The sequence below is a fragment of the Odocoileus virginianus genome, chromosome 20 (genome assembly GCF_023699985.2).
Source record: "Odocoileus virginianus isolate 20LAN1187 ecotype Illinois chromosome 20, Ovbor_1.2, whole genome shotgun sequence".
Lineage (NCBI taxonomy): Eukaryota > Metazoa > Chordata > Mammalia > Artiodactyla > Cervidae > Odocoileus > Odocoileus virginianus.
Genome location: NC_069693.1, coordinates 28,963,297 through 29,107,475, shown reverse-complemented (window position 1 = coordinate 29,107,475; position 144,179 = coordinate 28,963,297).

Here is a 144,179-nt window from a genome sequence, read left to right as displayed (position 1 = left end):
TTCATAGTTAATTTACTACAGATGAGAATTAGGGATATTGTATAGGTGGATGAACAAAATAAATACTATTATTCTTTAGCACACAACATTTAGGGAGATGGGTTGACAAAGCATTGAAAATATGTAACCTCTTCATATTTAATAATATCATTGTCACAGATTAGGATTTAATAATAGTGATTTGATATGCAGTGCATGATAGTTTTCTTTAAATTAAATGGATAGTGGTTTTACATGTACATATCAATTAATCATGTACATATATATGTACAGTATGTATATGCACTATTTTATGTATATAATTAATTAACATTTAATGACAATCATTTGAAAGTAACATATCATGCAATAATGCTTGCTTTATTAAAAGTGATTTTCCTGTTTTTATTAACAGTATTTTAAGAATTAATTGATTTATATGATCCCACGTGAGTAATAGTTTATCTTTGTGATTTATGCTTCCTGGTGGCTCAGGCGGTAAAGAATCTGCCTGCCAACGCAGGAGTAACAGGAGACACAGGTTTGATCCCTGGGTGGGAAAGATTCCCTGTATGAGGAAATAATAACCAACTCCAGCATTCTTGCCTGGAAGACCAAGACAGGGGAGCTTGGCGGGTTCCAGTCCAAGGGGTCACAAAGAGTCGGACATGACTGAGCAGTTAGGCAGGAGCACAAGACTCGAGGACCACGCAGGGACCAGAACGGAGGCGATGTGGTACACTGTCGGTGCCTTCGACAGTCAGCTCTATGACAAGTTAGGACCTGGGAAAGGAGGGAACTTGAAAGCGAGGCATCAAGCTACAAATATTCAAGAAGCTGGGAGGGGTGAGTTCGAGGAGGTGATGTTTTAATACTCATTGATCTGAGTGTCATTTCTTTTGTTTTGCTACTTTGCAGGCATACAAATCAGATTTAAATAGGAACGCCTCCATGATTTCTTAGACATAGAATTAACCTGCATTCTATCTTTTATTCAAAAAACATCCTTGTTAACACTCCCTGTTCCACTGCACTGCCTGTCCTCTGTATCCATCTCATGTGAAGTATTTATTCAACAGTCATCATTCAACACGTATTTGTTAAGTCTGAACCAGTCTGTGTGCTAAAAACTGAAGATATAATGGCCAACAAGGTAGAGACCCTACCTCTGACACACAGCCTGGTGTACAGAATGCTGCAAATTCAAGTCAAATAAAGGGAGAACTGTGTCAATGTTGAATTTTTTAAAATAGAAGGAGCTTCTTACCTAGGTTTTGAGGGTTAGTGACTGTGGAGGACTGCCAAGGAAGGTCTCTAAGGAGAAACTGTGTCTAATATATTTGTTCCCAGCCACTATCACAGGCCTTCCTCACAACATTCACCACTTCCAGAGGTAAAATCCACCGGACAGCCATAATTACTCTTATCCTTTTGCTCATTTTCAATTCTGGTTCACTGACTCTAGAATTCCTTTCTCTCTCTTTTTCTCTCTTTCTTTCTCTCTGTCCCTCTTTCCTTTTTCTTTTCTCTTTATGTTTCAAACCAGACACTCAGGGATAAAATTAGAAATGACCTGACTCTTTGTGACCCCACGGACTACAGCCCACCAGGTTCCTCTGCCCATGGAATTCTCCAGGCAAGAATATTGGAGTGAGTTGCCCTTTCCTTCTCCAGGGGATCTTCCTGACTCGGGGATTAAAACTGAGTCTTTCATATTGCAGGCAGACTCTTAATCAACTGGGCCGCGAGGGAAGACTATTGAGGTCTAGAAACTCAATTTTATTAATGTTGATGCACAACCACTCAAAGTGATGCTCTGCTTCAAATGACTCCTAAAGTATGGCAACATGCTGACTGTAAATATAAATGGTGAAAAGATCATAAAATCAGATGACTGTTAGCTTTAACAATATACAATATATCAGTGTCCAATGACCATTACTTCAATTTGTAAGCTTCCCTCCCTTAAGAGAAAAAAAAAATGCCTATTTGAAAAAAAATGCCATAAATAGAGTTAATTTTAGCAATTAGTCTGACATAACCTAGTTGGTTTATTGCAATGTCTAATTCTTGGACTCTGCATTATTCCACATAATGGGTGAAACATAAATCACAAAGATAAACTATTATTCTGTGCATGTTATTATAATTTTAGCTTGTACTTCCATTATCAAAGTAGCATAAATTCCAGCATCATCTTAAATAACAATAAATAATACAGAAATCTAGAATTGTTTCCTGATAGTTATCTAAAAAAAAGAAATAATAATCCCAAGCAATGTTATCTTTGGCCCATGTAACGCTAGTACATCACTGAAATAACACTTGTGTGAATGATTTCTATGATTAAGTATTACCAACTCTTGTCAGTTAATTGATTATAATAGTAGCAGCTACCAGAAATCCCCCAAAAGTAGCCAAGTTTCTGGCTTATTCCAGGAGATTTTTTTTTTTTAATTAGCTATTTGAAAGGAAAATGGAAGTTAAATCTTAATAGTATATTGTTTTAAAGTCATAACATTTTAAAAATTATTCTCATTATATCATATACATGGACCTTTTAGTCAGGCATAAATCAGTTTGTTTTATCTTCTGGATGAATAAATCTGTTGCCAGAAACTCTTATGCTTTCTACAAAATGATACATTTAAAGAAACCTTAAGGTCTAGGAATTATAAAATTAAACAGAAAGGTATACTCTCTGAATCTATATGCATCATATAAAATTATATGTTTAAAAGTTTGAAAATCTATAGAGCAAGAGACATCACCCATGTAGGTTGTAGAGACAGTGTGTCTTATACCTGTGCATTAAACTGTTAACTACTATATTTTCAAGTCTTAAATGGACTCTCAAGCCTGGTTTGATTATTGAGAATCACAATCCAAACTTCACTGAAGAGCACTGAAATCTAAGACAGTGAGTTCTGATTCAGATCATGGTTGGTTGTTCCACTTCCATAAGCTATGAATATTTTAGGCTATTTTCCTCAATGAAGTGTAGCAAATAAACCCATAAAACCCAAAACCTATAAAACTCTTAGAAGAAAACACAGGGAAAAATCTTAATGACCTTGTATTTGGCAAAGATTCTTAGATATGACACTAACATGAGGAACAAAAGGAAAAACAGCTAGATGGGCTTCTTTGAGATTAAAAACTATTGTGGTTCAAGATATACCACTTGAAAATGAAAAAACAATCCACCGAAGGGGAGAATTTATTTGTAAATCACATATCTGATAAGGGACATGTGTGTGTGTTAATCGCTCAGTCAGGCCCAACTCTCTGTGACCCCATGGACTGCACAGAGGAGAAGGCAATGGCACCCCACTCCAGTCCTCTTGCCTGGAAAATCCCATGGGTGGAGGAGCCTGGTGGGCTGCGGTCCATGGGGTCGCTAAGAGTCAGACATGACTGAGCGACTTCACTTTCACTTTTCACTTTCATGCATTGAAGAAGGAAATGGCAACCCTCTCCAGTATTCTTGCCTGGAGAAAGCCAGGGACGGGGAAGCCTGGTGGGCTGCCGTCTATGGGGTCGCACAGAGTCGGACACGACTGAAGCGACTTAGCAGCAGCAGCTGCAGGACTGTATAGACCACCAGGCTCCTCTGCCCATGGGATTCTCCAGCAAAGAATACTGGAGTGGGCTGTCATTTCCTCCTCCAGGTGATCTTCCTGACCCAGGGATCAAACCCAGGTATCCTACATTGCAGGCAGATTCTTTACTGTCTGAGTCTAAGGGACATATATTCATGCAATTTAAAGAACTCTTACTGTGGTAACAGTTACACATATATGCAAATATACTAAATATCATTGAATTGCACACTTTAAAAGGGGGAACTATATAATATGTGAATCATATCTTAATTAAGCTACTTTAAAAAGTTAAAAAATAATATTCATATGTTAAATGGCTGAAGAAGCAAAGGGGATTGATTAAGTTTTGGAAATGGGGTGGGTGGGGAGGAAGTTTAGAATTCCATTTTAAAAGACCATGGGAATCATTAATTAGGGTTGCTACAAGTCAAATTTCTCATACCTTGCAGTATTTTACAAACTCAGATACTTTTTGTTATATATTTCAAAATCAGTTTGGTCTTCATTGCATGTTTTTGATATCTCGGTTTTAAGATTAAAAATTTAGAAACAGCTTTATGCAACCACAAGTACATTGAAAGAAATCACAAAACCAGATATAATTTGAGTGTCTGAAAATAGATAAATAAGTGAAGAAATAATTGTGTATCCCTTCTATTGAAAGCTAAAAGGTAATTTTAAAATTATCACTACTATTATGACCATTACAATATAGAAATAGTCTAATACTTTGTCCAAAAAGCAGAGTAAAAAATTGTATGTTCACTGTTAGTTTTACTAGGTAAAGATTTGGTGAGTGTGACACCGTCCATGAATTAAGTGCCAATTCTGTGTCTGAAGATCTATTGCAAGCTTAAAAATGATATAAAATTAATCTCTGTAATATACAAAATGCCATAAGCTTTAAGATGCACCATTAAATTAATAACACCTCTTAAGAGTTATGGATGGTCTTCCCTGTAGCTCAAATGGTAAAGAGTTTGCCTAAAATACAGGAGACCAGGGTTCAATCCCTGGGTTGGGAAGATCCTCTGGAGAAGGAAATGGCAATCCACTCCAGTACTCTTGCCTAGAGAATCCCATGGACACAGAAGACTGGCGGGCTACAGTCCATGGCGTTGCAAAGAGTCAGACACGACTGAGCAACTAACACTGCTACAAGAGTTAGGAATAGAAAATGAAGCAAAACAACAGGTTAACTTTATCCATCACTTATAAAAATTTCACTCCACATATATAGTTTCCAGTCAAAACATCAAAAAAATATTTTCCAATATTACTTTGGTAAGTTCCTTTTTACCCCAAGAAGTTACGTCATACATATACGCTATGTATTGATTTGTGTCCCTCAAAAATTAATATGTTAAAGTCCTAACTTACCACCCCATTGAGGCAATGTGAATGTATTTGGAAATGAGGCTTTGAGGAGGTAATTAATGTTAACTGAGGACATAAGAGTGGTGTCCTAATCTGATAGGATTAGTGAAGAGCAAGATCTCTCAGTGCACCTGTACCACCTACAGGTCACTGGAAGATACAATAAGAGCATCTTCAGCTAGCTAGGAAGAGAGTTTTAACCACAAACCAAATAAGCTGGCACTGATCTTCGACTTCCAGCCTCCAGTACTGTGAAAAATAAACTACTGTTGTTTAAGTCACATAGTCTGTGGTATTTTGTTTATGGCAGCCCAAGCAGAATAATACAATTTGCAATTTATTTTTCTGGGAGAGAGTGCAAGGGGAGAGGGGATTTCAAATTCTTCATTCAATTGTAGGACCCCTGACATCCTGCTGAATATTTTTATTAAATTTGCATAAATTAAAGTTCACTCTTGGTAATATATGGTTCTATGGATTTAATCAGTTGCACAAATTCACCACTCCAATGTCATACATAACAGTTCCTTAATCTTAAAAAGTACTCTGTCCATCTTCCTTCCTATCAACAGCCCTCTCAAGTCCAACTTGAATATCTGGCAACCAAAGATCAGTATTTTGTTTGCCTTTCTTTGGGTTTGGTTTCTTTCCCTCAGTAAAACAGATTTCAGATTCACCAAAGTAGCTATGCAAATTAATAGTTCAGTCTTTTCTATTGATCAATACCATTTATTCTGTTGAAAAGATACAGTAAGTTTTACTATTTACCAATTGAAAAACATTTTTGTCTTTTATAGATTTAAGGAATTATGAATAAATTTGATGTAAAAATTGGCACACAGGATGTTGTGTGAACATGTGTTCATACGTCAACTTAAGGAAAAAGGACCTGTATGTAAATACAGTACACTAGTTGGAAAATTAGTTTCTCATGAGGGCATGGATCAACAATTCTAGACTGTATTACATGTGTACTGGGGTTTAATATACAAGTTAACAAATGGTGGACTGGTGGATGGCCCAGCTTCTCACTGCTGGAGAGGGAAGTTATAAGTATGCAAGGAAGAAGGTCAGAATGAATCTTTATGTTACTGGAATAAGTTGGAGACAATATGAGTTCATGTTTAGGATAGACAGAGAAAGAAAGGTGACAGATAGCAGGTATGTGTACCTTGAGTTAGTATATATTCTACCTCTGAGAAAGTCCACTAAAAATGTGCTGATAAGGGCCCAGAAATAGTGACACCACAAAAGCCACAAGTATACCTACTTAACACACTGCTCGCTAAGTACTTTTCTCTGATAAAAGAAACTAAGTCTATAGAGGGAATAGGCAGATTCTAGCCTGAGGCAAAAAAAATACACAATTAATTTAGAATATCTTGTAAGGCCCTATAGCAAGAAACACTAAAAAACAAAAGAATGGGGACATATCAATAAGACAGAATCAGACCAGAAGAGTTCTCAATGGGCAAAGCTGAAAAACTTTAGCCAAAATAAATTAGTAAATTTGTATTACAATCTAAATATCAGAAGTATATACTATATTAACCAAATGATCAAAGTTAAAATCACCAATGATGTTAGTTTGATAGCATGATATGATATGATAAGTAGTAACATTTCACATCTGTGATATTCCTTCCTCAAACCAATAACCTCCATATACTTAAAAAAAAAAAAAAATTAACTCAAACTGAGGGATAGCAGACACAATATAATTTTCAAAACTGTCAAGGTCATGACAATTAAGGAAAGAGTGAGAAAATGTTACAGGAGGTATGATGTGCTATTACAATCTGTTATCCAATTTTGGATTAGGGAAGATGAGAAGAAAATTAGTATAAAATTAGTTAAATACAAATAAAGTCTGGATTTTAGATAAGAACAGCATACAAAGGTTGCTCTCTTTTGAAAAACATATCATGGTAATGAAATATATTAACATTAAGAGAAACGGGGTGTGAGTTATAAAGAAACTATCTGCCTTATGTTTGCAATTTTCTTATAATTCTAAAGTTAATTGCTGAACGCTATTAAAATGCATTTTTATTCTTGCCAATTAAAAATGTGCTAAAATATCTTTTAGAATCTCAAAATAAATATATGTTACTCTCATTTTAGAAAACTGAGGCTCAAGTTTGAGAAATTTGCATGAGATCAAATAGCTAACAAATAGAGACAGAATTTAATGATAATTATTTTATTCTTGAAACTAATGATTTATTACAATTAAAAAAATGGTTCCCTCCACAAAACAGAAGAAGTTAAAAAAAAGTTTGTTTTAGGTTTATGAGTTTTATGTGATTTCTCTGTACTATTGTTTAACTGTTTTGTTTAATTGGTGCCTCAGTTTTTCAAGTAAAAAGGAATAAAACTTACCATGATGTGTTAATTTCAATGTTTGAAATTTATCATCAGAATGAATCAAAGGTTTCCTTCTCACATGTGATCATTTCCTCACCATAATTTAATCTGACAAATTTATTTAATCTATAGTCCTTGGAAGCTCTCTAACAGTTTGAAAAATCAAAATAAAATTGTATCTATCAGTACACAAACACCTAGAGAAGCTGAGAAAACCCAAATTTATCAATAAATGCAACAAAGCTGTGTCTAGGTGTCAAGAATTCAGTCCAGTTGGCCTGACAGTCACTTAATTCCAACTTGGAAAATAAACTGAATAGTTGCTTTCTCCATCCTCAAGTTACTGTGGGAGAAATTCCCTGGTAATCCAGTGGTTAAGAATCTGCCTGCCCGCCTGGATGGGAGGGGGGTTGGGGGCAGAATGGATACATGTATACCTATGGCTGAGTCCCTTTGGTGTTCACAACTATCACATTGTTAATCGGCTACAATCCAATATAAAACCAAAAGTTAAAAAAGAAAAATCTGCTTGCCAATGCAAGGAACATGGATTCAGTCCCTGGTCTGGGAAGATTCCACCTGCCGTGGGACAACCAACCAGTGCACCACAAATCCTGAGCCTGAGCTCTAGAACCTGCAAGCTGCAACTACTGAGCCTGCGCACCTCAACCAGTGAAGCCAACGCATCCGGAAGCCCGCAGTCTGCAATGGGAGGAGCCGCTATAATGAGAAGCCCGCGGACTGCAACCTGAGAGCAGCCCGGCTCACCACACCCAAGGAAAGCCTGTGCCCAGCAAGGAAGGCCCAGGAGAGCCCTAAATAAATACGTTAACTAAATCAACTTTCATAAGTCACTGTGGAACTTTCAAGAATGATAATTAGAAAAACTGACTTAAGTATACGTTGCTAATTTAAAATTTTTATATTTTAATAATAATTTTTTCATAAATGTACTCACAAGCTTCAAAACATCTTCATTAGAATAGATCCTCATTTTTTAAATATATTATATATTCAATTCTTTACTCCTTTAATTAACCATTTAAGTGAAATTTTGAATAGTTAATATGGATATTTGAAGTACTTTTGTATCACAATAGCTCATACATGGGAAAAAAGGAGCTTCCAATTTGTAAAGCAGATATAATTATCCTTGATTTATGGAGAAGATAATTGAGGTCTATAGAAATTAAATAAATTGCCAAACAACTGTATATAAATGGTACTGCTAAGAAGTTTTATTTCTTCATTTTTTATTATTACTTTATTATTTATTATCTATTTTTCATAATTTACATGCAATAGAAGGCACAGGTCTTAAATACCCAGTTTAATAAACTTTGAGAATTGTAGATACTAAGTTTACAACTTAAACAAGATTCAGAATGTTTTCCTCATCCCTGAAATTTTCCTTTCACTTGATCCCCATCCTTGCCCTCATGGGATTAGCTTTTAATATCCAACACCAAAGATTAGCATTGCCTGTCTTTTGATTTCACAGTATTTACACAGCATGTGGGGCTTCCCAGTAGTTTAAAAAAAAAAAAAGCCACCTGCCAATGCAGGAGATGCAGGAGATGTGGGTTTGATCCCTGGGTTGGGAAGAGCAGGTGGAGTAGGAAATGGCAACCCCTTTCAGTATTCTTGCCTGGAAAATTCCATCAACACAGGAACCTGGTGGGATGCAGTTCCTATGTGTGTAAGTCATTTCAGTTATGTCTGACTCTTTGCAACCCCATAGACTGTAGCCCACCAGGTTCCTCTGTCCATGGGGATTCACCAGGCAAGAATACTAGAGTGGGTTGCCATGCCCTCCTCCAGGGGATCTTCCTGACCCAGTGATCAAACCTAAGTCCTTTTATGTCTCCTGCATTGGAGGCAGGTCTTTAACACTAATGCCACCTGGGAAGCTGAAAAATGTCATTTCACCTTTATTTCTCCTTCAGTTATGAAGGATCTTTTCACTTTCTACAAAATTCTAGGTTATGAGATTACTACTTTTTTTTTTTTTTTTTTACTTTGAGCTTTTTAAAGGTGCTTTTCCATGGTCTTCTGGCTTATACTTTTTCCTCCACTGAGAAGCTAACTGCCAGTCTTAATCATCTTTTTCCCAGATTGAAATGTGTCATTTTCCACCCTGTGCATGATTATAAGATTTTTTTTAACTTTGGTTTTTAGCAATTTATTAATAGGTGAATGGATTTATCTATCTTTGTGTTGGTTCTGTATGATGTTTGCTGAGTTTTTCTTTCCCCCTGTGCATTAATATTTTTCATCAGATTTCAAAAGCTTTGGCTGTCATCTGTTCATATACATTTTCATCCCCTCTCCTCCATTTTAGGAGCTTTACTTTTCACATTTGTTGGGCAGTTTAACATTGTTCTAAAATTTTAAAAGTTTTTCTCCTTATATTTGATTTTGGATATTTTCGACCACCTCATCTTGAAGTTGACTATTATGCACAGACTTTAAGTTGGCCCCATGACTTCTTCCTCTTGATATTCATATCTCTGTGTAATCCCCTTCCCTTGAGTATGGGTGGGACCTGTGACTTGTTTCCATGATTACACAAGAACTTAAAATCCATTGTGCTAGAATCTATTTCTCCCTTTTTCTCCTCCACTTCCTCATCTCTGAATGCTGCTTTTCAAGAAATAAGCTGCAAGAATCATACAACTGCCAAGAAATGAATCATGCCAACAATCCAAGGAAGCATAAAAGCAGATCATTTCCTCACTAAGTCTCTGACATCTTTATTGTAGTCTTGTGAGACCCTAAGCAGAGCACTCACCTAAGCTGTGCTCAGATCTCTGACTCACAGAAACTGTGAGATAATAAATGTATGTTGTTTTAGGCAGTTAACTTTGTGATAAGTCTTAAACTGCAATAGAAAACTAGAATACTGTTGCCTTCCCCCATTTTGACTAATGTGATGGTAAATCCCTCTAATGACTTTTTCATTTCTAGTATCTTATTTTCTTATTCATAACATTCCCCTTTGTGTCCCTGTCTTCAATTTTCCCCTCTGTTCATGAATGTGGTCCATAGTTTCTATTGGGTTATTTAATTTATTTGCCATCTTATTTTGAAATATCGGTGTGATATTTCTATCTGGCTATGTCTATGTCTACTTTCATTTCATACTATAAACTGTCTTGGAGTCATAATTTATTGTTTTGTTTCTTTGTTATCTAACATGCTTTTTTATTATAGATCAGACAGTGTGTGATTTAAAAAAAAAAAAAGACATTGAAACATTTAGAATTTAACCCCGAAAAGATACATGACCCTTTATATTTCCTTTTAGGCCGCTATCTGAAAGCTAATTCAATTTGATCTGTATTTGAGATGCATGTAGAGTTTGTGGTAGTTTTAGTTAGATTAACTATGCCACTGGCTTCAAATATTTTGAAGGTAGGATCAGTACTTTTCCTTTAACATAGCAAGGGATTTATTCTGGGAAGACTGGGTATCTCTTTATGCTCTACTTCACAGCTACTAGGTTTCTGAAACAGGATATCGCCTTTTGTTTTACAACTCATATACTATCTTTTTGGATTGCTGGAGAATTCCGCATTTTTTCATCCTGACAGTGTTTGTATTTTTTTCCTGTAACTGGTGATATCTTTCTTATGTATTGCCCAGACTCTGAAGGGATCCTGCAATATCCTTAGGAAAGAGTTAATGTATCTCAGATGATTTTCCTTGAATTCTCCCACTGTTTTCCTTAAATACAGTTGGTTGGTGCCTTTCCTCTGAATGAAGGTTCCTCATGCCTCAGAGGGAATCTCTGCCAGTTCTTTTTTCTCCCTCAGACTTCATGTGCTACCGTAGTGCATTCAGAGAAGGAACATGGGAAAGAATTGGTGGTTCTTTGCAGGCTTGCCTCTCAGCTGGAGTTCTGAAGGATTCTCATCTGTCATGCCAGAATACATATAGCTATTAAAAATGTGGTAAGAGTTTGGCATTTTTCTCTCTATCATTCTCTGTGGCATAATTATCTTCCTTTCAACACTCCACCAGAGTTGAAAACAGTTATATATCTCTTCTTTCCTAGGAAGTATCATCACTTTATGTTTAGATGTTCAGCTTTCTGATTCTTTTTTTTTAACATAATTTTGCCTGCTTATCAGACTTGCCCCCATAATTATGGGGCCTTGTGAGTTTTTACATCTTAATTAGAACCACTAATGCAGTGCAGGAATTTGAATCTCCATATATATTTCCAAAAATTTTCTCTTTGTAGTACCCTGAATTGTTCTCCCCATTTTCTAAATTTGCACTTCCAAAACCTCAAAAGGTGATGGAGTGGATCTTGCCCTATATATTGTATTTGAAAAATTAGTAGATGGACTATCTTTTCTTTCCACTGAATTTAATGGCCATTAACTTACATGTTCTCATTTAGGAGCATGGGGTCTCTTTGAAAAGTCTCTTTTGTTTCATTTCGCTATTTAAAAAATAGAATTTCTGTATATACAATGAGCATAAAGAAAAATAAAGGTAAAGAGAAGAAAAACAGCTTGAGATCACCATAAACCAAAGTGAATAAAACCTATTTCCCTCTAGAAACCAGAAACATTTAATGAGAGCGAAGCAAACAGCAGGGTGTTAGATAAATGAAAGCAGACAGAAAAAAAAAAACCCAACTTGATCAAAGAATAAAATATAGCGCTGTGATCAAAGAAAATAACCTTATAAAGAAAACAATACTTGTTTTTCTATAAAGACACTTAGAGGGCAGATAATATATTAAAAAACTTAGTCAAGTTATAATACCAGATATATATTTTATGAATATGCATTTCACAATAAATATTCACTTTTATTACCAACAAATTGAAAATGGAGTGGCAATAAATAACTATGCTTTTATTTCTTATGTAAAGAAAGGCCCCCAAAGAAGAAAAATAATACTTAGTTTTTATTAATATTTACACTTGTGAAGAATATAGCTAAAACTAATTTTGAGATAGACAAAACAAAATTTAATGTAGTAATTGTGATGTGGGCTCTATATAATTAGACTAATTAGTCTTAATGATTTCAAAACTCTTGAATTACCCCCAAGTTACCCAATTTGAGAAATGTACTGAAAATCAGTATTTCTCCTTAAGAATGCTTTATAGACCTGTTGAATGGATTTCACTGAAAAATATTATGCATGTGATGGCAATTTGGGAAGAAGGGTAGGGTTTTAGTTACCATTATGCATTTTTATGTGTGTCAAATTCTACATCCAGAATAATTCTGGTAACTACAAAACATATCTTTATTCTATTTCTCCTAAAATATTTTATATGGATTTATCATTGATAATGGATCTTTTTTAGGGAACTAAAAAACATCAGTACATATTCTTACTCATTCTTTAAAACTACTTATTATAGCAAAATAATATATTCTGGAAAATGAAAAAGAGCTGGATATTTCCTCATATCATGCATTTGGCTGGTTCACAGTAGATCATCCTACCTAATCTATGTCCTTTCTCATTGTACAAAAACAAGAGTTAAATTGAAAAAATATTATGAGTTAATTAATAAGAGTCTTATTTATGCATGAATGATTTTCTTGTTTGGATCCCAGAATTAAATCCTGCATTGTTACAGCTCCATGATTATCACCTTTTTTGTTTATATCTGTGTCACTAGCACTAGATACATAGCCTGGACCTAGTAGGCAGCCAAGAAAGCCTTCTGAAATAAATGAGTGAAGCCTCATTTGAATGAAAAATAAGTGTTCAGCACTAAATATGTATATAGCTATATGCTAACTATCGCTCAAATATCTACATAGTTTAGAATTAATATGTAAAAACCACATAACAATGGCATATATATACATACTTATCCACAAAAATGTGTAATAATATACACATCAAACACTATTTCTTGCTCTTGTATTAATTCATTAACTTTAACAGTAGCTTCTAGGTTCAGGTACCTTTCCTATGACCATTTTTGTTCCTTTAAGAGACCTGAGACAGAGGGGTTAAGTAAATTGCTCAAGGCCATACAGCTGGTAATGAGAGCACTGGGATTCAGAAATGGACCATTTACACAAGCCTAGTCTGTAAAGCATTCAAGTTAGCCATTTCTCCAGCCACTGAAACATAAACAAGATGTTTATATATGAAGACACAATATTAACCTTGTTATTAAATTTTCAGACAATTGCCCTATTCATTTTCTTTTAACACATAGATACAACTATATTCAGAATTAAGCATGAGATATAGTGACTAAAACATGACGCCAACAAATATACATACATTATAAGGACTTAGAATTGAAGCCAGAAGTTTATCTAGGGTGAAACAGATCACCAGCCCAGGTTGGATGCATGAGACAAGTGCTCAGGCCTGGTGCACTGGGAAGACCCAGAGGGATGGGGTGGAGAGGGAGGTGGGAGGGGGGACTGGGATGGGGAATACATGTAAATCCATGGCTAATTCATTTCAGTGTATGACAAAAACCACTGCAATGTTGTAAAGTAATTAGCCTCCAACTAATAAAAATAAATGGAAAAAAAAAAAAAAGAGTGGTAGAAGAGATGCAAGAATTACAATCGCTTTCTTAAGAACATGCTAGAATTTCACTGTGATGAATTAAGTTTCCAAGCTATTTTTTGAGAGTGAATGAGAGTCTTGGAAGTGGAAGCAGGGATACTTCGTTCACCTTGCTCAGGATCTGGTACGGAGCAGGTGCTGAATCACTGTGTAAGTGGGGGTAGGGAAAAAAAGAATGCAGAGAGCGAGCGAGCAAATGCAGAACGGAGGAAGGAAGGGAGGGACAAGTCTATGAAAAGGGGCTGTGTCTTTCCAAACTAGAGTTAAGATCTTGGTGGGCAAAGACTGATAACCAGAGTTCTTTTCAATACCATTATATTAGATACGTGTGTGTGTGTGTGCTCAGTCGCTCAGTTGCGCCTGACTCTTTGTGACCCAATGGACCGTAGCCCACAGGGCTCCTCTCTCCACGGAATTTTCCAGCAAGAATACTGGAGTGGGTTGCCATTTTGGAATGCAAAAACCCATGCAGCAATGTTGTTTCCTAAAGAGGACGTTTAACAACAAAATTCTGTAAAGCAATCATCCTTCAATTAAAAAAATAAATAAAAAAGAGGATATTTACCATCCCTTTACTCCTTCACAGTTGTTCAAATCATCTGCTCTAATACAACCAACGTGTCATTATTACTCTTATCATTTAGATTTGAAAAAAAGCAAGACCAGAGGTCACATAGCTTAAGGTGTTGCAGCCAGGATTTGTAATTGGTCTTCTAGTTCTGAAATGTATTATACTTACTAGCCTGTATGTTAAATTTGACACTATCCTATGACTTAATAATAAATAATTAAATATTGGTTCTTAAAAGTCTCATTTCTCACGCAACTTGGATCTGATATTTTAAAAGTTTTATTTTTAATAAAACTTAAAATCACTAACCTTTTCTATACTCGACATATTTGAGTTTCATGAACCAATATAGTTAATCTCTCTATGAAAATCCCTTGTGATGTGTTGTCAGAATTTCTTCCCACTTATAGTATCAGTTCAAACAGTTTTTCAGAGATAACTGTAATTCTGAAAAAAACTGAGTCCTTTATGGCTAATCCTTCATGTAGTACCACCATTCACTTTATTTTTAGCATCATTCACTTCAAATTGACTGTCTCATTCTGATATCTACAGTGGCTTCCAGCTGCCTCCGGACTCCCAAAGAAACCCTGAGGGGAAATTGGGAATGAGTACAGGGTTTGAACAATTTTTTTTTCAAAGTCTTACTAAATATGAAACTTGCACATTTCATTTTTGGGAACTTCCTGATTTCAACGTAGTGATAAGCACTTACATTTAGAAGTAGTAAAACAACCATTCTAGTTCCTCTCCATTTTTGGTAGAGCTGTACAGTCTCAAGTGTTCATGCAATAAGTGATTTTACGGGCAATTTACATTTTCAGGGAAAGGCAATTTAAACTGGAAATTGAACATCTGATGCATCAGCCACTTTTCATTGTACATGCATGCATTTATTCATTCAATTACTCATTAATATACATCATTCGTTCAACAAAAATTTAACGCCTGTCATAAATTAGATGTTACATTTGCATTCTGAAACACATGATGGGAAATAGCCTCTAATTTTTTTTTTTCATTTATTTTTATTCGTTGGAGGCTAATTACTTTACAATATTGTAGTGGTTTTTGCCATACATTGACATGAATCAGCCATGGATTTACATGTATTCCCCATCCCAATCCCCCCTCCCCCACCCAATCCTTCTGGGTCTTCCCAGTGCGCCAGGCCCAAGCACTTGTCTCATGCATCCAACCTGGGCTGGTGATCTGTTTCACTATAGATAATATACAAGTTCCAATGCTGTTCTCTCGAAACATCCCACCCTTGCCTTCTTCCACAGAGTCCAAAAGTCTGTTCTGTACATCTGTGTCTCTTTTTCTGTTTTGCATATAGGGTTATCATTACCATCTTTCTAAATTCCATATATATATGTTAGTATACTGTAATGGTCTTTATCTTTCTGGCTTACTTCACTCTGTATAATGGGCTCCAGTTTCATCCATCTCATTAGAACTGATTCAAATGAATTCTTTTTAATGGCTGAGTAATATTCCATGGTGTATATGTACCACAGCTTCCTTATCCATTCGTCTGAGGATGGGCATTTAGGTTGCTTCCACGTCCTGGCTATTATAAACAGTGCTGCAATGAACATTGGGGTACACGTGTCTCTTTCAGATCTGGTTTCTTTGGTGTGTATGCCCAGAAGTGGGTGTGGAGAAAAGGGAACCCTCTTACACTGTTGGTGGTAATGCAAACTAGTACAGCCGCTATGGAGTACCATGTGGAGATTTCTTAAAAAACTGGAAATAGAACTGCCATATGACCTAGCCTTTAATTTTTAAGATTCGTGATCTTGTGGAGAAAATTCTGTGGTTCAAATCTACTGCTTCATTGTTTACAAAATTATTCCATCTCCATTTTTTATTTCTATTTCCTAATCTCTGGAATTTCTTCATCCCTCTCTAATCCATAGTCTTAAATATTCTCATATAGTTTCTCAAGTGTTTATTGGGGAAAAAATTAAGGTTCTATACTAGGAACTATATGGTATTCGTTTTACTGATTGCTATTGCAAATGGGATTACCTTGTACTTATTAATCAACTTTTTATGAGTATATGAAAAAATTATTGATTTTAAGCCAGTTTTGTTACCAATTCTGTCCTTAGATTTACTGATTACTTTTTCCTGCTTCTGTTTTGCAGCTGCTTTTGTTGGGTTTCCCAGGTGAAACACTCTCTATTTGGCAAATGGTGAAAACTATACTCACCTTTCAAAATAAACTATTATTTTGTTAACTTTTTGGATGCAACTGAAGATTATCTCCAAATTTGTTTCAAAAATAATGATAGTATTATCCATTTCAAAGTTATTCTTAAAATTCATGAGACTATTTCCAATCTAATGTTAATAATGCTTACTTGTTACATTTTTCTAATATCTCTTCTTATATCAAGGAAAAATTCTATAACTCTTACTTTGTTAACAGTCTCTAGTAGGTACACAGTTTGAATTTTAAAAATGTCTTCAGTATCTATTCATGTGTTAATTTTCATTGACCCATTATTTTGTCGAATTGTAATAATTTGTGTTCTAATACTAAATTATTATTTAATTCACCATTTATATTTCATTTGTTCCAGTTATAAGTTGGCCATAGTCCCAAACTCGATAGCGGGGAGAGATTAATAAACAGGCTATCTTGAAACTGTGGTCAGGTTAAGGAAACCAACAAGAAGTAGAGTAGAATCCTGAGAGTTGTAATAGTGGGTAGAACTGCAAAGCTTGAATGGTCAAGAGGAAAGAAAAGAAGGTAGCTACATGAAGACTGTTGGGCAAGAGACGGGATTCATATTAGAGAGATGTATCCAGCCAACAATGACACTGCATACAGTAAGTCAGTGGAATAAGTCCCCTGCCTCAATTTCCTCCAACCCACTTTCTTTTCTACAGACAGTCTGAAACCAGAATCCAAGTAAGTACCTTGTTGGCTTCTTGTGAAAGTCTCCTTTCAGGACGCAGAGCCAGATGGATAAGAATTAGGATGAGCAAGCAAATATCTCTATGTAAAAAGGAAGTTTCTAATAACTTAATATGGTCCAGTCCCTAGCAATATATGGCCATCCTGGTTCTATGGATCATAATCAATGAAATTTTATTAAACATTATAGAGAAATAATGAGAATACTGTGTTAAAAACAGAGAGGTGGCAACTGGACCTAATAAAGTGTCAATGGGCTAGAGATTGTTGTACAAGAATAGACTGACTTTAGGAAGAGGCCAGAGAGAAAGTCAAGAGGAAAAAACTCAGGGTTTTCAGGTTCATTGTAAGATGTTGGGTTTTATTTTAAGTACAATGGAAGTCCACTGAAGGGTTTTACATACAAAAGGTTACAAGCAGATCATCTGAGTTATTTATTTCTTAAAAGAATCTCTAATAAAACTTTGAAACCAGATGACTGATACACAGAGGCATTTACTTATATACATAAGTAATACTTTTTTCTAAGAATGTGTATGGAGAGTTATCTGTTTGTGGGTGGAAATTGATTTTTAACTACTTGCTTTCTTTGTTACAGATTTTTTTTCCTTTAATCTTCCAGATACAGACTTGATTTATACTTTGCTAAATGTGAAGACCAAATTTGAGATATTATACTTTTTTATTCTAAGTAAGCATGGTGCTCTTTTACAGCTTTAAAAAATCTTTAATATTTATATTTGTATCCCTGTATTTTATCTTTATGAACTACACTTAGTTCCTTGACATCTTTACTAGATAATTGTCTAGCTCTGTGATGATTATTTTCCTGAAGAAAAACGATTTTATTATTTCCAATTCACATGTTTGGTTTCTATGCTTTCTACTGTAGCTGTACTTTTATTTTCCTCTATGATTTTGACAATTTATAGAAGAGAATACTAACCTTACCATATTTTTCATATAATTTGTAAGTAGTGTATTTTTATTCTTTTTTGCTTGGTTATGAGACAGGAATCTGAGGTCTTGTCTGCTGAGTCAAAGAATGGGATCCACAAACATGCAAACAGTCATGGTAGCAAGCCAATAGGATTCATTAAAGAGGAGGAAAGTACAAAGCTCTTAGCATAGACACTAAGAGGGGGTAAAAAGACCCCCAAGGTAGGACTTACAGCAGTTTTTATATCCTTCCTTAAATCGTATTATTTCTAAGCAATCAATTTAAAGGTCAAGATACTTAACATCTTTATGACTTCTCTTGATCCTTAGTTTAAGTCACCATTCTTTTTCATGCCCTCTGGCCATTTTACCATAGACTAGATGTATGGGTTTAAGATTAATGATCACCAGCTGTTTTTCCCTCTAGCATATGGAACAGAATTTAATTACTGCACTTTTCTGGATCTGAGTGCCAATAATTTATCAGACTAAAGACACATTCCAGGAATTCAGGTCAAGGGAGCAGGATGTTTACTGAAAACATAAGCAAGGTCTCAAGTTTTACACTGACTGCCTAGTAATGTTTACCTCAGTAATATCATTTAAACATTTACATTTTATTATGAATACCATAATCTGGTCCCATCACTTCATGGCAAATAGATGAGGAAACATCTTCAAGATATTTCAAGTGCAAGAATGTGCTTGAGCACATTCTTTAAGCATTCTTGCCTGGATAATCCCATGGACAAAGAAGTCTAGTAGTTTATGGCTCACAGGGTCTCAAAGAGTTGGACATAACTGAAGCAACTTAACACTCACACATGCACCAAAGTAGTACTCTTCCTTTATACAAATGTGCCATATTTTTTTTTAAATATAAAATCACTTGTTGATAGACATTTTCTTTTATTTTTTGGCAACTATGAATTAAAATGCTATTGAAACCACTTATATATTCTCACTTTTCTTCACTTATACATTTTTATAATGATTAGGTTCAATATTTTTCTTTTTAAAAAATTGACCTATTTTAAAAAATAGGTCTATTTTAAAAATAACCCTGTTATTATTGAGTTCTAAGAGCTATTTATATATTCTAAACAGAAGTGCTTTCTCAGATGTATATTAACAATTGTCTATCATTACGTTTTTGTTTTTGTTTCCCAAGTCTTAACGGTATCTTTTTAACAGCAGAAGGTTCTAATCTTGATGAAGGTGAAAGAGGAGAGTGAAAAAGCTGGCTAAAAACTCAACATTCAAAAACTAAGATCATGACATCTGGTCCCATCACTTCATGGCAAATAGATGGGGAAACAATGGCAACAGTGATAGACTTTATTTTGGGGGGCTCCAAAATCACTGCAGATGGTGACTGCAGCCATGAAATTAAAAGACACTTGCTCCTTGGGAGAAAAGCTATGACCAACCTAGACAGCATATTAAAAAGCAGAGACATTACTTTGCCAACAAAGATCTGTCTAGTCAAAGCTTTGGTTTTTCCATTAGTCATGTATGGATGTGAGAGTTGGACTATAAAGAAAGCTGAGCACCAAAGAAGCAATGCTGTTGAACTGTGGTGTTGGAGAAGACTTGCTTGAGAAGCAAGGTAATCCAACCAGTCTATCCGAAAGGAAATTAATCCTGAATATTCATTGGAAGGACTGATGCTGAAGCTGAAACTCCAATACTTTATCCACCTGATGTGAAGAACTGACTCAATGGAAAAGACCCTGATCCTGGGAAAGACTGAAAGCAGGAGGAAAAGGGGACGACAGAGGATGAGATGGTTGGATGGCATCACCGACTGGATGGACATGAGTTTGAGCAAGCTCCGGGAGTTGGTGATGGACAGGGAAGAGTAGCGTGCTGCAGTCCATGGGGTTCCAAAGCATCAGACACGACTGAGTGGCTGAACTGTATGGTATCTTTTTAAGAGCAGAAGGTTCTAATTTTCATGAACTTCAATTGATTTTGTTTTCCCTTATGGTTAGTGTTTGTGGGTCTATCTATGTTCCATTTGCCTATTCTATAGTTTAAAGATTTTTCAGGTTTTATCCATAAGTTTAATGCTTTTATTTTTATGTTTAGTTCATCATCCATTTAAATTAATGGTTTGTGTATGGTGTTACATAGGAGTCCTCACATATACCTACAAATCCAGTGATTTTCATGAAGGAGTCACAAAACTTAGAAAAACTGTTACGTTACCAGTTTCAACTATAATTACATGATTTAGATTAAAATAAGCAAAGAAAAATTATAAAGTGTGGAGTTAGGGAGAGACCAGGGAGAAACTTCCAGTTGACCTCTTCCATTGAAATCACAGGAACATCATTTAATTCTCCCAGGAAAGATGTGTTTTAAATATGCAGGAAGTACTGACAACCAGGGAAGCTTGCCTAAGCCTTAAAATACAGGGAGTTTATTGGGGATCAGTCTTATGAGTGTGGTGAACCTGCAAGACTGACCTTAGCTACTCAATCTCTAGCCCTTCCAGAGGTCAACATCTACACCACAGACTAATGTGTTCTTCATAAATAACACCACTAGCATATGTTACTCAGGTATACAAAAGAGTCTCCTAGGAGTCAAGATAGTCCAAAAGGTCATCTCCTCGGAACTCAATAAGGACCACTCCTTTCTTTGGGATGTGTAGGGTTTTAGCATCTAAATCTACTGAGTTAACACTTTAGTGCACAGATGTTAAGCACGGGTAGAGGTTAATTTAGTTTCCTTGAGCCACTTTTTTTCAGCACCATTTATTGTAAAAGTGACCATCCTTTCCACATTGAATTATATTATCTCTTTGATCAAAAATCAATTGACTATATATGTGTTGGTCTATTTTGGACTCTCTCTGCATTCCTATTTTTACACTGCTTTTTCATCATTTCACATTATGAATCCTTATACTAAGTCTTACAACTTAGCTTAAATTGTCTACATTTTTCCTTTCTTTTCAAGAATATATTGACTGTTCTAGGTTTTAATTTTTCATATATATTTTAGAAACAGTTTGGAAATTTCTAAAAAATATATGCTGAAATTCTGACTGGAGTTGTTTTGGATGTATCTATATACCCTTTTGAGAAGAATTATAAAAATGTTAAAACTTCAATCCATTAACATAGTATATATTTCCATTAACTTAATATTCTTAATTTCTCTCAGGCATTTTTAATTTATTTTTCATGTGGAGCCGTTAAACATCTTTGGTTAAATTTATTCATAACTTTCACCCCCATGTTTTTGAGTTAATTCATTAGCTGGCATAGCTCTGATAATTATCACTGATAACTTGATGAGACCTAAGTGAATGAGAGGGCTTCCCAGGTGGCTCAGTGGTAAAGAATTCTCCTGACAATGCAGGACACGTGAGTTCAATACTTGGGTCAAGAAGATCACAGAAGAAGCAAATGGCAAACCACTCCATGATGCTTGCCTGGATAATTCCATGATCAGAGGAGCCTGGCATGCTACAGTCCTTGGAGTCACAAAGAGTTAGACAAATTTTAGCACACATGCATGCACAGGTGAATGAGAAAAGGTATCTTGATGCACCTTATGTTCATTGCAGCAGTATTTACTATAGCCAAGATATGGAAGCAACCTAAATGTTCATCAACAGAAAAATGGATAGAAGGCATAGCACATACACACACTGGAGTATTACTTAGCCATAAAAAAATTAAATAAAGCCACCTGCAGGAACATGAATGGATCTAGAGATTATCATACTAAGTGAGGTAAGTCAGACAGAGAAAGACAAATATATCACTTATATGTGAAATATAAAAATTATACAAATGAGCTTATTTATAAAACAGAAACAGACTTACAGATCTCAAAATCAAACTTATGGTTACCAAAGGGCAACTTTGGGGGAAAGTGATATATTGAGATTAACATATACATACTACTATACAGAAAATATTACAATTAACAAGGGCCTACTGTAAAACACAAGGAACTCTACTCAAATTTCTATAGTAACTTGTATGAAAAATTATCTGAATAAAGAATGTATACACACACACACATACCCACATATGAAATCTTACATGGAATAACTGACTGGTTCAAAATTGGGAAAGGAGTACAATAATGCTGTATAGTGTCACACTGTTCATTTAATTTTTATGCAGAGTACATCATGAAAAATGCTAGGCTGGATGAATCACAAGCTTGAATCAAGATTGCCAGGAGAAATATCAATGATCTCAGACATGTCAGATATGCAGATGATACAAGTGGTAAAGAACCCACTTGCCAATGCAGTAGACTTAAAAGACAAGGGTTCAATCCCTGGGTTGGGAAGATCCCCTGGAGAAGGGTTCGGTAACCCACTCCAGTATGTTTGCCTGGAGAATCCCAAAGACAGAGGAACCTGGTGGGCTCCAAGTCCGCAGGGTAGTAAAGACATGGCTTAGTGACTGAACAACAACAACAAACTAACAGTATCATGGAATGTATCTTGGTTGGAACTGCAGGAGTCATCTTTCTGTTGATGATAACAAGGGTTTGACTTACCACATCTGATTTCTATAATCTCTCTCAGCTCCTAGAGACACAGCAAAGTTTCTATTTACATTTATTCTACCTTTATCATCTTGTCAAACATGTTTTTTTTTCTTTTCCTTCTCAAACATGGTCAGAGGAAAATAAAGTTGAACTAATAAAAAGTAGGGAAGAAGTCTTCTCTCCTACATAAATACACATATTGAAGAGATTCATATTCTCTATAGTCATGTGCAATTATCAAGTTACCTGAGCATTTTCACATTTTTTGTATCTCTCAGAATTTTAAGAACCTAATTGATGATATCAGTGGAGGGCTAATACAAATACACTTTTTGAAGAGATGGGGACATTCAGTTCAGTCAGTTTAGTCACTCAGTCATGTTCAACTCTTTGCACCTCATGGACTCCAGAACACTAGGCCAGAGTTCTGCAGAACACCATCACAAACTCCCGGAGTTTACTCAAACTCATGTCCATTGAGTTGGTGATGCCATCCAACCATCTCATCCTCTGTTGTCCCCTTCTCAGCCCTCCTTCAATTTTTCCCAGCATCAGAGTCTCCTCAAATGAGACAGTTCTTCATATCAGATGGCCAAATTTTTGGAATTTCAGCTTCAGGATCAGTCCTTCCAATGAATATTCAGGACTGATTTCCCTTTGGATGGACTCCTTGCTGTTGGATCTCCTTGCTGTTCAAGGGACTCTCAAGAGTCTTCTTCAACACCACAGTTCAAAAGCATCAATTCCTTGGCACTCAGCTTTCTTTATAGTTCAACTCTCACATCCATACATGACTACTGGAAAAACCACAGCTTTGACTAGACAGATTTTTGTTGGCCAAGTCATGTCTCTGCTTTTTAATATGCTGTCTAGGTTGATCATAACTTTTCTTTCAAGGAGTAAGCTTCTTTTAATTCATGGCTGCAGTCACCATCTGCAGTGATTTTGGAGCCCCCCAAAATAAAGTCTGTCACTGTTTCCACTGTTTTCCCTTCTGTTTGCCATGAAGTGATGGGGACCAGATGTCATGATCTCAGTTTTTTGAATGTTGAGCTTTAAGCCATCTTTTTCACTCTCCTCTTTCACTTTCATCAAGAAGCTCTTAAGTTCTTCGCTTTCTGCCATAAGGGTGGTGTCATCTGTATATCTGACTTTATTGATACTTCTCCCGGCAATCCTGATTCCAGCGTGCTTCATCCAGTCCATTATTTCTCATGATGTACTCTACATGTAAGTTAAATAAGCGGGGTAACAATATACAGCCTTGATGTACTCGTTTCCCCATTTGGAACCAGTCTGTTGTTCTATGTCCAGTTCTTACTGTTGCTTCTTGACTTGAATACAGATTTCTCAGGAGACAGAGCAGGTAATCTGGTATTCTAACCTCTTTAAGAATTTTCCACAGTTTGTTGTGAACCACACATTCAAAGGCTTTGGCGTAGTCAATGAAGCAGAAGTAGATGTTTTTCTGGAACTCTTGCTTTTTCGATGATCTAACAGATGTTGGCAATTTGATCTCTGGTTATTCTGCCTTTTCTGGCTCTAGGTGAGTGATCACACCATCATGATTATCTGGGTTGTGAAGATCTTTTTTTGTATAGTTATCTGTGTATTCTTGCCACCTCTTCTCTAATATCTTCTGCTTCTGTTAGGTTCATGCCATATCTGTCCTTTATCATGCCCATCTTTGCATGAAATATTCCCTTGGTATCTCTAATTTTCTTGAAGAGATCTCTAGTCTTTCCCATTCTATTGTGTTTCTCTATTCATTTGCATTGATCACTGAGGAAGGCTTTCTTATCTCTTCTTGCTATTCTTTGGTATTCTGCATTCATATGGGTCTATCTTTCCTTTTCTCTTTTGTCTTTAGCTTCTCTTCTTTTCATAACTATTTGTAAGCCCTCCTCAGACAACCATTTTGCCTTTTTGCATTTCTTTTTCTTGGGGATGATCTTGATCACTGTCTCCTATACAATGTCACGAACCTCAGTCCATAGCTCTTCAGGCACTCTATCATATCTAATCCCTTGAATCTATTTGCCACTTCCACTGTGTAATCATAAGGGATTTGATTTAGGTCATACCTGAACGGTCTAGTGGTTTTCCCTACTTTCTTCAATTTAAGTCTGAATTTGGCAATAAGGAGTTCATGATCTGAGCCACAGCCCATTCCATTTGTTTTCGATGATGGTATAGAGCTTCCCCATCTTTGGCTGCATATAATACAATCAATCTGATTTCAGTGTTGACCATCTGGTGATATTCATGTGTAGAGTCTTCTCTTTTTTTGTTGGAAGAGGGTGTTTGCTATGACCAGTGTGTTTTCTTGGCAAAACTCTATCAGCCTTTGCCCTGCTACATTCTGTACTCCAAGGCCAAATTTGCCTGTTACTCCAGGTATCTCTTGACTTGCTCCTTTTGCATTCCAGTCCCCTATAATGAAAAAGGCATCTTTTTTTGCATGTTAGTTCCCACCCAAAAGTAATGGGGACATTACTTAATGCTAATAAACTATTTTTCATGGTATAGTGAAGGAAAAACAAGAAATGCTTACCCCTTAATAGTACCAAAATTTACATCTTACAAGCTTCCCCTCCAATTATGATTCACAGTAATTTGAAGGAACAAATACAGAAATTAAAAACCTGCACTGAAAGCAACAGTTGAGAGAACAAGAGGGAGAGGAAGGAAGGAGGGAGGGAGAGGAAAGGGCACACAAGTGCTTTGGGTGTGGACAGAATTATTATTCTACTTTTGTTTATTCTATCAGTAAGCAGTATGGGACCAGACTTAGAACAAGACTGCAAAAAACTTTCCAGTTTGTACATTCTCTATGTTGGGGTTTTGGTTTTGGTTTTGTTGTTGTTTTGAGGGTTGGGTTTGTATTTGTTTGTTGAATTTTTTTGGTTGGTAACTGCCTGATGGGCTCCCCACAGTTATCAACAAAACAGCAGTTCAGATGGAAATAACACCTATGTTTGTCTACAGAGCAAGTAAAGAACAGAATTTCATGGAAATTTTGGTTCTCTACTAAAGCTGGGCTTTGGACAAATATGCCCACTAGAGAGACAGTGGACAGTGGCAGCTTCTGAGGAAGAAGGGTGTGATAAGTCCTCAGTGCCTGAAACAAGGGAAGAAAAGAGAAGGAGAAATGGAGAGATGTCCTCTATTTCTAGAGACAGTTTGGCATTCTTAAGCAGATATTTTTCCCCATGCACTGATGGATGCCAACAAGTACAATTTAACAACACTATCCCACTGAATCAAGTAACTAAATACAGAGAAAATTTCACAGAATATTGGGCCAAGACGGTATTTCTGAGTCAAGCATAGAAAAGAGGGGAACCTCACACATCTCATAGTTTGCTAGTATTCCCAGAGAGTGAGAAATGTTCATAATTCTACAGTTTCTATAAATTCCCTTCAGTTTCTAAATAGCACTACTTGAATGAATTTGTTGATAGGTTTATTTCAGCCTAAAGTTAAATCCACACATAAACATCTCTTAAATATTATTTAATTTCTACATACAGATTTCTTAATGAATAGTTGTGATCTTATGTATAATGTGTGAATCTACTATAGCTTACTGTGCTAAAGAAATGAAAGTCCAGCCATGACAAATCTGAAAATTCAAAAGGACCAATTAGAATCCCAGTTGGGATTCTTTTCCTAGAAGAAGTCTTCAATACAAGTGATTTTCACTATAGACTGAATAGTGACAACTTAATTATCTGATACTCTAGAGAGAATTCAATAACATTAATGATACTTGACACATAATTTTTTTCCAATAAAATTACTAAGCAGTTAAAGCCCAGTCCTTGCTATGATAAGGTTTCTGAATGTTCTTGTGCACTATGATAATGGGTTTACCATCCTTTGTTACCCTCACCCCTAAATGTTACCTCAAAAAAAAAAAAGAGTCAGAGAACAACAACAATAAAAAAAAGACTATATTCAGGAAATGAAACGCACATTTCATGTTATCCCTGATAAAATAACTTTTTCAGTGGTTGTTGTTGTTTATTCAGTCAGTTGTTTCAGACCCTTTGTGATCACATGGACTGCAACACACCAGGCTTCCCTATCCATCACCAACTCCTGGAGCTTCCTCAAACTCATGTCCACTGAGTCGGTGATGTCATCCAACCATCTCATCCTTTGTTGTCCCCTTCTCCTCCTGCCTCTAATCTTTCCCAGCATCAGTCGTTCTAATGAATCTGCTCTTCGCATCAGGTGGCTAAAGTATTGGACCTTCAGCTTGAGCACCAGTCCTTTCAATGAATATTCATGACTGGTTTATTTTAGGATTGACTAGTTGGACCTTCTTGCTGCCCAAGGGACTCTCAAGAGCCTTCTCCAACACTACAGTTCAAAAGCATCAATTCTTGGGCATTCAGCCTTCTTTATGGTCCAGTCCTCACATCCATATGTAACTGCTGGAAAAACTATAGCTTTGACTAGATGGACTTTGTTGGCAAAGTAATGCCTCTGTTTTTTAATACACTGTCTAGGTTTGTCATAGCTTTTCTTCCAAGGAGCACATGTCTTTTAATTTCATGGATGCAGTCACCAGCCATGACTGCAATTTCATAATCTGCAGTGATTTTGGAGCCCCCCAAAATAAAGTCTATCACTTTCCATTGGTTTCCCCATCTATTTGCCATAAGGTGACAGGACTGGATGCCATGATCTTAGTTTTTTGAATGCTGTGTTTTAACCCAGCTTTTACTCTCTCCACTTTCACCTTCATCAAGAGGCTTTCAGTTCTTCTCTCTCTGCCATAAGGGTGGTATTATCTGGATATCTGAGGTTATTGCTATTTCTCCCTGCAATCTTAATTCTAGCTTGTGCTTCATCCAACCCAGCATTTCTCATCATGTACTCTGCATATAAGTTAAATAAGCAGGGTAACAATATATAGCCTTAACATACTTCTTTCCCAATTTGGAACCAGTCCTTTGTTCCATTTTTGGTTTTAACTGTTGCTTCTTGACCTGAATACAGATTTCTCAGGAGACAGGTAAGGTGGTCTAGTACTCCCATCTCTTTAAGAGTTTTCCACAGTTGTTGTGATACACACAGTCAAAGATTTTAGTATAGTCATTGAAATGGAAGTTAATTCTTATTTTCTGGAATTCTCTATCTTTTTCTATGATACAACCAAAGATCAAATTTAATTTCTGCCTTTTCTAAATCCAGTTTGAACATCTGAGAGGTTTCAGTTCACATACTGTTGAAGCCTAGGTTGGAGAATTTTGAGCATTAATTTGCTAGTATGTGAAATGAGTGCAATTGTGCAGTTGTTTGAACATTCTTTGGCATTGCCTTTCTTTGGGATTAGAATGAAAACTGACATCTTCCAGTCCTGTGGCCAGTGCTGAGTTTTCCAAATTTGGTGGCATATTGAGTTCAGTACTTTCACAGCATCATCTTTTAAGATTCGAAATATCTCAACTGGAATTCCATGCTTCCTAAGGCCCACTTGCCTTTGCACTCCAAGATGTCTGACTCTAGATGAGTGATAACACCGTCGTGGTTATCTGGGTCATTAAGATCTTTTTTGTATAGTTCTGTGTATTCTTACCACCTCTTCTTAATACCTTCTGCTTCTGTTAGGTGCATACCATTTCTGTCCTTTATTGTGCCTATCTTTGCATGAAATGTTTGGTATCTCTAATTTTCTTGAAGAGATCTCTAGTCTTTTCCATTCTATTGTTTTCCTCTACTGTTTTACATTGTTCACTTAGGAAGGCTTTCTTATCTTTCTTATATTTTTTATATTTCTTATATTTATATTTTTTATATTTCTTATATTTTTCTTGTATTTCTTCTTTCTTAGGAAGGCTTTCTTATCAATTCTTAGGAACTCTGCATTCAGATGGGTATAACTTTCCTTTTCTCCTTTGCCTTTCCCTTCTCTTCTTTTCTCAGCTATGTAAGGCCTCTTCAGATAACCATTCTGTCTTTTTGGATTTTTTTTTTCTTTCACCCCAACTCCTAATGAATAATAAAGGAGTGGAAGTGAATATTTATTATTTGTATCTATTATGTGTGAGGCAAAATCTTTCACACATGCAATGATATTTAATCATCTCTATAATTCTGAAACATGGTTATTTTATTCTCATTTACATATGAGAAAACTAAGGCTCATATAAATTAAGTAAATTCCCCATGACCAGGAGGGTTGTGTTAATAGCTAGTATTGTAATTATTACCTGTGTATTTCTGAGACAGTTGTTCTTAACCTTGTCTGCACTCTAGAAGCACCTGAAGTGAAAGTTGCTCAGTCATGTCCAACTCTTTGTGACCTCATGGACTATACAATCCACTGAATTCTCCAGGCCAGAATACTCAAGTGGGTAGCCTTTCCCTTCTCCAGGGGATCTTTCCAACCCAAGTATCAAATCCAGGTCTCCCGCATTGCAGGTGGAGTCTTTACAGGATGAACCACAAGGGAAGTCAAATCACCTGAGGAGTTCAGAAAATATTAATACCCAAGTCCTACCAGTAGCAGGAGTATAACCATGACATTTGGATTAAAAAAAAAAAAACACAATTCAGGTGTTTCTAAAGTGTTCACAGTTAAGTAACACTGCTATAAATTCCTTCTATAAAATCTCCCAAATTGCCAAATAATTATGCTTAGGTGTTTTCAAGTTAGAAACTCAAAACAAGAAGTGAATGACATTGCATGTATACAAGTTGTGTATATACCACAACTTCCTTATCCATTCATCTGCCCATGGCCATTTAGGTTGCTTCCATGTCCTAGCTATTGTAAATAGTGCTACAATGAACATTGGGGAACATGTGTCTCTTTCAATTCTGATTTCCTCAGGGTGTATGGTCAGCAGTGAGATTGCTGGCTCATATGGCAATTCTATTTCTAGTTTTCTAATGAATCTCCACACTCTTCTCCATAGCAGCCATACCAGTTTGCATTCCCACCAGTGTTAAGAGGGTTCCCTTTTCTCCACACCTTCTCTAGCATTTATCATTTGTCGACTTTTTGATGATGGCCATTCTGCCCTGTGTGAGATGATACCTCACTGTGGTTGTGAACTCACTCTAATAATGAGTGATGTTGAGCATATTTTCATATGTTGATTAGCCATCTGTATGGAATATTACTCAGCTATAAAAAGGAACACATTTGAGTCAGTTCTAATAAGGTGGATGAACCTGGAGCCTATTATACAGAGTGAAGTAAATCAGAAAGAGAAACAAAAACACTGTATATTAACGCATATATATGGAATTTAGAAAGATGGCACCAATGATCCTACATGCAGGGCAGCAAAGGAGACACAGATGTAAACAACAGACTTTTGGACTCAGTAGGAGAAGGTGAATGTGGGACGATTTGAGAGGAGAGTATTGAAACATGTACATTACCATATGTAAAATGGACGAATAGTGCAAGTTCGATGCATGAAATAGGCACCCAAAGTCTGTGCTCTGGGACAACCCAGAGGAACAGGGTAGGGAGGCAGGTGGGAGGGGATTCAGGGTCGGGGTAAACACGCACACCTGTGGCCAGTTCAGGTTGATGTATGGCAAAATCACCACAATACTGGAAAGCAATTATTTATGAATTAAAATAAATAAAAAAGAAAAAAAATTTTTAATAAAAAAAGTGAATGACAGAGTGAAGAAAAGTCTCATTTACACAATGAATTTTGTTTCAATTTGGGGGAAACTGAGGAAATATATGGTTTTGGAGAGACAATGCACAGTAGTAGGGGAAAATGGCTTTGGAAATTAAAATAGAACTGGGTTTAAATTACCTAGGCAAACCATTTATTAAGAGTTCTTGCTCTTTTATTAAGAAACCTCATTTAACTCCACTCCCCTACACTCACCATCATCCAATTCATCACTAACACTCTTTGTATTAACTTGACGTTCATCTCCCTATTCTTGAAGCAAATCCCCATGCACATATGACAATGTCCTTACCTTTAAGGATTTGAATTCTAGTAGAAAAACTCACATTGTAGGTCTAAATTGTTTAAAACCAAGTAATCCTGATAGCCTAAGAGAGAGCATCATTCTGAAAATTTAAGAAGCTTTTCTAGAGGAAGTGACAAGTGAAGACAAGATTAAATTTAAAAAAAAAAATGGAAAAGTTATTCAGGGAAGTGAATAAAAGAAGGGAAGTGGAGGTAAGAAAGGACACTGAACTCAGCATGAAAGTGAGAACGAACTGCACACAGCACACGGGAATTCACAAATAATTGAGCATCACCTGAGTGTGGGACACTACATGAGCAGTGACAAAATATTTCAAACCAACAATATATTTAATAGATGCATAGGACATTTCCATTAGAAGAGTTAGTTGCTCAGTTATGTTTGATTCTTTGCAACCCATGGACTATAACCGCTGTCCATGGAATTCTCCAGGCAAGAATACTGGAGTCAATTGCCATGTCCTCCTCCAGGGAATCTTCCTCACCCAGGAATCGAACCAGGTGTCTGCATTGCAGGCAGATTCTTTACTGTCTGAGTCATCAAGGACCTGCTAATACATGGTATTTAATCCCATTTCTGAAACACAAAATCCCTTATCTTCTGAAGCCTAGTAACAAAATGTGGGGACAGAAAAAGTGCACACTTAGCTGGCACTGGAATCGGTTTACTTAATTCTGCACTCAGTTCTTCAAGTCACAAATCAATCTCAGGATATAAACATGTGAGCTACAGATAGGTCTGACCTCCCTTTGGAAATAAGCATTTATCTTCTCAAAAATCAACATTGACAAGCAAAGGTACAGCCCTTTCCTGGGGTGAGCTTAATTGGCCTTCAATAGCTCTTTCAATGATGTCTCTGTTTCTCATTTGTTGTCATATTAATAAGTATGAACCATATCAAACTAGAGCAAATGAAAGGCGTTTCCTTCAATTATACAGTTAAAAAAATATAGATGTAATGTAACTGGAGAGGCTTTTAGAAATAGAAAACAGTGAGCAAGAAAAAATGGCCAACTTTGAACTCCATATTTGATGCTACATTTTATTTTGTCTCTACTAGCTATTTTCCAAGTGATGTATGCTCTATATTCCACACACTACAGATTCTGAGGTATGTGATTTGTAATAAGGGCATTTGAGGTTTCGATCATGGCTTTCTAATCATTGAGCATACACAGTAACCAGACTTATATTTAAAAAGAAACGTGTTAGTTCATTGGCTCTTTAGAAAAAATCATTACTATGTCTTACCTAAGTATTTCTGTAGTTCCTAAAATTGATTTCTTGGCTTCTACCCTCTTGTTTCAAAACAGTCTATCTACTTTGGTCAAGCCAATCTTCATGAGACTTTAAGAGAGAAACTTGTATCATTCTTCAGTCGATTTCTTAGCTCTTAAAGCCAGTTATTGTTCTGAGATCTACTTTCCCAAACTAATGCTATTTTTTCCTGTATTAATGGACAACCCAGAAGTTCTGTGGTTCCCATGCACTCTCTTCAATGACTTAACATTGCTCATGATTTTTTTTTGTTTGTTTTTTTCAACCTAGAATTGTCTTCCCCTGCATCTCCATCTTTCAAAGCTAACCCGACCAATTCTACCAGGATTCTCAGATTTATCTAGCTCAAATTAAATTTTCCTGTTTTCTTCTTGATCTCTCATAAAAAGTTGTAACTTGTGTGTCTTCATGTATACATCTAGAACAATATGTCTCAATTGATCTTAGTGGATTGTGAGTTCCTGGCAAAGAAACTCATTCCTTTCAAATCACATGGACACAGTGCCCTGCTTATTGTTAACAGGTCCAAACATCGGTGAATCTTGTTCTCAGATACTTCCTGGGGAACTATTAGATTAAACAAATACTAAATAAGTGTCCTTCGATTATTTTACATCTTCTCTTTCTAGCTGATGAAGATGACTAGTTGGTTGTGTTTAGGGGTAAGATTACTGTATCATGGTCACAAGATTAATCAAGGTAAGATAGCTAAAAGGAAACCACATACAAATTTTTTACTGTTACTACTTTTGTCTCTTTCTCATTTTCTCCTTCTTTTCTTTGCTATTTTCTTTAAATATTATTTATTTTTGTACATTTTTTACACTTTGTACATTTTGTAGAGTTTTATACATTGTCTCAACTGTATTCTATAAATGTTTTAAAAAGTGGAAAAGGGAAATTCTAAAATTTCCCAGAATATAAATATGTAATAATGTGAACTTCTTGTTTTACACTTAACCATGACATATTATCATCATTATTACCATTCATTTGAAATTACTATTTTCATAATAAACAACTGCAATTTATCCTGAATCCTAGAGGCTGTTGCGGTTCCCTTAGGAACTCTCCAGACATGTGTTATAGGAAATGAGATATGGGTTAATCTGAAGGGTTTCTCTATGAGAAAGATTTATGCTAAGTTTCTTTTTTTCTTTCTTTTACTCCTCCCCAGTTGTGAGTGTGGGTATAATTTCGTATTTAACCTCATTCTCTGAGGTATATATGTGGTCCATAGCTTAACTCTCTGAACAAGAAAAATGTCAATATGGGCTTACGAATGTTTATCTTTTCTGGCTTTGTCAGTATGTACTTTTTCTTTTCTCTCTTTTCTAACCCTAACCCAACTAAATTTAATATCAAGAGGAAATCCTGGAGCTTTATGCTTTATGTGGCAGAAATTTCTCAAGGAAGTAAAGTTCTCACCACCATTCTCACTTCTAACCAGTACAGATTTTTCTATGACCTTTACATAAGCTGTAAATCTGGAGATACTTTGGCCCTACATATACTTGCTGTAGTGCAGACGACACTACTGTTTTCAAACAAGTGTTGGCTTTCTTATTTGTAAAACAGAGCATATTGTAAAGGAGATGAACTGTAGGGAATATTGTGGTTATTACATGAACTGAAATGTGGTTAGCACCACACACATGGTGGTTGCTCAATATATGCATTTTTCTCTATTGAGAAAAGGTAGAAGAGAATAAGGGCAACTGATTTTTAGCACCTGATAATCCCAGTTGATTTCAAACTCCATGAGATTATGAGTTTGAACTTCCTAATCTCTAAACCTGTAAACCTCCTACAACCTCCACTGACTCCAAACATCTAGCAGATTGTTCTTACAACAATGTGTATGCTGAACAAATGAACAAAGAATCAACAAACATGAGTGGGACTAAATTTTGGGTCTGGTATTTACCAGCTGTCCATTTAAGGAGTGTCATTTGAACTTTAGCTTCTTCATCATCAAGATGAGGATCATCTGTCTTCCTGAATTATTACCATGTTTATAGGAAAGCATCTGGGAGGTTTTCAAAATACAATTAAGTACTGAATAGATTTTTATGGAATGGATGGATGGATGAATTGAGACAACTGGAACAAGAAGTAGAGGTTCAGGTCTGTGAGGATACATTCACAGGTTAACCTTAGCCATATATATAGGAAAGTAAAGTAGTTATTATTGATTTCAGCCTCTGGTCTAATCCCAGATTATCAGAATTATATACAAGCCTTGAGCATAGAGCTTAAATGAGTCCCATTCTACTCCATCAACCACAGTTCCCTCACTCACCCCCTGCCAGTTGTATGTACACTGGCAAAAAAAAAAAAAAGGAAATTATCAGTGCAGTTATTAGATATTGGTTCCAATGGGTACAACCTTTGTGTTCGATTCATTCTTTATCTTCTCTTCCATTCAGCAGTTAACAGGTCTGCAGGTTTGTGAATGGAGAGCAAAAGGAATGCAACAGTTAGGTGTGGAATGGTATCTAATAAATTAGGTCTCTTACATTTATTTTCTTTCACATTATGAAAATTATGTGAGAACATATTTTTCTCATGTCAAAATTTAAATTTGGAGTTACTTTCAGATTGACAAGGTAAATCTTTATTTGTTTTTATTCTAATTTCATATTTAATATTAACTTCAGAATGCTAATTCATTCATCCCATTTAACACAGTATTTAATTTTTATATACTTATTTTATACATTTATTGATTTTTACATGCAGTTATAAAATCATTTTTAATAGGCAGGGATGCATTAAATGCATGTATGCATTTTTGTGTCATTGTATACGTGTGTACATGTATTGATGTGGATACACACACTCACAGGTAAAAGAAACTATATCTTTTTAAGAAGAACAAAACATTAGCCATTCTTATGTTTCAGACTATATACTGAATTACTTACTGGCTAAGTTCATTAGCATTTCAGTAATGTAACGCTGTGCTATGAAATTTCTTTAATCTTCCTCTCCTCAGTAATGAGAAATGCCTCACCCTGTTGTAAAACTTTTGAAGTATTGTGCACAATTTTGGATCTCTGTGACCTATTAAAACAGCGTCTGTTGGAGGCAGACTTTAGAGAACTATTAAGCTTGGCTTCCCAATCCCTTCACAAACTACCTTGATCAACTACCTTCAGAAACACCATCTGTCCCCAGCACCATTTCTACGATTTAGCTGTCTGTAGTGGTTCACCAGGGGATGCATATATTTTTATTTTGGTACCTATATATCATACACATACATGAAATTTACTATAAATTTCTGTTCATGAAGAGGTTAATTATTTGACCAGTATGTTTCACTCATTGAAACTGAAAAACCTGTAAGGCTTAAATCATTTCTGTCTTTTCAAACTGCTGTGTCTAGCACTAACAATCTGTGTTTATGTGAACAAATAAGAGAAATAATTAAATTCAAAATTGTATATAAACATATTTTAATTTAAATAAGAAGTACTACCCACACTCTTGCCTTTCCTCACCTTCAAGACTCTCTCCCTGGCTCAGCTGTCCTCTTTATCCACTCTCCTTCCGTGTGCATAATTATCATGCAGGTATTTTATTCCATGTGGGCTACAGTCTTTGGCAGATAGTTTGTTTTTCATGACTCTGTATCTCCTCTGAGAATTTTATGTTCACCTATCTCACTGGGGCTGTTCCTATGGTATGCTCTTCTATACTGATTTCATAATTTAATAGTTATGTATCACTTAACCTCTTGAACCTTAACTTCCTCAATTAAGAGACAGGACCAATGATTTCTAATCAAAGGGGTTAATGTGATTGATGACTATATTGAGAAAAAGTGAAATATAATTTGGATTATAAATGAATAAACAATCTTAATTTCAACATTTATTTTTAATCTAAGAGAGAGGAAAAAAAAAGAAAATGGAAAGGAGAAAAATAAAAGAACAAAAATTCTATTTGTATAGAAAGACAAAGAGAAACATACAACAGTTAAACTTATAAATTAAATATTACTTGATGGATAAAAGGGAAAAAACATGTCTCTTTTTTCTTGTAGATTTAAATCAGCAGTCTTTGAAAGAAAAGAATACTTTCTCATTCTAGAACAACTAAAATACATGATCTGTACATGTATTTACTACAGTTGTAAGACAAATGGTTAGTAAATAATTTATTTTGTGAATTTTATTCATCTTATGGAACTGACCTTTCTCTACAAAGATAACTGCAATTGCCTCCAGCAACGTGAATCATTTCAGGGTTTTTTGTTTTTTTTTTCAGTGAGAGCAGTTTTGCCAACTCTAATCTTGAACTGAGATGTCAACCAAATGCTCAAATATTTACGCACTGACATTTTGTGTCTTCTAAATATTCAGTCTTTCTAGGTGGATTTGTCTTCCCTAGTGCATAGCTATTAAGAATTGGTTGCAAGAAAAAAAGTCATGAAACGAAAAGGAAATTTTTTAACACACAGTTTGAAATCTTAATGTGGTACCTCAGATCAATCAAACCAATGAGCATCAAAGTTCAGTTTCAGCATCAGTATTTTTATGATATTTTTTTTCTTTTTTCTGATTTTTCCCTGTGACTGGATTATGGAAGACTGCAGGTAATGTTTGTGTTGTAAAATTGAGGCCAGTAATTTAATCCCTCCATAAAGCTCACTCACAATTACAACAGCATTGAAATGGTACATAAATGAGTTCTTCATAAAGCAGAAAAGAAAAATGGTACAACAGTTAAGCTTTTTAATGATGGGCACTAAGGCAATGCTGCTGATTAGATTCTTTGCTAATTACCTTCTGCTACTTAGATTGAATGCATTTCAGCAGAATAGCAGCATCTATTCATAAATAGTTGTTTTCTTGCTAGCAATATGGAAACATTGGATTCTAAAGTTGGAAAGTGCCTCTCGGGGTCATATGACCTAGCCTTTAGCTTGTAGACAAATTTGACTATGCACCACTAGAAACACACCAACAATGGTTTCTATTTACTTGCAGGACATGTACTTTATGCAAAGTGGTTAAAAATACATAAAATAAAATAAAATAAGAAGCTGCAGCAGTAATATCTGAGCTAAGACTTAAAAACCAAAAGGTATAGGTAAAGAACTCCCTGAGAAGGGGAAGAATAAATGCAAAAACACTGACACAAAAATGAGTTGTAGATACAAATAAAGAACAAAGTAGTATAGGATAAGCTTAGAGAGTTAGAGAGGAGTCAGATGAAAAAGACCTTTCAGACCAGGACAAGACATTGGAAATTTAAGTGTTAGCAAAAAGCCTAGAGGGTTTTATCAGAGGAATGCTATCAAGCAAATTAAGTCTTAAGAAAATCACCGATCTACTAAGTACAAAATAGGCTGGAGGGGTGGAAGGTTGTTGTGGGTTGAATTGTACTACACAAATTCATAGATTGGTGCCATAGCTCCCAATGTGTCTATATTTTGAGATGGAGTCTTTAAGAAAGTAATTAAGGTTAAATGAGATCACAAGGGCAGGGCCCTTATTAAATAGGACAGGTGGCCCTATAAAAAGAGGAAAAGAAACCAGGAGTATGCACACACACAGGAAAGGTCATGTGAGAACATAGTGAGAAGGCAGTCATTTGCAAGCCACAAAGAGAGGCCTGATCAGAAACCAATCCCACCAGCACACTGATCTTGGATATTCACGCTCCAGAGTTGAAAGAAAATTAATTCATGTTGTTTAAGTCATCCAGTCTGTGGTATTCTGGTATTGCAGCCTGAGCAGATTAATGCAAAGGTTACTGAGTAATCCTCGTAAGTGATAAAGGTAGTCAGTGTTGATTAAAATAGAAAAGGAGAAAAAGTAGATAATTTCAGATCAATTTTAAAGCTATAGCTTTCTATCTCTAATTAATTAAGTATAGTGTTAAGGTAAAGAGAAATGGCAATAATAGTTGTACAGGGATATGGTAGCACTAATGCCTGATTTACAGACAGATGGAAAAAGAGCACATTATGAAGTGAAAGGAATTAGTGGTTCTTTTTCTAACATGCTAATTTTGAGATCCAAAGAGAGATATAAAGAAGTTGGCAGCATGATCAGTAATTCAGAGAAGATATCTATTTGGAAGTCATTGTCACTTCCTGTAAAATCAGTAGGATTCCACTAGCTAATTTCCAATTACCCAGAACTTAATTATTTTCAGGATAAATTCAAATATATGCACATACGTGCACACATACAAACACACACACGAACACATATACATACACATTTTCCAAAGTGCAACCAATATCTATTTATATATATAAATATATATTAATAAATATTTTATATAATTATATATATATTATATAATATATATATTAATAAATATATATATTTAAAGGCAACTATATTCCAGAATGTCTATTACCTGGAATTATATTATTCTCTGATAAAATGGAAGACACAATATTTATTCTGTTAAAAGCCTGCAGTCTAGAGGAGGCAAAGACTGGATATGTAGAGTGTGAAGTATAGACAAGAAAACAAACAATTAAAATAGAATGCTAATATATCCTGTCATGGCATTGCACATAAAGTGAAATAGGAACTCACTGTAGAGACAGTATAAAGGTAGAATAAAGGCCTCCCAATAACACACACATTCTAAGAAACTATGAATATGTTATGTTACATGAAAAAATGGGATTAAGGTTGCACATGAAATTAAAGTTGCTAAGCAGTTGACCTTAAAATAGGGGGAGTATCTTAAATTTGGCAAATTGTCCCAATCTGAATGCATGAACCGTTAAAAGTGGAAGAAGAGGAAGAAAAAAAAATCACATAAATACAATGTGAAAAGGATTCAACTGGTAGTCATTGCTGGCTTTGAAGGCAGGGGTAAGGGCCCATGAGCTAAGCAATGTGGGTGGATTCCTGAAGTTGGAAAAGGCAAGGGAATGATTCCACCCCCCTAAAACTTAACAGAAGGAAGTTCAAATCAGTCCTACTAACACCTCAATTTTATCAAAATGAGACCTATATCTTCTAACCTATGGAACAATAAATTTGTATTGTCTTTAAGTCAAAGCCAGATCCTCTATGACCCACCTCTTAGAGTAATGAAAATAAAAACAAAAGTAAACAAGTGGGACCTAATTAAACTTAAAACTTTACACAGCAAAGGAAACAATAAACAAGGTGAAAAGACAATCCTCAGAATGGGAGAAAAATAATAGCAAATGAAACAACTGACAAAGGATTAATTTCCAAAATATGCAAGCAGCTCATACAACTCAATACAAGAAAAGCAAGCAATCCAATAAAAAACTGGGGGAAAAGACCCAAAGAGACATTTTCCCCAAGAATACATACAGATGGTGAGTAAATACAAGAAAAGATGCTCAACATGGCTCATCATTAGAGAAATGCAAACAATGGGTTATTACCTCACACTGGTCAGAATGGCCATCATCAAAAAGTCTACAAACAATAAATGCTGGAGAGGGTGTAGAAGAAAGGGAACCCTCTTGCACTGTTGGTGGGAATGTAAGTCAATACAGCCACTGTGGAAGATGGTATGGAGATTCCTTAAAAACCTAGATATAAAACCACCAGATGACCCAGCAATCCCACTCCTAGGCATATACCCTGGGGAAACCAAAATTGAAAAATACACATGTACCTCAATGTTCACAGCAGCACTATTTATTAAAGCTAGAACATGGAAGCAACCTAGATGTCCATCAACAAATGAATGAATAAAGAAGTTGTGGTACATATACATAGTGGAATATTACTCAGCCATAAAGGGAATGCATTTGAGTAAGTCCTAATGAGGTGGATGAACCTAGAGCCTATTATACAGAGTGAAGTAAGTCAGAAAGAGAAAGATAAATATCGTATACTAACGCATATATATGGAATCTAGAAAGATGATACTGAAGAATTTATTTGCAGGGCAGCAATGGAGAAACAGACATAGAGAACAGACTTACAGACACGGGGAGAGGGGAGGAAAGGGCGAGATGTATGGAGAGAGTAACATGGAAACTTATATTACCATATGTAAGACAGATAACCAATGGAAATTTGTTGTCTCAGGGAATTCAAACAGGGGTTCTGTATCAACCAAGAGGGGTGGGATGGGGAGGGAGACGGGAGGGAGGGTCAAGAGGGAGGGGACGTATGTGTATCTATGGCTGATTCATGATGAGGTTTCACAGGAAACAATATAATTCTGTAAAGCAATTACTCTTCAATTAAAAAATAAATACACTAAAAAGTGTTGTATTGTTTTAAGCCTTTGACTGTGTGGATCACAACAAACTGTGGAAAATTCTTAAGAGATGAGACTATCAGACCAACTGACCTGCCTACTGAGAAATCTGTATGCAGGTCAAGAAGCAACAGTTAGAACCAGACATGGAACAAAGCACTGGTTCCAAACTGGGCAAGGAGTACTCTAAGGTTCTCTGTTGTCACCCAGTTTATTTAACTTATATGTAGATTACATCATGAGAAATGCTGGGATGGATGAAGCACAGGCAGAATCAATTTGCAGGGAGAAATATCAATAATGTCAGATATGCAGATAACCCCACCCTCATGGCAAAAAGTGAAGAGGAACTAAAGAGACTCTTCATGAAGGTGAAAGAGGAGAGTGAAAAAGCTGACTTAAAATTCAACATTAAAAAAATTAAAATCATGGCATCCAGTCACATCACTTCATGGCAAATAGATGAAGAAACGATGGAAATAGCGACAGACTCTATTTTCTGGGCTCTTTTCTGGGCTCCAAAATCATTGCAGATGGTGACTACAGTCATTAAATTAAATGATGCTTGCTCCTTGAAAGAAAAACTATGACAAACCCAGACAGCATATTAAAAAGCAGAGACATTACTTTGCTGACAAAGGTCCATATAGTCAAAACTATGGTTTTTCCAGCATCAGGTATGGATGTGAGAGATGGGCCATAAAGAAAGCTGAGCACCAAAGAATTGATGCTTTTGAAATGAGTTGTTGGAGAAGACTCTTGAGAGTACCTTGGACTGCAAGGAGACCAAACCAGTCACTCCTAAAGGAAATTAATTCTTAATATTCATTGGAAGGACTGATGCTGAAATTAAAACTCCAATATTTTGGCCACCTGATGCAAAGAGCGAACTCATTAGAAAAGACCCTGATGCTAGGAAAGATTGAAGGAAGGAGGAGAAGGAGATGACAGAAGTTGAGATGTTTGGACAATGGACATGAGTTTGAGCAAACTCTGGGAAAGGCGAAGGACAGGGAAGTCTCGCATGCTGCAGTCCATGGGGTCTCAAAGAGTTGGACATGACTGACCGACTGAACCATAACCACAACAAGCCACTAAGTTTGGTAATTTGTTATAATAACAGTAGAAAATTAGTATATGTACTGAATGAAAGCTTTAGGATCAAAAAGTGATTCTTCAAAGAAATAACACTCAAGTTGAAAACTGTGATGAATAGAGGTTATCCTAAGGTGGGAGAAACTGTAAACACAACAGTTGATCCAAACAGAAGGAATAGCAGAAACCAGTTTGCATCCAAGAGAAAACACATATTGGATAATCATATTTGCATTATTACTTAGTAAATACTTCAAATAAACAGATGGAAATCAGATTTATAATATCACATGGTAAGTTCTTTAATGTCAGGAATTTATTATAAATGAAAATATTGTAAGATTAGAAATAATGAGAAATCCTGATTTCATATTAAATTATTTTCTAGACTAGTCCTGGATATTTATATGAATGTATAAATGAGAAATAAAAAGAATATACTCATCTACATTAAAAGTGCATGAAATCCACCTCCATCTGACCAATGTATTAGAAGGTACATATTATTTGGACATGATTACTTACTTGAGGGTATTTAGGAGGTGTATTTTCCCCCAAATACAGGTGTATTTCCTACGCCTATTTTGAGAGGTGTAGGAAATGATAGAGCAATGTGAAAGGGGGTGAGTTCTTTGAGCAGAACAATTGAAGAAGTGAGCTTGAAATAGCAAAATAATAATAATATATGAAACAGTGAAATGAAAAAAATTGGGCTGAAAGATACAGAATAATTTATAGTATTTTAAACAAACACTCCAATACAAAAGAATCCCATTATGACACAGATTTTATCTTAGAGTTTTCAATATTGTAAAAGCTAAGTCATAAACTAGAAATATAACACAATCTGTTGAAAGGTATGTTGGCTCTGATGGAGGGCCTTCTTTTCTGACACCATTATGAAAGGGACTGACTCATCGTTGCTGCTGAGGTAGCAGAGTATAGAGTCAGATGTTTGGTTCTAATAAAAAATACTCAGCTTTTAAATGGCCAGAAACTTACAAACATGACAAGCACAGAAAATACTAAAGTGTGTGTTAATGATCAGAGTTACTATAATAGAGATCAATTACTGTGCTGTGTTTTACTGGGGAGGTTTTTAATATCCTGTTAAATTTAACATTGGATTCCACAAATATGATACACTCTGAGTATGAGTATAGGATATTAGACTATTACTGTCCACAGATTGACATTACCTCTTCCTTTTATAAATTGGTATAATACAATAATTATTATTTCTCCTTCTATGCTCAGTATTTCTATATACTGAGAGTGTGTGGTTAAACCTATTCAATAAATGAGGAAACAGAAAATGTACTTCTATCTTCTCTTTCTTACCTCTTCCTTTCCTCCCTCAATCCCTCCTTCCCTTACTCCCTCATTTCTTCTTTTATTCTTTGTATAAAATATATATTTCTTGGACAAGGTTTGCATACCATTATCAAACCCTGGAGACGAATTTTAACCTAATAAGGGAAGAATCTAGACTTCAAGCACTCCAACTTGTAGGAATTCAAATGACCTGCACTATCCATTACATCTTGTTAAGAGTCAGTCTGATTTCTTTCCATTCTAAATACAAATTAAGGCAATTTCTGCTGCCTCCTTGGGACTTTTCACTCTTATCTGAGAATAAATATAAAATGTGTTGGAAAACAAAATTACCTAGGGCTACACAAAACTGCGTATCCAAACCCCATTTCCTACTGAATGCAGTACTATACCAGGTGGAGGTAGCTTTTCATGTATTCATTCAGAAAGATGTATTAAGTAGCAGCAATAAAGTCTAAGAATGATAAGCCAAGACCTATCTAAAGAGATGGCAATTGAACTGAGAAGTAAAACGGAGCCACTTAGCTTTGCAGAGTCAGTGAAAGGACATTTGAAACAGAACTCTTGCAAACACTCTGAAGTCTACTGAAGTTGCATTATTCAAGGAGGAGATTGAAGTTAAGTGTGTTAGACAAACAGCTGTCACCATGTGGCATTTATACCCTATGTCCAGCCTCTCCTTCTGAGTGTGGGTGGGAGCTATGGATTGCTTTTAATGAACAGAATACAGAAAACTTAATGGGATGTATTTTTAGTGATTTTTTTGCTGTAAAATCGTAACTTCTGTCTTGCTGGCAGATTCTCACTATTGATTCTCACCCTTGCTGACTTTGATAAAGCAAGAGGCCATTCTGGGGCGGCCCATGTGGCAATCAACTGAGGGCAATAAACAGTCAGATAGGAACTGAGGACGGTCACTGGCCAACAGCCAGCAAGGAACTAAATCTGTTAGTCCAACAGGCTGTAAGGAACTGGAACCTGACAATAGCCATGCAGTCTTTAAAGCAGATCTTTCCTTAGCTGAGCTTTCAGATGAGATTCCAGCTTTAGCCAACCTTGATTACAGGCTCAGGAGGGATCCCAAAGCAGAGCACTCACTGCTGAATCATGCTTTGAGTTCTAACCCTCAGAAGCTTTGAAACAATAAATGGCTGCTATTTTAAGCTGTTGATTTTATGCAAAAAGAGATAATTGATAGAGTAATTGTGGCAGCCAATGAAGGATATATATAAGGAAGGATACACATGATCTGATTTTATAAGATCATTCTGAGTACTATATAGTGAAAATATTGTGAATGATTAAAGATATAAAGATATAAGAAACCATGAAACTAAAATAAACCTGAGGAAGGATAGCATCTATGTGATCAAAGAGTATTTTGGCAGAGAAAGAATTAAAATAAACTTTGAAAATTATGTAGGGGATGAATGGATCCAAGAGGACTGGCAGAAGACTCTACAAGAGGAAAGAATCTTTGAGTACTTATGGATGTGGAAATAAATGAATCTTACATAAAAGAATGGTTATGTTTTAATTGAAGTAGGTGATTTCCATCAAGCAGTAAAAATGATGAAGTTTAAGAAGTAATTGACTTTCAGCATCCTATCAGAAAAAAGCAATGACTGAAATTGGAGAGTCTGAGACTCAGGCTGAGACATTCTTTGGTTATTAATAATGAGCCTCCTGGAGAGGTTCCTTATGGAAACTCTTCTAACTGTAGCAATGTGATCAAAGTAAATACTTTTATCATTCACACACAGGGAGAAAATACTGAATCTATTAAAGGAATAAATTAGTTGTGAAAACAGATTATGTGCATCATATGATGAAATATCCATATGGAACAAATTATATCAGAGTACTGTTGGGGCCTTAAACATGTGAATGATAGAAGATAAAAATATAACACTCCTCAATTTCCAATCATTTCAATGGCTGAAAAATCAAACTGAGAAGGTTTTATTTCTAAATTGAGAGAGGAAATAGAAGGAGGAAGAAGGCAATATAAATTTCACAGAAGTTGGCAGTTGAAGACCTCAGTAAAGAAATGAATTACTTTGCTTTGCAACAACAAACACAAATAAAACTAACAAACAACAACAATAAAAGTGGGAATTCAGACTTGAAATATGATGCTCTCCTTAAGTTTATTTCACAGCCTGTGGAGAGTAAAATCATCTCTTGCTTATACCTTCTACCTAACATGGAGCAGACCAAGAGTCTCCGAATTTCAAGCCTTATCATGGATTTCAGAGAAACAACATCTAAAATCTGTCAGCCACTTGAAATGGGCATAATACCTCATCTGAGCTCAGATACTTGACATCCTTTACTCTCGGAAGAATTAGGTAGGGGCATGAAAGGCCTCAGGTGAAGACTCTGGTTTTGATTACTGAGATACTCTACCTTGTAACAATATGTTACTAAATTATGGAAAACACATTACAAAACTATAGGTCAATCAACAATACATGCTTCCCAGTTTGTGCTCTAGGGATTACTACACCCCAGAGTTTATTTCTGATGTGTTCTAATGAAAGTGAATAAAAGACTCTTGAATAAAAGACTGAAATGGAAAAGCTAGGGTGCCATTAAGACCTAACATAGGATAGTGACTCATAATCACTGTTAATCCATAAAATAATCCAGTGATTATGGATCACTATTATTTATATCTCAGTAATAAGCTTTATATCTAACCATGCATCCAAAACAAATACACATGATATATTTATATGTTTTTTCATTCACAACATATTCTGTGTTATTTAACCATGTAAATATGTATCTAGATTATTATTTTAATTTTAACTGATATATCCTTAGAATTCAATATAGATTCTTGGCACATATTGAATACACAACAATATTTTTTGTGAATAGAAAGCATTAATATTCTTTTTTATTCCATTGCTAGAATTTGCTGCAATTTATTTAATAAAATACATTTTTAAGCACAATAGCAGTGGATGAATGTGAACTTATATTTATCTGATTATTTTCTAAAATTCCTACACTTCTAAGGGCATATATGCTAGACTTTGATGACAGGGAAAAATATTTTAAGGGCCAAGAACTTTTTTCCTTCCCAATACTTCCCAATACTTCACAGTACTGCCATCTGGCCAAACTTAATAAAACATAATTAAAGCATAAACATTCTCATTACTATCAAAATAGGAAAACTCCACTTATAAATTCCATTGAATTCTGTATGATATGCAAATAATATTTCCTCACTATCCTCAAGTAATAATTTCTCCTTATACTTTGTCTGAAACATTGCCCATAGCATATACATGTTTTGAAATATTAAAATGCATGGTTCCAGAAAACCAGAAAATGTGAAGAACTTGATGCTGAGAATGCCTGATACACAGTAGGTGCTTAACAAGCAGGATGTCTTGCTACTGTTTTGGTTGAGTGATTTTTTTTGTTATTATTCTTAATTATCTTAACATTATTACTTATGTTATAATTCTTACATAAATGTAAGGTCACAATAAACATTGGGCAGATGATGAAGAATGCTCAATAATAAGTATTTATTTCTCTTAACCCAGCTAATAACTGTCAATTTTTAGATATCAGCCTAGGGGTTAGTTCTGGTAATTCTACCCTTATACCATCTGTTTTGTGGTATGCTCTTTCTCGGGGTCAGTACTCTGCCTAAGATCACTTCCTTCCTACTACCTATATGCTATTCTCTCCAAGAGAATGCTTACCAAACTTCCCACTTGAGAGAGAAGCCTCTCACTGTGTTATATATATTACAGTATTACAGGGTTTGCACCATTGATCACAGTCTGAGTTGATCATGGTAGTATACACCAGCAGATAACGGTCAGGTTAATTTATTTTAACCACCTGAATAAGTTTCAAATATAAGTCATTCTCTCATACATGACCTTTCCCAATGCACTATTAATCTTTCAATAATTGAGCTTTATTAGTACACATGTGTCAAGCCAACTTTTTGAGAAATGTCAGACATCTCAAACAAACAGGCACCTTCCCAATGGTGTGACAATGTCAGAAAAGACGGCAAATGAAGAGACAAGCATGTCCTAAAAAAGAAAATATAAATTAACAATGACTTTATCAAGATTCCACAAGGAAAACATTTAATAATCACCTTCAGCCATTTCTCTCTACTCAGAAATGCTATCTCTTCCTGGTATCTATTTAATTAAATAGTCCTTACACAAAATCAATAATCAGTCACACTGCAGACAGTTGAGGGATATTAAGGTCAGCATAAGTTGCAGTCAGTTTCGCCAAGTCAAACTGAATCACTGATATTTGCAAAGGAAATTCAGGCTTGGGAAGTATAGCTGCATGAAACTAAAACACATTTCTAATTTTTATTATTCATTCATAGAGCAATTCTTTGGGCTTCCCAGGTAGCACTAGTGGTAAAGAAACTGCCTGCCAACGCAGGAGACATAGGAGACGCAGGTCCGATCCCTGGATCAGGAAGAACCCCTGGAGGAGGACACAGAAATCCACTGCAGTGTTCTTGCCTGGAGAATCCCATGGACAGAGAAGCCTGGTGGACTATGTCCAAAGGATCACAAAAAGTTGGGCACGACTGAAATAACTTAGCATGCAGGACAATTTTACCAATTCAAAATCTACTTCCTTCAGTGAAGGATACACTGAAGATAAACCATTTTATCAAAACACTGCTTTAAATACAGTACATTTACTCTTTTCCTTCTTGAAAAGCTTGTAGTGATAACAGCAACTATTCATTAAGTATCTATTTCATACCAAGCACAGTGCTAGGTAGTTTTCACTTATAATCTTTAATATAATCATTATTAATACTAGCCATTGTGATCCTACATGTTGGAAATGAATAAAAATGTTGATAATAAGAGTGAAATAACTGCACCAATGTCATATAGTTATTAATTGGTGAAACTGAAATTAAAATCTAAGAGTGTTTGACTCAAAAGACTGTTTCTATCCAGTAAATCAGATCAAAATAATCTGTGAATAATTTACTAAATTAGTAGGTTAATTATTTTTTAGATTTGTACTACTTCAGAAACGGTGGAATAAACTCTTTATTTTGATAAGTACCCTTAGAGGAATTTCAAACACTATGTCATTTAAAGACCTCCTAGATAACCATCATTCAGCATCAATACTTATGAACTCATGGATCACTTTGTTTCATGTATGTTTCCATTCAATATATTTCTCCCATTTTTGGATTATTTTGAAGCAAATTTCAGATATATTATTTTATTTCTAAAAATTTCTGCACCATCTCTACAATAGAAGGGCTTCAATATTTTAAACATTCACAATATCATTATCATACATCAAATAATATTTTGCTAGCAATTCAAATATCTAATCACAGTCCAAAATTCCAATTTATCCCATTAATATTGTATTTTCTTAAGTATGGTTTTGTGGCTATATATCAGGATTGGGTGATAAATCTCAAACCTTATTAATCTATAGATCATCTCTGTTCTCTCTGTGTGTGCACCTCTCTTTTCTTCTCTTTCCTTTATCTCTTTGTAATTTATTTTTTAAAGAGTCATATCTTTAGCCCTGCAGAGTTTTTCCCTCAGTCCAGATTTACTGAGTGCAATCACACTGTACTATTTAACACAATATTCTACATCTTACATTCCTTGGTGTCTCAAACAGTAATGAATCTGCCTTCATTGTAGGAGACCCCAATCCCTGGGTCAGAAAGATCCCCGGCAAAAGGGAATAGCTACCCACTCCAGTATTCTCACCTGGAGAATTCCATAGACAGAGGAGCCTGGTGGGCTACAGTCCCTGGGGTTGCAAGGAGTCAGACACGACTAAGCGATTAACACACATAGGTTTATAAAATAGTTTTTCAATCTCAGAACTGCTGACAGTTTTAATTAAGTTGTTTGGATAATCCTTTGTTGCGGGAGACTTCCTGTGCACTGTGTGATGTTTAGCAGCATCCCTGGCCTCTTTCCTCTACACACCTCTTAGCACTTTTTCTTTTTTTTTGTTTTTTTTTTTGCTTTTTTTTGTTTTCTCTTAGCACTTTCTAACTGTAACAATTAAAAATAAAAAATTTTTAAAAGGCTGCAGATTTTGCCAAACATCACCTAAGGGCAAAATTATACCTGGTTGAGAATCATGCATTTTTATCAAGGTTGTTGCTGTTGTTCTGTCATTCTTGTTTTATTTATCTTTGTTGCTATTTTTTAAACAAATTCATAGGCGATATGGTGTTCTTCTGTCAACTCCCATTTAGTGATGATGGTAGCCATCCATGAGCATTTCCCATGTCTACAAAATCATTAAGGGCTGCAAAATGGAGACTTTCTAGTTTTACTGATTCTTCTGTTTTTTGTTTCTTTTTCTAAGCTGGAATGTTTCCATTAAAGGAAATTTTCTTTCATTCACAATATGGTTAGTCTAAGATACCGGGTGTATAATAATATCAGGATAATGTTTAATTTTTTCCCTGTTACCAGTTTATGAAAGAGTAAGTTCTAGCATTCTCCAAAGGTGGTCAGAAATGATACTTTCTGTTTTGTTTTATTTTAATAATAATGGCTATGATTAAATAATATATTTTGAATTTTAAACCACTGTAGCTATTATCCCTATCAATGGTCACATTATCTTATATTTGACCAATGAGACCTCTTCAATCAGACTCCTAACTCCTTTAGTTTTGATTTGACTATGGTAGACTTTGACTATATCCTTGATTTTTTATATAAAGAGATGTTCCCATAAAATTCTTTATATTGCCATTCTAGGTCTAGAACAAAGTATTTCTCTAAGAAGCACTAATTCTTTTTATTAAAATATATTATTTGTAACTTGTAATAATTATATTTTATTTCCTTTAACTCCTACAGAATATTATTTATACTGCTTGGTTGGAATATTAAGATGAAAGAAAAATGTCTTTTTGTAAGTCTTATTTAGCAATTGCTATAGACTCCAGTATTCTTGCCTGGAATGTTCTGTGGACAGAGGAGCCTGGCAGGCTAGAGTCCATGGAGTCACAAAGAGTCAGAAATGACTGAGCACATATACAGACTGTAAAGACTGAAGACATAATACATACATACTATTCATCCTTGCAGTGTCAACAGCTAGTAGTATACATTGTGAGTAGTTTTAAAATGGTTATGCAAAGGAGTAAATGATTTCTAGTTGACTAGAATTAGTGACATGAACATTTGTGCAGTCTGAGGTATCAAATGGACATGTTTTTACTAACTGCCTTTTTTTCTTCCTCAACATCAAAATGTGTATGCAAAGAAAGCTACCATTTTGAAAAAAAACAAAACAAAACAAAAACAAACATAGATCTTTGCTAAAGGAACCAAAAACACATTAGGCAGAATAGCTATAATTTTAAATAAAAATAAAGCTATCTTTATTAAAGATAAAAAAGAATAAGAGTCAAAGAAAATCATATTAATTTGCACTACCTGTAGAACAAATTAGCAAATGTTGTGACCATCTGTGAAAGACACCAGGGCCACATAAGACATGAAATTATTTAATGTGTTAAATCCATTTAAAATGTTTGTATCCTGTTAGTTCTAACATAATTACTATGTTAATTTCTGTGTGCTTTGCATATTAAATGGAGCGCACTCTGGGAAGCTAATGACCGCTATGTCAGCTTTTTATTAAATCACAAAATAAACATGCACAATCCTGCTTCCAAAGAAAATTAATTTACTATTTCTGCCAGAGTTTAAATATTGGGTAGGCTTTGAAGATTTGACTTCTATTTGGGGTGACAGTGGACATGTGGTAGCTTCTTGATCCTTAGATCATCCATAAGGCAAGAGCATTTTTAAGGGGAGAGAATTCAAAAGTTTCTTTTTTATTTTTGCCTTTTTACTCTTTATTTTTAACATTGCACAGTTATGAAAACAACTGACATACACTTATAGCCTAGTTTTAGAACTGTATTAGTTAAGTATTAGTGGGTGGGCAAAGAAATATAAAATCAAATTCCTAGGTTCAAAACATTTCAATCAAGTTGGAAATGAAAGATGCAAAACAGTCCAGATTACACTCCTTTTAAACAAAAGTCACAAAAGCAACCAGGAAGTCCTGCCTCATTCTAGCTCTAAACTGAATATGCATGTCTATCAGAGGAAGATGATAATGAATCACACCAAGGCACACCAAAGACAGAAAGAAGGTCAAAAAAGCCTGTGGACAGCAGCAGCCTCTCTGGAGCCCTCTTGTTCTTCTCTGTATAGCCTTATTTCTTAGTCTCTCAGTCGTGTCCAACTCTTTGCGACCCTGTGGACTGTAGCCTGCCAGGCTCCTCTGTAAATGAGGATTCTCCAGGGAAGAAGAGTGGAGTGGGTTGCCATGCCCTCCTCCAGGGAATCTTCCCAACCCAGAGATCAAACCCAGGTCTCCCACACTGAAGGTGGATTCTTTACCCTCTAAGCCATCAGGGAAACCCAAGAAGCATGGCTTTCCTGACCAGGAAATGAACCCTGTCCAAAGCGGTGAGAGCACCAAATCCTCACCACTAGACCACCAGGGAGCGTTGTATAGCCTTATAATCACCTGAACCACAGGGTGCTGCACAGCAGGTGTTTAAAGCAGAGGATACTGCTTTAGAGACTATAGAATATGCAGCCTGTTTCCGCATTCAGTTCTTACTCTTTCTCTAAGCAATAAACTGGGAGGTATTTTTGTGCGATGGAAAAGTGATGTTGTGAGACCTCTGATGTACTTACTTTAACCTCAGCTTCATTCGATACAGGTATACTTCGTTTTATCGTGCTTTCCTTTATTCTGTTTCACTGATATCACACTTTTTAATTTTTTTTAATTGAAGGTTTATGACAACTCTGCATAAAGCAAGTCTCTTGTCACCATTTTTCCAATAGCATTTGCTCACTTCAGGTCTCTGTGTCACATTAGGTAATTCTCACAATATTTCAACATTTTCATTATTATTATATTTGTTACAGTGATCTATGATCAGTGATCTTTGTGACAATGCAAAGACAACTGATCTTAGATCATAGATCATAGAAGGCTCAGATGACAGCATTTTTAGTAATAAAATATTTTTTAACTAAGGTATGCACATTTTTTATACATAACACTATTGTACACTTAATGAACTATAGTATGACTTAAATGACTAAACAACAACAACAAAATAATATAAACAATTTTTTTTTTGCTCTGGGAAACCAAAAAAAAAAAAAAAAAAACATGTGACTTGCTTCACTGAAATATGCTCTGTTGTAGTGTTCTGGAACCAAACCCACAATGTCTCTGAGGGATGTGTAGATTCATTACATCATCTCAGATATGTCTCTGAGGCTTTGTTTCCACTTCTATAAACTGAAATAAATACTAAAACTGTCACACTGCTAATGCACAATCAGGTGAAATGATTTTTGGAAAGAACAAAGCTATATATGGCATGTGTATTATGTTTTATATATATATGTATACATATATATATAATTTATAAATACTTGTTATAATTATTATATACAATAAGACAAATCTTTTAGGGGGACAATAGTATCTAGTTTTTGTTTATGTATTTGTTTGCTTTAAATTTTTAATTCCCAGGCAGGCAGGCCATGGATTATCTTAGTTCCTAATGCTAAAGAAAAAGTGATAGCAATATTAAATTATAATAAATTCAGATATTTTATTGAATTCTAATGGAGTTCTAAAATATGAAATTAAATCATTTATCAGATATTTTATTTTCTTGTATATTAACATTTTATTATTTAAATAACATAAATTAATGCCATGTGCTGTTATCTTTTAATTTTCAAACATATATACATTTTATCATTTGTTCTTAAAAAGAAATACTGAATTATGAAGTGAGAACACGTACATGTATATATCCTGAAATTCATAGCAGTTCAAGGAATAGCCTAAAGACCAAAGTTTGTTGATAAAAAAGTCAGGACCAAACCCCAAGATCTCCTTTCACCTAGATTAATACTTGTTTTTCCATCTAGAAGATGGCTTTCCTAAGAATCACTGAGCATAAGTATTTCTTTTACCTTTCCGATTTCGCATTTCTTCCTCTTTTGATAGCTTGCCCTTGAAAACTCAAAATTTCAGCAGGTGAGAGGAAAGCTTTCAAATGATATTAATCTCTAGTGCCCATGGTGAGTGTAAAGCTTTTTAGGTTTTTCATATTGTTATATAAAATTATCCTAAAGTTTTGAATTCATAAAAATGTACTTGTTAATTTTTGTTGACTCAGGATCATTTTATTTTCATCAGTGATTACCCTCAGCTATAATAAAGTGGTGCCTGAATGCAAGATTTCCCAACATGGATTCCGAAGACATATTATGAAGCATTTCTGGAGGACTGTAAGCAAAATGTTTTCCAGTGTTTTCAGAATATTTGGCCCATATCCACCAGCATATTTTTCATAAAGCCATTGTTAGTCAAGATTTTCTACTGAACTCTTGTGGAGGCGCTCATTAGTTGTGTGATCTTTGGAAAAGTCAAACCATGTTTTGAACACTCAGTCTCCTGATCTGCTACACAGGGAAAACGATGTTTTTCATTGCATTTGTTGAGGGTTTAGAAGAAATTTTGCAAATTTTCTAACATAAGACCTAGAATTTAGCAAATTCTTAGCACATTTGGGTATTCACTTTACAACTGTATCCTAAATGAATTATTTTAATGCTACTTTAAAAACAGTAAATAAATCAGTTTTGTTAATTGGTCATTAAAATTGCTGGATAAGTAAATTCTGAACCAATATTGACGGCTTTATTCTAGTCAGTGCATTCTTGCATATTTCAGCATAGCTGTAAATAATAAGATTTATTCATTTCTTTTCTACTGACCCTTTGTCCTACTGCTCTAGATAACCTTCTTTCCCTCATTTTTCCTCTCCACCACATTACCAAATACTTCTGTGTCTCTAGAGCTTTTCTTGTCCATGCTTCCCTAAGGAGTCATGGAGATGTCCCTTCCCAGATGTACAGAGCTAAGACTACAGATCAGTCTTAGCAGACACTAGACTTTTACATCTACAACTGCCCTGCTATCCATGAATGCAATGTTGTGACTAAATTATTTTTGACCTCTGGAAAAGTTATTTCCCAGCAGACTTTTTGATAGCTCACATAATCAAAGAAAAACACCTGAAAAACCTTCCCTTTGGGTGGCTTAGATAGAACAGAATCCTGAGAAAATACAGTGTAGGCTTAAGCTGAAAACATCCTTTAAAAGTCTCGCTCTTTATTCACAGGTGATGCTCAATATTCATATGGCAAGGTGCTCATGAAACTTACAGTGACTAATTGACTTAGTTTATCGGGGGCTGGGGGTACTGCTGGCACATGAGACTTCCAGTCCCTAAAAGTACAAAAGTGTGGGGCAAACCAGGACAAGTTTGTCGCTGTGTTTGGAAACGGCCATTACATAGATCTTTTCAAAGCATAATACTTATCCAACATCATTTTATGAATTGTATGTTTACTATCTAGGCCTTTTACTGCATCACAGCTTCCCCAGAATGTAACCTAATTGAAGACAGAGATTGTACTTTAGTCACTTATGACAGCCATGCCAGTCACTTGGTAGGTTCTCAAAAACAGGTGGGTTTCTTCTCAGAAGGAAAGAAAGGAGGGAAAGAAAGAAGGGAGAATAGCAAAAGAAAGAAGAAATGGAGGGATATCTATGCTTGTTTATCTGTCTCATTTTCAGCACAGTTAATGAAAACTTATATACGCAGTTATCAAAGAGAAAACCCTAGAACCCTAAGATTGTTTTCAAGACTGTGGACAATGAGTGACTCGCTGAGGCTTAGAGCACTGGCACGCGAGAGCTTCCTGTAAACCATCGACACTGCAAGTGTCATGACTGCAAGTTCTGAAAGATGTTAGAAGCTTCAAAAAGGCATACTTCATTGTTTGAAATGTCACAGGTGATAAAAATCAGATTTATCTATATCTGCTGCCTTATAAGTGTAAAATTCAAACTGATGTATAATCATTGCTAATGCTTTCTGTTCAACCGCACACTGTTTAGCTCTGTCATGTTATTTTCTCCTGACTGAAATATTCAATCCTGTATTGCGTTTGCTTCAACTTGTTTTCTCTGGATCCTTGACAGGGCTATAGATTATCCAGGAAAATTCTAAAAGGAAGTGACTCTGTGAGCTCCAATTACAGATGAGATGATGATTCAAATTCAGGGGCATGGCATCTGTGGCCTTTCAGTATTGGTAGCTGAACCACTTCTCAGTCAGGTTTCTTTGCTCCAAGGCGGATGGGTAAAGCTTCAACCACACAGCACTGTTCTCTTTTCATGAGTGCTCTGCCACATCTTGCTATGGCAAAGGCTGCGACGTCTGTATTACCTCTTTGTCTGCTGCCTTCAACCAAGGAAAAACTTTTTATGGTATGTCTTCTTTGAAGCCGTCAGTCAAAATTGGTCAGCCTTTGTCCAAGATCACTGTGGTTTTTAGTATACTCAATTGGAATTATTATTTATTTCTGTCTTACTGGACTATAAGCTCCATAGGGACAGAGACGTTCATATGAATCTTGAAATCCTTGGCATCTAGCACAAGTTCCACTACATGAAGAATATGTGCATATTTATTAAATAACCATCAGCCAACAATGCTGCATGAGGGTCTACAAAACATTATTAATTGCAAAGATAAAAATACTAAAAATCATACAGTCTTATTTTCTGACTCTTTTAAACTAATTTTATGATTTCTATTATTGGAGTGATAAATTTTTCAGTTAAACTGCTATTATTTAAAGTGTAAAATAAGTGTACCTAATTACAAATTTTTCTTTCAAATTAGATTTTTGAGATATCAACCCAGATACATAGAAAGAAACTTGCATTACAGTGATAGCCCTGTATTACTTGGAAATTCACAGCATAAAGTAGGGGTTTCAGTGTGTTTTTCTTGAGCTTTTCCTGCAAAACTGCCACATGGACTAGTCATGGTAAAGGTTTTGCAATCCCCTTTCAAAGTTGACTGTTTCCAAATTACTTCAGTACCATAAAAATTTCAGACATCAGACTCAGTTTGGTGCACTTTTCGACAGGCCAGGGTTCACCCCAAGATGCTGGGCTGTAAGTCTACAAAAGTGAAAGTGAGAGTTGCTCAGTCTGTCCCAGTCATCAGGCCAAAACACTGGAGTGGGTAGCCTATCCCTTCTCCAGGGGATCTCCTCAACCCAGGAATCGAACCAGGGTTTCCTGCATTGCAGGCAGATTCTTTACCAGCTGAGCTACTAGGGAATCCCCCTACAAAAGTGATATGAATGTAAATAAACCCTGTTTTTGTATAAGTGTTCTAAACTCCTATACCTCCTTGTGGCTTCCCAGAAGGTACTAGTGGTAAAGAACCCGCCTGCCAGGGCAGGAGATGTGGGTTCAACCCCTGGGTCGGGGACATCCCCTGGAGATGGGTAAGGGCATGGCAACCCACTCCAGTATTCTTGCCAGGAGAATTCCATGGACAGCAGAGCCTGGCAGGCTATGGTTTATAGGGTTGCAAAATGTCAGACATGACTGAAGCGACTTAGCACATACTTCCTTAAGATTCAAAACTGGCTTTTTTTTTTTTTTTTCATTCATTTTTATTAGTTGGAGGCTAATTACTTTACAACATTACAGTAGTTTTTGTCATACATTGAAATGAATTAGCCATGGATTTACATGTATTCCCCATCCCGGTCCCCCCTCCCATCTCCCTCTCCACCCAATTCCTCTGGGTCTTCCCAGTGCACCAGGCCCAAGCACTTGTCTCATGTACCCAACCTGGGCTGGTTATCTGTTTCACCCTAGATAATATACATGTTTCAATGCTGTTCTCTTGAAACATCCCACCCTCGCCTTCTCCCAGAGTCCACAAGTCTGTTCTATACATCTGAGTCTCTTTTTCTGTTTTTCATATAGGGTTATCGTTACCATCTTTCTAAAGTCCACATATATGTGTTAGTATACTGTAATGGTCTTTATCTTTCTGGCTTACTTCTGTCTGTATAATGGGTTCCAGTTTCATCCATCTCATTAGAACTGATTCAAACGGATTCTTTTTAATGGCTGAGTAATATTCCATGGTGTATATGGACCACAGCTTCCTCATCCATTCGTCTGCTGATGGGCATCTGGGTTGCTTCCATGTCCTGGCTATTATAAACAGTGCTGCGATGAACATTGGGGTGCACGTGTCTCTTTCAGATCTTGTTTCCTTGGTGTGTATGCCCAGAAGTGGGATTGCTGGGTCATATGGCAGTTCTATTTCCAGCTTTTTAAGAAATCTCCACACTGTTTTCCATAGTGGCTGTACTAATTTGCATTCCCACCAACAGTGTAAGAGGGTTCCCTTTTCTCCACACCCTCTCCAGCATTTATTGCTTGTAGACTTTTGGATAGCAGCCATCCTGACTGGCGTATAATGGTACCTCATTGTGGTTTTGATTTGCATTTCTCTGATAATGAGTGATGTTGAGCATCTTTTCATGTGTTTGTTAGCCATCTGTATGTCTTCCTTGGAGAAATGTCTGTTTAGTTCTTTGGCCCATTTTTTGATTGGGTCATTTATTTTTCTGGAGTTGAGCTGGAGGAGTTGCTTGTATATTTTTGAGATTAATCCTTTGTCTGTTGCTTCGTTTGCTATTATTTTCTCCCAATCTGAGGGCTGTCTTTTCACCTTGCTTATAGTTTCCTTTGTTGTGCAAAAGCTTTTAAGTTTTCATTAGGTCCCATTTGTTTATTTTTGCTTTTATTTCTGAAATTCTGGGATGTGGGTCATAGAGGATCCTGCTGTGATTTATGTCGGAGAGTGTTTTGCCTATGTTCTCCTCTAAGAGTTTGATAGTTTCTGGTCTTACATTTAGATCTTTAATCCATTTTGAGTTTATTTTTGTGTATGGTGTTAGAAAGTGTTCTAGTTTCATTCTTTTACAGGTGGTTGACCAGTTTTCCCAGCACCACTTGTTAAAGAGGTTATCTTTTTTCCATTGTATATCCTTGCCTCCTTTGTCGAAGATAAGGTGACCATAGGTTCGTGGATTTATCTCTGGGCTTTCTATTCTGTTCCATTGATCTATATTTCTGTCTTTGTGCCAGTACCATTCTGTCTTGATGACTGTGGCTTTGTAGTAGAGTCTGAAGTCAGGCAGATTGATTCCTCCAGTTCCATTCTTCTTTCTCAGGATTACTTTGGCTATTCGAGGTTTTTTGTATTTCCATACAAATTGTGAAATTATTTGTTCTAGTTCTGTGAAAAATACCGTTGGAAGTTTGATATGGATTGCATTGAATCTATAGATTGCTTTGGGTAGTATAGCCATTTTGACAATATTGATTCTTCCAATCTATGAACACGGTATATTTCTCCATCTGTTTGTGTCCTCTTTGATTTCTTTCATCAGTGTTTTATAGTTTTCTATGTATAGGTCTTTTGTTTCTTTAGGTAGATATACTCCTAAGTATTTTATTCTTTTTGTTGCAATGGTGAATGGTATTGTTTCCTTAATTTCTCTTTCTGTTTTCTCATTGTTAGTGTATAGGAATGTAAGAGATTTCTGGACAGACAACACTGAAATACAAAGGATCATAAGAGACTACTACCAGCAGCTCTATGCCAATAAAATGGACAACTTGGAAGAAATGGACAAGTTCTTAGAAAAGTATAACTTTCCAAAACTGAACCAGGAAGAAATAGAAGATCTTAACAAAATGATCACAAGCAAGGACATCGAAACTGTAATCAGAAATCTTCCAGCAAACAAAAGCCCAGGACCAGATGGCTTCACAGCTGAATTCTACCAAAACTGGCTTTTAAGAAAGAGAATCACAGACTTAGAAAATGAACTTATAGTTGCTAGGGGTGGGGGTGGAGGGATAGTTAGGGACTTTGGGAAGGTCATGTACACACTCCAACTGCTATATTTAAAATGGATAACCAACAAAGACCTATCGTATAGCACCTGGTCTTATGTTCAATGTCACGAGCTAGTCTGGATAGGAGTGGGGTTTGAGTGACAGTTCAGTTCAGTTCAGTTGCTCAGTTGTGTCTGACTCTTTGCAACCCCATGGACTGCTGAATGCCAGGCCTCCTTGTCCATTACCAACTCTCAGAGTTTACTCAAACTCATCCATTGAGTCGGTGATGCCATCCAACCATCTCCTCTTCTCTCATCCCCTTCTCCTCCTGTCTTCAATCTTTCCCAGCATCAGGGTCTTTTCAAATGAGTCAGTTCTTCACATCACCTGGCCAAAGTATTGGAGTTTCAGCTTCAGCATCAGTCCCTCCAATAAATATTCAGGACTGACTTCTTTTAGGATTGACTTGTTGGATTTCTTTGCAGTCTAAGGGACTCTCAAGAGTCTTCTCCAACACCACAGTTCAAAAGCATCAATTCTTCAGTGTTCAGCTTTCTTTATAGTTCAACTCTCACATTCATACATTACTATTGGAAAAACCATAGCCTGGACTAGACACACCTTTGTTGGCAAAGTAATGTCTCTGCTTTTTAATATGCTGTCTAGGTTGGTCATAAATATCTTTTAATTTCATGGCTGCAGCTACTATTTGCAGTGATTTTGGAGCCCCCAAAAATAAAGGCTGTCACTGTTTCCCCATTTATTTGCCATGAAGTGATGGGACCAGATGCCATGATCTTAGCTTTCTGAACGTTGAGCTTTAAGCCAACTTTCCACTCTCTTCTTTCGCTCTCATCAACAGGCTCTTTTAGTTGAGTGAGAATGTTCACCGGAAGCTACCATAACATTGTTAATTGGTGATACCCCAGTACAAAATGTTTTTGGCATTAAAAAAATAGACATATAAAAGCTAAAAAAAAAAAAGAACTCTATGTAAAAACAAAAAGTGCTATTTAACATAGTAACACTGTGGCTTTTGACAAATCAATGAAACTATGTAAGTCATAGTTTGTTCTGTAAACTCCTACCAATGATACCTGCAGTGCAAGGCTTCCAGAAGATAAATAAAATATAATACCTTTTTTTTTTTGCAGAGCATATGTGCTCAAGGATGATAGTTCACTTCTTTTCTCCAGTGGTTCCTGGAACTTTACACCACTGCCCTTCCTATAAATCATGTTTCTCATACTTTCCATGCTTGCAATTTGATATCTCTGTTATTTAGAAAGACAACCTCTGTACAATTTCCTTGTTATTTTGACTGAGATATGTCTCTGCTCTCTGGTTTTACCTCTGTCTTTCTAGTTTCATTATCAGGCATACTATTAATATATACATGAATATGTATTAATATATACAATATATATAAGAACTTTTTTGCTTATACATTATTTCCTTCCTTATCTATGTTAGACAGTTTAATCTTTATGATTTCAGGAGAAAGCTACTGTAGGAGAGCAATATGAACTATTTTTTTTTCAATTAACTTTTATTCTTCTCTAGGTTGTATGCTGCTGGAATGGCAAAATCTCTTTGTCAGCCGATATTCTGGTTGCACAGTACGTTTTTAAAATTTTATTTTTTTAAATATTTATTTATTTGGCCATGCGGGGTCTTAGTTGCAGCATGTGGACTCTCTAGTTGCCGCATGGGCTTAGCTGCCCTGAGACATGGCATGTGGGATCTTAGTTCCCCAACAAGCAATCAAACCCATGGCCCTTGCATGGAAGGTGGATTCTTAACCACTGGACCACTCAGAAAGTCCCAACACTATTTTTTTTTTTTTAATATTGACTATTGTGGCAGTTCTCAATGAGTAAGAGAATAAGCAAGAAGGCAAACACACACACACCCCTTTTCCGTGCTGGCATCTTAAGTATGACGCGAGAAATGGAAACTAGGGAAATGTCAATCTGTGAAACACCTCCATAAATGGTTGTTATAATCTGCTGAAACATCAGCAATTCATCATGTTCTAGAGTTATGAGAGACCTCACAGCTGAGAGAAATTGAAACAAATAATAGGAAACAGAATTGCAAAGGACATATAATCTCTTACCAACTTATTCAAAACAACAGTATCTCCTTTTGACCACTAGGTTTTATCTTCCCATGATTCTCCTCTTTTACTGAAAATGGCAAACTCATGTTCTATTATCCCATACAAATTTTGAAGGGCTTCCACATGACTTGACAAATTTTGATCTCTATAACAGCATATAGTGTGGCTATTTTTATCCTTACTAATAATAACAACAATATTATATAAACCAAATGTCTTAAGTCAGACAGTAGAGGGCAAAGCCATAAGTTCACTTTTCAAACGTATTTACTGAGCATCTACCATGCACCAGGTATTATTTTAGACATCGAGGATACACTGGTAAACAAAATAGGATAAAATCCCTCCCTTCATGGAGCTTAGACTGTAGAGTTGGAAACACAATGAACAAGTTAAAAAAAAAGCGCCTATCTGGAAGAAACCAAGGAAATCAATAGAGGAGTGGGGCTTTCCTGGTGGCTCAGATGCTAAAGAATCTGCCTACAATGCGGGACACCCGGGTTCTATCCCTGTGTCGAGAAGATACCCTGGAGAATGAAATGACAGCCCACTCCAGTATTCTTGCCTGGAGAATCCCCATGGACAGAGAAGCCTGGCGGGCTACAGTCTGGGTCACAAAGAGTCAGACAGGACTGAGCAAGTAACACACACACATAATACAGTAGTGAGACTGAGCATATGAAGGAAGATTTACTTTAAGCCTGTTAGGGAAAGTTGTCTGAGGACAGATAGCTGCAATGATAAATAGTACTAGAGAAGGAGTCAGGCTTACAAAATTCTGGGCAAGTGAATTCCAAAGAGAGGGAGGAATAGGTGTAAATGTAGTCAGCAGTACTAAACCTTTGATCTTCAGATTCTCAATCCAGTGCTCTGTCCAAAATCATTGTTGACTCCTTTCTCCACCTCTGTTTAGAGAAGGTGCTTGCAGATAAAGTTCTGTTTACGTGAACCCCATATTTATTGATACTTCAGCTATGCCTCCAGAATGACTCATTCCATTTATAACATGCTACCATCTGGTACTCTATATATCCATGGTAGTGAAGTTGGAAGACTGAGTGCTTTTTCATTTATCTTCCAACATTGTTGCATGCCCAGTGCATTAACATACGGCCCAATTAGCTAGAACATGGCACTAATGAGGCCAGTTGTAAATTCAATTTTTGTACGGGCCACTCAGCTTTTTATTTTGTTCTGGCCAAAGGTTTGCGCTCCAGCTGATCACAGTCGCACTAGTCGCCTCTAGGTCAGCCACTCTGTCGGTGTTTTTGGTGTACCTCCCCCTCTCCCCCCACCCCTGTTCCTATTACAGGGCCCTCCACAGAATAGATGTTCAATTAATGTCAGCTTGCTTCATCTTTTAAAATTTATTTACAGAAAGATTTTGAAGAAAGTTGATTTGTTGTACATCATATATTAGGATCTATATGAACTTCTTTAAAAAACTTAAACTCTGAGGGACTGTATTATTGATATGCTTAGCATCAGTGTACTTCTCTTCTCTCTCCTTTACAAAGCAAATGCTCCAACCCAACCTTTTGAGTCAATGACTCATTGCTATTTACATCACTTTTACGTCTAGATCCACCCGGGCTTCAAGGAAAATTTGAATGCTGCTGCTTCTGCGAAGTTCTGCACGATTCTACCTCCTCTCTCAAAGCTCCCATAAGATGTGTTATCTGTCCATGTTTCTTTCATAGCATCTGCCACTTCCTGTTTTGCATCATTTTTGCATATCTCTCAACCTCTTCCTAGTTCTTAGTTCCTTGAGTGAGGGTTTAATCTCTAAAATCCCCTTAAAACCGCCAAAAATTTTTTTCTTTCCCTCTTCTATGTAAAAAATGCAGTGTCTTTGATCCTGTTAGTTTCAGTTTTACCATGTTAGAAATGAGTGTGCGGTAATATCTGCGTGTGCACTCACTATAATGACTAAACGTGTGTGCTGTGCTCAGTCGCTCCGTCATTCTGACTCTGCGACACCATGGACTGTAGCCCCCCAGGCTCCTCTGTCCATGAGATTCTCCAGGCAAAAATACTGGAGTGGGCTGCCACGCCGTCCTCCAGGGGATCTTCCCAACCCACGGTTGAACCCAGGTCTCCCGCATTGCAGGCAAATTCTTTACTGTCTGAATCACCAGGGTGATGCGAAAGCCAAAGTTGTAGAATATTCTAATTCTGACACTTAGTTTTACAATGTAGGACAATTATTTAATCTGCCTTAACTTCAATGTCTTTATCTATAAAATATAAAGAGTGATGACTCCAATGTTTTAAACTTATTTTGGAAACTAAATGAGTATGAAGTATCTGACATAATTCTCAGAACATATTAACAATTCAGTAAAAGCTAACTGTTTCTTTTTGCCGTTGTTATTCCTATATGACAATCACATTGCCTGGTACATAATAGAAACTGTAAATAATATTTATTGAGTATTACAGTTAATACTCAAATATTTACTGGGTATTGATTATGTGCTTAGACTATGTGCTAGGCCCTATGTTTAACATGAGACACAAAAGTGAACACTAAAGTTGTTAAAGTTTGTAGTTTAGCCAATAAACTATACATTAAACATATCATTTAATCCTGCATATAAAATATATTCAAAGTATGGAGTTGAGTAAATGTAGTATTTTATGAGTGAATGAACTATACAGGGGAGAAGTCAGTTCCTTGCACAAATTCTGGGCCTGAAATGTTACTGCCTGAAAGCATCCTTTATCTGTTTTTTAAGAAGTCTGAATTTTTCTATAGGTAATAAACCATCAAATTTGGAAACCCAGCCAGTTTCTAGCTTTGGCTCAAAAAGTAATAAATTCAAAGAATGCAAGACACATTTACTGGGCAAAGCTCTCTCCAAGAACCAAAACAAAATGGAAAAAGGAGCATTCCTGGCAGCTTTCCCCCAATTTTTATTGCTTATACAAACTGCTTTTGCAGGATGTACTTTGGACAACTGAATTATGAGCCTTAACTTTAGCATTGTTCATCAATTTATCTTCTGTAACTCAACAGGATCTGACTGGAAGCCAAAGTCACAATTCAGTTGTCCTCAACACATAATATCAAGGGGAAGGAAAGCATTGTGCAGAGGAAAACTCAGAATGTAGCATTCTGTAGAAGGAATTTTTTTTTCCTATTCTTACCTTCACAAAGAAGATTTCTAAGCCTTTCTAGTCAGGAGTATTTTGCCACTGGGGGGAGATGAATTTAAGAAATAAAGCAGAAGGAATCTTGCTTTCTACTACCTGAATCATATTTTAAATCACTCCTCAAATCATTATTCTTTCTTTCCAGCTGACATATTCATTTTATTTCCAAAAGTAGAAACAATTAATCAGCACTGTATTGCTAATACCTGGATAATGTTTTAACCTCCTCAGCAATCTATTTTTATACAATTCATGCAACTGCAAGTTGATTTTTTCCTATAATTATTACTTAGAAAAAAGCTCTCGTGTGTATATGCTTCATGTGTATTTAAAAAACTAAGAAACATTTAAACAAATAGTGTTATTACATACGTCAGTGTGATGAAACCAGAGTATGTATTCTTAAAATGAAATGAATTAGTAAAAATTGCTTATAAATTGGAGAAGGCAACGGCAGCCCACTCCAGTACTCTTGCCTGGAAAATCAGATGGATGGAGGAGCCTGGTGGGCTGCAGTCCATGGGGTTGTGAAGAGTCGGACATGACTGAGAGACTTCACTTTCACTTTCATGCATTGGAGAAGGAAAGGCAACCCACTGCAGGGTCCTTGGCTGCAGAATCCCAGGGACGGGGGAGCCTGGTGGGTTGCCGTCTATGGGGTCACACAGAGTCGGACACTACTGAAGCAACTTAGCAGCAGCAGCAGCTTATAAATTGCTTATAAAATGAAGAATGTATATTGCTAACAGATTTCATTCTTCAATAATGCTATTACTCATGTAGGTATTTTGATTTATGAATTTCAGAGTCAGAGGAAGGGAGGGAGAGAGTGAATGAGAGATACAGAAAAACAAAAGAGAAAAGGCAGAAACAAGGCACCTATACTTTTTATCACAGTGTTATAGTACCAAATGAATACTGATAGCATCTCATATTTTACTTGTCTCTCTTTTCCAATTTCTTTTCTTTCTTATTTTGTCTTTAACCAATGTTTCTGTAATTCTGGTGTTCTATTTTGTACACAATTTTTTATTTTGCTATTTAAATTTAATATTATAATATAAGCTTGCTCTCATGATATTTTAATTCCTAAACACATAATTTTCATGACTCTCGTGTATCTTGTAGGATCTGTGCAAATGTGGTAGAATGGACAGAGGTTTTCTGTCTCCAGCCCTTGGAACCACTCCATTTTGACTCTTGATTGGGAAGATAATGTCTACACACAGTAATTGATTGAACTTACGCTGTGTATGGAGTAAAGCAGAGTGTCTTAGGAACTCCATACTGAAGGGTCCACTAACTCCAGCCAGAGCACCAGATGGAACTTACCAGCTCGTGTGCAAAGGAGGACCACACAGTGAGGCCCTAAAGGGAGAGTGGGAGGAAAGCAGGAGGAAGAGGAACCTAGGCACTTTGGGGTGCACAGAGGAAGAAGACATCTGAAGGGGCAGCTGACTAAGAAGAAGAAAGGGAAATATGACATTCAACGGGTTATGGTACATTTACATCTATAACCATGTAACTTTAGATTCTCTGAAGATTAACTGAATTCAAATGTCTTCCTGGTAGTTCCAAAATATAAGAGCATAGACATGACAATTTTATTTAAACAACAAATTTTTGAATGAACATTTATTGTTTACAAACTCTATAGTCCACAGCTTTAAAGTGTCCACCATATCTGGGGTAGGATGGGGCAGAAGAGAGAAAAAAAATTCATCCCAAATAGTTACAGACTGTCACCTGTTAAATCTGAGCTCAATTCATATTTTGTTTTGCTGCAAGTTATGTATTTTATTATTTGTACATCTACCTCCCTACAAACAGGATAGTACAAAATATTGTGTTTACACACACACACACATACACACTTTTTCCTTTTTTCTGATGACATATGGGTTTGATATATCATTAAAACTTTTGTCTACACATTAATGAAACAATGGAACAAATTCTGCCCAGAGAAATAGTTTGAATACAAAACAAAGAAACAGAAGATAGCCATTTTTGAAAAATATGGTTTGTGCCTTCATTTAAATGCCTAATGAACAGAAAATGTGAACAGAAAACTCAGTGCCCAGGAAATGCGGAGAAATGAATAACTACTCATCATTTGGTCAAAAGCTTTCTCAGCAATCAATGCACAAACAATTAAAAGATTGAGAGCTGGGGTCAGAGGTTGTTCTTTGGAGGGAAGAGCTGATCCAAGCGGAGAGTCCCTTGGAAATTAATTACGGCCTAGTTAGAAGTCAAAAATAAAGAACAGAAATGATCTTGTGCTCCCCCAGCCACGTCACACAAATGATGATGGAATGCATTTGTGAACCCTTCCTGATGCCTTCATACTGAATTAATCACTCTTCCTACCCTGAACACATGGCAATTTGCTTCAAACTCCATTTGGAATGCATATCACACTGACTTCTTTTAAACTTAGTTATATGCTTGCCTATCTCTCCTACCAAATTAAAAGTTTTTCTAGGCTAGAATCCTTATCTGCAAGCATATTGCTGATTTTAAGTATAATATCTAAAATGTTTTATATGTAATTGATATGAATTATTTAAAATTAAAATGTGATTTCCTCAAACAAAACAAGAGTCTTCATTTTTTACAAAATGTATGGAATGTTTAAGCTTTTTTGATATTATTGGTGATAGGACCAACTTTTTACGAAAAGGAAATGAAGATATGTCTATATTTGTGGATAAGGAAGTGACTGAGAGAAAGAGGCAGACTAAGACACAGAGAAAGAGAACAGGCTCTGTATGTCTTCAAGATTTCTGTTTTAAGATTAGCCTTTAATTTGATATTAAAATAGCTATATTGTATAATTTCTCAGATGTATCAATTCATTTGAGCTTAAACATGGTTTATATTAATCAGCATGTGAATGATTCAGGAAAACAAAGGTAAGAATAAAGAATATGATATAGAATATAAATAATAAGCTGTTCAAATAGAATAGACTAAGACATTATTCCAAAACCAACCAACCAAACACAATTTCAGATTTATTTATTTATTTTTAAAGTTGAGCTACATTTGGTTATCTGGGGAGGTAGTGATGATGACAATCTCCAAGAAAAAGAAATGCAAAAAGGCAAAATGGTTGTCTGAGGAGGCCTTACAAATAGCTGTGAAAACAAGAGAAGCAAAAGACAAAGGAGAAAAGGAAAGATATACCTATTTGAATGCAGACCTTCAAAGAATAGCAAGGAGAGATAAGAAAGCTTTCCTCAGTGATCAATGCAAAGAAATAGAGGAAAACAATAGAATGGGAAAGACTAGCGATCTATTCAAGAAAATTAGAGACACCAAGGGAACATTTCATGTAAAGATGAGCACAATAAAGGATAGAAATGGTATGAACATAACAGAAGTGAAGATATTAAGAAGAGGTGGCAAGAGTACACAGAAGAACTACACAAAAAAAGATCTTCATGACCCAGATAACCACGATGGTGTGATCACTCACCTAGAGCCAGACATCCTGGAATGCAAAGTCAAGTGCGCTTTAGGAAACATCACTACGAACAAAGTCAGTGGATGTGATGGAATTCCAGTTGAGCTATTGCAATCCTAAAAGATGATGCTGTGAAAGTGCTACACTCAATATACCAGCAAATCTGGAAAACTCAGCAGTGGCAACAAGGCTGGAACAGGTCAGTTTTCATTCCAATCCCAAAGAAAAGCACCGCCAAAGAACGTTCACACTACCACACAATTGCACTCATCTCACACACTAGCAAAATAATGCTCAAAATTCTGTTGAAGCCAGGCTTCAATATTACGCAAACTGTGAACTTCCAGATGTTCAAGCGGGATTTAGAAAAGGCAGAGGAACCAGAGATCAAATTACCACCATCTGTTGTATCATCCAAAACGCAAGAGAGTTCCAGAAAAACATCTATTTTTGCTTTGACTATGCCAAAGCCTGCAACTGTGTAGATCACAAAATACTGTGGAAAATTCTTAAAGAGATGGGCATACCAGATTACTTGACCTGTCTCTTGAGAAATCTGTATGCAGGTCAAGAAGCAACATTTAGAACTGGGCATGGAAAAACAGACTGGTTCCAAATCAGGAAAGGAGTATGTGAGTACGTTAAGGCTGTATATTGCCACCCTGTTCAGTTAACTTATATGCAGAGTATATCATGAGAAATGCTCGACTGGATGAAGCACAAGCAGGAATCAAGACTGCTGGGAGAAATATCAATAACCTCAGATACACAGATGACACCACCCTTACAGCAGAAAGCAAAGAAGAACTAAAGAGCCTCCTGATGAAAGTGAAAGAGAAGAGTGGAAAAGTTGGCTTTAAACCCAACATTGAGAAAACTAAGATCATGGTATTTGGTCCCATCATTTCTTGGCAAACAGATAGGAGAACAATGAAAACAGTGAGAGACTTTATTTTTCTGGGCTCCAAAATCACTGCAGATGGTGACTGTAGCTATGAAATTAAAAGACAATTTCTCCTCGGAAGAAAAGCTATGACCAACCTAGACAACATATTAAATAGCAGAGACATTACATTACCCACAAAGGTCCGTCTAGTCAAAGCTATGCTTTTTCCAATAGTCACGTATGGATGTGAGAGTTGGACTATAAAGAAAGCTGAGTGCTGAAGAATTGATGCTTTTGAACTGTAGTGTTGGAGAAGATCCAACCAATCAATCTTAAAGAAAATCAGTCCTGAATATTCATTGAAAGGACTGATGTTGAAGCTGAAACTCCAATACTTTGGCCACCTGATGAGAAGAACTGACTCATTTGAAAAGATCCTGATGCTGGGAAAGATTGAAGGTGGGAGGAGAAAGGGACAACAGAGGATGAGATGGTTGGATGGCATCACCGACACGATGGTCATGAGTTTGAGTAGGCTCTGGGAATGTTGATGGACAGAGAATCCTGGAGTTCTGCAGTCCATGGGGTTCTAAAGAGTCAGACATGACTTAGCGACTGAACTGAACTGGGGAAAAGAAAAAAAAATATTCCCACTTTTTAAAAATACACGTTAAACCTCTGACAGTATCCTTCCTTCTCTAACACTCAGTGTATCAATGACAAAGTTATTATCATTTGGGCACATTAACTTGAGTAACTATCAGTAATCCATGGAGTCTGACAGTATTATTATTATTCCTTCCAATAAGTCAAACTATGAAAATAAAAAGAAAAATGATGCTGTATCTAACATTTGTACTATATGACAGTTTACAAAGCATTTTCACGTGTTTAACTCAGTAATAATATCTATCTTGTTTTGAGTACTTACTCTTTGCCAGACATAAAGCTATGTTTTGGTAGGATATTGCCTTTAATTTTGCATCAATACCATAACGTTGGCATTCTTATTATCATTTCAGTTTAACTAATTGAAAAGATATATCTCAAGGTGTTGACCTGTCAAAAGTTACACAATGGCTGTGGTAGGATTTGATTTTTATTTTAATTTTTTAATTGAAATATAATTCATGTGCAGTATTATATATGTTACATGTGTACAACATAGTGAGTTACAGTTTTTAAAGGTTTACTCCATTTATAAATAGCATCCAATATTTTCTCTATTCCTTATGTTGTACAATATATCCTTATAGCAAATTTTATACTTAATAGTTCATATTTCTTACTACCCTACCCCTATATTGCACCCCCCCTTCCCTCTCCCACTGGTACCTACTACTTTGTTCTCTACATCTGTGAGTTTACTCTAGTGTTTATATTGACTAGTTTGTTTTATATTTTTAGATTCTACATATAAGTGTATCATCCATTATTTATCTTTCTCTGCCTGACTTATTTCACTTTAGCCCTCCAAGTCCATTCATGTTGCTGCTAATGGCAAACTCTCACTCTTTTTTAAGTTGAGTCGTATTTCATTGTAATATTCACATCTTCTTTATCCATTAATCTGTTGATGGACAGTTAGGTTGCTTCCACATCTTGGCAATTGCACATAATGCTGCTATGAACATTAGGATGCATGTACCTCTATGAATTGGCGTTCTTGGTTTTTTCAGGTATATACAAAGGAGTGGAACTGCTGCTGTTTGTTTGTTTATGTATACAAAGAGTTCCATTTTTAGTTCCTTGAGAAAACTTCCTATTGTTTTAAATAATGGCAGCACCAATTTACATTCCGATCAACAGTGCAGGAGGATTCCCTTTTCTCCACATCTTTGCCAACATGTGTTATGTTCTTTTTGAAGCTAGCCATTGTGATAGGTGTGAGGTGATATCTTATTGTAGTTTTGCATTTCCCTGATGGTTAGCTATGTTGAGCATCTCCCCATGTGCCTGCTAGCCATCTGAATTTCCTTTTTGAAAAAAATGACTATTCAGTTCTGCTCAACTTTTTAACTAGATTATTTATTTATTTTTTTATTTTTGATGTTGAGTTGAATGATCTGTTTATATATGTTGGATATCAACCCATTATCAGCCATATCATTTTAAAAAATATTCTCTCCAATTCAGTAGGTTCTCTTTTCATTTTGTCAGTGGTTTCCTTTGTTGTGCAAGGCTTTCAAGTTTAATTGGATCCCATTTGATTATTTCTGCTTTCATTTCCCTTGTTTTAGTAGATGGATCCAAAAATGTATTTACGTGATTTATGTCAGAGAGTGTTCTACCTATGTTTTCCTCTAGGATTTTTATGATATCTGATCTTATATTTAGGTCTTTAATCCATTTTGAGTTTATTTTTGTATATGGTATTAGAAAATGTTCTACTGCTACTGCTAAGTCACTTCAGTCGTGTCCGACTCTGTGCGACCCCATCCCCGAGATTCTCCAGGCAAGAACACTGGAGTGGGTTGCCATTTCCTTCTCCAATGCATAAAAGTGAAAAGTGAAAGTGAAGTCGCTCAGTTGTGTCTGACTCTTTGCGACCCCAAGGACTGCAGCCTACCAGGCTCCTCCATCCATGGGATTTTCCAGGCAAGAGTACTGGAGTGGGGTGCCATTGCCTTCCATGCAGCCATTCAGTTTTCCCAGTACCATTTATTGAAGACACTGTTTTCTGCAGTGTATATTCTTGTCACGTTTGTCCACAGATTGACTGTTAAGTGTATGGGTATATTTCTGGGCTCTCTATTCTGTTCCATTGAATTGCATATCTGTTTTTGTGCCAGTACCAAACTGTTTTGCCTACTGTAGCTTTGTAGTGTAATCTAAAGTCAGGAAGTGTAATTCTTCCAGCTCTGTTCTTCATTCTCAAGACTGTCTTGGCTATTCAGGGTCTTTCGTTCTTCTATACAGATTCTAAACAAAGGTAGTTTATTTCTACTTTTGAACACTATGGTATACTGCCTCACTTAATATCACCATTAAAGTTTGGTCAGGAAATAAATAATTTATCCATGTCTACTCTTTTAAATTTTAAGCTATGTTTTAAAGATAGTATTTTATCTTTATAAAACAATGCAAAACAAGCAACATTGCTGTCATTGTGTAGATGGTAAAACTAAGACAGTGCTAGGATATGACTCATATTTAAAACTGGCATAGTTGGCACTCAAGCTCCTGTTGTTTGACACCAAACCCAAGGATCTTTCCACTGTGGCTTACAGAAGAGCAAAAATGGATTTCAAAAGTGCCAAAAGTAGAAAGAAGGTTCTAGATACAGAAGATTCTTTGAAGAATCTTCAAAGAGGTGGCTTCCCAGATGGCATGATAAAGAATCCACCTGCCAATGCAGGAGACACAGAAGACATGGATTCAATCCTGGCTTGGGAAGATCTACACTAGGAAATGGCAACCTACTCCAGTATTCTTGCCAGGAGAATTCCATGGATGGTGGAGCCTGATGGGCTACAGTCTATGGGGGCGTAAAGAACTGGACACAACTGAGTGACTGAGCACATGTTTAAGGAACTTACATCTGAAAACTTAGGGTTCTTATGGGGAACACCCCAGGCCAAGGAGCAAAAGACATGACTTCATCAACTCTGTAGTCAACTTTTAGCAACTGCATCTGATACAGGTTAGAAAGAAAAATATTTTGTTGTTGCTTTTAAAGTTGTTAAAGCAGAATCATTGAATCACTGAACTAAACTCAACTGAATTCAATCACTGAACTAAATTCAATTCACTGAATCACACAAATACAGCTATCAAATATTAAGAGAGAAGAGTTTGTAGTGACACAGTCTCTAGATGTGTTACCAGCTCTGACTTGCACCTTTAAGACACAAAGAAAAATCTTTATACAGTGAGTGAGGAATATTTTAGATATAAAGAAGACCCATCTTTATGTAAGACAGTCACAGAATCCACCAATCTCTTAGAATTTTGTTTTGTTTCATATTTTACCCTCATTTTAATGGCATCAATCCTACTGTTTTTGATATGAAACAGCTTTCTAGATTTCTATTTTAGGTCACCTTTAAGAACTTTTGGTGACATACTCTCTTAGGGTCTTGCATTCTTAGCTTCTTTGGTAAAATCAGTAGACCTAAGTGGAACTGACCAAACATGTCAGGCTCTTAGCAGTCTAGGTAAATAGAGGACTGAATCTTCCCACTCTCTTTGAAATTGGGTGTGGGCATGTGACTTGTTTTTGTCAAAGAAATGAAAAATGAAATGATTCGTCACTTCTGGATGAAATTTTAAAGAGGGAGGCAACAATTCATCAGACTGCCTTTGCACCACTTGGTTAATTTAGAAGTGCATTTAGATAAAATGTCGTTCAGCCTGGATCCCTGAATTGCCAAAATGAATAGAACTCTTATAGTAATACACAAAACTAAAACTAATAACTGAGATTCTGGAGTTCTCTGTCACTTGGGGATACCTAAACATAGATTGACATATTAACTGATTAACTAATGCTAATACCAGCATTTCAAATAAAACTTTCTGGTCTCTGTTTCTGTGCATCCCAAACTTTAATGTGCATAGATTTTTAATTCATGTGTAGACACAAGCATTAACTGGTAAAAATGATAAAGCCATCCACGATAAACACTTATTTTTTTCATGATTATTTTTATGCCCAGAGTCAGCTCTACTGTTTCAATAGTTTTACCCTTTTCAAACACCCACTTGTTATGCTCTTACTTTTATGACAAAGGAGAGTGTGCATGAAGATATGATGCCTCGTAAAACTGCATATTATAATAGTGTTCATGGAGAAATATATTTTCCTGAGACTATCTGTATTTATCGTTTGTGGAGTTCAACTGCAGCATCAAAATCAACCTTTTCAGACCCTTTTAACATTAAATGCAACCTTACACTTTCTAAAACTAAAGGCTGGAAACTACCTGCATAAATCTTCATAATGTATCTTTGACATCAACTAGCACTTAAAAAGCATTCTGATGTGTTAAGTACAAATTAATCAGAGACAGGCTGATTGAATTTTCCATTGAAATTGAATATTCTAAAGAAAAAATCTAAGAAAGTAAAAGAAAAGGGGAGATGCATGTTGCACTTTGCTTCATACAGAATATTTGTAAATCTGCCTGACCTCTTATTTTTATTTATTTAAATTAACAGCAGCAGCAATCACTGCCATTTGGACCCCAGGTACAGTGAACTATTTTTTAAGGAACTTCAAAATATCATTTAAACCTTTTAAAATAATTCAGCCAATACAAGTGTTGAGAAAGCATCATTTGAATTGGCAAACCAAAGAACTAGGCCCCAGGGGTCAGTAATCTGGATTTAGCCAGAGCTATCTGTTGAGAAAATTTTGATGGAGACTTCCCCAGGAGTAACGGTACATTCCCAAGGAAAAACTTAGAATGGAATGGAAATTGGGCTGTGCCCAATGCTAAATGCAACTATTTGGAAGACTTCCCACTCTTTCATCTCCCCAGCTCAGATTATAAACTTTGTTAGCAGTTTCAGTTTTTGGTCTTTTTGTATCTGCACAGTAATCCAATTTGAAATCTTATTCACATTGGGAATATATCCCGTCAAAGCATCAGCATCCTATATTCATTTTGTGTTCTATAAGTCATTGGAAGTTTTTCATTTAGTTTGAAACATCTTGAAGCCCTCATCAAAGGTGATGCTAAAAGAACAATTTTAATAAGTCATCCAGTGCCTCTCTCAGCCTGCGCATATTTTTGGCAGCACAGGAATATTGCTTTCTGCCATCTGTGCAGAATAGAATTTGGATTTTTGTTCAGGGTCAGTTAGAATGTGCTTAAAATCAAATGTGTAACTAGGCTTTGATTCTTGCTCTAAACACTAAGTATGTGTTGTTTAGAATTTAAAGTAGTTGCACTAAAATCTTCTCTTTATTTTCTGTAGCTGACATATTATAATAATAAAGTTCAAAATGAATTCTTTTCAGTGGTAGTCAGTTGTTTTGTTTTTATGGCAATCTAATCTAACAACATTTCATTTAGTTTGTGAAGATACACACTGGCAGAGACATAATTTAAGAAAGCAGTCATACACACAAATGTATACATACAAAATCTGATTGAGGAATGTCTGTCTATACACCAAGAAAAGGTCTCAGTAACATTTCTGCTCGATATCTTCATTCCCATTACTACAGATGAGGAAACTGAGGTGCAATCGTGATATATAACTAATGAATAAAACCAGGTGCAATAGTGATGTATAATTAATGAATAAAACCAGGCTATTAACCTGGGTCTGTGTTGTGCCAAAGCTAACTTTCCACTTACAGAAATATCTCTAATAACATTCACTTCTCTTCAATAAACATAAATTCCTCTCATATGCCAAGGACTAGGCTAGTTTTCTTGTGAGGAAAGACATTGAAGACAGGAGGTCTCATTCTTTCAGATTTGTTAAATATAAAAAAAAACAAGGTAGCACATATTACTGCAAAGATGTTCTTTCTCGAACACAAAGCTAAGTAAATTTTGTCAAAAATGTCTTTAGTGTCTCTCGGTCTACAGGATAAAGTCTAAATTTTTTAACATGACATTAACTGAACCTCATTTCTCAGGCAACTTAATCTCTAACCTGCTAATGTCTTTATATGCTATATTTTAGCTATACCAAACTACTTGTGCTTTTTGGAATGTGACTTTTTTCTTTTTTCCACTATCCTAACATTTTGCTGTTCCAATTTCTCTACCTGGGATTTTTTTTCATACTTTTTAAGGCAAGTTCTTATCTGTCAAGAATCGTCTGAAATAGTACCTTCCATGGATTATACTTTTTTTATCACCTCTATACCACATTCATGCTTCCTCAACATGGTTATGGCAGCAACAGCTTATGTTTATGTACTTTCTTCCTGAGTAGATTGGATTTTTCAGTCTCAGGGCCATGTTCAGGATATGTGATAGAATTACATCATTAAATATTATTTTAATAAGAAAAACAAGAACAGAAGAGAGAGGGTTGGTGAAAGGACTCATCCAAATATCTTTTGTAGCAGAGCAATATGAAGCCCCAAAATAAATTTTATTAAAATTCAAAGCAAATAAATTCTACCATCATAAAAATTACCTAGTTAAGTTTTTTGAAGAAAGTTAATTTTCAAGGTTTCCATTAAAATTATAGACACATATCAATGAAAATAACCACAATCGCTTTAGCTACCATGTATTCAGAAAGGGGAACTTCAACAGTAATTTTCTTTAAAATCCAGCAAACATACTTTAGGTATCGTGAATGAAAGAGCAAAGCACAGATGTCCACACTGATATCTCAACTCTGGACTATATGATGGTCTTACACAGACAAAGACACCCCCACTCACACACTCACATTGATGGCCTCATGTAGACACACAAATGAGTGCATGAATATGCCACATCCGCACACTCTTTTAAAAGAGGTTTTGCTGCTTATAAATACAAGATGACCAATATTCTACATGTAACAACAAATTCTGATTGTATTTCTTATATTTCTTTGGTGTTTCCTTTTCTCTGTCTTTTCATTTATTTTGTTAGTTATGGTAACTAACTGTAACATTCATTTTGTATTATTTCTGCTTCAGTACATTATCTTGGTTTATCCCAGGGAAAAAAAAAAGCATAAGCAAATACAACTAAAAACTCAAAGAAGGATGCAATAAGCTCTAGAACTGAGATAGGATTAGATCTTTCAGAAAGTGCTTGGGTTTAGTACAAGAGATATGAGAGTAGACCTCCAGGAATCTTTGTAATGGGGTTTGTCTGAGGATAGACACAAAGAGAAAAAGAAAAAAAAAGATAATAAACTATGGAGAAAGGGTGGAAAAAAAGAGAGAGGCTAGGGTAACCATTAAGAAAGTGAAAGTGTTCAATCAGTTCAGTTCAGTTCAGTTGCTCAGTCGTGTCCGACTCTTTGCGACCCCATGAATCACAGCACGCCAGGCCTCCCTCTCCATCACAAACTCCCAGAGTTTACTCAAACTCATGCCCATCGAGTCGGTGATGCCATCCAGCCATCTCATCGTCTGTCATCCCCTTCTCCTCCTGCCCCCAATCCCTCCCAGCATCAGGGTCTTTTCCAATGAGTCAACTCTTCACATGAGGTGGCTAAAGTATTGGAGTTTCAGCTTCAGCATCAGTCCTTCCAATGAACACCCAGGACTGATCTCCTTTAGGATGGACTGGTTGGATCTCCTTGCAGTCCAAGGGACTCTCAAGAATCTTCCCCAACACCATAGTTCAAAAGCATCCATTTTTCTGTGCTCAGCTTTCTTCACAGTCCAAGTCTCACATTCATACATGACCACTGGAAAAACCATAGCCTTGACTAGACAGACCTTTGTTGGCAAAGTAATGTCTCTGCTTTCTAATATGCTGTCTAGGTTGGTCATAACTTTCCTTCCATCACTCACTAATGTCTGACTCTTTGCAAGCCCATGGTCTTTCCATGGGATTCTCCAGGCAAGAATACTGTTGGGTTTGCCATTCCCTTTTCCAGGGGGTCTTCCTGACCCAGGGATTGAACCTGGGATTCCTGCACTGCAGGCAGATTCTTTACCATCTGAGTGTACATTATATTATTTCCCCAGTGCCCCATCCTGAGCTCCCAAATCTTGCTCATTCAGAGAATTGGCAGAAATGAATCATTTTTTTCCCATTTTCAGTTTCTGGCATGTCCTTTCTGAGTAGCTCATTTGAAGAATGTAAACTGCAGAAACATGGATCCGTGCATCCTAGAGCCTTTGAAGTGATGAGAACCCTGGTTGTTGGTTGAATGAAGAAGCAAGAACACCCTAGCATGTGATGCCGAGTCCTAGGTGTGTACCCTTCACCTGTCTCTGTCTCCAGACTCATCTCTTGCCACATCATAGTTAACCCACTACAGTCTCATAGGTCTGCTTCTCCCCAGTGAGTCCTCCCACCTACTGGCATTTTCTGTGGTCTGAAACCCTATGTCATCTTGCCTAATAGACAGTATGAGCCATAAAGCAAGTCTCATGTGTAATTATAAATTTTCTAGTAACCACACTAAAAAATAAATTGAACAGGTGAAGTTAATTTTGATTGTTGTGTGTGTTTTTTTGTAATTAAACCCAATATATCCAAAACATTTGGGTATCCCAGGTGGTGCTAGTGGTAAAGAACCCACAAGCCAATGCAGGAGACTTAAGAGATGCAGGTTCGACCCCCGGGCCAGGAAGACCCTCTGGAGAAGGGAATGGCAACCCACTCTGGTATTCTTGCCTGAAATCCTATAGATAGAGAAGTCTGGCAGGCTACAGTCAGTGGGATCACAAAAAGTGGGATTCAGCTGAAGCAACTTAGCACACACATGCATCCAAAACATTGACTTTTGACATGTGGTCTATTCAGAGGTATGAACAAAACGATTTATATTCTTTTATTTTTACAATAACATTTAGAAGTTTTTGTGTACACTGGACTTATAGCACACATGAATTTAGACCAGCCACTTCTCATGTCCTGTTCTGGACAGTGCAAGTCGAACCCTTACTGTCTTCACTCTCCTCCCTCCGCCCTTCCCTGGGAAGCTGTTCTAATCTACTATTATGGCTTAGAGAAAAAGTTACCTTTTATAGAGATGAGATTTTACCTCTATATCATACACACCTCTATAAATTTCATTATAGCAATTTCAGGCTAATGAGTAATAACTCTCAATGCTATCAGTTTAAAAATCTATATTCCTCACCAGACCTCAGACTCTAGGACCACTTCTTTCATATGAATCCTTATATGCCTTGTGCTTACATAATAATGTCCAAAAGGAGGAAATATTTAATTACTATGCATTGAATAACCATTATTCAGTGCCTCTAATTCTTTATCTCCTCATCTGTAGAATGAGGATAAAAACAGTAATACCTAGCTCACAGAGCTATTATGAGGATTAAATGAGCTCATACATTCATGTGTGTGTGTGTGTATGTCTATACTGAGAACAATGGCTAGTGCATCTAAATTGTACTTAGGAACTGGCTTTTGGTAAGATATGTAGCAGTACTACAAAATCTAATTTTGTGAGGATTAAAGCAGAAAGTAGATTGAAGGGGGTGCTGCACATATGATAGTGTTACTTTAAAAAATTTGTTATGCTTAGTCTGTTATTTCACAATAAATGTCAAATAATATGTTTTACTAATTAAAACTTCTTAGTATTAATTTGTAGCCCTAAACTTGGATTGCAACACTCTTTAGAGGTCCAGGAAAATAAAGAGTATCCTTCATTTAACAACAGCCTGCACATCTAATTACTACAAAAAATGCAGAAAGAGGGCTTTAATTATAAGTCCCCCATGAGACTGTCTGGTGACTGTGTCTAGGTCGTAAGGCCACATGACTTCTGGAGTCTAATATTTCCACTTCCATCAATGTCATGTGATCTATGAAAGCATTTGAGTTTCTGTAGCTTCATTTGTCTAATGAGAGGTAGGACTGGTGATTCTTTATTGCCTAAATATGGGCCAGTCATAAAAATTTGTCCCCATAGCTAGCTTTCTTTAGCTCCCTCTGCAGAGGCATACACTGTTGATTGCTTATTTTACTTTTCTTTTCCTCTCTTTGCCTTTACTCCTTCCATCTGAATGTAGATGTAATAAAGTCAGCCTCCTGCAGGGTAACATGGGAAATACTGGGTTACACCTTATAAGGCCTCTTTAACTTGCAAATGATAAGGATAAGAATCCATAGTGAATATCCAGTCCATCCAAAGTAAAAGTAGAAATCTAACAGGATAAAATTGTTGTAAAGATAACCCAGTGTCCTAGACAAGGATTTAAAAGGCTTTTTTTTTTTTGAAGTATATTTGATTTACAATGTTGTGTTAGTTTTCTGGTGTATAGGAAAGTGATTCAGACATATACATACACACACATACACACATATCTATGCACACACATATGCTTCAGATATATACATATTCCTTTTCATATTATTTTCAATTATGGTTTATTAATGATATTGAATGTAGTTAATATAGTTCCCTGTGCTATACAGTAGAACTTTGTTTAAAAGGCCTTTTTTTAAAAAAGCAGATGTTAATCCTCAAGAACGTGGTCAGAATGGCCAGTAGGGATATGGAGACTCTGTGGGTCACAGGTGGGAGTGGAGGTGACACCACAATGCAGCTCGGCTTATCACCAAGAGGAAAAGTCAATGATTTTTCATCAAGAAATTAAAGATAAATGAGGTTTCAAAGTAAGGGAAGCAAGAAACTAGAGACCTGTGTAGGATAAGAAAGAAAGGGAAGTAGCTAGAGAAGTGTTACTGTGCACGTTTGGTATTTAAGACTTGATGATGCCTCTGTACGTGGGTAAATGTTGAACAAAATAGAGAAGATTAGGAGGATTTACCATACATCATGAAAATAAAAGAGATGGAATTCAGTCTGATGTGAATTAGTTTGAATGCTGAAACACAACTTAATAGTTGTGTGCCCTTTATCTGCTTACTTAAGCTTGATAAGCTTCCATGGTCTCTACTTGTAAAGAAACAGATAAATGCCTAGGGTAAAGATTTCAGATTTCTTTATTCTTCTCCTTTTTTTTTGGCTTTGGTTTTCTTGTTTGCTTTGGTCTGTATAGTCAAAACTATGATTTTTCCAGTAGTCATGTACAGATGTGATAAGTTGGACCATAAAGAAGGCTACGGACTGAAGAATTGAGGCCTTCAAATTGTGGTGCTGGAGAAGCCTCTAGGATTGGAGAAGTCTCCAATCCTAAAGGAAATCAACCCTGAATATTCATTTAAAGGACTGATGATGAAGCTGAAGCTCCAATACTCTGACCACCTGATGTGAAGAGCTGGATCACTGGAAAAGACCTTGATGCTGGGAAAGACTGAAGGCAAAAGGAGAAGAAGGTAGCAGAGGATGAGATAATTTGATAGCATTGTCAACTCAATGGATGTGAATCTGAGCAAATTCGGGGAGAGAGTGAAGGACAGGGAAGCCTGGAGTGCTGCAGTCCATGGGACTGCAAAGAATGAGACATGACTGAGTGACTCAACAACAACAGAACAAATATAAATAATATTATTTCTCTTTTCCGTTCCCTTCTCTCTTTCATCTGAATGGCACTGTACTTGTAAAATTCTGTAGTTAGCATGATCAAACCTGAACATTCCACACTGTACATTTGGGAATACAAACCAAATTGAAGAGAAGAATGTGACAAAATTGCATGGTGTATGTGTCTGTGTGTTGTGAAAGCTGAAAGTGCTGATTAAATAGTTTCCATTTCTTACATTATTTCTGGCTGAATTTTCTAGACTGTTAGGTACTTTTAAGATCTTTACATTCTTAAGAATAAAACATTCATCTTTGTATACAAATAACTACATAGAGATAGAAGAATAAAGTAACATACTCATTATCAATAAGTAAATTTAAGACAGTAATGAGCATAACTAAGTATCTTCATCACTTTTATAAACACTGCCACTGCCTTTTTACACATGCATGATAATCAGGTGCGATAGGTAATTACAAGCCCTACTTCACAGATATAATAAGATTCACCTTAAGGTTGTAGAGCAAAAAGTTGCAGGCTCTCTAAATCTCATCTTTTCCTATAATATTGGTGCTACCAAATTCAACAGTATTTACTTGTGTAAAAAAGATCACATTTTATCAATAATTTCCCTGACATTAGGAGAACACAAGTACTAGAGAGGAATGTGGTTGACACAAAATCACTGAAAAAAAAGTAAGCACTCTGTTCAGGGAATCTGTCTCTGATTTTGTAAAGTCCATAACTACAAGCCAAGAAAGTACCATAGAGAAGGGAATGAGTTAACACTTACTATCTAGGAAACATGATTTAAGGCCTTTATGAATAGGCCTTCAGTCCTAGATCTTTAAAGTCTACTAGCCATGGGGCTAAAAGCAGTATACCCAATATGATAGAATTTCCAGGAAGGTATGATGATACCTGCTTGAAGAGAAATCATTTTCAAGTCATTGCACCTTGAACAATGTAAAAGTAAGCACTACTGACATACCTGTTAGACTGAATAAACTCAGAATACAATATACATTGATGAGATCTTTGCTATCTATAAATATTAAATAAGCATTCAACCTGCCTACATCACAGAGTAGTTAGGAATTATCATGGAACTAAAATATCCCATATTGTGTAAATGACAATAAGATTATAAGGAGGTATTATTCTCAATCTAAATTTAAAAGGTTCTGTTGTTTTAATCCACCTAGCTCATTATTTTTCAAACTTATTGATCATTCACTTAGCATATATGTATTGAACATCTAGTCCATTGCAAAAGTTGTGATAAGCACTTTATTTTAGTAGAAAAACTTCGTTCAGTAGATAATTGTTAGTACATTTTGTGCCCAAAAGTGTTGATACTAATAGATCTGTGTCAGGCTATATTTTGGGTCATATGTTTAAGGCGAATAGACAGTGGGATGGAGAAGAAGGCAGTAGATCTTTGAAGAGAGCGGACAATTTTTAATATAGTTACAGAGAGAGAAAGCAATGAGAGGAAGATAAACAAAGCAAGGTTGTTAGATTGCTGAGGATCCATTTGGTTTTGGTAATCACTGATTTACAGTCAAATCAATACGTTGCTAAGCTTTCAACTTCTAAAGGCCTTGTCGTTACAGTTTCAGTAAATCAGCTTCAAGATGCTGTGTAGAATGTCCAATCTTATGAAGATCTTTAAGATGTCAAAACATTGTAATTTAATTGCAAGATGGTGAAGAAAAGGCAGATGAATGAAAGTTGTATAATGACAACTGTGTCAGTCGTTTTAAACTTCTTTTCCTCTTTATTACAGCAACTCCATACTGTAGGTACTGTTCCTCTAATATTACAAATGGTATAAAATTCAGGAGAATTAAGCAACTGGCCCAAGGTCATGAGTGACAATAACCAGGAATAGCACCATATCAGTCCCTGTCCTAAGTATGTGCTATTTTCTCTCAGTACACTGTACGTCTATTGTGGGCATTTTTTTATATTACTCTACAGAGTATAAGCCTAATGTGCACTTTCCCCTAAAATCTCAAGAATACCTACCCCCCAAAAATGTTCTTTAGGAGGTGAGGCTTTAATCTCTTCAATGTTTGTGCAAATACATAATTGATGCCTTCAATTTCTGTTCCACAAAGCACAAAGAAAGTGGCCTTGGTACGGGAGGTTTTGAAAACAGGCATTCCCTGTTATTTGCCTCTGCACTGAAAGGCCCTTGAAATGCCCCGTACAGCACCAGATTTTGAGCATGACCACATTTTAACAGATCTGCCAGGACACATTAGCTGCAAAACACTTCCTCTGGGTTGACCTACTGACCTGATTAGTGGCTTGGCTCAACATTATCCATCTGGAAGCTGAAGCGTGTCTGCCAAACACAATGGTCAGAGTTTTGGCAGGTTTGAAATTGAGCTGTTCTTTCTAATGATGCCTTGCTAACAGGTTCATTTACCTCCCATGACCACTTCTTGAATGTTACAGTAATGTCATGCTTGGTGGGGTGGAAAACACATAGGTTTTGGAATGGAATAGACTACAGTTTGAACTGATTTAACCACTTAATAGTTTGTCAATTACAGTACCACCTTGAGGATCAATATTTTTTTAAATCCATAAAGTGGGGACAATGATTTCTTTTCCATGGAGTTGTTTTGGGGATTAGAGATAGTGCCCTGTGGAACAAGAAGGAATCATTTATTGAAGCTTTGTTGTTGAAAGGCATTATATCACATGCTTTACAAAAATTATTTCATTTTAAAAATGTCATATTACTTAAGCATTATTATTATCCCAAATCTAATAATGAAGAAATAAAGATTAGATAGGTAAATTTACTTGCCTTATACAACAACTTCAGAGTTAGGAGTAGAATTTGATGTCAGTAGACACACTTTAGAATGTCTGTGATTTGTCACCAGATATAAATGCCTTCAAATGCATTGGTGAATTTGCAATCTCCTGGTTTAGGGGACTGACTAGAGATATCACCCATCAAAATATCAAATTACAGAGTTAAAAGTTTCAGAAAGGTTTACTAGACATAGTTTACATCATTTAATGTTCAATATACTTGTAAGAATGACAGAGGAATATACTAAGTGATCTGCTGTAGTCCTCTTCTGGTCTTAATTATGCTGGGCTTCCTACAGGAAGTGTGATGGAGGAATTATCAGAGCTCAAGTAATTTACCGTTCACTAGGCTAAATGTTCTGCACAAGTCTCTATTGATATTCATTATCTTTAAAGTGTGCCCCTTTGGTAGTAGATGAATTAAGTATGGGAAGTTGTGCTTAGAGTATAAAAATTGAAACAGCATTTTCCAAAGGGGAAAAAGAAACACTGCAATTTGGGGAGTGTGTGCACCTGTGTATGCATGCAGTTCTACATGTTGTGTGTGGTCCTCTCACTTTGCATGCAGTTGTTCACGCTGTGTATGTGGTATTCTCGGCTTGCCTGATAAGGGAATCTGCCTGCTAAGATCTCTCCTCTTTAAGATGTACCGTAATAAACATTTCACCTGGGACAAAATTGAGCCAAGAACATGAACAAAATGAATAAATTGTCATAGTTCGTGTAACATATTTCCAGAGGCATAAAAGATGCACCCAAACATTAAGTGACTGGAAGTGTTCTCTGTAAACTTACTATGACAAGATTTCATGTCTAAATTCTTTCAACAATCTATCAGGAACTTGACTTAATCTGCCTCTAATTTTAAGTAAATATTTTCAGTAGAGGCAAAGTATTAGGGCTCCCTTTCACGACAAAAAAAAAAAGAAAGAAATCAGGGCGAAGCTCTCAACCATGGCAGGCAAATGAACACTAACTTACTCAGAAATGCACTGAGCACCGCCACTGATTTCATGCATTTATAACCTTGAACCATTTAACCGAGGGCACTGGGAATGGAGCTCCAACACTTTGGCCACCTGATGCGAACAGCTGACTCCTTGAAAAAGACCCTGATGCTGGGAGAGATTGAAGTCAGAAGGAGGACAACAGAGGATGAGATGGTTGGATGGCATCACTGATGCATGGCATGAACTTGGGCAAACTCCAGGAGACGGTGGGTGACAGGGAGGCCTGGTGTGCTGCAGTCCACAGGGTCACGAAGAGCTAGACACAACTTGCTAATTGAACAACAACTAAGAATGAGGCAACTATTTGTCAATGGAGGGGTTTTAATTACATGACTGAAAAATTATAAAGGAAAAAAAATATTTTGGTGATTTGAGATTCAGATCTCAGCACTACTGCTTCCTACATGTATTCTCATCTGTAAAAAAAATACTTTCATAATTAGATTCCTGTGAAACTGAGTTTACATAACACATATCAGGACTTGACAAAACATAAGTAATCAATAAATACCACTTATCATTCCTTCACTATTTCACCCTCTACGATTTCACAATTTTAAACCTGGGGAACCAAAAATCTTGATTCTAATGAGAAAGTTACTTAAATTCCCTGAGTCTCACTTTCAAAATTAATATAAAGAGAAAGTTAAATCAACATTGTGAAAGAGGTTTCAGTCCCTCTTATGCATTGGTAATAGCCTTCCGGAACAGTCTGTTAAAAACATTTAAGGCTATGTGGAGACTATAGGGGGAAAAAAGGCTGTTATTAATAAGTCTGCTGTGATACAGGCATGCCACATACACTCTATTTTGGGATAGTGATTTATATTATTCTCCCCAGACTTTAAAGCACAGGGTTATAGAATTTGTTGAAGCTTGCAATGGAGATCAATTTTGAAAGAAAAATGATGTGTTCCTTTTGTCATAGTACAGTGACAAGATGATGTCATAAACAGATATTAAACAAGCCACATATAATGCACTGAAATCTGTGCTGGGGATAGTGAGAGACATAAATTTGAGAAAAACATCTTGTCTTCCAAGAACAAACTACTATTTACTAAGGCTTAATTAACAGACCCATAGATTTTCACAGAAGCCTCAGTATTAAAGCACTGGTGATGGTCATGAGTACCCTCGTACTTGCAGAATAGATATTTGCAAGCACACCAGAAATAATATGTCTACTAATTATATGATTAATCATATTTAGATTTAATAAGCATGTTCATGTGCCTGACCCAGGGTTAAATTAAACAACTCACTTAACCTCACTATAAATAATAAATTAGGTAGTACTGTGAATTAATGTACTTATAAAGTAAATTTAGAAAAGTAAAGGAATGGGTCTAAGGTCACACATTATCTACTGGAGTGAAGACTTGAAGCAAGTCCTGCTGCTGCTGCTGCTAAGTCACTTCAGTCGTGTCCGACTCTGTGCGACCCCATAGACGGCAGCCCACCAGGCTCCTCCATCCCTGGGATTCTCCAGGCAAGAACACTGGAGTGGGTTGCCATTTCCTTCTCCAATGCATGAAAGTGAAAAGTGAAAGTGAAGTCGCTCAGTCATGTCCGACTCTTAGTGACCCCATGGACTGCAGCCTATCAGGCTCCTCCATCCATGGGATTTTCTAGGCAAAAGAGTACTGGAGTGGGTTGCCATTGCCTTCTCCGAAGCAAGTCCTGCTTGCCTATAATTTGGTTGTTTTTATTTAGTTTAAAATTCTACCTTATTAAAATGTCACGGACTGATTGGTGATGGAAGGAAGTAGATACGCATCATAGCTACGTAGTCAATGGTTGAATGAAAGAACACTTTTCCTCAGATTTCTTTGAGCCTCTCAATGAAAATGAAACAAAGTAAAAACATCTCCAATATCACTTTGAAAATGTATCAAGCAGTATCTTTTAGGTATATAAATTAAAAGTGAAAAGGAATCTAGAGATATCTAAGCAAGTCTCCTAATTTTAGAATTGGGGGAAAAGCAAACAGAATAAAAGCAAGTTTCAAAACTGATCAAAAGCTAGTCAATTCGCTCTTTTTCTGAACAACATCAATTTCACCGCACTCTACTAGCCTGCTGATGATTTTGTTTACAATCTGAGTGAGGGGGTGAATCTGTTAAGAATTTCTAGTCCTATAAGAACTGGGACTTGCCTAGTTTCCATTCCAAGGATTTGGCACATTGGACAAAAAAAAAAAAAAAATGTACTTGGAAGCAGAGCAAAGAGCAGATTGCACAAATCAAATTAATTTGAGTTTTGCCTTGAAGTATGTTTGGGAAGAAACTAAACAAATAAACAGAAACATACAATTAAAATGGTAAGTACAGAATGCCCTCAAAACTACAAGTTAGGACAGACTATGCTAAAGGAGAAAAGTCAAGATAGACGTGTATATGGCTATTAATATCCATGGCCATAGGAGCTTAGAACACTCACTGTGGAGAATGCTACAAAATAAGTTGATGCTGATCAAGGAATTCAGTGAAGGGAACTAAAGCCGTGGCAATATCGTTGAGTACGTTAAAAACACTCTTTGCTCTCTGGACAAATAATCACTGCAGAGACAGCATTAATTCATCTGATAATGAAACTCTGAGCTTCTGTCCTGTCCTAGGCACTCTGCTTGGTGCTGTGTACATAATAGTGAGTCAGATTCAGGCACACAGAGAACGTGACTGAGCTACAATCTTACACTCACAGGACTAGACTTTTTCCTCAAATATAAAGGAGATATTAAGCTTATACAACGAGGCCCAGATTATCAGGATGGTTCACTGTACAGTGAGCCCTCAGAGGACTAAAACAATGGTCATCATCAGCCCAGTCTACTAGAGTCACAGGATTCAGGCCTCAGTAGTCCAAACTAAGGGCCCCGGGGCCCTAGCAGGAAAAGAAATCAAGGATAAGAGATCATAAAATACTAACTATGCAGTAATCTATTTATTACTCTATCATAAAATAGTCATTCCTAGTTGTTGCTGTCATTAATTGAACTTAACGCAATGTTTCTGAGTTCTCAGGTTTAACTAGAATCTGCTCCTGTAATAGTATATGAAATGAACTTTATGCTCATATAAGGATCTCAAATAATGAGTAATCATCCAATAAATTGAATTCTCTATGATAAAATAAAAATGGTCATTTCAGTTATAATATGGATCTTAGATCTGGCTTAGAGTTCATTTTGTTCAACTCTATCATCTTACCATGAAACATCTGAAGAATAAAGGTAGAATGCTTGCTTAAGGTCACATAATTATTAAATAGTTGGAGAAGCAAGGATCTTATTCTCTGGTTTTCTAAGTAACTTTTCCATCAGATACCATTACATACAAAAACCATCACTAGTTTTTCACCTCCCAATGTCAAAATAAAATATCCATTAATCTTCCATTTCTTTTCCCTCTTAGCTCTTCACTTGACTAATTACTAAGAAGCAAACCCATCAATGTCACTCTGATGTGGATTTCATTGTGTTTTATCTTAACAATAATAATAACATTAAAACAATCCTATTACTACTACCTCTTTTTCTCTTCAGTTCAGTAAAAACACTTTTATCACTAGGAAAAGGGTAGCCCCCTAAAGAAAAATGGGGCAATTCCTTGATAATATGAGAAAATCAATCTTAGGCAGGAAAAGAATAATATTTGAAACTATAATGCATTTGCAAAATCAATTTTCCTGACATATAACTCTAATCATATAATTTGCCCACTCTACAACTTTCAACATCTTCTAATTGCCAAAGAAATTAAGTTGTAATTTATCATTCTGCTATTCAAAGACTCCCCAACATTGACTGATCTATCTTTTGAGCTATCTCCCCTATTTTTTCCAGTAGCTCTAAAATCTATACTGTGATTTGATTGAGTGGTCTTCAAATTTGTTATTTCTAATGTCCATATTTACAGGTTGAACACTGAAAGTAATCAATATTCACACAGTAAAATAAATAGAATAGAGCTGGTGATTCTGCCAAATTTTATATTTCATTATAAATTAAAGCAGAAACATCACAGTTGGTGAGATTGTTTTTCAGAGTCTGTGCAGAGATGGATTACCTGTATGTGAATAATTAGTGGTTCTCAGTTTATAAAACTAAAAGCCCAGATCTTGATCACAAGTTGCACCACCATTGTGGAGATACTCATTAGTCATAGCCTGAGGCCTCCCCTCATATTCCTTATGCCCTCTTGCCCTCAGTGGGTACATAAGGCATTGAGTATCTGGTGGTCAGAGCAAAGTACTCCGCAGCTGGAAGACCAGGGTTAGTATTTCAATTTTGATAGCCAGTAGATATATAACATTTGAAACGTGATCTCTGCAAGGGAAATTCTCCACAGCTGAAGAATGAAAGGCTGGACACAACTGCCTCTACATTTTCCTTAACTGTGTAATCTTATTACAATGATTATAAATTTAAAGTAATATTCAAATTCATAAGCATTTTCTAAGTTGAGAGTATTATTGGGGAAGGGCCCTTGAAAATGTCAAATCTAGCTTTCTTTTAACATGGTAACACTTATATAGGAATATATAAGTTCGAATTGGCATGTATCTTTGGTGACATAAACCTGGTTTAAATAGAAAAAAATAATTACCTAAACTAGCCTCTCCATGAAAAATTGCATAGAAGAAATTAAACGACATGGATACAAATAACCAACAGGTAGTAGACATGGTAGATTCCCCAGACTACCTCTGTTTTCCCCATCCCACTCATGTTCTTGTTTTCTTTTTTCTCTGTTTAGGGATGGATATATTTCACATATGAAGCATGATTTGCTATCAGGTTTAAAAAAGAATTTTCCTGACACAAGTGTAAGAACTCATGGGAACACATACACGAAGGACAGCTGAAATGAAAGATGCTTGGTAACTTGCTAACATGTATCTTTTCAATAAATGTTGGCCCAAACTTTAAACAATACTACAAGAAAACTACTATGACTAATTACTATTTAAAATATGACTGCCTGCTATATGTTTCCAAATACAAGGGCTGTACTATACTGAAAAAGCAAAAAATAAAAACTAAAGTGTATATGCTGATAATTTGATTTACCTTTGAGATGTGTGCTGTATGAATGTCCTAATGCTCAAAACTCTCTGATCTTCATACTGAGTAGACAAATGAAAATAGTTTTTGTTTGTTCATTTTCCTTAGGAGAAAATACAAATGAAAATATTTCTTATAGAGGAACTTGGGCCTGGGATAAAGGCTGGGTAAAACTGAACCATACTGGAACTTCATAAAAACAAATCTCTGAGTAACCATACATTAATAGCCAATAGCTCATACTATTCTGGATGCTCTAAGAATAGAAACTATTATTCTTTTTTTAAAATTTTTATTGAATTATAGTTGATTTACAACATGTGTTAGTTTCAGGTGGACAGCAAGGTGAATCAGTTATACATATACACATATCCATGCTTTTTTTTAGATTCTTTTTCCATTTAGGTCAATACCGAGTGTTGAGTTGAGTAAGTTCTTATTAGTAACCTATTTTATATATAGTAGTGTATATATGTCATCCCAATCTCCCAATTTATCCCTCCTCCTCTCATTCCCTGATAACCATAAATTTGTTTTCTGTATCTGTGATTCTACTTCTGTTTTGTAATTAAGTTCATCTGTACCATTTCCCCCCTGGTTTCCACATGAAAGCAGTATCTCACAATATTTATCTACATGTGCTTATTTCACTCAGTATGACAATCTCTAGGTCCATCCATATTTCTACATTTTTTTTAAAATTTATGACTGAGTAACATTGCTATGTATGTATGTACCACATATTCTTTATTCACTCCTCTGTCAATGGACATTTAGATTTTTTCTGTGTCCTGGCTGTTGCAAACAGTGTCGCAATGAATATTAAGGTGCATGCATCTTTCTGAATTATGGTTTCTCTGGGTATATGCCCAGCAGTGAGACTGCTGGGTCATATGGTAGTTCTAACACAGTTTTTTAAGGAACCTCCATACTGTTTTCCAGTGTGTCTGTACCAACTTACATTCTCATCAACAGTGTAGGAGGGTTCCCTTTTCTCTCCAGCATTCACTTATTTATACATACACATACACACACACACACTTACTGCTTGCGGTTACATATTTTATGTTGTGATATAACTCATCACTCTAAACTACGTGTGTATCTGCATTAAAGTGATAGACTTGTTCATATTCTGTGTGTGTGTACACATATGTAGTAAGTAGATATATTGTTCATTTTACAGCATTGAATAGATACATCATTGAATAGATACTGGAGAGGGAGGTGGGAGGGGAGACCGGGATGGGGAATACATGTAAATCCATGGCTAATTCATTTCAGTGTATGACAAAAACCACTGCAATGATGTAAAGTAACTAGCCTCCAACTAATAAAAATAAATGGAAAAAAAAAAAAGAAATTCATGCTAAATGATGATTTTTATTAATTAGATAATCATCTGTTTCAGTTGTATCCTACTGCTAAATATCTTCAAGGAAATATGTTTATAAAGTTAACAGATAAATTTAATTACAGTGGACTGCTTCCTGGCACTGCTTTGGATTAGCAAAATGGTTGATTTCTCTGACACACAAATAAATCATTATAATTATCAATGCTATTTTATGTAATGTTAATGAAAATAAAGAATAATCTCTATAGTAGTTTTGTTGAGGAAAAATACAAATACAGGTGAAATATAAAACTAAATTACACAAATATATTTTATTAAACAAAATGGTAAGTTTTAGGAAAACTATATGATCAAGCATAATTAAGTTACGGATGTCACAGTTTTATTGACTACATTTTTTTATAAGCTTTTAATTTAAAAGAGAAGTTTTAAATTTGGAGAAAATGTGAAGATTTTTTTAGGAGGTCTCCATATGACACACATCAAGTTCCCCCAATAATTAATGATTCACATGGCACATTTTTATGATTATTAAACCAACATTGATACAGTATCATCAACTAAATGTTGGGTATTATTTAGATTTATTTTGCCTTTACCTAATTTTTTCCTATCCCAGAATTGCATCCAGATTGCCACATTACATTTAGTAAACAAGTATCATTAGGTTCCCTTAACTGTGGGAGTATTACAGATTTTTATTGCTTATGATGATCGTGACAGTTCAAGAAATAATGGTAAATTGTATACATTTTGTAAACCATTTACCTCAGTTGGGATTTGTCTGACATCTTTTCAAGGTTATAGTGGGATTATGTGATTTCTGTAAGGAAAACCAGATATAAGTGCTATATTCTTCGCATCATATCAAGGGTACTTACTATGGACATGATTTATCACTGTTGATGATTATCTTGATACCTGGTTGAGTAGTGTTTATCAGTTTTTCCATTGTGAAGTTACAACTGTTGAATCTGTTCACACTGTGGTCTTTGGAAAGAAATCAATATGCACACCTCACACATGAGGAGTAAAGATGGCAAAGCATCTGCATAAATTATTTGAAATAATGGGTGACAGATGTGTCTACTCTTCCCTATTTACTTATTTATTCAGGGATCTATTAATATCAGAATGGATTAATGGATATTTATTTTATACTTTGGGTTATAATACAATAAAATTTTATTTTGTTGCTCAAATTGTTCCCTGCTTTGGTCACTGAGAGCGTTTCCATTTGGTTGCTGTGTCCCTTCAACATACTCACTTTCTGTATTGCATGATTGCTTCTGTGGCGGCTCAGATGGTGAAGAGTCTGCCTGCAATGTGGGAGACACAATCTCCAACCCTGGATTGGAAAGATCCCCTGGAGAAGGGAATGACTATTCACTCTAGTAATCTTGGCTGGAGAATTCCATGGACAGAGGACCCTGGCAGGCTAAAGTCCATGGGGTCACAAAGACTTGGACAAGACTGAGCGACCAGCACTTTCATTTTCACCCTAGTCCTACATTCAGCCAAATCTCCAAGAAGGCCTGGCTCCTCTTAATGTAAGAATCATATTAGAAGCCAAGATCTAAGTACTAGGTGTGCTTGTAGCTACTGAGGTGTGGATGGTTCAAGACTCTCCAATGTGAGAACAATGTGTTTATATTAACCTATATGTATATTCATATATTCATATCTATAAATTTCTATATGTAATCAATTCTATTTTGAGTCAAGTATATATTCATACTAATGAATCTAACTGTAGTCCATTACCACATAAATTACCTCCTTATTTTAGTTTTTCTCTAAAGTCTCACTCCAGCAGCAAGAAACTTTCTTGCTTTCTAACTTCCACCATAAGCCATTCATTTGCTTAATTCTAGTATATATGTTGATGTATACTAGTATATATATGTGTGTTCATTGACTCTAGTATACATGTTAATTGATGCTTTTGAACTGTGGTGTTGGAGAAGACTCTTGAGAGTCCCTTGGACTTCAAGGAGATCCAACCAGTCCATCCTAAAGGATATCAGTCCTGAATATTCATTGGAAGGACTGATGCTGAAGCTGAAGCTCCAATACTTTGGCCACCTGACGTGAGGAACTGACTCATTGGAAAAGACCCTGATGCCGGGAAAGATCGAAGGGAGGAGGAAAAGGGGACAGCAGAGGATGAGATGGTTGGACGGTATCAGTGACTTGATAGACATGAGTTTGAACAAGCTCCAGGATTGGGTGATAGACAGGGAAGCCTGGTGTGCTGCAGTCCATAGGGTCGCAAAGAGTCAGACACGACTGAGCAACTGAACTGAACTGAGTATACATATGTAACAGTATGAGAACTGCACATCAGTGCCTGAAGGAAATAACTTGAACAGCTCGACTACAGTTGAGCTTGGCCTCTTTTGCCTTTAGTCTTAGGCTCCACTCACCTCCAAAATTACTTAAAGCAAAAAGTTTCTCCCATCCCATTAGGTGAAACTGTTTCTTATACATATATAAGAAACCATCAACATCAACCAGAATTTTGCTTTCTTTAAAAACATTTTAGCTACTCTAATATGTGGGAAGTGGCATCTCATTGTTGTCTTATTTTAAAGTTCTAAAATGTCAAATGACATTATGGATCATTTCAAATGTATTTGTTGTTGTGCATCTTTGAAAACATGGCCGTTTAGACCATTTGCTCATTTCTTACTCCAGCTGCTTTCTTGAGTTTTTAGAGTTATTTGCATGTCTGAGATTAAAAAACACAACAAAAAGTTTACCAGAGAGTGTTCTGCAAATGCTAAACTTGCAACCTATAACTTGTGTTTTATTCTGTTAATGATGTCTTTCACAGAGCAAAATTTCTAATTTTAACAAAGTATAATATTTTTTCATGGATCATGTTTTTGGTATTGTATCTAAAAACACATGGGTAAACTCAAGGTCATCTAATTCTTCTCATATTTTCCTCTAGAAATTTTTTAGTTGTGTGTTTTACATTGAAGTCTAAACCCACTTTGAGGCAGCTTTGTAAAAAATGTACTTGTTTGGTTTATATTCATTCTTTTCTCATATGCACATCCAACTGCCCTAGCATCATTTATTGAAAATGGTATCATTATTCATCGAATTGCCTTTTTTTCCATTGTCAAATATCAGTTGACTATGTTTCTGTGGCTCTACCACTGGGCTATATTCCATTGATTCATGTGTTTACACTCTGTTGATTATTGTAGCTTTAAATGGTCTTAAAGTCAGGTAATGCCAGTTATACAATTTGTTCTTCTAAAGTATTATGTTGGCTACTCAAGGTCATTTGTCTTTCAGTATAAACTTTGGATTGAGTGTTTTGTTTGTACAAAATAATTTGCTGGAAGTCTGCTTGGGATTACATTGAATCTATAGATCATATTTGAAGGAATTGACGTCTTAAAAATAGTGATTCTTCTAATGGATGAACATGGATATTTATCAGTTTATTTATGTCTTTGTTTTTTTTTCCTGAGTGCTGTAGTGTAGTTTTCCACATTTTATTTGGTTTATACATAATCATTTCATTCTTTCAGTACTTCTGTAAGAGGCATATCTTAGCTAAGTTAAGAATACTACAAATAATTACTTTCATTTATTCATTCTCTGGTGCTTTCCCTCCTTTACACAGATTCAAGTTTCTAACCTATATCATTTTCCTTTTTCCTAAAAAACTACCTCTAACATTCTTTGCTGGTCATGTATGCTGGTGATGAATTTTCTCAGTTCTTATTTGTCTGAGAAAGGTTTAACTGCTCCTTTTTGGGGGACAATTCATTGGAAAATAATTTTAGTTTGGTGATCTTTTTCAGTACTTAAATATTTGTAGACAAAGAATGTTCCCTACCACTGAGTCAACAGCCACTGCAGCCAGCAGTGATGCATTCTGAGGGGAATTCAGGGTGGAGAAAAACAGGGTACTGGTCTTACAGAGTTAAGATGCACATCAGAGAAATCATTATTAATTTGAGATTTTTTTTTCATTTTGTGACTAGCAGTAATCATTTGGTGTTTGACTACATGTTTTGTTTTGTTCCCCAAAAGAACTGTGTAAAATGGATAACCAACAAGGATGCACGGTATAGCACAAGGAACTCTGCTCGATGTTATGGGGCAGCTTGGATGGTAGGGGGATTTGGGGAAGAATGGATACCCGTATACGTATGGCTGAGTCCCTTCCCTGTTCACCGGAAACCATCACAACACTGTTTGTTAACTGGCTATTTCGTGGTTGTTTTTCAGTCATAAGTTGTGTCCGACTCTGCAACCCTATGAACTGCAGCACGCCAGGTTTCTCTGTCCTTCACTATTTCTGTGAGTTTGCTCAAACAAATGTCCATTAAGAGCGATGACATCCAACCACTTCATTCTCTGTTGCCCTCTTTTCCCCTTGCCCTCAATCTTTCCCATCATCAGGGCCTTTTCCAATGAGTCAGCTCTTCACATCAGGTGGCCAAATTATTGGAGATTCAGCTTCAGCATCAGTCCATATAACGGGCTATACACCAATACAAAATAAAAAGTTAAAAACAAAACCAAAAAAAAAACCCTGTGTATCCTGGCTCCACCATTACCTCTTTGGAACAGCTTCTCAGAGTTCTTTGAGAGGCTGCTTCCTGGCTATAGTCTGTAGCAATGCTCCAAATAAAATATAATTCTCAACTTTTAGGATGTGCGTGGTATTTTTTTAAATTGACGTACTCCATTTTCTACTGTCTTAACTTGGTTTCTGTTGAGAAGTTCACTGTAATTTTTATCTCTGTTCCTGAATAAGTAAGTTGACATTTTCCCTTCTCTGGCTTCACCAAAATATTGTTTTGTTTTGGTTTTCTGCAGTTTGACTATGACATGCATAGGTATAGTTTTTTTCATTTGTTTCTATGCTTCTGTTTGTATTTACGCTTCTTGGTGTTTTCTGGGGTTCCTAAATATGTGAATTAGTGTATGTCACTAGTTTTTAAAATTCTGAGTTTTATATACATTTGCTCCATTTTCTCTTTCTTCATCTTCTGATATTGCAGATATATATCTTACACATTATGAAACTGTCCCAGACTTCTTTAAGTGATCTGTCTATTTGTTTTTAATTCTCTTTTTCCTCTTTGTATTTCAGTTGGGAAATTTCCATTGACCTATCTTCAAACTTACTGATTCTTTTCTTGGCCATTTCCAGTGTACTGAGGAGCCCATTAAAGGAATTCTTAATTTCTGTTTCTAGCATTTCCTTCTGATTATTTTTTAGAGCTTTCATCCCTCAGCTTTCATTAACCATCTGTTCTTACATGCTGTCTACTTTTCCATTAGAGCCCTAACATATTAATCACAGTTATTTAAAATTCCCAATCTGATAATTTCAACATCTGTGCCATTTCTGAGTTTGGATCTAGGTTTACTTTGTCTATTCAGACTGCCTTTGTTTTTTTCTTGCTTTTTGGCATGTCTTGTAATTTTTCTGTTGAAAGATGGACGTATTGTATTAGAATGATAACTAAGGTATGTAGGTCCGTGGTGTGAGAATTTATTTTAGTGTGGCTGAAAGTGGGCTTTTTAAATACTTGTTGTGGCTATAGTTACCAAAGGCTTCAAATTCCTCTAGTGTTTTTCTTTTTGTTTGCTCTCTGCATAACTTTGCTCAGAAAGAGTTCATGTCTTATACCTCTTTCAGCTGTAATTCTCCATTATACTATTATACTGGAGTTCTATTAGCATAGTAGTAAGGAATGGAGTGGGGACACATTCTGTATACCTCTTATTAACTCCTAATCTTTTAGTAGTCCTCTGTCCCTGGGCTATGACATTCACAGGTTTTTCTCAGGTTTTTGTTCCCCTCTGGTAACACTGGAAGACTAGAATAGGCTGAAGTGGGATATTTTCTTTTCCCCCATATTAGATAAAGCTCTGATAAAAATAATTCTCCTGGAGAGTAAGCCTTTGTTGTGAAGACTGCTCTGGGATTATTCAGGAGAATTACTCTTCCTATCTACCTATCAGAGTCAGGAAGGGATTTTCTCAGATCTTTACCTTGAGAAGCTGGTGGGGCTCCTGGAGGTAAAAAGCCTCTGAAGTGTGGAAGTCACTTTAAAACTGCTTCAAACCGGGAGTTTCTCATTCTTATGCTAGTCCACACTCAGACTCCACTAATTTTTTGAAATTATCATATAAGTCTTTCTACCAGTTTATCACTTCAACAACTTCCATTGCAAGTAAGCAGATTTCAACTGTGCCTCCCGAGATACTCCTGCCTACCCAGATTTTGAGGTGGCAGTTTGCTCTGTGAACTCAATTCTCTTATGAATCTAAAATAACTATCCTATATAACAACACTCACTCTGCTATTTCTAATGTACTTCGATTGACAGGGAGATCAGCAAGGCACCATCTGGAAGCAACTGACGGTCTTCTTTCTCCTCAAATCACCAAACTTATCTGGGAGTCTAGGAATTCTTCTCCCTTCCGAATCCAGCTCTAGAAACAGCCTCTTCTCAACTAGACTACCAACACCTAGTCAGCCATTTCCTCACTCTGATGTCCCCCCATCCAATTGTTAGAAATACTAACTTGGCTGTGGGAATAGAAATAAACTCTGATTGCTCATGTAATTTTGAAAATTAGACATTATTCCTGGACTTTTAAAAGTTATTAAGATTGTATTTTCTACAGCTGTTTTAGGTGCATAGCAACATTGCGAGGAAGGTACAGAGATTTCTGGGGTATCCTCTGCCTCCACACATGCATATCTGAATGTGTGTGCTTAGGTGTTCAGTTGTGTCAGACTCTTTGTGACCCTATAGATCGCTAGGCTCCTCATCTATGGGATTCTTCAGGCAAGAATACTGGAATGGGTCGCCATTTTCTACTTCAGGGGATCGTTCAGACTCAGGAATCAAACCTGTATCTCTTCCATCTCCAACATTAGCAGGTGGATTCTTTACCCCTGTGCCACCTGGGAAGCCCCCACACATGCATAGCCTCTCTCATTATCATCCTCCAGTAGAATGCTACATTTGTAACACTGATGATCCTACATTGACACATCATAGTCACCAAAAGTACATGGTTTACATTATGATACACTTTTAGTGTTGTGCATTCTATCAATTTGAACAAACATATAATGACATGCATCCATCCTTATGGTATCATACACAGTATTTCACTGTCCTAAAAGTCCTGTGTGTTCTGCCTATCCATCCTTTCCCTTTGTTCTCCCTAATCCCTAGCAAACATTGATTCTTATGATTTCCATAATTTAGCCTTTTCCAGAAGGTCACATATTTGGAATCATACAACATATTTAGATGATCTCTGAACTTTTTATATTTCATGTTCTTCAAGTTCAGAATCTCTGGCCCTTGCAATGTCTTGACAGGCACATAATAAACAACAAGGTTCAGCTTGTATCTGTTCTTTGTAACAACAATTTACTAAGCTGTGAATGACATCTTGCTAGTATTGGGAAGGAAGAAAGTCTTTAGGAGGCTTGGGGCAAGAGGGACTCTAGGAAATATAACAAAATTGTACCTACAGTAGCTATAATCATATAAACAAAAGCTATTTAACCATAGCTTCATGATTGCATAAAATGATTTCATAGCTTTAGAATAAAATAATACTTTTATCCAGAATTTATTTATACTTACTTTTTAACCAACAATGATTCAGAATTAATTAGTGCATAAAAACCATCCACTCATAGACTATAAGTTAAAGGCAAGGATCATATTTAATGCATTAATAGTTCTTCTAAAATATCTGTCACTAAACTGTACACACAGTAGGCATAAAGGATAATAAAGTTAAAAGTTATTTGAGCAGTTAAAATCATAAGTTTTAGTTCCATCCATAGTTTGACAATTGCTCTAATAAGACATTGTGTTGAATGTTGTTGTGTTGAAAGTTGTTGACAACTAGTATCCAATGAGTACCTACTTTATGCTGGGTGTAATGTAATCCTCATAGTTATAACAAATGTTAAAAATGAAAATTAGAGTATTTATGTAATATTCCCAGGAGCCAACTGCACAGATCAGATTTGAGTCATGTATTATGACCCCAGAGCTATTATTTTTCCTTCCTCTATGTCAGTATTATATTGACATAGTTATACACAGTTGACTTAGAATTTTATTGTGGATATTTTAATGAAGAATTCAATACTTTACATAACATATTTTTGTCTTCTGTCAATACATGCAGAGGAATCACGTTTTATTTTTTAGAAAAAAAAAAAAATTGGTTTATTTTAGATATGTTACCACAAATGCTGTACTTCATATCACTGCTCTGGATTGGGTAGAAACACAATTAGTGAAAGAGAGGAACGTGTGAGGCAGGTTTTTCACACTTTACAAATGGTTACAAAGTGATAATTAGCAATGTGCTAAATACTAGGTGATAATGCTCAACAGAATAAGGTGAAAATTAATTGTTTGAGATACAATATCACTGGAATGGTTCATTTCCTTAAAAGTCATTGAAACAGATGAAAATTGACTCTCTCTAATTTTGAGGTACATAATACACTATCATCAACTCAATTGAATTGAACCAGTCCTAGTCATTACCATCATCTTTCATTCATGCTTCTGTTCATTCGAAAAATTATCTATTGAATGTTGCTGTTGTGGCTGTGATAGACGCTTGAGGATAAAGGAACAAACAAGAGACACATGGCCTCTGCCTTCATGAGAATTTTATTATATCAATTCTTATCACCTTTGGTGTCTTGTTACCTTCAATATCACTCTCATCATCCTAATCCTATAATCGTCATCATCACCACTTACTCTAGAGACAAACTCTATTAATGGGTGAATTAAGAGACAGAAAACAATTAGGAAGCTGTTAAATCTTACAGTACACTCAGCCTTTTCTCCCCATGCCCATTTATGGTATAAATTAAAAATTTCATCTCACAAAACCTTCTCGGATCATCTCATTTAAAGTGGACACCCCCCGGTGGGCTTCTCCAGTGGCTCAGATGGTGAAGAATCCATCTGAAATGCAGGAGACCTGGGTTCGGTCCCTGGGCTGGGAAAATTCCATGGAGGAGGGCATGGTAACCCACCCCAGTATTCTTGCCAGCAGAATCCCCATAGACAGAGGAGCCTGACAGGCTATACTCCACGGGCTCACGAAGAGTCAGACACAACCGAATAGCAAGCACACATACACATACTCCCAATGGGGCCTCCCAGGTGGCGCTAGTGGTAAGGAACCTGCTTGCCGGTGCTGGAGATCTAAGAGACATAGGTTCAATCCCTGGGTCAGGAAGATGTCCTGAAGGAGGACATGGCAACTCACTTAAGTATTCTTGCCTGGAGAATCACATGGACAGAGGAGCCTCCAGGCTACAGTCTATAGGGTCGCAAAGAGTTGGACACGACTGAAGTGACTGAGCACAGCACAACATAGCACATACTCCCAATTACTTCACATCATTTGAACTTAGAATGATGGCGGATGCCCAAATCATATTTTCTGAATGAGTGCATAGAGCATTAGAGATTTTTTTTTTTTTTAATTTTTATTAGTTGGAGGCTAATTACTCTACATCATTACAGTAGTTCTTGTCATACATTGACATGAATCAGCCATGGATCTACATGCATTCCTTCTCTTCATACCTTTAATGGTCACACGTGCCAAGAAATAGTCACTAAAGGCACCAGGCCATGAACTCGGGCATAGCTCCAGTGCATTGTCTGCAACCAACTGCTTTGCCCCATCACTGTTGGCATCCCATTAAGTTTACAATTTTTCATCTTGAAACACCCTTGCTCTATTACATACTGGCTATCTTACTCTGATGAAGCTTGGTTGGCATGTATTAAGTCTCTGCAAATAATTAACTAGATGTTATTAGTGGCAATAATTCACCTGGTCAAGACTGGGCCCTGACAAGTTAGCTGTGGAAAATTGGACCACACTGTATATAATACTGGCCAGAATAATGAAAATTTAAATTAGAGTGATAATAGTGGAAACTGGAAAAGGCATAAAAATCCAAAAGACAGAATAGGACATCGCTTATAATAACAGAAGAAGAGAACCCTGAGACCTGTTTTACAGATAGTTCTTCACGATATTTAGGCGCTGCAAAAGTGGGATGCTGCTGAAGACCCTAAAAGTTTGTGTTCCCTCAGTCTTGAAAGAGCTTCCTCCAGACTACTGTTATGAGTTCTGTCCTTTAACAAGCTCAGGTCTCAATTATTACTTTCCAGAGGGGGATGCCTTGAATACCTGTGTATCTATCGTCTATTTCCCCCTCTAGACCTATTCTCTGCCCTTCTGTAATCTGTTGCCAGTCAGTATCTACTTCATGACAAACTGCCTTGCCCTTTCATTTCTGGGAGGGCTTGTCCACTGAACAGCACCATCTGGAGACTGGATGGAAGAAGGCATGTTAGTTTGGGGTATTTATTCCTCTGTTCTTTGTGGAAATCACCACTAAAGTCACAGTTCCTCATCAAATGGCTCTATTCATAAATTCTCTCTCTATTCCAGGTTCTATTCTGGATCTCTTTAGACACGATAAGGTCCCTTACTATCCCCGTTAAGTATGAAACCATCCGTTAGAATTTCCCAGCATTGAGTTCATGAGTTTATAAATAGTCTCTTTAATAAATAAATACCCTAAAATATCCCAATTCAAATGTGTCATCTTGTTCCTGCAAGAACCTTAAACAGAGAGGGTGGGACAAATTGATGAGAGAGTAGCACTGAGACATATACATTACCACATGTAAAAGAGATAGCTAGCAGGAAGTTGCTGTCTAACAACCCCGTGCTCTGTAACAACCTAGAAGGGTGAAGGGTGGGATGGGGGGAGCAGGAGGGACGTTCCAGAGGGAGTGGACATATGAATGCATGTGGCTGATTCACACTGGTGTAAATGCAGCACAGTACTGTAAAGCAGGTGTCCTTCAAATAAAAAAAAAAATTCAAAAAAGTAGAGAGATAACAAGTGGTGGTGAGGATGTGGAGAAAAGGGAACTCTTGTACACTGTTGGTGGGAACGTAGAGCCACTATGGAAAACAGTACGGCAATTCCTCAAGAAATTTAAAATAGAATTGCCATATGATCCAACAATCCTAGTTCTGCATGTACATCCTAATTTATTTTTAAATATATTTCCATTCTCCCTCCTAGATTTAATATTGCCGACTGATCAATCGTGTTCTTGCTGCTCAAAGTCCCTTCATTATCTACTTTGCTGTTTCTAATATACGATAGTTTGGGGAATCAGAAAACCAAACTACTGCAATTAGAATGTTGGGTACAGTATAAGTAAATGAACCCTCTTTCAGCATCCAAGAGGTATTTTAGGATTACAGTGCATGAAAACAGGTAAAAGGGCTTTCTATTTTTCAGAAAATTTTTAAATTTAATATCTCTATTGTTGCTTAATTAGGAGTACTTCACAAAGAAAACAAATCACTAGAGTAATGACATTCTAGTGGAGAAAAGAATTTACCAAAATCTAGAGAAAAATGTCACACAATGACACTTGAACTTGAAAAAATACATCACTGGGAATTGGAAATAGTGTATAATTCTTATCTGTGAACTTCTTAAAGAGTATTTTCTACACCATAAAAAAATGCATGTAATAAATATGACCTCATTAAAGTTTTAGGACAATTAAAAAATAATTGTAAATAGTATGAAACCCTATACAAAATAATAGTCCTATAAATCTTACACCTTTACTATGCTTTATTTCTCTTCAGGACATTGCTCACCCTTTACCATGGCTATATATCTGTTTACTATCTATCTTGCTCACTATAATATGAGCTCTACAAGTCAATGGGGTTTGTTTTGTTTACTGCTATATCCTGACTCCTTGAACAATGCCTGGCATATAGTGAGCGTATAATATATATGTTTCCAGTGAACAAGTGTACAAATAGTACACCAATGTCTAACATAGTACTGCCATTTACCTTTATTTTTTTCATATCTTCCTCTAACATTTTTGAGTAAAAAATATTTTATATTCTAAATTGTTTTGACATTATCAAAATATATAGTAAGTAATCATACCCTCTAGGATTCAAATTCTAAGAAAATTGTACATGATGTTAAATAAAGCAAAGGTGTATGCATGTGTATATACATATATGTGTATTTGATGGATATTCCAAAATTATTTGAAATGAAGTAAAATTATTTTACTTTACATACTGATAAGGACTGAATTTCTAATTACCTACCCCTATTTCAAACTTTCAAAATTGACTGAAGCAATCCATTTCTCAGAGTGCTCTGCTCAGTTACTCAGGCATGTCCAACTCTTTTTCAACCCTTTGGACTGTAGTCCACCAGGCACCTCTGTCCATGGCACTTTATAGCAAGAATACTAGAATGGGTTGACATTTTCTCCTCCAGGGGATCTTCCCAACCCAGGGATCAAACGGGTGTCTTCTGTGCCTCCTGCACTGGCAGGAGAATTCTTTACCACTGCCCTACCTGAGAAGCCCAATTCCCAGTAAAGTACTTCTCAGGGAGTATGTATATCCCAGGAGGAAACAGATAGAGAGTATACTTAAGAGAGGAAAACAGCATACCTGTCTGAATTTCAACTTAACAGAACCTTGTAAAAATTACTGTTTGAAACCATTTTATAGCCACCAACAATCCAGAGAATATTCAGAGATTGCCAAAAAAAGATAATTGCATCTTTTAAAATTTTAAGCAGTATGATGTTTAACTGTGAGCTATTTTTGAGTATTTAAGCCTTATGTATGTATTTTTAATTTTGATTGCTCCAATGAGCTATACAGCTATTTGCTAGGGATACACTTCAAAAAAGAATTAGCAATACAGTTAAATCAACCACTTACACTTACCAACTATACAATTACATGTAAGACAGTTTTGAGGGGTTTTTTTTGTTGTTTTTTTTTTTAAATCACGATTCTTTACAAGAAATGGTACACAGAACAAAGTATGGGCTCAGATTCAGATAACCCTTCTAATATCCCCATAGTTGTTTATAAAATAATAAGAAAACTATATTGTCTTATATGAGTCCTTATAATGTTTAGATGTTTTCATACAAGTTATTTCATTCCTTACTCCCAAGAAACCTATGAGACATATTATTATCTTAAATTTCATAGGAAAAAAACACCAATAATGGAAAAGGCCTTGAGATAATCCAGTAAGTAAGTCATCATTAAGCTAAGATACAAGCTAAGGTCTTTCATGAAGTCCTACTCAAATGAAGTCATACTTGAATCCCCTACCATAGAAACTCTGACCCTGAACAGATTGTTTATATTTTCTGATTTTCAGTTTCTCAGCAGTAAAAATGTGAGCAGTAATATCTGGGTTATATTTTGATGAAGATTAATTTACATAAAATGTAACTTGCTGAAAAACTAGTTACTTAGTGATGACAATAATACTAGAATTAGTAGAAGCAAGTCAAGAAGATGCAATTGTGAACTTGTTATTATTTTATTATTCTGATTCTAAATTCTATGATTTAGATTTTAATTGTATTTGGAGTCTAGAACATTTCAATCTATAGAAATGTTAATGCATTGATCATTGTGTTTCTATTTTGTCTAAATTGTTTTAAAAATTTCCTTGGCAAAAATGTCATTAGTATTTATGAAGATATGATAATCAAATGGTTATGTGTCTTCACTGGGAGACGTCAGTATACTGATATGTAATTATCACATGGTTATACCCACTATAATCAGGTAATGCAGAAGATCCTTTGTTATCATCCTACAAGTAGTAGAAAATTGCCTTAGATTCACAGCAGATTTGTTTTCAAATTTCTTTTTTTTTAACCCATTTTCTCTTTGCTTCTAGTGAAAGCATATACTCTACTAGTAGTTCAACTTTTTTGTCAAATGTGCATAATACTGGTAATAAAGTGATTCAATACCTTTATTAGGATACCCTAGGTCACATTGGGTTAGCAAGTAACACCAAAAGCATCAGTATCATGTTAAATGGTATCCTTATACAACATTCATGTCTGGTCCAGGTGATTCTCCAATCCATCCATCCTCTACATGTTATCTCAGCATCTCTAGATGCCTCTATTCAAATGCACTTTCAAAAACATTTTTCTCCCAGGGGAAAGCACAGTTTGAAGAGCTGAGTATCAACAATTAAATGTTGCTACCTATGCTAACTGATGCATATCAGTTGCACTTACATGCATTTGTACTTACATTCTATTGCTCAAAAGCAAATTATATGACTTTGCCTATACCTTTGAGAAGTGGGGAACTCAACTCCTCCCACAGATTCAGGATGAAACCTCCATTCAGGAGGAAATAATCTTCCCACAGATGAAAACCATATATTGATGAACAGAAGTTTCCAGAAATGAGTTCATAATTGACAAGGGGAGTGTCTTTAAAAAATGTTAAACCATGAAACACCACACCGATACAGCTGACAAAGCAGTTTTTTGTATATGAACAGGCATGGCTATATGTCAAATGACTTCCCTGCTGTAACAGGTTATCCTTAACCTAGAATAAGTTGATTATTCACTTCATCACCAGAGAGCACCAGAAGATGCCTGTAGTGTCATAGTACAACTGTTAGGGCTAATAACATGATGGATATTGTTCAAAGAGGCAGATATTAAAACTTGAGATGTTTACTGTGTTTTTATGTGAAAGTCATAATCACAATTCTGCTACAAAGAAAGGACAGATTCTAAAAACTTCAGTCTTGCATAGATACCAGTGCACAACTACAGATGAAAACTCCAAACATAATATGTGATCACTAAGTCACTGTAATAGGATAGAGAGAAATTTCTGCAATTGACATCTTAAGTTTTCCATAAGGAAGTACAGCTTGAATTTAGATACTTTCTTTTATAGTTTCAGTCATCTTTTCTCAATTCCTTTTCTTATATTCATAAAGCCTGGCAATAAAGAACCACACACGTTCCTGTTTCAGACTGCTATATGGGCTGGGTGAGGCAGATGTTATTCTCTAATCTGATGCAATTTATTAGGATAATACCTCCATTCCCCTGGGACTTCCCTGGTGGCTCAACTATAAAAGCGTCTGCCTACAATACAGGAGACCCAGATTCAATCCCTGGGTCAGGAAGATCCCCTGGAGAAGGAAATGGCAACCCACTCTAGTACTCTTGCCTGGAAAATCCCATGGACCAAGGAGCCTGGTAGGCTACAGTCTATGAGGTCTCAAAGAGTCGGACATGACTGAGCGACTTCACTTCATTTCACCTCCATTCCCCACCTAATCATGGTGTTGGCTTGCCAATACCTGCACCCATTTTCTCCAGACTATTATTCTTGACCAATAGGAGCCAACTTATCTATAGATGTCTGGAATGCTGGAAGGTTATACTCCTCATACCTCCAAGGCAGACCACAGCCATGGTAGTCTTATCTTGTTATCATTAGGTGAGATATCTGTAAAACAATTTATCTCGAGGATTTCCTGTGATACAATGCTGAAGTTGAGCTCTAGAAGGCACACCTCTACCTGGGTTGCTTTCCTGTCCTCATCTCTTTCCTCTTCATTTCTTATAGATTTATCCTGAGAGGACTTTCAAAAGTCACTTTCACAGTAAATCTTGTCTCAGGCCCTGATTCCAGGCCTGACCTAAGATAACGACTAAGCTCAACCTAAACTAGCGCAGTGTCTAGAACCAAGGCAGAACTGCTCTCACAGAAAACAATCTTTAGAAGGTTATTCCAGCCTGGGTTTGCTATGCCTTAAACAAACAAGCAAAATAAATTATACAAGCATAAAACAATATCCCAACCCTGAGGCTCTGCATTGAACCACAAATTATTGATGTTCAGCAAACAACTGCTACATCAACAGACTGTCTTGAGTTAATCAAAGAGATAAGGTGATACCACTACATTCATTTTGCCTGCTAATTGCATTAAAATTGTAGTAGGTTCTGGTATGTAGACAACGCAATTTAAAAATATTCAGATTATGAGCCTTAGAAACTTATCAGCTAACTGTGAAATGAACACTAAGAAATTCCTTGTGAAGTTTATGAGAACACAGTGGCGTTCATATATAGTTCTGCTCCATGACCCTTATTGAAATTACAGTTGCAGTAAGTCAAGCTCTAAGTGACATGCAGGCAATCTGATGTCCAATCAGATGTCCTAATCTGAGAAAAAAGATCAGAGTTTTGGGGTGTATAATGTAAACATGTACCACATGAAGGACTTCAAAGAGTTATGAACACATTGTGAACATCTCCCATTCGCTAATTAGTATCTTGCAGTTATATTTCGAACTTGTATGCAAGAAGTAGTTATTGAGTTCAGAGTAATTGAAATTAACAGTTATCCATATATATTTTCACATCAAATAGAAATTGAAGTTTGTTGCACAGATTTTCTATTTCACAAATTATTGTAAAATTATTTAGTTGCTAAGTCGTGTCTGACTCGTGCAATCCCATGGACTGAAGTCTGCCAGGCTCCTCTGTCCATGGGATTCTCCAGGCAAGAATACTGGAGTGGGTTGCCATTTCCTTCTCCAGGGGATCTTCCCGACTCAGGAATCGAACCTGGGTCTCCTGCATTGCAGGTAGATTTTTTACCAGATTCTTTACTGAGCTATATTTAACCATTATATTAAATTATTTAATCATTAATTATAACAATCAGAGACATGCTGTAATACAAAATAACATTTTAGTTGCTATAAAAAATGGGAATTAGTCAATAAGGTATTTATCATAATGATGGAATATAAAGGAAAAATTCATATAATTAGGGGAAGAACAAACTCTTGGTTCAAAAGAGAGAACTGTTAATAAATACCCAAGGATTGAAGGTACCACCCTTAATGCTAAGCAAGCTGGTATTAAACATCTGTATGTCACCTCTATGTTCAACACCATCCAGAGGTCAACATTTTGTCTCCAAACTACCTTCATACAGATAGCCTGGACTGGTCCAACAAATGAACAGTACCAAGCTCTAAGGACAGGGAAACCTAGCATACTCTAGTCCATGGGGTCACAAAGAGTTGGACACGACTGAGCAACTGATCAACAACAAAGCTCCGCCCAAACACATAGTATCAAAACCTAGAGGAACAAGAGAGGGGTAGGGGATTGTGAGGTACAAACTACTATGAATAAGACAAATAAGATCTAAAGATATGTTGTACAGCAGAAGGAATATAGCCAATATTTTATAATAACTTTAAATGGAGTATAACCTATAAATATTTTGAATAACTATGTTGTACACCTAAAACTAACATAATACCGTAAGTCAACTATACTTCAATAAAAAAAAAAAAAACTGAGAATCAGTACACAAATCATCAAGTATCCAGATGATTCATATACAGTTTCATCATAAGAAATATCAGAATCCTTTCTGAGCCCAGACTGAGTCTAGTGATATTGTAAGGGTGAAGTAATTATGAAGAGTAATCAATTCATTTCTTTTTTACGTGTTTTTCATTGAGGTATAGTTGATGTGTATAAGCTTCAGGTGTATAACTCAGTGGTAATTTTTAAAGTTTATATTTCATTAGTACTTATTATAAAATATTGGCTATATCCCCTGTTTTACATATTTTATAGACAGTTTATTTGTTTTATAGATACTAGTTTGCACTTCTTAATCCTCTGCTTATATTTTACCACTTGCCACTTCTTATCTTTTTTCCTGGAATATAGAAAACATTTTCCATCAATAACTATAGTGACTTATGGTTTCAAAGTATTCTATTTCAAATGAACTTACCTAAAGCAATTCCTCCATATGATCATGTTATTCCAGTACCACATTCTCAATCTAGAATTTGTAATAATAATAAAAGTACACAAAGAAGACTGAAAATTCTTAACACAAAAGGCACAGTGGTTATGTCAATGACATTTGGTGGTTAACAAAGTTTATATTTAGCTGTGTGAAAGAATCAGCATCACTCCAAGCAGTTAATACACATGGAAGGTAAGGTGAGATTCCTTTTCCACCTAATCAAATCCTGAAGAAGGCAGGGCCATAGTGGAAAGAGATAAAGCAATGGAGCCCCAAATACCCATGTCTATACCTTGGCTATGCTATTTTCTATTTGAGCTGCAACACATGGTTTAGCCTTTCTGAGCTTTAAAATATTCTTTGAAAATTTGAGACCAATATTCAATTCTTTGTAGGAAAGAGAATAATAATAGCTAACATATATTGAAAGCTGGGTCAGCATCCAGAGCAATACATAGAATGCTTGCTGAAGCCCTTTAGATGAGTACTATTATTATCTATTACAGTTACATTTTGAAGATGAGAAAACTGAGGTATAAAACACTAAGCTAATTTTACAAAGAGACACAGATGATAAATTGACAATCCTAATTGTGGTCTTTAGCACTCACATTCCAGAAAAGAAAAGTTTGAATATTGAAGTATAGGCATTACTGCAATGAATGGATTTATTGGCTGTCCCATAAACATCACACATCAAAAACACTAAGCCATTTGCCTGTATCTCTTGCCTTTTTGGGTTAAACTGAACTATTAATGCCAGATAAATATTGTTAGTCTATGAGCCACATACTTCTATACTCTTATTCCAAATGATTCTCTTCAAATGATGAAGAGAACTTTTTTCAATGAACTTTTAGCCCAGCAAAGCAGTAAACCAATATCTTCATTACAAATAGGCTTTATATCATTCAATGGAATGGGATAAAAGTGGAACATACAGGGAGTTTGCTATGTTTCACCAGCTCTTTGCATGCATGCATGCTGTCACTTCAGTCATGTCCTGACTCTTGGCAGACCTATGGACTGTAGCCCACCATGCTCCTCTGTCCATGGGATTCTCCAGGCAAGAATACTGGAGTGATGCCCTCCTCTAGGGCATCCCCCCACCCAGGGATGGAACCCACATCTCTTACATCTCCTGCATTGGTAGGAGAACTCTTTATCACTAGTGCCACCTGGGAAGCCCTCACCAGCACAGACTTATGTTCAAACTTAGCATTATTGTTAGGCTCTTTCCATTATTTTACTAATGGAAAGTAAGAAAACTATGTATGAAGTTAAATCATTACTGAAGTAGTAATGCTTAAAATTCAAGATTTTGAATGCTGTGTGTGCTGTGTGTATGTGTGTGTATGTGTGTGTGTGACTTACAACCACTGCTGATCCAGCATTTGTTCTGCCATTTGACTACTCAGAGACCCAAGATTGATATTATGTGAAGCACTTGACAATTCAAGTAAAAAATAACGTGATATTTTTCCAAAACTGGTCAATAATAAATGAGTTTTAGAATTTAAATCAAAACAATGGATTTCTCACAGTACATTATTGATAAGGCACACTTAGTCTAACAACATTTTCAAAGGATAATGCATTATATACTGCCACTACTAATAAAAACTTCAATATAAATGAAAGTAAACTGAAAAAAAAAACAAAATAAAATAGGTTTGCACATGGTAAACATTCTGCAGGGTAGTTTATTTGGAATTTGGGTACAGATAATGTGTAACATGATTTGTTTCACAAATTCCCGATTCTATTTTTTTTTTTTTTACCCTGGTGAGTAAAACATAAGTTTCTTATAATGGCTTAAGTGCTATAGCCAAACACTAAAATGTCATATAACTATTCCATATGACTTCTGGTATGTATTGCTGATTTGAATAAAGCAATAAGAGAAAGTGACAAGTAACTCTTCACAGTAATAAAGTTATGTGAGTAGAGAATACTACTTTTAAGATTTATTTCATAATTAGATATTTTACTATGATTTTTAATTTTTTCCCAGGAGTATTTTGAATTTTTCACTTTAAATACTGTGTCTAAATAAATGCAAGATTCATAAAATTATGCTAACTGGACTTGCTTGTTGAATGAATGCACACATGGCTATAAAGAAGAAAAACAATAGAGGAAGAGAGAGAGAGAGATTTTGATGATATACAATCATAAACATACAAATTTAGCATAAAGTAATGCTAAATTTGATTTTCTCGCACAGCTAAAAATTAACTCTGTAAACTCTCACTTCATATTATATCCCAATACTACTGACCATATCTCCTAGCAATCACTAACCTCTTCTCCATTTCTAAAAATGTGTCATTTCAAACAAACTTTATAAATGAAATTCTTTTGGGATGGTTTTCTCATACAGCATAATTCCTTATAGATGCATGTCAAGTGTAGTATTTATCAAGTAGTTCACTGCTTTTTCATTGGTGAGTATTACTCCATGGTGTATATATATATATATATATATATATATATATATATATACCACATTATATTTAACCATTCATTTACTGAAAGGCATTAACTCTGATTCAAGTATTGGCTGTCACAAATAAATCTGCTATTACCATCCACGCACAGTGATTTTTATGTGTGATTGTAGGTAAATAAACTTTCATTTTAAAAGGATAACTACAAATGAGTGATGAAATGTATGACAATTGAATGTTTAGTTTCATAAGATATTACCAAAATGTGTTCCAGAGTTCTGTATTTTATATTCCTACCAGTAACATATAAATGATTCATTTTCCTCATATTCACACCAGCATTTAATGATGTCACTATTTTTATTTTAAACATGGATATATAGTAGATGTCATTATGATGTTAATTTATATTGCTCTGATGGCTAAGGATGTTGAACAACTTTTCTTGTTATTATCTGTTTTCTGTATATTCTTTTCAGCGAAAAGTCTGTTCAAAGGAAAAAAAAAGTAATTTGTTAAGGTTTGAGAGTTTTAAAAACATATATTTTAGATACCAGTCTTTTGTCAGATATGTCATTTGCAAATATTTTTTATCAGTTGTAGGTTCTTTTTTCATCATTTTTACATGGGTTTCACAAAGTAATTTTTAAAAAATCTTGATGAGGTCCAATACATAAACTCTTTCATGGATCATGCTTTTGGTATCAGGCCTAAGAACTCTGTCTAGACATGAGTCTAAGGATATTCTCCTATTTTCTTCCTAAAAAAACAAAAATGTGCAGTTTTACATGTTACATTTAAGTATGTGATTTATTTTGAATTGACTTTTGTACGCAGTGTGAAGTTTAGGGGTTTTTTTTTTGTTTTTTTTTTTTTGGCCCCTGGGTGTCCAAATGTCCTAGCACCATTTGTTGAAGACTATCCTTGCACGTCAGGAAGCAACAGTTAGAACTGGACATGGAGCAACACACTGGTTCCAAATAGGAAAAGGAGTACGTCAAGGCTGTATATTGTCACCCTGCTTATTTAACTTATATGCAGAGTACATCATGAGAAACGCTGGGCTGGAAGAAGCACAAGCTGGAATCAAGATTGCCGGGAAGAATATCAATATCCTCAGATATGCAGATGACACCACCCTTATGGCAGAAAGTGAAGAGGAACTACAAAGCCTCTTGATGAAAGTAAAAGAGGAGAGTAAAAATGTTGGCTTAAAACTCAACATTCAGAAAACTAAGATCATGGCATCTGGTCCTATCACTTCACGGGAAATAGATGGGGAAACAGTGGAAACAGTGTCAGACTTTATTTTGGGGGGCTCTAAAATCACTGCAGATGGTGATTGCAGCCGTGAAATAAAAAGATGCTTACTCCTTGGAAGGAAAGTTATGACCAACCTAAATAGCACATTAAAAAGCAGAGACATTACCTTGCCAACAAAGGTCCATCTGGTCAAGGCTATTATTTTTCCAGTGGTCATGTATGGATGTGAGAGTTGGACTGTGAAGAAAGCTGAGCACCGAAAAATTGATGCTTTTGAATTGTGGTGTTGGAGAAGACTCTTGAGAGTCCTTTGGACTGCAAGGAGATCCAACCAGTCCATCCTGAAGCAGATCAGTCCTGGGTGTTCATTGGAAGGACTGATGCTGAAGCTGAAACTCCAATACTTTGCCCACCTCATGCGAAGAGCTGACTCATTGGAAAAGACCCTGATGCTGGGAGGGATTGGGGGCAGGAGGAGAAGGGGATGACAGAGGATGAGATGGTTGGATGCATCACCGACTCGATGGGCATGAGTCTGAGTAAACTCTGGGAGCTAGTGATGGACAGGGAGGCTTGGTGTGCTGCAATTCATGGGGTCGCAAAGAGTCAAACACGACTAAGCGACTGAACTGAACTGAACTGATCCTTTCTCCATTGAATTGGTTTCACACTTTTGTCAAAAATCAGTTAAGCATGTTTGCATGATTTTATTCCTGGGTTCCCAATTCTACTGGCCTATATGTTCCACCACTTCTATACTGATTACTGTAGATGTACAGTAGGTGTTAATATAGGGTAGAGTGATTCTGCTGTCTAAGGGTAGCATGTTTTACACATGTCAATTAGATCCTATTAGTTAATTGCATTGCTTATAGATCTAATATTCTCACTGATGTTCTGTCTCACACTTCTGTCAGTTCCTATGATAAAGGTGGTACTTTGAAGCCTGCAACCACAATTGTCGATTTGCTTATTTCTCCTTGAAGCTTTTTCCATTACTTCTTCATATATCTTGAGGTTCAGTTGTTTGATGCATACCCATTTAGGATTGCTATGTCTTTCTGGTGAGTATTCTTTTTATCATTATGTAATGTTCCTCTTTGTAGTAATTTTCTTTGCTCTGAATTCTACTTTATTGAATATTAGTATTAAAGCAATTCCCATTTGAAAAATCTTCCATGCATGTTACGCTTTTCCCTCCATTTATTTGTAATCTACATATATCACTTGAGTCCATTTCTTACAGGCAATAATAGTTGGGTCATATCTTTTTAACTACTCTGTCATTCTCTCTTTCAATCTGTGTATTGATATTAAAGATAATTACTGGTATGTTAGAATCATATCTGCTATCTTATTTATAGTTCTGTTCACTCTTCTGGTTCTCATCTGCCTTTTTTCTTGCTTTCTCATGCGTTACTTCATATATGCTTCCATCCTGCCTTATACATGCTCATGAGTACATCTCTTTGTACAGTTGTCACATGGCTGCTCTGTATGCTACAGTATACGGATGTAACATCACAATCTGTGAGTATCAACATTTTATTTAGCTCTTCAAGTCAAGTACGAAAATGTTTCACTTAGGTCCCTTTACCTTCCTCACTTAAATATCTATGTCTTGAATATTAGATGATATAGTAAATTCTGCTTTGATCATCAAATGTGATTTATTAAACTCATGAGGAAAAGGACAGTGTACATTATGACCCATGTTTCTATACTTTCCATTGTTTTTTTTTTTTTATCCTCCTATCTTATGCTCCATGATTCTTTCTTTTTTATTTCCTTTGTGTTTGAAAAGCTTTATCAGCCAATCTATAAAGGTAGGTTTGCTAGCAATAAATTATTTTCAGTTTCTACAACTGAGAATTTCTTTATGTCTCATTCATTCCTGAAGGGTAGTTTTATCAGAAATAAAATTTTGTCATTAACAAATTCTTTTTCTTTTTTCCACTTGAAAAAATATTTTGCCACTTTCTTTTGGACTCCAAGGTTTCAAATGAGAATTCCACAGGCATTTGAAATGGTGCTTCTACTGGGTAATACACTGTTTCTCTTTTCTGCCTTTAAGGTGTTTCCACTGTCTTTGGCTTTCAAAAGTTCACTTACTGTTGTTGGTTTGTGTTTACCTTATCTGGGTTTGCTTAGCTTCCTGGACCTAAATGTAGATTTCTTCAACAAATGTGGGAAGCTGCCAGCCATTATTTCTTCAGATATTATTCCAGTACCACTCTTTCTCTTCTCCTTTTGATACTCTGATAATAGGAACATTAGACTTTTTTCACTTTTGTTCTATAGGTCCCGGCTGCTGCTAAGTCACTTCAGTCGTGTCCGACTCTGTTCGACCCCATAGACGGCAACCCACCAGGCTCCCCCGTCCCTGGGGTTCTCCAGGCAAGAGTACTGGAGTGGGGTGCCACTGCCTTCTCTGATAGGCCCCTGAGTCTCTCTCAATTATTTTCAGTATATTTTCTCTCTGTTGTTTCAAATTGGGTAAATTGTATTGATCTGCTTTCAAATTTGCTGATTTGTTCATATGTCACCTCCACTCTACTACTGACACCATTCGGTGAATGTTTTTGTTATTATTTCTATTACTGTATTTTTCATTTTTATAATTTAATTTCATTTTATATAATTTTATTCCTTTGCCACAATTTTTATATTTTTCTAATTTGCTTTAGAAATCTGTAATTCCTTACTGTAACACTTTTGTGGAGGAAGCTTTAAAACCTTGTTGGATAGTTCTAATATTGGATTAATCTTGGCATCAGCATTAATTCACTATCATTTCTCATTTAAATTATTTTCTTGGTTCCTGCTATGATGGGTGGTTTTCTATAGTATTCTCAACATAGTGTCTATTAGGTTTAGCAACTTACTGTCCTATTTAACTCTAAGTTAGCAACTAGTCACTGTGTTTAGGTTTATCACACAAGTCTTGGCCTGCATTTGTAGGCTGCGGCTCCAACGGCACTCTAACTTCCTCAGCCTTGTTTGCTTGGTTGGTTTCTTGTTTTCGTCTTATTTTCAGTTTACTAGGTACCAGCACAGCTCTCACAACGAACAAAATGGGGTTTCCCCATACTGGGCTGCTGCTTGTCTTCTCGTGGAGGAGTGATGTCTCCCCAGCCTCCCTCAGCTGTCTGGTTGTCTCTGGAGAGAGGAGCCTCAGGCCTTTTGAGTCAGACTGTCTCTAGAACAGAAGCTTGCTACTGCAGGCTCCCCCTTGCCTGTTCTACCCATGCACTTCAGTGCCTCTTTGAAGAGCGGTGATTTTTTCTGTCTCTGGTTGCTTGCTATGGCTGTATCCATCCATCGGTTGTGCCCCACCTCCAGTGTCTCTGAACGGGATTGAGGGGCAGGACTGAAGAAAGAAACGACAGTCTCAGGACTGTGAGAAAAGACTCCCAAATGGAATTTCCTGTTGTGTTGTGACTAGATCCCTTCTTCCTCTTCTATTTTCAGGTCTCAGTATTGCTCGGTGAGAAAGGGGAATCTCCGGCCTTCTAGCAAAGGAGAGTGATTTTCCCTGGACACTTAATTTTGGCAGAGCTTCTGGTAGACCCACGTTGCTGGTCATGTTTGTGTCGAGCTCTTCTGATGTCATATGCACTCTGCTATATCCAGGGCAGGAATGAACCTACCAGGGACATATTCTATGGCTTGCCTGGAGGTAAGAAAATCTCAGGGCTTAGTAGTCTTCATCTGTTGGGTGGGGGGGGATATTAAAATGCCTATTCTTTCAGTCCCGGGCTCCTAAACCAGTTCAGTTCCCTCTCACCACATTGACAGAGTTCTCCTTTGCTGCTGTCTGTTTTATTTCCAGGGTTTATATAGTGCTTAGCAAAGAACAGAAAGACACAGGTCTATGCCACCCTGTCTGAATGGGAAGTCCCTAAAATGCCCATTATGTTTTTCTTAAAAAAGATGCATATTACTTTTTCTTATTTACTGGTGAGAGAAATTAAGGTACAAAAACATGTTCTATTTGTTCAAGGTCCTGAAGTAAGCAAAGGGCAGTAGAGATAGTAAGCTTACTCTATCTACCAAAGGGCTTTTTTTTTTTTTTCATTTACTCTTTCTTCGTACACGTAAACAGTGTGATAACAACAGAAAAGAGCAAGTTCTAAGAAACTATTCTTTACTTAATATCATTTATCTAAGAGGATAAAAAAATCTATGAAATTAAATATGTTCATTAAATTATGTCAGGGCACACATAGAGGCTAAGGAGACAAATGTAAAACAAATACTTTCCAGGAAACTCCAGGCAAAGGCAACAAGGACAATGGTACCGTATATAAGATTAAAGAAAACCAGCATTTTGAAGGTCAGGTGATGTCTTAGGAAAATGACCGGCTCAGTTCTGTGGCTGGTTCCTTGGCAGTGCCCTGACCAAACATGTTGTCAAGAAAAGCAGCCCCCCAAACAGGAGAGGCACATTTGGCTTGGGAGACTGCCAGAAAGCAAGGACAGCTGAGTTGGTTTTAGGCTATCAGTTTGCAAAGAATAAAAACGGCTAACTCTGTTTCTTTGTCTTTCTCTGCTAGTCATTTCAGATGCTGGCAGGAGGACTGTCTGGAACTGACAACACCAGCCGTAATTACTGAGGACACACTTTGTAAGAATATGCTTTGTTTTGTTTTGTTGTCTTCAAACACCAAAGGCAAATAATAAGTGTTTACAAGAAGTGAAAGATCATCCCTCACTCCTTTTCATGTTGACAAATTCCAGCATAAGTAAATGAGATAATCCAAGTTACTGAGTAAACATGAACGAGTCCCAAATAGAGACCCCAGGAAATGGAGGGGCAGAGACGGGGTATGAGGGCAGAGGGACAGGGCGACACCTGAAGCGGTCCACCGGGGCTGAGGGAGCCCAGTGTACTTCTTCTTCTTCCCCCGGTGTGTGAGAGGTGAAATACAGAAGCAATGTTGTATCTCGAGATTTTATTTTTTCTCAATGAATAGGAATATTTTTAAGTGACATGGAAATATTGACTTGCAGTGCTTTATCTTAGTAGCTTCCAAGAATGGAATGGGTGCCTGCCAATGTGACAGAAAGAGCTTAGCAGTCTTTCCTTCCTAAAACTAGACTTTGACACAAACTCTTTTCATACAAGGCAAATACATCTAATAGACAACGTTTTTGCTCCAAGGCAATTATCTGTCTGGTGAGAAAAAACATGGATTTTCTAGAGGAAGGTGAGAAGAACATCTAATATTTATTGAATACTTACTGTGTAATAGATACTGCACATATAATATTTCCCTGAACTGACAGTCTCCTGCAATGGGATCACCAATTGACTGATTAGCAAATACCAACTCGAAGAATTGCCCAAAGTAACATAACTAGTAAATGGTAGAGTTGAGATCTGAATCTAGGACTCCATATAATATTTTTATTCCTATTGAATAAAATTATTAATTATTCACCTAAAATATTGAATGGAAACTGTTTTCTATTTTATTGCAGAAATCACAAAGACTTTAATATGCCAATATGAATCATATGTAGTATAAAAAGGAAAATCATTTTAACACTTTACCAACAAAAAGTGACCTGACTTTGGTACATTATCCCCCAGAAGCTCTTGTGGTTTCTGGAATCAATGATGGAATAAATTTTGGGAAATGTTGATCTGGGTGATTAGTATTATAGAAGACTTAACCACCAATTCCAGCTCACCAAACTACTTCCTTTCTGAAAATGTTTTCAGGTTTTTTAGGATGCTTTGGGGCTTCTCAGATGGTGCTAGTGGTAAAGAATCTGCCTGCCAATGCAGGAGACAAGAGATGCAGCTCGGATTCCTGGGTTGGGAAGATTCCCTGGAGGATTGCACAGCAACCCACTCCAGTATTCTTGCCTGGAGAAATCCATGGATAGAGGAGCCTCATGGGCTACAGTCCATAGGGCTGCAAAGAGTTGGTTACGATTGAAGCAACTGAACACACATGCAGAGTTTTAAAAACGCGTTCACTTCCATCTGCTTGTTTTCATTTCACAAAAATCAGCGGAAACTAGAATGCCTGCCACCACTTGCTATCCATCCAAGGTCACAGTGTTCTTTTTCAGGAAGTTTTCCCCAACTTAGCATACAAGATACTCTGTTTTCTGTTTTATTCATCATATCAATGTTCTCACTCAACAGCTCTGGTAGAGTGAAGACAACAGAGGAAAAAAGAGAGAGTCCCAGAGACTTGTATTTGTCACGGCATTGCCGTTCTCTACCTCTTCAATTCTTAGGATTTATATTGTAGTATGTATTAACAGTAGTAATAAATAACCTTTGCATAGCTTTGAGAATGTAATGAAACAAAACATAAAAAGTCAGCAGAAAGTACCAAAGAGATATTAGGATCTCTCCCCAGTCTGCCTTTTTCTTCTCAGTGTTTACGGATGGCTTCCACATGGTTCATGGCTTTGCACACCTCTAAGATATTTAAGATCACATAGGAGGTCTAACTACTTTAGTTCACTGACTGTCACAATCGACTGAGCACTAATTTGAGAATAATATGGTGACAGTGACAGTGTTTTTGAAAATTATTATTAATATTACTTTTTAAAAGAACACAAAAGAGGGCACTTAGAATTAAATGGATTGAAGGTTTCATACCTTGAGACAAAATATTTAATTATGTTTAGCACTATATTCTTTGAATGCAACTATTCAGAAACTGCAATTAATACATTTTTTTCAATTAATACATTTTTATCTTTCTCTCGGTTGGTTCCTTCCCCAGTACTTTCTCCCAGTCACACCTATACACTCTCGCCCAGTGTTTCTCTCTCAATTCTAAAAGAAATGAGTCTTACTATCACAGGTGGGTCACTCAATAACTACATCAAGGTTTTATTTATTCCAGAGGAGTTGTAATTTCATCTCACAATCCCAAAACTCTTCCCCTATATGTCTCAATAAAGCAGCTATAGACTACATATTTCTTGATTCAATTACAATTTAAATATCAGATGGAATATCTAGTAACAACCTGTGTATTATTTAATATTGTTTATATTCAATAATAACAGCAATAAAATTTAGAAACCATTAAGTATTAAACACCTAATACATATATTACTGTGCAATGCTCTTATATAAATATCTGTATTTATTAAGGAAAGCAGGAAAGGTAAATCCTATTGTCCCTTTTGATCATTAAAGCAAGAAAGACTGACAAGAGTATGTGAACGAGCTTGAAAAATCAAAGTTATGAGGGCCGAATTCAGGTCTGTCTGGTACCATGCCTGTGTCTTTCATTCCATCCCAACTGATCACACCCTCAATCACTAGGAGCTAATTATGCCAAATTACATTTGTATAATTGGCAGCATACTAGATAGACCTTCCTTTCAGCAGTGCCTCCTGTTATAGGCTTTTAAAAATGGTTATGATTTAGTGGTTGAATTAAACTACTATGAGGAGAATCCACGATTGATTAAAAATACTGGTTAATCAACTGATTGCTTAATGGACTGGTTCCAATCCCAGTGTATTGGGATCCCAACTGGAAACCAGATACCCTGTTTGCTGAAAACAAGGCAAAGACCAGAGTCAGGGTCTTTGTCTGCCCTTATCTTAATGTCAAGACAAGATCTATAGCCAATGGAGTCAAAGAAAGAACTTTACTAACTTTAGTTTGACCAAAATTGTATGGTTTATAATGAAAACAAGCTTAATTATGAATTACATAATTATAAAAAACAAAATTGATATGTTTTATAAATTAAATTTTGGTAAATTTGATAATGCCTAACATTTTATGTTACTTACAGTCAGTCCACTGCACTAAAGGAGTCAAACAGAGAGTCTTTAATAGGGACTATATCCTTGTAATTTCCCAAGCCAACTCTGAGGGCTCGCTTTGTTCTGGAACTATGCTAGTCATGAGGATACAGTTGCTTTGTGGAGCTTACAGTTACTACTTGAAAGGTTGTTGTTGAACACGCAAAGATGCCAGGATTCTTGGCCTCTGGAGGAGAAGAATTCAATCCGGGGCCAGAGACAAGGCTTGATCGCTCAGAGCTTTTGTGTAATAAAGTTTTATTAAAGTATAAAGGAGAAAGAGAAAGCTTCTGACATAGGCATCAGAAGGGGGCAGAAAGAGTACCCCCTTGCAAGTGTTAGCCATGGAGTTATATACTCTCTAATTAGTTATTACAGTGAATCAAAAGAATGTCTGGGGGTTGTAAAGACCTTACTAGACCTACTCCCATAATTTACACCTTAAGATAACAGGATTAGTCAGAAGGTTTTTTCCAGAGACTGTCCTCAAGCAGGACACATTATTGTTATATAATCCTAAGGAATGTAGAGGGACAAAAAAGTTGTCCTTTCTTCCTCCTTGAGAATTCCAGACCCCTCTCTCCTTGGGGACCTCTGGACTGCTTATCAATCTGCCTAGGAATTGACTCTTTCATACTAGTATTATGTATACTTGGAAATACATTCGACAAATGGGAGGCCAGGAGGACCGCGTAGCCTGCTTTATCCCTCTGTTACCCTTTATGCTTATTTAAAAACAATAACAACAAAGACATATAGGTAGATAAAGATAAAATTTAGATATATATCTAAATATATATATAAATATAGATATTATATATCTAGATCTAGATATATAAATTTATCTTTCACATGTCTATATTTCTTATTGTTTTTAAATAAAATGGAAGACTAGGAGAGTAGAATTTAGAGAAAAGGTAGGGGTGTGAAGGTTTGAACTTTAACTTTGTTTACACTTATAATACATATTTTTTTAATGAGTTAAAGTAACATTTACAAAGAGAATGGTACTATTGATACTGATGTTTGACTGTAGTGCTCAGGCAACTCACTCAATCTCTCTCTATAAGCCTCAGTTTACACATATTCCTAATAGGACTAATACTTAACATTTGCCTGGCATGCAGGTGGCACTCACTATCTATTGGGCTTAGTTTCACATGGAGAGAATAAATAATGAGGTTGACCATCTGCTGACTAGGGATGCACCATGTGACTTGGAGGACATGGGAACACCAAATATCAAAGGCATTGTTCATTTATAACATTTGAAATAAAAGAAATACTCAGATACCTTTTGTATAAGATCATCAAGAGTACTATTAGAAGCAGAAATATATTTTTGGTTCTGGGAACATTTTGATGTAAATCAGGCACTGACTTAGTTATAGTATCTGAAAATGGATAGGATCTTTATCTACACTAAGATTCTCCATTAAAAAAGGAAAGTAAAATACATCCAGAGAGACCTGCTAACTTGCTCAAGGCCAGACATTACTCGGTGGCAAAACTAAAAACAGATCATAAAACTGCACGCTCTGTAAACCAGGCTAGAAAGCATGACACCATTACCTCACAAGGCAGACCTGGAATATTAATAACAACAGTGATAACTAACAGCTAATACCTATTGAGCACAAATAATACACTAGATAATATCTCAGGTGATTTATGTGTAAAAGTCCATTCAACATTTAAAAAACCTCATAAAATAAATACCATTTGTCCATATATTACTGCAGATCAGATAATCTAGAGATTCCTGCACATTAAATTTATCTAGTTGCTTCCAGGTTGCAAAGTGAAATTCATGTTGACAATTTTTAGCTACAAAAAGTATCTTAAAAAATAACATGGGTTTCATTAGGTAATAAGAAAATTAGTAATTATATTTTTAACCTTTAAAAAAAACTCTATTTTCTGGCCAACTAACTCTATTCATAAACACATTTTCTATTAGCAGATGTCTAATTTATTTATTTCTAATTACAATGATAATATGCAACATTTACTGTTAAGCTCTGTGGGTCTTAGCCAAATGGATTTTCTTAAACATAGATAGACCAAGGAGAAGAATTTGAGCACTTGCCATTTTTATTATTCAGCTCTGGAAACAATTTCAGAAGGCAGAACAGAGTTCCTTTGCAAAATTAATTTTGAATGGGAACAGCATTCTGCCTTTGGTTACATGGTTGATTATTTTTAAATGTATATGGCATTACTGCCATTCACAATAATTACCTGTCAAAGATTTCTGCCTTACTCTGTATTCCATTTTTGTCAAGATGTACCTATAACTATTTTTAACATAATATGCCTATCTGTATATATGTATATGAGACATGCCATCAGGAAATTCTGTATTGGCTAATGAGCTCTTTAAGTGGACAAATTTATCTGTGTTAATATCAAATCATGCCACATTTTATTTACAGGGATATTAGGATATGGATAGATGCCTATTTTGGTAAAAAGTACATTATATTTCAATGTGGTTATTGGTGGTGATGATGTTAATGGGTAGCATAACAAGGGGGATTTTACATGACTAAATGTGTGTGACATGAGGAAAAGATAATTTCAGCCTTGCCTCATTAATCAGATTTGCTTCCAGCTAAAAATTGTCACCTAAGTATATTGTTCTTTCAGCTGTGTGGTACTGATGAAGACACTGACTTACACAACAGAGGTAATTGGGCTTGGTGCTAGGAGGAGGGGGAGAGAAAAAGTGTGGGAACAAATGTGTTATTAGCCGACCTTTCGAGGGAATTGCCCAAGGCACCTTGAGGTGTCACCTGTCATTGCTAATGGAGACTGTGGATTCAAGACTGTTTAAACAGTCCTGAATGTGAACTGTTGGGGACTGAAATTAACTGCAGTAGTTCCCACATACAGACATTCATATCAAAGCCAGCTAAGCAGAGGAAACATCAGGAAAGATCTGGATCTATGCAAAGTAAACTCCTGGAAGTGGAAATACAGCATGTGGTATGTAGCTGCATTATTACTTCAAAGCCTCTAAAGGTACAAGCATTGCAAAAGACATGTAACTCAGATGGGAAAACTGTGCTATAGTGATATAATGGAACAGTTTCTATAGAGTACTTTCACATACATGATTTCAATTGTTCTTTCCTCAAAATGGGGCGGTAAATATGAAGACTTGCAATTTATAAACAGAGACTGATTTCATATACTCTAAGTTACACTCCTTACATCATATAGCTGGTATTTGCATAGAAGTTAATTCAAATTTTTTTTTCTCCCCAAGCCCCATTTTTTCAATGGAAAGGTTTTAAACAACTTTATTGAGGTATAAATTTTCATGCAATAAAATTCCTACATTCCCAGTGCATAGTCCAAAGAATTTGGCAAACATATGCATAATGTAACACCATAATCAATATTTAGGACATTTTCAGTTACTCAAAAAGTTTTCTCAGTATCTTTGCAGGCAGTTTCCCCACCCACTCAGGTCTTGGCTTCTAGAAATTGTGATCTATTTTCTGCCCCTAAACATATGCATGTTAGACTGCCACAGGAATAGAACTACTGGGCCTCCAGGATGACTTGGTGGGTGAAGAGTCCACCTGCAATTCAGGAGACACAGGTTCAATCCCTGGGTCAGAAAGATCCCCTGGAGAAAGAAATGGTGACTACTCCATTATTCTTGCCTCAAAACTCCCATGGACAGAAGAGCCTAGTGGTCTAAAGCACGATGTGTCACAAAGAGTCAGACATGACTGAGAAACTAAACAGTCTTTTACAGCTTCTTTTGCTCAGAACAATGTTAAAGAGATTCATCTATGCTGTTGCATGTATCAGTGTTTGTAAGTGAAAGTCACTCAGTCGTGTCCGACTCTTTGCGACCCCATGGACTATACAGTCCATGGAATTCTCTAGGCCAGAATACTGGAGTGGGTTGCCATTTCCTTCTCCAGGGGATATTCCCCACCCAGAGATCAAACCCAGGTCTCCTGCATTGCAGGCAGATTCTTTACCATCTGAGCCAAAAATCAATGCTTGGTTTATTTTTATTGATGAGAATCCATAGTCTGTATATACACCCCAACATATTTGTCCATGAATCAGCTAGGGTACGTTTGGATTGTTTCTGGTTTGGGGCTATTATAACTAATGCTATTATGAACAATCATGTGTATGTGCTTGTGTGGACATGTATTTTCATTTTTCTTGGGCAAATACCTAGAAATGTTAGAACATATGTAAGTGTGTGGAACTCAGGTCCTTGGTATTCTTTTAACATTCTTTTTATCTACTATAATCCTTAAATTTTTTAAGATATTACTTTCCCTATATATGCCATTTAAGCTGTATCTCTTAAAATTTCATAACCTGTATATGTATTTATTTTCATTTGATTTGACATTTTGTCCAAGTGAAATCCCTATTTTTTTAAATTTCCAAACATTTGGAATATTTTTCCTGGTATCACTTTTTTATTGAGCTGCTGATAGTAACATTCATATACAAGTTTGTGTGTAGATATGTGTTTTAATTTCTCATGGAATGAAATTGCTGGAACATAAGATAATTATATGTGTAACATTTTAAAGAAACTTTCAGACTATTTCCCAAAGCTGATATATCATTTTACATTGCCACAAACTGTATGAATGTTCTGATTTCTTTACATCCTTAAAATAAACACATGAGCATCTGCCTTTTCTATTACCAACATTGCAGTTTTATCTCATCATAGTTTTGATTTACATTTTCTTGATGATTCATGATGTTAAGTGTATTTTCATCTGCCCACTGATCACTTGTGTGGCTTCCCCAGTGGTTCAGCAGTAAAGAATCCACTTGAAATGCAGGAGTCGCAGGAGCTGTGGGTTGGGCCCCTGGGTCAGGAAGATCCCCTGGAGGAGGTCATGGCAACACACTCCAGTATTCTTGCCTAGAGAATCTCATGGATGGAGGAGCCTGGCAGGCTACAGTTCATAGGGTCGCAAACAGTCAGACACAACTGAAGTAACTTAGTACAACCATTCAGATAACACATTTTAAATATTATTTATAGACCTAACCAATTCTACCCTTTAGTGTTTTTTATCTATTTTAAAAATTTATTGACATTTGAGATTCATGAAACATGAAATTTCGAACACAAAGCTTTTGCTGCATGTGATACTGCAATAGGTTTTTACTTTAACAATTTAGGGTACTAAAACATTGAATCACGTGTAATTTATATCAAATCATCAATCAATCATCAATCTATCAGTTCTATATTATATCATTCAATAGATTTATTTTAACAATGAATAATTGATATATTTCTGGCAAGAGAGAGTCTCTATTTAACCAGGAGTTAACCAGAACTGAATTTTTCATTTACTATTTTGCAATATAGTGGTATGAATAATTTAACATTTTACAGACCAGGTTTGTGTCCACACATTTCAAATCTGCTTTCTCCCCTAGTGTCCACATACTTTTTGGGGATTCAGAAGATACATTCAGATGAGGATATGACATCCATCATTGCACATTTGTGCTGTAATGCCAGGTGAGTCAGCAAAGTGTGTTTTAGTAGTATTCCCGGAAGCTCATCCCATAATGGAAAGCCAGAACTAACTAAATTATATTCAGACATGATGGTAAGTCACATAACTATATTTTATTTAAATACAAATTAAATACATTTTCAATTTAATTTCCCCTTAGCTGGATGATAACATAGCCCACAGCTACTCTTATGCCACCTAACATGAGATAAAGTGTGGTTCAGTCAGTGTAACTCAGAATACAAAGAAAAGTGCTTTTAATCAGTCGTGGTCAAAATATCTGCATTTTAAAAATTTTGTTAAACTCCATTACCATGTGAAAATCTTGCACGAAGATACTGAAACAGATATCAGGTCATATTATATTCATATCCTATGAATTCTAGCACTGGACATATGTGGGCAGTGAAGGAAAAATCCAGGCTTTATGGAGAACTTATTAAAAATAACATTTCTTTCACTTTTGACTCCCAGCAATGAAAAGTTTCTAAAATATTATGGATGCCCAGATAAACAATTAGTTTGGTTAATTTTATATTTTAATAAAAACAGCTCAAAGATAAGGGCCAAGTGTTGGCAGACAACCAGACAGAAACAATACACTTCTCATTAAATCTGTTTATTATTATCAGAATAAAGTACAAAAATTACACTCTATATAATATTTCCTATAAAACCAACCAAATTATTAAGTGACTGTACATGAACACATTTGATTTCAAAAGTTTTTGAGATATTGTTAACATTGTTGTCATTGCCATTTTAATCATTATTTTAGTATTTCAATTATGTGCTGAGGAAAATGACAGGAAAAGAGATGAAAGAATTTGCCCAATTACAGTATGCCACAGAAACAGAATCATAAACATTTCTCACCTACAAGCCCACAGTCAAAAGAAGGTACAATTAAATCTTATTTTTGTATTTAATATAAAATATACCAACACTGGATAAGTGGATAAGGAAAATGTGGGAAGTATATACAATTGAAGACTACTCAGGCTTAATAAAAGAATGAGGTCTTGCCATTTGAGAAAACATGGATGGAGTTTGAGGGCATTATGCAAAGTGAAATAAGTCAGAGAGAGTGGGACAAAAAGATTTCACTTATGTGTGGAATCTAGAAAACAAACAAAACTCAAGGATTCAGAAAACAGACTGCTGTTTCCCTTGTGGCTCAGCTGGTAAAGAATCTGCCTGCAATGTGGGAGACGTGGGTTCAATCCCTGGGTTGAGAAGATCCCCTGGAGAAGGGAAGGGTGACCTACTCCAGTATTCTGGCCTGGAGAATTCCATGGACTGTATAGTCCATGGGGTTGAAAAGAGTTGGATGTGACTTAGCGACTTTCACTATGATATGTAGTATATGACGATGTAGAGGGCAGGGAGGTTGGGGCGCGTGGGCGAGGCAGAGTGGACAAAGCGAGTGAAGGGGGTCCAGAGGTACAGACACAATTATAAAATGTCAGTCATGGTGACGCGTCTTGCAGCTTCATTATTATTATCAATGCTACTCTAATGTTAGTTTGAAAGTTGCTAAGAGTTAATTCTTAGGAGTTCTCATCACAAAAATAATTTTGTAACCCTCTGGTATAATGTGTAACTATATTTACTGTGGTGATTATTTCATAATGTATGTCAATTAGACTTCCATAAAAAAGTACCAAAATTAATTGATATACTTGCATTTTAACAAATAATTATATAGAGAGAAAGGCTTTCCCCAGAGGCTCAGCAGTAAAGGATTCCCCTGCAATGCAGGAGCTGCAGGAGACCTGGGTTCAATTCCAGGTTGGGAAGATGCCCTGGAGGAGGGTATTCTTGCCTGGAGAGACCCATGGGCAGAGAGCCTGGTGGGCTACGGTCTATAGGGTCACAAAGAGTCGGACACAACTAAAGCAACTTAACACATACACACGTATGAGAGATTCCATGTAACTACCATTTAAGAAATCGATTATTGTTACCATCACAGGAACTCCTCATATACTCTTTTTTTTTCCCATTTATTTTTATTAGTTGGAGGCTAATTACTTTACAACATTGTAGTGGTTTTTGCCATACATTGACATGAATCAGGCATGGATTTACATGTGTTCCCCATCCCGATCCCCCCTCCCACCTCCCTCTCCACCTGACTCGTCTGGGTCTTCCCAGTGCACCAGGCCCGAGCACTTGTCTCATTCATCCAGCCTGGGCTGGTGATCTGTTTCACCATAGATAATATACATGTTTCGATGCTGTTCTCTGGAAACATCTCACCCTCACCTTCTCCCACAGAGTCCTATGCTCTTAACAATAGGTGCCTCATCACTATCCTGAAACAGTAAAGCCTGTAATGACTTTTGTGATAACCATTTAATTTTTTTCTCTATAGTTTTACCACCAGTAAACAACATACTTTGGATGTATATTATATAAACAATATAATGCATATTGATCTGAACAATATAGTATCTTTTCCTATTTTGAACTTAATGTAAATAGAATTGATACATTTATTTGATATGCTTTTCTTTTTTCCAATTTAAAGTAAATAAGACTATTTTTTTGTTAGATGTAGCTAGCTTTAGTCACTTTTAGTATTATATGCATATAATCAATTTTATATGAATATACAAAAATTTATCCATACATTTTACAGCCGATAAACCTTTTGTCCTAGATTTTGGCTTTTAATGGAGAAGGAAATGGCAACCCACTCCAGTATTCTTGCCTGGAAAATCCCATGGACAGAGGAGTCTGGTAGTCTATAGTCAGTCGTGGGGTCGCAGAGTCAGACACGACTGAGCGACTTCACTTTCACTTTCACTTGGCTTTTAAAGGAAAGCATTCCTGTGCATGTATCCCACTGAGTATGTGCAAAGGTTTCTCAAAGGGACATGCTTAGGAATGATGGTTACTTATGCCTCATTATATTAACTTCTTCAGTGTTACCAGATCATGCCAAATTCATCCAATATGGTTGTGAGTTACGGCAACTGTTCTTCCTTTCTCTTTCTTTGCTTTCTTCCCTTCTTTCTTTCTCTCTTTATTCTTTCTCCACAGGATACAATTTCCCACTATCACTTTTTATAACTGCACAGCCTTTTATTTGGGGCCCTTCCTCTTTACAGGATCCTCTTAGTACTGTCCACCCAACAACTGGATAGAGTGTGCGTGCCCAGTCGTTCAGCTACGTCCAACTCTTTGCGACCCTGTGGACTGTAGCCCACCAGGCTCCTCTGTCCATGGGCTTATCCTGGTAAAAATACTGGAGTGGGTTTCTATGCCCTCCTCGTACACAGAGTATAGAACACAGAACACAATTAGACTAGTACAGGTCAATTTGACTATTTTTCCCTCCTGAGGTGGAGCTGTTGCTTTTTGCATTGCAAGTCCAAAGCATATAGACTTATGGATGTGGCAGACCTCCCCTCAACCACATACTGCTGCTGCTGCTGCTAAGTCACTTCAGTCATGTCTGACTCTGTGCGATCCCACAAACGGCAGCCTACCAGGCTCCACCATCCCTGGGATTCTCCAGGCAAGAACACTGGAGTGGGTTGCCATTTCCTTCTCCACCTCAACCACATAGAGGGGTCTTTTATGCCAGGGGTCCCCAACCCTCAGGCCATGGACTGGTACAAGTCTGTAGCCTCTTAGGAACTGGGTTGCACAGCAGGAGGTGAGTGGCAAGCAAGTGAGCAAACCTTAATCTATACTTACAGCCTTTCCCCATCGCTCACATTACCACCTGAGCTCAGGAAAATGAGCTCAAGGGTCCCACTGCTTCTTCCTTTTCTTCTCCCAGTGATTATGGTGAGCTGTATAATTATTTCATTATATACCACAATGTAATAATAATAGAATAAGTATTAGTTGCTCAGTCATGTCCGAGTTTTTGAGACCCCATGGACTGCAGCCACCAGGCTCCTCTGTCCACAGGATTCTCTAGACAAAAACACTGGAGCGGGTTGCCATTTCCTCCTCAGTAATAGAATAAAGTGTACAAAAAATGTAATGTGCCTGAATCATCTGGAAGCTTTCCTTCTTCACCCCTTCCCTGGTCTGTGGAAAACTTGTTTTCCAAGAAACTGGTCCCTGACACCAAAAAGGTTGGGGATCACTGCTTTATGCAGTAAAAGAAAATGATCTTAACAGAAGTATAAGCAAAGGGAGAAAAATAAATGGATGGAGATAGGTCAGAACCCTGAGAGTCTGTCCTTGATATCCTCATGTTCAGTTTTCACTTTGCAGGCAGAAAGTTAAAAGCAGTCTTTAAATAATATTGTTAGCTTAAAGAAACATCCAGGAGGCTTGATGACACTGTGGTACAAAATGTGAAACTATACTACATAATGCAAGAACATCTGATTTGAGCTGATATGAAAAAAAAAAAAACTATATTCAGAGTGGACATGTGAACTATTCTAGAAGTTTCCAGTATATATTATTATGTTAATATGAATTACACTTCTGACACCTGAAACAGATGGAAAAGCCTGACTAGTATACAGTGTTAAATCTATTGTGTAAGTGCAGTGGAATTGAAATAACGTGCATTTCTTAAACATCTGCCACATGTTTCCATGAGACCAAAAACATTCTCTGTGAGACTAATAACTGGGCAGGACAGGACAATCCCCTTTTGAGAGGAATGCCTCTCTTAGAAATACCTTGAATGATATTCAAAAGACACTTGCAGGCTATTTCACACTTATTCATACTTTGCAAATAACCACAAGAAAGACTAAATGGATAACTCATGTTCTGTATTACAAGTAGAGGTGACTGAAATTATGCATGGAAGCAAAATAATTTAGATCATTGGACAATATTCTGGGTATCAAACAACAGGGATGATACCGACCATTTCTAAATAATAGTGATCAGAACAGTGAATGCATACACATGGACTCCATATGAGAAACAGTCAGTAGAACTGACTATGGATACCCTGAGGGGCGGGGGGAAGCATTACTATGAACAAAGCTAGTGGAAGGGATGGAATTCCGGTTGAGCTACTTAGAATTCTAAAAGATAACTCTGCTAACAAAGCACTGCACTCAAAATGCCAGTAAATTAGAAAAACTCAGTAGCAGCCACAGGACTGGAAAAGGTCGGCTTTTTTTCCAATCTCAAAGAAGGGCAATGCCAGAGAATGTTCAAACTACTATACAATTGCACTTGTTTCACAGGCTAGAAAGGTTATGCTCAAAAGCCTTCAAGATAGGCTTTAGCAGTATGTGAATGGAACTTCCAGATGCACAAGCTGGGTTTTGAAGTGGCAGAGGAACCAAAGATCAAATTGCCAAAGGAGAAAGAATCACGGAGAAAGAAAGGGAATTCCAGAAGTACATCCACTTCCGCTTCATTGACTACACTAAAGCCTTCAATGGTGTGGATCACAACAAACTGTGGAAAATTCTTTAAGAGGTGGGAGTACCAGACCACCTTACCAGTCTTCTGGGAAACCTGTATGCAGAATCAACAGTTAGAACCAGACATGGAACAAATGAATGGTCCAAAATTGGGAAAGGAATAAGACAAGGCTATACACTATCATCCTGCTTATTTAATTACATGCAGAATATTTCATACAAAATGCCTGGCTGGATGAATCAAAAGCTGGAATCAAGACTGTAGGGAGAAATATCAACAACCTCTGCTATGCAAATGAAACTAAAGAGGAACTAAAGAGCCTCTTGATGAGGATGAGGGTGAAAGAGGAGAGTGAAAAAAAAAAAGAAAAAACAGCTTAAGACTCAACACTACCAAAACTAAGATCATGGCATCCAGTCCCATCACTTCATGGCAAATAGAAGGGGGGAAAGTGGAAGCAGTGACAGATTTTATTTTCTTGGGTCCAAAATCACTGTGGATGGTGACTGCAGCTATGAAATTAAAAGATGCTTGCTCCTTGGAAGGAAAGCTATAGCAAATCTAATCAGTGTATTAAAAAGAAGAGACATCACTTTGCCTACAAAAGTCTGTCTAGTCAAAGCTGTTGTATTTCCAATAGTCACATATAGATGTGAGTATTGGGCCATAAAGAAGGCTGAGCACCAAACAATTCAAGATTTTGAATTGTGGTGCTGCAGAAGATCCTTGAGAGTCCCTTGGACTTCAAAGAGATTTAAACCAGTCACTCCTAAAGGAAATCAATCCTGAATATTCATTAGAAGGACTGATACTGAAGCTCCAATACTTTGGCCACCTGATGAGAAGAGCTGACTCACTGGAAAAGACCCTGATGCTGGGAAAGAATGAAGGCAAAAGGAGAAGAGGGTGGCAGGGGAAAAGATGGTTAGATAGCATCACCAATTTAATGGCCATGAATTTGCACAAACTCCAGGACATAGTGGAGGACAGAGGAGCCTGGTATGCTGTAGTCCATGGTGTAGCAAAGATTCAGACATGACATAGTGACAAAACAACAGTTATAGCCCTGGAAAAAACCTAGGAAACAGGTGATTTTCTAATATATAAAGACTACAGATAGGACAGTGTATAACTTAACTGGGTACACTAGAACTAGTGCACAGAAAAACAAGAAGCAGATCCTTATTATTGTTCATGCCTCTACTATTGTAAGGTTTCCATGATCTTATCCTTAACATAGCCTTTAATGTGGTTTTTAAACATACATTGAATGCACACTTAGCCCTAAGATCACTCCTTAAACATAAAATAACCAGGATCATATATGTATAGTGGCAGCCTTCTATAGGGCACAAACTCTGGAGTAAGACTACCTAGTATAAACTTTGGCTCTGCTAAACTATGTGACCTTGAACACATTTTTCAGATCTCTGTCTCAGTTTCTTCAGATGATTTTCATAAGAAATGATTTACTACAAACACGGTTCTTATGAAAAGCCCTGCTATATATTAAGTATTCATTAAATGTTATTTCTTCTTCCTCAACTTTCCCTCCTCTTCTCCATCCCATAATTATTATGACTATTATTTCACTCTACTGTTTTAAACATTTTATATGTTACTCTAATCACCTGTAAGTTGAATACCAAAGCCTACACATCATCTTTGATGTATAATTTCTGACTCTTTCTCTAGCCAAATATTTATCTTTGCCCTATCTCCCATTTTATATTTAATTGTCCACACCACTTGAAGTTACTCTGAAATCCTTTGTTATCTCATGTAAGCATATCTTTGCACATATTGGGCTGTTCCACTTTTATGGTTCACCATTCTGCAGCACACAGACTAGTCACTTTTTTTAAATTTCCCAGGGAAAAATGAAATCCACCATCAACTGTGTTAAGTCGATATCTGATATAAATTTCTAATATTGAATATTCTACTATGTGTAGTATATTTTGGCTTTTATGTCCTTTCCAAGAGGATTGTAAGTCCTTGACAAAAAAGGATGTTACATAGAAGAGCATCTGACCTACTGATGCACTTACCAAGCCCAATATTTGTTGAACTGATAGAAGTTCCATATGGAAAAAAAATTAATCAAAAAAATTACCAATAGAAGCTTGCATCATTAGAATAGATCCCTCACAAAGAATGCCTGACACCTTATTATCCTTCTACCTGAAGTCAAATGTCACCTCAATTTGCCTGTCTCTGATCACCCATACAATAATTGATCCCACCATACTATTTCTATATCAGACAAAGTTTCTTTCACAATGTTTAGATATCTTTGAAACTATTCATTAATTATGTGTTTATTTGGTTAGAGATTGATTATGTTATATGTTTGTTTTGTTTTGTCTTTCTGCATCATTGTAAGCTACATATAGAGCAGGAAATTTTCCTAATTATATCCTCCATTTTTCAGTCAGGTCTGACTCAGTAGATTCAGTGATCAGTGTGGAATTTAAAACTGAATATTAGTGAACATGGTCAAGAACAAATTATATTGTATGTCAAGACTATTTTAGAAATTAGTTCATCAAATAGTGAGAATTTGGGCTGTAAGTTCCCTAACTCTAAAATTTTTTTGTTCAGCACATCCTAGCATCATCTCCACTAAATCCTAGCACAACAGAGTATGCAAGAAAGATCTCAGTGAACTTTGTATCACCTAACTCAGCCTAACCTACTGCAGCCCCAAATACATTTCCCTTTTGCCAATTAGAGGACTCATCTGTTCTCTTTGCCATTTAGTTATTGAGCTTTTCTTGGCCAGGACTACCACCCAGGGCCAGCCGAGGCATTAAGCTGGCTGCCCGGCCTTCATTAGTTGTGTCTAATCCATTCCCCAGAAAACACCCCCAGGCCATAAAATGCATCTGTGTGTTGTTTTTATTAGGTCATCTGATTGAGCAGATGCTGATGGCTGTAGAAAAGGAGTGTTTCCCCCTGCCAACCTTAATCTGTTCTGTTTAAGTTAAAGGCAGGGCTCATCAATAGTGCTATTTCTGTGTTTTAACATGCTATTTCAGACCAGATAGTTATTTCTATATTATGGGACCTTAAAAGTGCAGGGCAGGTTCTGAGAGACACCTAATAACTCTTCTTTAACACACCACTGGTTCAAAGATTCCACAGGCATAAATTTCATGTCCTCAGCCCTGTGTCATACACCTCTATCCTCCCTAGACCTTTTCCAAGTGGGGATTGCTACACACATGTTATCACTGGGTCACCAGGGGCTTTTTTCTTCAAACAATTGTCCAACTGCAGAAGAAGCTGGCTTAGGCTTTCTGATAACAAGAGACCTCTCTACCACAGAATCAGGTAATTTCTAGATTAAAAGGAGACTTTTTTTTTTTTTTTTGCATTGCATCATCCTTGTAAGTCTTAAATTCCTTCTAATATTTTTCAAATAGGATTCCAAATAGGGTGTTTCATACCTTCCTGAATGACTCCAGTGATCTCCCTCTTTTAAGGCTGTTTATTCCTTATTATTATAATTTTTTTTTTCCAGGAGAGAGGCATAAAGATTGAGGCACTGAATTGTCAGCATTTTCTTTTTGTATACTGAGACAAAATCTGCCTCTCTTTAACTTCCACTTTACTGTCATGCCTAGCATATAACGATATCCTTAGCACCATCCTTCAAATGATGATTATAAACAGCTATGCTCACCCAAAATCACTTATTTTTGTATTTATTTCCCCTTTAGTCTCTCCTCAGAGACGGTGATCAGGCTATTCATAGCTCCATATATATGAAAAACACTATCTGTGAGTGAAAAATCCTCTCAGTGAGGTAGTAGCTATGATTAAGGACACAGAGTAAGTTAACATAATGATGATTAATTTGAAGAAATTGTGGAGTTCCTTCTTGTACTGACAGAAAGTCAGAAGACAAGAATGCCTACCTCTGTATTATAGAGGAGGACTTATTTTTCACTCCTTTTCCAAAGTTTATTGGAAAGAGGCAGAGTTTATAAGCAAGAGGTGGCTGACATTCAAAAGGAGGCCAAGGGAGCAGCGAGGAGAGAAGAAAAACCCAACCCCAAATCACCTCCTACTTTATCCTCACAGAGAGGGTGAGTGGCCCCAAAGCCTGTAACCAGCTGGCTTTTTCTAGAGGATAAATTGTTCCTCAGGATTTAGGCCTTCACAGAGCTGCATCAGTTATTTCAAGCCTTGTACTACATTAGCACTTTGTTAATTGGTATCCTAGCGGCTTGAAAAAAGTCATATAAATCCAGTGAAATCTGTGTGCAGTCGGTACTCCTTAAAAAAAAAAAAAAATTCAATGCAGTGTGGCTCAAAGCCCCAGAGGATCGATAGGAGTTATCTGGGCAGAGATTTCATTGTATTTATATTACACACCTTGCTTCGTTCAAGCTGTTGCCTGGTTTTCTTGATCTGACATGTGGGATGGAGGACAAAGCCAAGGTCAAAAACCAGGAGGTAGGCTGCCAGCTGGAGGCATTTTGCATCTCCCTGGCTCGTCTGCCCAAACCTCAGGAAGACTCCCAGGTGATTCTGAGTCACTGACTCAAACCCAATACTATTTAGCAAGAAAAAATGCTATTTTTTATCAAGGTTGTATGGGTAGCACATCTAGGCAGAAACACACTTCCATTATATGATATGGTTTTTCTTTTATTACTTTAGACTGCAATATGACTTTCCACAATGGTGAGATCAATTCATATTCGTTCTCAATTTCCTATCCAAACTCTTACAGGAGGTGATAGACAAAGACTGTGGGAAGGAGAAATAGAGAAGTGAAAGCAGCAACTATAGTGAAAAAGACTCAATGCATTAAATCTTACGTATGAAAATGGATAGTAATGAAGTAAGAGTCAAATGGGCAAAATGGGGAAGAAGAGTTAAGTTTGGATATTTAAGTTCATGACAGACATCAGCCTCAAAAAGGCAATCTTTAATGATATGCAAGTTTTCAGGTTAATAATGATGATTCTCTCCTGGCAGGCTGTAACATATAACTAAATGTCTGATTAAATAAGCAGAAAAGACAAATGGAAACATTTAAGGAGAGGATTTGTTCTTATTTTACTTCAAATCTTGACTTTTTTTTTCTTTTTTTATATTTGTCTCCTGCTCTAGAACTTGAAATGACTTCCACTCACTCTGGCTGTGCTCTCTAATAGAGGAGTCACAAGTCACATGAGTGGCTGATAAGCACTAGAAATGCGGTGAGACTAGGAACTATAGTTAGCATATGACTCTAGATGAACTGTAGGTGTAAAAGGCACACAATGTCAAAGACTTAGTATGAAAAATAATATATCCACTAAAAATGATACACAGATCACAAGTTGAAATGGCAATATATGGGATATACTAAGTTAAGGAAAATATATTATTTAAAATTAATTTTACCCATTTACTTTGCTTTCTAAATGTGGCTATGAGAACATTTAAAATACAATATGTGGTTTGCATTAAAGTTCTGTTATATGGTGTATCAGTCTGACCCGCATCTGACTTTTTGTGTTGTTGCTGTTTTATTCACTAAGTTGTATCCAACTTTTTTGCAACCCCATGGACTTTTAACCTGCCAGGTTCCTCTGCCCATGGGATTTCCCAGGCAAGAACACTGGAGTGGGTTGCCATTTCCTTCGCCAGTGGATCTTCCTAATCCAGGGATAGAACCCATGTCTCCCACATTGGCAGACGGAGTCTTTATCACTGAGCTACCAGGAAGCTCACCTGCTTTTCCAAAGCCCTCTAAGACCAGGAATGGGCTTTCTGGGTGGCTCCGTGGTAAAGAGTCCACCTGCCAATGCAGAAGATAAGAGTTCTATCCTTGGGCCACGAAGGTCCCCTGGAGAAGGAAATGGCATCCATTTCAGTATTCTTGCCTGGGAAATCCCATGGACAGAGAAGCCTGGTGGGCTACAGTCAAAGGGGTCACAAAGGAGTTGGATAGGGCGTAGTGACTAAACAAGAACAAAATCAAGTACACCCTTAAGTTACCATTCATTTATTGATTCACAAAACACTTCAATGAGCATCTGCTTCATTCCAGACCATGGGATAGTTTCTGGAATTCAGAGAAGCAATGTTGCCTAGAAATACAGATTTTGGAGCTACTGACCTATATAATTAAATCATGGTGGTGATTCACAGTGCCCAGGGAAACTGAATAGCAAATAGGGAAGAAAAATACCAATTCAAAATAATATTAAATTAATAAAACAAGAGAGGAAGAGGAGTCTGTGAAAAAGATGAGAAGCAACGGCAAGATATTTTAGGAGGAGAACTAAATTAAAAATGAAAATAAGGGTCTTGAACAAATTAGGGAAAATAATCAGTTTTCAGAGGGTGCAATCCTCTGTGGTTTCAACCAATATTTAGCTGGAAATTCATGGTGATGATGCAATTGAGGAAAAAATGGCATTATTTGGAATAATTTGATTCAATAAGCTTGTAAAGCATATATTTTGGTTGTACCAACTTCTGAGACATATAGAGACTAACAAACATCAGCTCTAAGATTTTTTTTTTCCTAGTATAGCCAAGAAGATAGATTAGCAATAAAACAACTATAGAAAGGGAGAGAGAGAATAGGAGAGCTCCTGGGATAAGAGCGCAATCAGACAAACAAGGGACAATCCTACTGGGATTTGAGAAGTGCATTCAGGTACAACTGACGATGATCTCAATAGACAAAGGTGAAAGCACACAACTGTTCCAATCCACAAGGTGCATGGACGCATGTGGATTTGAGATGCAGGCTGACAAGAAACCCAGCAAAGTCTTAAATGGCCTTCAGTGGAATGTGGTCATGACTTAGAGTATGAGGAATAACCAATCAGGTGAGGAAAATAAAACATAGAAACTATTAAGATAACATTCAGCTAATACACGTTCCTCCTGGCCACTACAAGCACTGCTGCAAGTATTCAATGTTTGAAGCCAATTGTCAGAGGAGAAACGAAAGTAAAAACAAGAGTGAACACTGAGGTGGACTGCAGATTTGCTTAACTAAGATGATGTCAGTGGCTGAAAAAGATAAAAGTAGAGAGAGATTTTTACTAGGAGCAAAGACTGTTATTTGAGAGACTCACCTGGAAAATTTGACTATGAAACCCCTCCCAGAAGCCTGGTCTCAACACCATGAAAACTTATTTACCAACCTGTGCAGCAGACCTCTAAGGAAAGAAGGCCTCTACATTCACAGTTCAGAGCCCTTAATGTGGATGTAGAGGCTGTGATTATTAGCAAGTGCTAAAAGCACTGGATGGCAGCTTAGATAAATAAGAATTAAAGCCACCACAAATAACCAGGGGGTACTGATGTTTGTTTGTGATCCACACAGTCAAAGGCTTTGGCATAGTCAATAAAGCAGAAATAGATGTTTTTCTGGAACTCTCTTGCTTTTTCGATGATCCAGCAGATGTTGGCAATTTGATCTCTGGTTCCTCTGCCTTTTCTAAAACTAGCTTGAACAATGGGAAATTCATGGTTCACTTATTGCTGAAACCAGGCTTGGAGAATTTTGAGCATTACTTTACTAGTGTGTGAGATGAGTGAAATTATGTGGTAGTTTGAGCATTCTTTGGTATTGCCTTTCTTTGGGATTGGAATGAAAACTGACTTTTTCCAGTCCTGTGGCTACTGCTGAGTTTTCCAAATTTGCTGGCATATTGAGTGCAGCACTTTCACAGCATCATCTTACAGGATTTGAAATAGCTCAACTGGAATTCCATCACCTCCACTAGCTTTGCTCGTACTGATGCTTCCTAAGGCCCACTTGACTTCACATTCCAGAATGTCTGGCTCTAGGTGAGTGATCACACCATTGTGATTATCTGGGTCGTGAAGATCTTTTTTGTACAGTTCTTCTGTGTATTCTTGCCACCTCTTCTTAATATTTTCTGCTTTGTTAGGTCCCTACCATTTCTGTCCTTTATCAAACCCAACTTTGCATGAAATGTTCCTTTAGACTATGCCAAAGCCTTTGTCTGTGTGGATCACAATAAACTGTGGAAAATTCTGAAAGAGATGGGAATACCAGAACACCTAACCTGCCTCCTGAGAAATCTGTATGCAGGTCGGGAAGCAACAGTTAGAACTGGATATGGACCAACAGACTGGTTCCAAATAGGAAAAGGAGTACGTCAAGGCTGTATATTCTCAACCTACTTATTTAACTTATATGCAGAGTACATCATGAGAAACGCTGAGCTTGAGGAAGCACAAGCTGGAATCAAGATGGCTGGGAGAAATATCAATAACCTCAGATATGCAGATGATACCATCCTTATGGCAGAAAGTGAAGAAGAACTAAAGAGCCTCTTGATGAAAGTGAAAGAGGAGAGTAAAAATGTTGGCTTAAAGCTCAACATTCAGAAAACTCAGATCATGGCATCTGGTCCCATCACTTCATGGCAAATAGATGGGGAAACAGTGGGAACAGTGACAGACTTTATTTTTCTGGGCTCCAAAATCACTGCAGATGGTGATTGTAGCCATGAAATTAAAAGATGCTTACTCCTTGGAAGGAAAGTTATAACCAACCTAGACAGCATATTAAAAAGCAGAGACATTACTTGGACAACAAAGGTCCGTCTAGTCAAGGCTGTGGTTTTTCCAGTGGTCATGTATAGATGTGAGAGTTGGACTATAAAGAAAGCTGAGTGCCAAAGAATTGATGCTTTTGAACTGTGGTTGGAGAAGGCTCTTGAAAGTCCCTTGGACTGTGAGGAGGTCCAACTAGTCCATCCTAAAGGAGATCAGTCCTGAGTGTTCATTGGAAGGACTGATGTTGAAGCTGAAACTCCAATACTTTGGCCACCTGATGTGAAGAGCTGACTCATTGGAAAAGACCCTGATGGTGGGAAAGATTGAGGGCAGGAGGAGAAGGGGAAGACAGAGGATGAGATGGCTGGATGGCATCACCGACTCAGTGGACATGGGTTTGGGAGGACTCTGAGAGTTGGTGATGGACAGGGAGGCCTGGCATACTGTGGTTCATGGGGTCACAAAGAGTCAGACATGACTGAGCGACTGAACTGAACTGAATGCTTGTTAGCATTCTGGGAGATGTTAAATCCACAAAAATGGAAGTCTCAACAGTGACTTTTTCAGGCAGCCTAAGCAGTAACTTCAGTCCACAAATGGGGCACATAGGAGAGGGTCACCAGTATTAACTGAGTTCCTCCCGTGAGGCTGGTATTTTCAAGTGGGTTAGCTCATTTAATCCTATAAACTAGATTTAGTAAAGAATTCTACATATCAGGAAACTGACTGTCAGGGCTATAGGCATGGGAAGAATTTGAACTTAATCTGAAGCAGTTCTCAAATAGTAGTACCAAGAGTACAGCAGCACCAATTCATTTTACTTTCTCTTCCTATGAAGAGCTAGAGGAAAAGATGGATGGACACGTTTACAATGTATTAAGTACCATGGAGGGAGGAGCCTGGTAGGCTGCAGTGCATGGAGTCGCTAAGAGTCAGACCCGACTGAGCGACTCACTTTCACTTTTCACTTTCATGCATTGGAGAAGGAAATGGCAACCCACTCCAGTGTTCTTACCTGGCGAATCCCAGGGATGGGGGAGCCTGGTGGGCTGCCGTCTATAGGGTCGCACAGTGTTGGACACGACTGAAGCGACTTAGCAGCAGCAGCAGCCTATGCAAGGTATCAGAGCTAGTTTCCTTGCTACACATAATCCATACAATAACTTTGATGTATAATGTTGGTTATTTATTTATTTGCCCCTCCCCATTCTTCTATGGGCTTCCCTTGTGGCTCAGCTGGTAAAAAAATCCACCTGCAATACGGGAAACCTGGGTTCGATCTCTGGGTTGGGAAGATCCCCTGGAGAAGAGAACGGCTCTACCCACTCCAGTATTCTGGCCTGGAGAATTCCATGAACTTATATATAGCCCATGGGATCTCAGAGTCAGACATGACTGAGTGACTTTCACTTTCACTTTCTTTCATATCCTTCTATAATAAATTTGGGGAATCAGAAAGAATACATGCAGGAATTATTGAGTTGATTATGACTTTTTTTCTGCTTCCTTTTGATACTTTGTAATAAAATCAGAGTAGGAGGTAGGCTAATGTTCTTTAAACATAGCTTTCCCACCACTGCTACACATTAGAGTGAGCTGGGGAGCTTTTTAAATAACTCTAATGCTAAGAGCACCCCTAGAGATTCTCATTTGACTGGGTTGGAGCAGGGTTTTATTCAAAACCTCCTTCAGTGGTTGTGGGGTGCAGCACGATAATGCCAAAGTTATTTTTTTTTTCAATGTGAGGATGGTCAAAATCACATTAATAGTGGGAGCTTATTTTTCTCAGTTAGAAGTAGAGTGTGTTGTGTTTAGAACAAAAATAGTCACTCTCTCCAGAACTATCTCCACCTAAGAATTTTAGGAAGAACCTGACAATAGACATGGATAGGCAGAGCCTTGCCTGGACATGTAGCCTCTGAATTATTTCTACCATGAAGGATTACTGTCTTCAAAGCCTGAAGACACAGCAAACTTTCCATTACCATTTTCACAAAACTGATGATGGTAGGACTCATGAAAATAAGGTGGCACAGCAGTAAAGAACCTGCCCACCAGCAGGAGACTGAAGAGATGTGGGTTGGATCCCTGGGTCGGGAAGATTCCCTGAAATAGGAAATGGCAACCTCCTCTTGTATTCTTGCCAGAAAAAAATGCCATGAACAGAGGAGCCTGGTGGGCTATAGTCCATAGGGTCACAAACATTTGGTCACAACTGAGCGGCAACTGAGTACACACACACATGGGAATAAGAAAGGAAAGATGGCCAGGACTTCTCTCTCAACTATGAGAAGCTGAGTTTCCTTAGCAAGAAGAAGAAAAATGGCTGTCTGTTCATGTTGTTTTGTTTTGTTTTAATATAGTTTCTTTACAATGTTGTGTTATTTTCTGCTATACAGCAAAGTGAATCAGCTATATGTATACAGATACCCATTGCCTCTTGGAACTCCCTCCCACCCCACCCTCCATCCCACTTATTGAGGTCATCACAGTTCACTGAGCTGAGCTCCCTGGACTATATATAGCAGGTTCCCACTAGCTATCTATTTTATATGTCAATCCTAACCCCCCAATTTGTCCCACCGTCCTCCTCCCTTCTTGTGTGCATACATCCATTCTCTACATAGGGTCTCTAATCCTGCTCTGGAAATAGATTAAAAAAAAAAAACCCACAACTTTTCATTTTGTATTGGGGTCTAGCCAATTAACAAACAATGCGATAGTTTCAGGCGAACAGTGAAGGGACTTGGTCATACATATATATGTATCCATTCTCCCCTAGACTCACCTTCCATCCAGGCTGCCACATAACACTAACCAGAGGTCCATGTGCTATGCAGTAGGGAGGTCTTTGTTGGTTATTCATTTTAAATATAGCAGGGATTTTGGGACGGATGTGTACACACTGGAAATAGGTCCTAATAGGAGTGAATGGAGAAAATAATGGGGAAAATTCGAGAATCAGAGGGAGTTAGAACATGGGGCACAGTCCATATGGATAACCTCTGGAGGTTTTAAAATATGAGGTATATATTCTCTCTTCTATCCATTTTGGGTGACACAAAGGATGAGTTGTGTTCAAGAGCCCACAGATGCTATTTTTTGCCCCCATATTTTTTTGTTTTACTGATTTGAGCATGTTTTAAGTCCCCTGAGTAAAAGAATAGATAAGTCTCCATTAAAAACAGTGTATATTTGGTCTGGGGATGACATTCTTGGAAGGGCTCTGATGAACTTCCTGATCATTGAGTTTGACCCTGTCTCTTCCTTCTCACCTGTGGATGTCAAGGAGAGAAGCAGAAGTTATGAGGCCTGTCTCCCTGGATATCCCTGAAAAGCATACCAGTGCCATAGCTGACAGTTGATTGCAATACCCACTTCTAATAAGACTCAGAGAAGTCAAACAGTTTGCCCAGGTTATGACCCTAGGTGGCTTAGTCAGGATTCAAACCAAAGTCAGTCTAAGTCTGACATCTTTTTTTACACTGTAAACTCTCTTTTACCTTCCATAATTTTCTTTCAAGGCAACAGAGAAAGTAGGCATAGTTAACTACAGTATTTATTTTTGTCTAAAAACCTCTTCCTTTAGGTACATTCATTGGGGTGCAGGAGACAGTAGATCTTGAACAAGGCAAATAGATCCTGCAGTCTTATTGTCTACTGAGTTTAGGATCAGAAAGGAAACAGGATGCTTGCCTTCTGTTTCCTTATTGCTACCAGGGCACTTCATTCCAGAGGCCATTGAGCTTCTCCTTTTTTTTTTTTTCTCTTCATTTCTATTGGTTCTAGATACCCTCTAGTAATCATTTTCAAACTTTAGCAGGGAGCACAGGCTATTGGCCTCCACTCTGGAATTTCTGATTCTCATCGTTTTGGGAGCCTAAGAAAGTCGCATTTCTAACAAGATAACTTGTGATGCTACTAAAGCTGCTTAGAGACTAGCTTCTCTGGGGCTCACTGCTGCTGCTAAGTTGCTTCAGTCATGCTTACTAGTGGTTCATCAAACTTTAGCACCAACCAGTGATGTTAAAAAAAATTAAGTTCCTGGGCATCACTCTGGCCACTGAATCCTAACCTCTAGACTAAATGATCCCAGGACCTATCATAATTTTTCACTCTGTGAAGTTCTTAGAAGAGTAACGGTAATGAGAGTCCAGTCATGCTTGCAATCTGTTAAATTACTATATCTTTTTCTTTTTTAATTTTCCTGGCCTTTATACCATTTAATGATACCTCCAAATGGTCATTCCTTTTGCTAATGCTCCAGGTTTTGATAGCATTATCATGCCATGGTAGAAAAAGCAGATCATTAGAATCAAGCAGGCTTGGATATAAATCCCAGATCTTCCATTTACATGTGTGTTAACTGAAGATAGCATACTTAATTTAATTCTATGATGATTGCATGCCTCTTTCACATACTAAGATGTATCCAAATGCAATATTATTTCTTAAAATGGCACAACAATAGCTTCCTTCTTCATTCATGTGTTCCATAAGTGTTTGCAATTTTGTTTTCTGACACAAAATATTTCAGATCATAATTGTTTATGGTATGCCACATCCTAGAATTGGGGCACACATTGTTTAGAAACATGACATTTAATGATTCTTTTTTTTTTTTAAATCAAGGTATCATTAATTACACTATTAACAATGATGACAGGGTATAGTATATAAGGCCTTGGTGATCTCATTCTTGTGTTGATTTCAATGAAAGAGTAGGAAATGAATAAATTGCTTTAATGTAAATTTCCAGATCCACAGGGGCTTTGAACAAATAAGTGGATATTATCCTCATTTGAAGTTAGAGGAAACAAGGTTTCTGGAAT